The sequence below is a fragment of the Lynx canadensis genome, chromosome D4 (assembly GCF_007474595.2).
Source record: "Lynx canadensis isolate LIC74 chromosome D4, mLynCan4.pri.v2, whole genome shotgun sequence".
In the NCBI taxonomy this organism is placed as follows: Eukaryota; Metazoa; Chordata; class Mammalia; order Carnivora; family Felidae; genus Lynx; species Lynx canadensis.
Window position 1 is genome coordinate 194,646 of NC_044315.2, and position 144,179 is coordinate 338,824.

Sequence of the window (144,179 nt, forward strand, 5' to 3'; positions counted from 1 at the left end):
TGGGAAGGATGTCATCCACCAGCCATGGAGAGAGGAGACCCACCCTGCCCACACCCTGATCTAAAGTGTGAGAAAATAAATAAATCAATTTCTGTTGCCTAAGCCACCCAGTGTGTGGTACTTTGTGATGGCGGACCCAGGAAACTAATACGAAATCCCAACACTTATTTAGCGAATGATGTTTGAGCCTTTGTAGGGGTTAGGCACTGTCCTAGGGCCTTAAGGAAACAGCCCTAAACAAAGCTAGTTTGGTCTTTGGACCCCATGGAGACAACATTCTGGCAGGGACTGCAGCAGGCGACAGACAGCAAGCAAGTAAGAAAAACAGATGATGCCAAGGGCTGGGAAGAAAAAGCATGCAGGGAAGGCAGATCGGGTGTTCGGGTCGGAGAAGGAGCAGTTTTCCGTTTTAGATAAAGAGCTAGCAGAGACCCCACTGAGCAGGTGACGTCAGAGCAAAGATATGACAGAAATGAGGGAGTATGTCATGTGGGCATGTGGGAGAACATTCCAGACTAAGAAAGGCAAAGTGAGTGCAAAGACCTAAAGCAAGAGTGTGTGCCTGACATGTTCAGGGAGCAGGGAGGGGGCGGGTGTGGCCACAGCCCAGTAAACAAGGGGAGGGGGAGAGGAGATACCTTCAGGGAGGTAGCAGAGGCTGGGGAGGGTAGCACCTGTGTGGTGCACAATTGGAGTCAGGCGTCTGGAGACATGAAGAGCTGGGGGCAGGGCATAAAGCCTTGCAGGCCCCAACTGCTGGTAGATAGAAGCCTGAGGCTGGCTGAGATCACCCCAGAGTAAGGACAGGAGGAAAGTTGATGGGAGGTGGGAAGAAGATGAGGACAGATCAACACAGACACTGGTGAGCAGCGGCCCGGGTGGGGGGAGGAGGAAGGAAGGAATTTTTAAAGTAATTACGTGTGTCTGTAAAATGGTGCCACGTAGTCTGCAAACTGGAGGTTGAGACTTCACCGTGAGCTTCAGCGATGTGTCATTCATTAATGAGATGAAAACTAGAACAAGTGGGAGAGGAAGCCCTCTCAGACTCAGCTGACAGAGAGAAGGTCTGCAGGCGCCAGCACGTGCAATGCTAGGATGTAAGAAGACAAAACAGGTGGTGGTGGATGGGAAGTGATTGCTCCCCATGGGCCAGGAGAAACAGCTGCAGGTGCACAGGATGACCGGGTCCCGAGGAAACCCCCGGTGTGCAGGAGAGAGTGAAGCCGTGCAAGGGCCGCGTTAGCGAGATGGCTTCCTCCCTTAGGAACATGGCTCAACTGTGGCAATGGGGCACCAGCCAGAGCCATGGGGACAGATGAAGCAAGGTGGGTGGCTGTGAGGTTGCTGGGACTGTGTGTGATTGGGAAACACGGTGAAGATGCCCTATGTTCTCTCTGCCTGTAGAAAGGGATCACGGCCAGGAGGATATCGAAAGTGATGCACATGAGAAACAGAACATTGAGCCCTCCACAGGGACTCCCATGTTGTCCTCTTACAGCAGACATTCGCACCTTCTTCCTGCCCCCATTACCTCCGTGATGCCTGGCAATCCCTCATCTGCTCTCCATTTCTATGATTTTGTCACCTCAAGAATATTATACAAGAGGAATCAAAAAGCACACGACCTTTTTAAGATTCGCTTTTTCCCCTCTGGGCATAATTCTCCAGAGATTTGGTCCTGCTGCAGTGTATCAGCAGTGCGTGCACTGGCACTGCTCACTGGTGAGCAACCCACCTCACGGGGCTAACATGGTTTGGATATCTCCCTATGGAAGGACACGTTGTACTAGGCTGGACAATAGCCCTCAAAGAAATCAAGTCCTAATACCTGGAATCTAACTCCCATCGATGGGACCTAGTTAAGGATCTTGAGTCCTGGCTTGTCTGAGTGAGCCCTAGATGGAATCACGAGCATCCTTAGAGAGACTTGACAAACGAGGAGCACTGTGTCCAGGGAGACAGACTGGGGTGATGTGGACACAAGCCAAGGGAGGTTGGTGGCCACTGGGCACTGGGAGCTACCAGAGGGAAGAGATCCACTGTTCCCTGGAGCCCTGGGGTCTCCAGAGGGCGTATAGCCCTGCTGACAACTTAGTCTTAATGAAGCGAATTTTCCCAGAACTGTGAGAGAACACAATTTTGTTCTCATAGGCCACCAAGTTTGTGGTAAAAGAGCAGGTGTGTGCAAAACAGGTCCCCATTCCCATCTCCCTCGGACTTTGGAGTCTTCCTTCCCTGAGAAAGTCAGGGATGCTCTGATATTACAACCTAGTTGACTGCAGGCAGCCATTGAGTCATTATTATGACCATTCCCACTTCTCAAGGCAACACATTAAATTACATTTCCTGTGGGAGGAACTGTGTATCCATGTCCGGCCAATCCTATGTCACCCTTTTGGTTTAATACTCTTTGAATCCACTCCCATACTTGTTCCCCAGTCTCCTACCAGTGCGAAGTGGTAATACCCTGCCACTCCCTTGCATGGGCACCTGATCCTGCATAACCTGATCCCATACCTCCATTTGGAGTACACTGGCATCCCGTTATTTTCCAGGAAGTAAACACGGATGATAGACGTGGAGCCTGAAGATCACTGCTCTCTGTCACGACAGTATTGTCTTAGATGAAACCATTGAAACCTTTTCTCTAGGGGTTCTTGGGGTGGGGTAAGATTATTTTCCTCAGACGAAGGGGAGCTGCTTCTCTTGGCAACAAAACACAAGATACTCACCTCATGAGGCCATACATTTTCTGATGTTTCGCCCTTGCTTTGTATCCTATTTCCTGCGTATACCCCAGGCACCCAAAACTGACCCCAGACAGGCTCTGTAACTGCCCCCCATGGCCACAGTGATGACTCCACCCACGATCCTCCAGCATGCTGTCCTCCATCACTCCGCACCAGCACTAGTGGTAATGTGAACAAATGTGAAATCACCTCTTGCCACCAATGACCAGTATCCACTTCTGCCAACAAGGAAGCTACTTGTATGTGCACCAGAGAGAAGAGCAGTCCAGTCCCAGAGTGCCAGTTCCGGGCAGTTTCCTGCGGCCACTCGCAGTACAAACTACCACTTGTGCAGGACTGCGACAGGAGACAGACAGCACACCCAAAAGCAGTGAGTGAAGAGCACTGCAAGGGTAAGGGAACCTCCAGGAGATGGCGGAGAGGGAAATGTGACCATGCTAAGCAAAGGCAAGATGTTTCCACGAAGAAGAAAGTGCAAGGAAAAGTTGTTCCTGATCCCATGAGATTTATCTGGAGATGAGGGTCATGTAGGGAGATGTGATACAGAGGAACACGACTACAGAAGCCCCCCATTATCCATGAGGATATGTCTGGAGACCCCCAGGTGGATCCCTGAAACCACAGACAGTACAAATACTATAGTGGCCATGAAGGGGTGCTGGCGGCACACCCCCACAATGCCAATGAAAGGGTACAGGATGCCGATGTGGGGGTGCAGATGGTTCACGCCTACTTGGCCCCTAAAGGGGTGTTGTCGGTTCACCCCTACATGGCCCATGAAGAGGCGCAGGCTTGATATATCTACATGGCTGGTGAAAGGGCACAGAAGGGGTGCAACCATAACAATCCTCCATCACGGATGAGGGGTGCAAGCATCACACCTCCCCATCACTGATGTAGGTGTATGGAGCCTGTCCTAGAAGGCCAAAAAATATGATTCGCGTACTGTAGGCAGCTGTTAGGGATGTGGCGATGAGCATTTGTACTAGGGCTCAGGCATTGGTATATGATCTTAAGATCTAAATACCAAAAATAGACAACCAGCTCCTAACTTAAGACTGGGTGAATTTCACAACAGAAGCAATAATGCTAGTATGTGCAACAAGAAATGTCTGTCCTTGCATAAGTTTCTATCAGAGCGCATAACCACGGATAGTTAACACTAAGATAAAAATAACCTAACTGTAAAGTCAACATCAAACCAATTGTTAACCCAACACAGATAGGCAATCATGAAAGATGAAAAGAAGTAAAAGGAACTCAGGGAACACAAACCCCACCTGTTTACCAATCACATCACCTCTAACATTTCTAGTATTGGAGGCCCTGCCTACCCAAGGACATTCGTGAAAAGGCTGTGGTATCCTGACCATGCAAAGGTAGCATAATCACTTGTTCCCTAAATAGTGACTCATATGAACGGCCACATGAGGGTTTTACTGTCTCTTCCAATTGGTGAAATGGACCTTCCCGTGAAGAGACAGGAATAGGATAAGACCCTATGGAGCTTTAATTCACTGGCCCAAAGAGACTACATCAATACAACCAATAGGGACAACAGATCTCCCCATGGACCAAAAATTTAGGTTGGGGTGACCTCAGAGAATAAAATCCCCTCTGAAGGATTTAGATTTATACTTACCAGTCAACAGTACAACCTCACTTATTGATCCAAAATACTTGATCAATGCTGTAGGTACTATACATGTACCTTGGCAGAGTTTCCTTTGGGGGTGTGTGGTTGTTGTCTTCACATTCAGTGCAGGGTTATGAAACGGTGGTGGTGGTGGTGGTGGTGGTGGTGGTGTTTTCTCCTTTTCCATAAAGAGTTCCAAGGCGACCATTTTGTGGGAGCCAAGCGGTAGCTGGGCTGCTCCTGGATGCCTTGCTGCTTCGGGTTCCCTGTTGGGTGTCCTAGCAGTGGCCTAGCAGAAAAAAAATAAGATGACAGAACACACTCAGGTAACCGAAGATGTGAATGAAGAGCCTACTGAAATACCACCAGAAGACAATGGGACAGTGCTGCTGTCCACAGTTACAGTCCAGTTTCCTGGAGCATGTAGGATGCACTAGAGAAATGCCGTGTCACAGTACTTGAGAGATGTCTGGACAGTAGAAGAAACGCTGCACGACCCCAATGCTGGCTGGGGAAATGTGGTACATGTCGTCACCCATACCAAAGATAACAAAAGAACAATGGCCGAGACAGATGCCTGCTTCTTCAGGAATGAAAGTGAAAAGATCCATCCAGGAAATGTCTGATTGAAAATGCTTTTAGGTACATTTTTTGGGAGAGAAAGAGAGACAGAGAGAGAGAGAGGGAGAGACAGAACACAAATCGGGAAGGGGCAGAGACAGAGAGAGAGAGAGACAGTATCTGAAGCAGGCTCCACATTCAGAGCCATCAGCATAGAGGCCGACCCAGGGCTCAAAACCACAAACTGAGAGACCATGACCTGAGCCGAAGTGGGACTCTTAACCAGATGAGCCACCCAGGCTCCCAGAAAACATCTGACTTAAAAGGAAAATCACCATTACATCGCTGATGAAGGGGCACAGATGGAGCACCTGCGTGAAGACCTCCAGGACCAAGTGGGTGAGCGACCACGACTTAAGACTTACCCTGACCCCTAACATTAATCCTAACCATAACCCTTAGCTTAAGAAATGCCTGCTTCTTCTGCTGTGGAAGTGAAAAGAGCCATTTGTGAAACATCAGATTTAATAGTGGCTTCACTACTCCCTCACTGAGGGGAGGCCCAGCGCATGGGTGACACCTTGACATGCAGAGGGGGTGGCAGGTCGCATCCAAGAACCCCCTCCTGCATGCAGGGGAGGCAGGCCGGTACGGGAAACCCTACCAGGCTAAGAGGGGGCAGGATGATGGCGTGAAAAATCTCCCGCACAGAGAGGGTAGGGCTATTGCCTGAATGCCCTCCCTCACCGAATGGGGGGCAGTGTCCACGTGTGAACACCCTCCGGCTTAGAGTGGGGGTGCAAGCATGACCTACCCCTTACCCTAGCCCTAACCCTAACCCTAACCCCTAGCCCTAACCCCTAACTCTAACCCTAACCCTGTTTTTCCCTGATACCTAGAACCTGCAGTGGGTCATGTCTCCAACAAAACTGACTGCCACATGTGGAGAGTGCCCACATGGACACCTGGTTTTCCCCTCTAACCATCAATTCCACAGTCATCGGTATTGTCATTAGAGGGGTGGGACCCTTTGGAACAAGAGGGGCTTCTCTTGTTAAATTCGGCCAGCAGTGAGCACTGAGACGCCCGGGGCCGTGAGCCTGAGCTGCGGGTCCCCAGTGGCAGGGATGGTCCCTGCAGCTGCCACAAGCCCCTGGGAGGCAGGACATCTGAGCCCGACCATCTGGGCTGTGAGGCACGTGCTGTCTGCTGCTTACTTGCTCCGCTGGGCACTGACTCCTCTTTCTCAGACCCGAAGCCCCAGGAAGAAGACACCTGATGTTCCTTCACACCCTCAGGATCCCAGGCTCCCAATTATTTTTAAAGGTCTGAAGGCATCAGAGAGCCGGCCAAGAAGGGAGCAATTAGGAGACAGATTCAAGAAAAGCCATACTTGTAGGGACGTAGGCCTGGATTCGGGCATTTTTGCCCAGGTCGGGGCTGAATGAATTAGCAGTGCTTGTGACATCCTGGGGGAGGTGGGAGGGAGAACATGGGATGCCAGCTCCCAGGGGCACCCGTGGTGATCTCCTGCATTTGCATTAGAACCCTGGGAGCAACACTGAATTACAGGTAAAGGTGTAAAAAAAAAAAAAAAAAAAAAAAAGCAAAGATAATGCAAGCAGACTGTAGCCGGTGCTGAGACATCTGGGGGCTTAGGAGTTTGAAGTTTCTGATAATGTAATTAGGTGATTTGGATTGCTAGTCAGGAGGAGACTCAGGAGGACCTGTGGGCCCCATATTATTTCTAGAAGGAATTTTCAATGCATTGTCTACAATATTCAAATTTATACTGACACAAGAGGAGACCAGGTAACATTAACAAGAACAAGCAGAAAGAACAAGTGATAGAAATAGGTTCACAGGGGATCAGAGATTAGAATTAGAATATGCAGGGGAGCCTAGGGGCTCGGTCATTTCAACGTGCATCCCTTGATTTCGGCTCAGGTCGTGATTTCGGCTCAGGTCATGATGGAGCCCAAGTTTTACACATTGAGTACACATTTGAGTACACAATTTTTTGGCAAAACTGCTTCTAGCTTTAATATTACAAAGCTTCTTTTACATTTTAGGCTGCAAATGTAAAACAGTATCTCCATTCCTTCATCAAAAATGTATTGACTGCTTATTCCATGGCAGGCACTGGTCTGAGCACTGGGAAGCAGATGAATATAGCATGGTCTAGCTTCCTCAACGTAAGGCCTGTAAGATTCAGTCCACTGTGTTTATTTAATATATTTACAACACTAGCCATTCTGTTTACAGCTATCCATCCTACCTTATCCCTTCCCCAGATAAAAAAAATAAGCACTGTTCAAATTTAAGATTTACTATGTTAAAAAAAACAATTCAGGGGCGCCTGGGTGGCGCAGTCGGTTAAGCGTCCGACTTCAGCCAGGTCACGATCTCGCGGTCCGGGAGTTTGAGCCCCGCGTCAGGCTCTGGGCTGATGGCTCAGAGCCTGGAGCCTGTTTCCGATTCTGTGTCTCCCTCTCTCTCTGCTCCTCCCCCGTTCATGCTCTGTCTCTCTCTGTCCCAAAAATAAATAAACGTTGAAAAAAAAAATTTAAAAAAAAAAAAAAAAAAAAAAAAAAAAAACAATTCAACTGCAGCACCGGGGTGATCAGTCGATTGAGTGTCCGACTTCGGCTCATGGATTGGAGCCCCACCTTGGGCTCTGTGCTGACAACTCAGAGCCTGGAACCTGCTTTGGATTCTATGCCTCCCCCCTCCTCTCTTCCTGTCCTTCCCCGACTCGTGCTCTGTTTCTCTGTGTCAAAAATAAACATTTTTTAAAAAAACAATTCAACTGAGTAAGTTTGAAGATTTGATTGGCTTTATTAAGCAATACATAAGTTGGCAACATCTCTTCTAGCAAACAGAAAGATACTCCCAGGAGTTATACAAAATGGAAAGTTTTTAGAGGATGGAAGGTGCAGCAAGAAGTTATTAGCACAAGAAAAGAAAGAATTGCTTCAAGCCACCTTCCCTTAGGGGGAAGCAAGGGGTTCCTATTAGGCAGATGACCTCAACTTCTTTGGGGGCTGGTAAGGGCCCATGGTACAAAGCACCTCACTGATTGTGACCAGCAAATCCCAGATTGATTGGTTTAAAATTCAATTCCTTAAAACTACAATTAAGGGGCGCCTGGGTGGCGCAGTCGGTTAAGCGTCCGACTTCAACCAGGTCACGATCTCGCGGTCCGTGAGTTCGAGCCCCGCGTCAGGCTCAGGGCTGACGGCTCGGAGCCTGGAGCCTGTTTCCGATTCTGTGTCTCCCTCTCTCTCTGCCCCTCCCCCGTTCATGCTCTGTCTCTCTCTGTCCCAAAAATAAATAAACGTTGAAAAAAAAAATTAAAAAAAAAAAAAAAAAAAAAAAAACTACAATTAAGTCTTAGTTTCTCATCCTGGGTGCAAGTGTCTGTCTCCACCTTGGGCCTGTGGTTTCCTTTTTAACAGTATTGTTCTGCAACCAACCTCCAGAACTTTTTCATCTTGTAAAACTGAAAAATCTATACCCATTCAACAACTTTCCACCTCCCTCTCCCCACTAGGGCCTGGCAACCACCATTCTACTTTTTGTCTCCATGATTTTTGCTATTCTAGATACCTCCTATCAATATAACTGAGACAGAGAAATGGAAGAAAGTCTCCATCTCTGCTGTTTCTCTGCAAAGCCCCGTCCACACATTCTCTATATTTCACCTTGCATCTGAGTAAACCAAAGAAGCTATGTTTCTACCCCAAGGGAGAAACAAGAAAGTTAATCATTCTCTGAGTTTTGTCCTAGGCCCCCAAATACCTGATAACATCTAAAAATAACCAGATCCCAAACATATTCCAAGACATTAGCTTTTAACAAACTTCTGCAGACACTGGCATTAATACCCCCTACCTTCCATGATTTATGAAATAACTACTATTATTCACCTATCATTCACCTTTGGTCAGACCCTTCCCTGGATTCCTGAAGGAACACTTACCCTGGACCCCTTTCCACTATAAACCCCTAACACTCACTCTCCTTTCCTTTCCAAGTTTCCCAGAGAACAAACTGAGGGTTGATGGAGGGAGGTGGGTGAGGGATGGGCTAGATGGGTGATGGGTACTATGGAGGGTACTTGTGATGGGGGCTAGGTGTCATATATAGTGACGAACCACTGAATTCTACACCTGAAACCAGTAGTGCACTGTGTTAGCTAACTAGAATTTAAATAAAAATTTGAAAACAGAACAAAAAAACAAAAATGATTTTCCTCAAGAAGAGGAAGCCCAGGTACACTGAGAAGCAGTTGTGTGAAAAGAAGTGAAATGTTATGCCTGACACTGTAACACTGTAAGGAGTGCTCCATATACTGGTTGCACTGCTCTGTTCATAGTGGTTAATACTAGACAAACAGTAGACAAATGCAGCAGCAAATCAGTTGTTTTCCCAGAATATTGGCCTCCTTGCATGTGTAGTTTGAGTACACATTCCAAACGTACTACTGAGTTTCTTCCAGCCTGATCAAAAGTTTCTTTTTTTCTTTGCTCTGAATAAAGCTGAACCATGGGTTCTCTATAGAAGGTGGTATTTGGGGCTTTCCTTCTGTTTTTAAAGCAATTTCTGCTTATTTTATTGTCTACTTAACTTTAGTTTAATTACCTTTTATTTTTTTAATGTTTATTTATTTTTGAGGGAGAGACAGAGAGTGAGCGGGCAGAGGAGAGAGAGAGAAGAAGACACAGAATCCAAAGCAGGCTCCAGGCTCTGAGCTGTCAGCACAGAGCCTGATGGGGGCTCGAACTCACAAATTGTGAGATCATGACCTAAGCCAAAGTCAGATGCTCCGCCAACTGAGCCACCCAGGCACCCCAGTTTAATGACCTTTTAAAAGTGGCATTGTAGGGGTACCTGAGTGGCTCAGTTGATTAAGTATGCAACTCTGGATTTCATCTCAGGTCATGATCTCAAAGTTCATGAGTTGAAGCCCCATGTCAGGCTCTGTGCTGATAGCTCAGAGCCTGGAACCTGCTTCGGATTCTGTGTCTCCCTCTCTCTCTGCCCCTCCCCAACTCACGCTCTGTCTCTCTCTCTCTCAAAAATAAATAAAACTAAAAAAAAAAAAGAAAAGGTGTTTCCATAACACAATGTAGGTCATAACTGCAATGTTACATGAGCAAAACTGTTTTGCTTAGAACCCACTTACAGTCTGCAACTCAGAAAGCTTTACTTCCTCAGAAAACATGAAGTCAATAAGCAGTTTATGTGAAGATATGGCATTAGATAATCTGCATATGAATATACATATATATTCTGAAATTACATTACATCTGGGACTGATTGCAGCATCAGGAAGAGAGTTGGGCAATGCAAAGTTGGAGCAGGTGCCGATGTCCTGGGGCTCTGACTCAGCAGGTTTGCCAGGTCCCAGCTGTGAAAGTTCACCACTATCTCAGGTTACAAAGACTGTAACAGAGGATAATTTGACATAGTCTAGACTATATTTGCAGTTAGCTGTGTTTCCCCAGTGGCCAGGCTCATTATCCAGAGTTGGAAGCTTACCATCTAACTAACATTTATGGATTATTCAACTGTATTTCCACCCACTCTCAGAATAAATCACAGTCTGTGGGTTTGAGCCCCACATTGGGATCTGTGCTGACAGCCGGACCCTGCTTGGGATTCTCTGTCTCCCTCTCTCTCTCCACCCTTCCCTCTCTCTCAAAATACATAAATAAACTTTAAAAAAAAAGCCAATTACCATACTAGCAAAATGAGTTTATTCAGGGATAGCAGAAGAATTGCAATTCAGGACAAACCATAGCCAAGTTGGGAGAACAAAGTGAAGGTCCATTTTCATGATTTTTTTTTTGTTTTGTAGTTTTTTGTTTTTGAGGGAGGAGGGGGGAAGCAGCGAGAGAGATGGAGATAATCCCAAGCATCCTCCACACTGTTAGCACAAAGACGGATTTGGGACTTGATCTCACGACCTCGAGATCATGACCTGAGCTTATATCAAGAGTTGGATACATAACCAGACTGAGCCACTCAGGCATCCCTTTTATGAGGTTTTAAGAGGAAACTGGGAAAGGCTGTTTTGAACAAAAGTATATCTGAGAAGAACAAGACTCTGAGGTTGTGGTGATTTCTCATCTGCAAGCAGTGGTTAATGTGCTGTTGCTGGAGCAAAGAGAGATCCTTCCTTTTCCTAAAATTCCTACCTGTGTCCTTCCTTATTGAAATAAAAATTATCTTCCTTCTTCCTGCTGATTGTGCAGGCTGCAGCAAGTGGGGCGTGCATGTTAGCCCCCGTGCAGGACTTCCCAACTCCGTTCTTTTTTTTTTTAAGCTATTTTTTTCCTCTTCTTCTTTTTAATGTTTATTTATTTTTGACAGAGAGAGAGAGAGAGAAAGAGAGAGCACAAGCAAGGGAGGGGCAGAGAGAAGGGGGAACAGATATCGAAAGTGGGCTCCATGCTGTCAGCGCAGAGCTCAATGCAGGGCTCAAACTTGTGAACCATGAGATCATGACCCTCTGAGCCAAAATCAGATGCTTAACCAACCGAGCCACCCTCCCAATCCATTCTTAACTGAGGCTTTCTTTATTTATTTTCACGTAACTGTAACAAAAATAAGAAAAAGAGAAAATAAGTATTGGAGAGAATGTGGAGAAACTGGAACCCTCTTACATTTCTGTAGAAATGTAAAACAGTGTACCAGTGTGAGAAACAGCTTGGAGGTTTCTCCAAAAGCTAAACATAGAATTACAAACCAGCACTTGCCTCTCTGGATATATACCCAAAAGAACTGAACATGGAGTTCAAGAAAACCTTGTACAGAAATGTTCATGGCAGAAATATTAATGACATTCAAAAGGTAGAAAAAGTCCAAACACCCATCACATGATGCAGAAATAAGCAAAGGTGGCATATAAATACAATAAAATGTTATTTAGTTTTTAAAGACGAAGAAAATTCTGTGGTATGTTACAGCATGAATAAAACGTGAAGACATTTGTACTAAGTGAAATAAGCCATTCATACACACACACATACAATACTACATAATTCCACCTTGTGAGATTCCTAAAGTAGTCAGATTCATAGAAATGGAAAAAAGAATGGTGATCATCAGCGGCTGGCGGGAGGCGGGGGGTGAGGAGTCACTGGGGAGTGATTGCTGGGAGTGATTGCTTGCTGGGGGCCCAGTCTCCGTTGGTGGAATAAAAATGATGTAGAACTAGGTGAAGGTGATGCTTGCACAACCTTGTGAATGTACTACATACTTTAAAATAGTTAATTTTGGGGTGCCTGGGTGGCTCAGTCAGTTAAGCATCTGACTTTGGCTCAGGTCATGATCATGGTTCATGGGTTTGAGCCCCGCGTTGGGCTCTGTGCTGGCAGCTCAGAGCCTGGAGCCTATTTCAGATTCTGTGTCTCCCTCTCTCTCTGTCCCTCCCCTACTCCCACTCTGTTTCTCTCTCTCTCTCTCAAAAATAAACATTAAAAAAATTTTAATGGCTAATTTTGTGTTACATAAATTGCACCTCAATTTAAAAAAAAGTGCAGAAAGTCCTCCTTTATGGTTAGCAAAGGCCTGGAGACAAGTGTGCAGATCAAGAAAAAAAAAGAAAGGGTGCCTGGTTGGCTCAGTCGGTTGAGTGTTCAACTTTGGCTCAGGTTGTGACCTTGTGATTCCTGAGTTGAGCCCCATATCCAGCTCACTGCCGTCAGCGCAGCACCCACTTCATATCCCGTCTCCCTCTCTCTCTGCTCCTCCCCTGTTTGTGTTCTCTCTCTCTCTCTCTCTCTCAAAATTAAATAAACCTTTTTTAAAAAAGAAATGAAAATAGAAAAAGACCTTTGGCATAGTGTAGGTGTGTAGGCTAGGAGCTGAGAAGAGGTCCCTCAGCCAGCCAGCCTTCATTACTGAGCAGGCATTGACCATTGTCATCCTTATCTGAAACTCAGGCTTTATTTTGTGCTTTTCTTATCATAAGTACCTAGTGTTATTTCCCAAGCCTATACTAATGCTTTCTTAATTGTTGCAACCAATATCTTATCTTGGAAAACCAAGATCAAGAACTGCAAACAGCTTTGGCCTGGAGAAGAGGTGATATACAGAAAAGGGAACAAAAGTTGAGATCATAGCCTTCAGGAAAACCTGTGGGGCAAGCACTCACTCAGAAGCCCAATAAAAGTCTAGACTCCCAGCATTCACTCAGCTGGGCTGATAACCTCTTGTTAAATGGAAATCTGGAGAACTTGGGGACACCTGGTCTATACTGAGAAGCACACACACACACACACACACACACACACACACACAGCAGATGTTGGCCTGTGCAGTGGAATTCTGGAAAGGCTCATGGCCCAGAACACAGGGCGTGCCTCCAGGCACAGCACCTGCCAAATCTGAGAAGAGTGACAAATCTCTATCTGGGCAGCCATTCTACCACAACATTCAGGGAGAGGAATTCACACAAAGGTCAGACCAGCATCTCAAAATCTGGCTCACAACCCTTGCCTTTGAAATCCCAAAAGCTGCAGGGGAGATCATATGAAAAGTACCACACTAGTAGTTTCCTGGGGAGCCTGGGGCTTGGTAGAAACTGTGGTTGGTTCTGGCTGGTGGCAGCCTGCCCTAGCACCAAGCACATGAACTTTCTGGTTTTCCAGGGTTGTTGATGATGACATCAGAGCACAGCTTGGAAAACCAATGGACCATGGCTGTATGTTGACAGTATGTTGGCTTTGTTCACAGCAGACTTCCTAATGCCAAGACCATTATCAGGCACATAGTAGGTGACAAAAAAAAAATAATATGTATCTGAATGACTGAGCCATAGAGAAGCTTGATCCCAGCTGCAAACTAGGAGACCTCATTGAACCTGCAAGTTCACGTCACTAGAATACAGTAAAAAGAAAGCTGAAAGACCCCAACCCTCACTAAACCCAGAGTGGGGATCATCATTGCAATTCCTTCATTACAACTCATTCAAGTTGTTTTGTTTTGGTTTTCATCCTTCTATTTTCAGATACTAGCTTGTCACTTATTTGTAAAAAATGCCTTCACAAAAAATTTAAAGGAATCAGAAAAATACAGCCTAAAGAGTTTCCTGAGTCCCCTTCTGGATCTTGTATACTCCACCAAGTTTCACTTTTAATATTGGAAAAGTAGCAGCTGTGGGAATGGACTTCTAAATGCCTTACTGGCCACACACCGCAAAGGCCGAAATGTGATAGAATGCACTCTGTAGGTGCTAAGTGCTCACCAAGACCCCACATGATTAGCCCTATTTTGCACATAGGAGAAAGATGAAAGTCATGATCTTTGCATACTAAGGTATGTGGACACTCACAAAAATGGGTTGGGGCCATGTTGCCTGCCCAGTGTTCATTCTCTAAGGTATAACAACTTCACTAGGGCATCATATGACGTGGCACTTGCTTCCTTACAGCAAGCTCTGACCTCCACACTGTCCCTCCTGTCCTGCTCCCCTTTGTCACACCAGAGGATCCCAGCAGCCTCATCTAGTGCACATCCACATACTCTGCTCACGTTGTCTGCTTCGATCTGACTTGGCCTCACAGTCCATCCATCACTTCAGTTTTTAGTTTTCCTTCTGAAACACTTAAGAATTCAGCCACTTACCATCCCCACTGTCACTTCTCACCTAGGCCCTGACCACAGCCTCCTGACAGTCTCCTTGTCTCCACTCTGGCCCATACATCCTATGTGCTACACTAGAATGGAAGAGATCATTGCACAAGGCAAATCACTGACTGTGTCATTCTTGAAACCTCTGATGGACTCTACCACATCTGGAGAGAAGTTGACATGGCCCCATAGAGGCCACACCTCTTGGCTTCATCTTCCTCTCTGCTTCTCTCACTTATAGTGCTCTAGCCACACTGTCCTTTGTCCCTCTCTCAGCCACCCCAAACTTATCCCCTTTCTGGGCCTTACACAGGGCCTTCTGTTTTGAACACTCACCTTTCAGATCACCTCATAACTGCTTCCTCATTGTCACTCAGGTCTTAATTAAAGTGTCTGCTTTTCAGAGAGGCCATCTCAAACACCAAATAAAAACACTTTCACAAATTCTTATCTTTTCCATGGTAATTAATAGTACCTGACATGATCTTATTCATTTCTTTAAATGTTTATTCCCTCTCTTTTCAGAAGAATATAAGCTGCTATGGGACTCTGGCTTGTGATTAGAATAATGCCCAGCTTGGGCACCTAGGTGGCTCAGTCAGTTAAGTATCTGACTCTTGATTTCAGCTCAGGTCATGATCTCACAGTCTTGATATCAAGCTCCATGCTGGGCTTTGTGCTGAGTGTGGAGCCTACTTGAGATTCTCTCTCCCCCTCTTTCTTTCTGTCCCTCCCCTGCTCACACTTGTATTCTCCGCCCCCATCTTTCTGTCAAAAAAAAAAAAAAAAAAAAAAAGAACAATGCCCAGCTCACAAGAGGGAATCAAAACACGGAGGAAGAGAAAAAACTAACGTACCAATTTGTTCACATTGGTTTCTGTGAGCATGCGGAAGGCAAGTGAGTTGAGAAAAAAGCAAGACTGTAAAATTTTTAAAAACGACCATGATAAGAATGAATGTATAGTGATACATGTTTTGTACATGCATAAAACTGAACATGTGTGAATATGTTTGTGTTATTAATGAAAAAAAATTACTTATGACTCTTGTTAAAGATAGTAAGGAAACTTTAAGGGGAACACTACAATGGGATTTTGTAGTTGGGGAGAGAGAAAGGGTTCAACTCATAACACAACAAAGAAAAATGGGAATTTATAGCCAAGTAGGTCAGTGGATAGAAAACTGAGAGGAAGCATCAGGGGTTAGAGACGATTCTGGCCAAATAGGATCCTGCTGAGTCCTAACAGGATTCCCACTGAAGGCAGTCTGGGGTGATCAATGTAAACCTCAACACCCCTTGGACTTCAGTAGTCAGCATCATTGTCAACTAGTTAATCGCATGCTGAGAGCAAGTAGTCCCTATAGGGGAGTATCTGTGGGCATGAGTCACAGGAAATACACGACGGGGCCCGCTGGGAGTAGAAGCCAAGGGTGTCAACAGGGAAGACAAAGAGTATCAAAGACAAAAGTCACCCAGGAGAGCCCTGTCTCAACTGCCCAGCAGCTTCTGCCAGCTTTCATGAAGCAAGATAACCTGGAGTTATGGTCCCAATGAGCAGGTGGATGCCCCAGAGGCATGACCGATTCCTCAGCCCTCTCTACCATGCAGCACTGGAACTGCCTGGGAGAGCCTTACATGCAAGCAGAAAAGTCCCCAGATTAAGATGCATGAATCTTCCAAACATTTTAAAATAACTACAGGTGTGTAAAAAACCAACCATCTCTGTCCTCCCAGGGCTGTCCTGGTTTTAACACTGAATGTCCCATATCTTGGGAAACCCTCAGTCCCATGCAAATGAGGCCAGTTGGTCAGCTAATTAGAGACTCTGAAGCAGGAGATGGGTTTGAGCATCACTCTCCTCTTCCTGTTACACTGATATCATGAGATGTTATTTAATAAACAAAATTTGGTTTCTACAAGAAAGCCAGACATTGAATTAATAGGTTGTGCTCATATTTGGCAATTAAATGGGACTATATATAGTCTGCATGGTTACCTTATTTCTGTTATACAATGACACCAAGTATCACAATGAATTTTCGTTAATGTCTCTACTACTGGATTGCTAGGTCTTGAAAAGCTTTATACTCCTATGAAAACATTTGTATGAAGAATTTTATTCTCCACATACTATTTCAAACAACTTACTCTGAAATTCCATTACTGAGAATTTTTGGATGGAGGAGGAGGGAGGCAATACCTTTTGGTTGTTCTATTTCTTATATGGATTGCATTGTCAATGAAACTACATCACTCTTTGAAAATTAGATAAAATGCTATCAGGGTTAGGGTTAGATTTCTCTGGTCATTCGATATTTTATTATCTATAATCATTCAACACATCTATTTGGTTGAAGTGTATTCATTAATCAATGGATTATACATCTATCTGTTTTGGCAATTTAGATTGTATTTTATTCTGAGTTTTATCTTCTCCATTTTATGGGTTTTAATAGGGCCAATGGCTTTCAAGTTGGATTATAAGAAACCTTAGGTTTCTACATAGTGTACAATTGGCCATTGGTTTTAATTCACATCATGTTAGTTGTTTATTTATTTCCAGTAAAATTAACATACAGTGTTATATTAGTTTCAGATGTATATAGTTGTATTTTTATGGAAACAAAGCTGAATTTGGGATTACACTCTGACCAAAGGCTCACTAACAGCAAATAAATTATAACCTGATAAGTAATGTCTTAAAGGCAAAGATACTATAATAATCCACTTTGAACATTTAAGGTGTCATGCTCCCCATCATTGTCTTTGCGATTATGAAAGAATAGTAGATTACAGATCACCCTTACTTAATAGATGAGAACACTGTGTCTCACGGATATGAAGTAACTTGGTCAAAGTGACACTGTTTTTAGTGGCTGAACTTTTGAGAATTGGAAAACAATTGGAGCATTGTTTGAGTTTCACAATGGTGTTGTAATCCAGTTTCAAGCAGCTAAGTCAATGTATGAGGGCAAGGACTTCATAAATTCAACAGCAAAAATGTTCTAACAGGAAATGAGAGACAACTTTATTCAGCATTTTCTTTCTTCTTTTTTTTTTTGCAAAAGATTTAAAATAAGAATTAATAAGTTTGATTCACTAAGAGAACTGTGGAATACTTTCATAATTTCTTAAAGAATTGTAGTGAAAACGGAGTATCCCAAGATTTCCCAGCCTGTTAGCAGCACAGTGCTACCAAATGAACACAAATGCCATGATCTCACAGCTCTGAGCACCTTACCACCAGATGCACCTGCCCACACTGGCATTCCAGGCTAGCCTTCCCACTGTATTCTGAGGCTTCTCTCTGGTGGTGATACTTTTCACTGTGATGTTCTCATGCCCTTTGAGCCCTGGATGCAAGGCCAATGGTGGAGGTTCAGCTTTCTTGTTGCCCGACAGCTCCCAGATGAGATGAATGTTCCTCTTTCACTCCAGGTCAAGGTGGGTCATCTGGGCCACAATCTTCCCAAAGCCTATTGAAACTATATTAATTACATGGAGCTGTTTTGCTCATTACTTATTCAATTTGACATATCCAATTTGTAAGATAATATTAAATTGTGGTCACGAACTCTGGAGTCATTCTACATGTTTGAATCCTGGTACCACCACTTACTGATGGTGTGGCCTTGAGTGCCATGACTAATCTCTCTACTTCTGTTTTCCTGAATTTTATTTTTATTTTTTAAATAAATGTTTGTTTGCTTGTTTGTTTGTTTAGAGAGAGAGTGTGTGTGCACAAGCTGGGGAAGGACAGAGAGAGAAGGAGAGAGAGAATCCCAAGCAGGCTCCATGCTATCAGCACAGAGCTGACGTGGGGCTCAAACCTACGAAACGCAGGACCATGACCTGAGCTGCTTAAGACCAAGCAAGACTCAGCTGCTTAACTAACTAGCCACCCAGGCGCCCCTTTCCTGCATTGTAAATGCAGACAATGCCTGCACGTTTCTCCTGATGCGCTGACTGTGTATTAAACGGTTAGTACAGGCCTGACATTCAGTTAACTCTCAGTAAATGTGCTTTTATTCTTTCTGTATGTTGACACTGGTATACAATTGTGAATAAGACACAGATTTGTCCTCAAAATACTTCTAGTCCAGTTTATTTGGGTGAGTTGAGTTTATTTCAATTCAACTATTTGTCAATAGATAATAGAAAGTATTTTGCTCAAAAAGGTGAGAAATATAGAAAGAATATATATACAAAGAATATATACAAAGAAATATAGAAATTACAAATAATTATAATGAGTACAATAAATAAGTAGTGTGCACAAGGTAAAAGGCAGAAGCCACAGAGAAAGAGACCAGGAACTTTAAATTTTATTGTTATGTTAGCCTAAAAGTAAAAATGTCAGTTACTTTACTAGCAAAATGGGTTTATTTAGGAATAGCAGAGAATTGTAATCGTAACATGCAAGCTATAGTAAAACAAAAGGCAAGTCCAATAAACAAAGCAGAGAAATGTGGTTTCATGGAGAATATGGGGTAGGTTGGTTGGGAGGTGTTGTTTTGAATGAAAGTTTATTGGGGCGCCTGGGTGGCGCAGTCGGTTAAGCGTCCGACTTCAGCCAGGTCACGATCTCGCAGTCCGTGAGTTCGAGCCCCGCGTCGGGCTCTGGGCTGATGGCTCAGAGCCTGGAGCCTGTTTCCGATTCTGTGTCTCCCTCTCTCTCTGCCCCTCCCCCGTTCATGCTCTGTCTCTCTCTGTCCCCAAAATAAATAAACGTTGAAAAAAAAAATTGAATGAAAGTTTATTGAAGAATAGCAAGAATTCAGGGTGATGAGTTTCTCATTAGCTGAGCTGCAGGGATAGTTAATTTCTTGCGGGAGATGCAATGAACATCTTTTCCTGTTGGAGCCAGAATTTTGTTTGAAGAGCGCATGCACAGATGGAAGTAAACCCAAAGATAAAGACACTAAATTACCAAGAGATAAGAAGGTATGAATTAAGGCAGTGTGAGTAAGCAGGTGGAGAATGACTTGAGATATAGAATAAATAGGACATGATGGTTGCTTGCATGTGTGGGTAGAGAAAGAGAGGTAGGATATTAGAAAGGCTGTAAAGTAACATTTGATAATTGATTATGAGGCAGTGGCGAGGAGGAGGAGCTGACCTACATCAGCAATAATTCCCACTTTAGGCATAGAGATTGTATCAAGTGGCAGCCACACATATTCAGCATGTCAATATGTGAGAGAAGTAGGGCAAGCAGGAAAGTCCTGAAGTTCCTCACCTTTTGCATAGTTCACACACATTGCAGAATGAACTCTTCATCTACCTGGCTCATTCAAAATTCCATCCTTTCTCATGAAACGTTTGCCTGTTCAATCTGGTTCTGAACCATTTGTGTACGCATGGCAGCCTAACATACTTTTTTCAAAAGGTAAATTGCATTTGACTTTAAACCAAATTTACTATATAGAATAGCTCTGTGATGCAAGGAATTGAGAAGATTAAGGATAGTTCTCCATAAATAAGAGGGGAATGAATAAGGTGAAACCTTTCAAACAACAGACAGATATAAAAACATAGATATGTGTATACATGAGAGGGCCTAGATGCATTGATGCCTCAGTAGCGACAAGCACACTCACCACGCAAATCTTGGGGTTTTTTTTTAATTGTTTAAGTCTATTTATTTTGAGAAAGGGGAGGGGCAGAGAGAGGGGGAGAGAGAGAATCCCAAGCAGGCTCTGTGCTGTCAGCTCAGAGCCCAACATGAGGCTTGATCTCACCGATGTGAGATCATGACGTGAGCCAAAATCAAGAGTCAGATGCTCAACCGACTGAGCCACACAGGTGCCCCCAAATTTGTTTTCTAAGTACCAGTCTCTAATAAAAGGAATCGGAAACAGCTGATTCTAGGGATGGTCTGAGAAAGTACAAGATGAATCTGAAGCATCTTGTAGAGTCAGAAAATAACAAAGTTCTTTTAAAAAAAAAGAAAAGTAATTTCTGTAAAGGACATAGGAGAAAACCTGAAAGAGCCCCCAATGGCCAAAGATAGAACAATCTGAACAAAATAATGATAGAATTCTAGGTTGAGGCTGTTTTTCTTCTTTCGTTCTCTAAAAATGCTGCTCCACTGTCTCTAGCTTGCATTGTTACTGAGAAAAATGTGTCTCATTCTTATATTTGCTCTTCTGTATGTGATGTGTCTCTTTTGGGAGGCTTCTTTTAAGATTTTCTGTTTTTAACTAGTTTTAAGCAATTTGGTTATGATGTGCTTTGATGTAGTTTTCCTCATGTTTCTTGTCCTTAGGGATTATGGAGCCTCTTGGGTCTGTGGGTTTATAGATTTCATCAAATTCATAAAGTTTTGGCCATTATTTCTTCAAATACTTTCTATGCCCCTCCCCATTCTCCTCTGGGGACTCAAATTCTATATTAAGCTAGTGTGTGAATCTGCCACACACCGAGGCACTCCACTTCTTTTCCAGTTTTTAGTTTCATTCTGTTTCATTTTGCATAGCTTCCATTGCTGTTTTCAAGTTCACTAATGTTTCTGCAAAGGCTAAACTGTTATCTGCAAACAAAGATAACTTTGTCTGCCATTTAGATGTCTTTTATTTCTTTTTCTTGTTGAGTTTCTCTGGCCAGGACTTATATTATTAAAGAGAGTGGCTAGGTGGGCATCCCTACCTTGTGCCAGATCTTAGGTGGGAAGTTTTCATTTTTTCCCCATTTGTTATGATGTTAGATGAGGGCTTTTTCATATATGACCTTATTGTGTTGAGTTAGGTTCCTTCTATGCCTATTTTGTTAAGTCTTAATGATGAATAATATTGCGTTTTGTCAAATGTTTTCTCTGTATCTGTTTAGATGATTAGGTGGGTTTTTTCTTTCATTTTGTTTATGCGGTATATTGTGTTTATTGCGTACATTGAACCACCCTTGTGTCCCAGGGATAAATTCCACTGGTCACGTGTATGGGCCTTTTAATGTGCTCTTGAATTTGGCTTGCTAATTTTTATTGAGGATATTTGCATCTGTGTTCATCAGAAATATTGGCCTGTAGTTTTCTTGTGGTGCCTTGGTCTGGTTTGGTATTCAGGTGGTGTGGTTCTCATAAAATGAGATTTGAAGTATTCCCTATTTCATTTTTTTAAACAGTTTAAGAAAGATTGGTATTAATTATTCTTCAAATGTTTGGTAGAATTCACCTATGAAGCCACCTTGTCCTGATTTTTTTTGTTGTTGGAAGACTTTTGATTACTGATTCAACCTCTTTTATTATTGATCTGCTCAGACTTCCTACTTCTGATTCAGCTTTGGTAGGTTATATGTTTCTAGGAAGCTATCTATTTCTTCTAGCTTACCAATTTTGGTGGCATATAATTTTTTATAACAGTCTGTTAAGATTTTTTTTTCTTGAGATTTTTTTTGTAGTTTTGTGTCATATCTATTGGCAACTTGTTTTTTTTTTTTTTTTTTTTTTTAAATTCTCAAGCTAGTTAACATACAGTGTAGCCTTGGCTTCAGGAGTAGAACCCAGTGGTCCATCACTTACATATAACACCCAGTGCTCATCCCAACAAGTGCCCTCCTTAATGCCCATCGCCCATTTACCCCACCCCCACCCCCATCAACGCTCAGTTTATTTTCCGTCTTTAAGAGTCTCTTATGGTTTGCCTCCCTCTGTTTTCATCTTATTTTTCCTTCCCCTCCCCTATGAGCATCTGTTAAGTTTCTCAAATTCCACATATGAATGAAATCATATGACACCTGTCTTTCTCTGACTGACTTATTTCACTTAGTTAGCATCATACCCTCCAATTTCATCCACATTGTTGCAAATTGCAAGATTTTATTTTTTTTAGCACTGAGTAGTATTCCATTGTATACATATACCACATCTTTTTTTAAATTTTTTAATGTTTATTTTTGAGAGAGAGACAGTGTGAGAAGGGAAGGAGCAGACAGAGAGGAAAACACAGAATCTGAAGCAGGCTCCAGGTTCTGAGCTGTCAGCACAGAGCCCGACGTGGGGCTCATGAACTCATGAACTGCAAGAGATCACGACCTAAGCCAAAGTCGGACTTTTAACTGACTGAGCCACCCAGGCACCCCCATATACCACATCTTCTTAATCCATTCATCAGTTGATGGACATTTGGGCTCTTTTCATAATTTGGCTATTGTTGATAGTGCTGCTATTAACATTGAGATGCATTGCTCCTTTGAATCAGCATTTTTTTTTATCCTTTGGATAACTTCCTAGTAGTGCAACTGCTGGGTCGTAGGGTAATTTTATTTTTAATTTTTTGAGGAACCTCCATACTGTTTTCCAGGGCGGCTAGACCAGTTTGCATTCTCACCAACAGTGCAATAGGGTTTCCCTTTCTCCACATCCTCACCAACATCTGTTGTTGCCTGAGTTATTAATTTTAGCCATTCTGACTGGTGTGAGGTGGTATCTCATTGTGGTTTTGATTTATATTTCCCTGATGATGAGTGATGTTAAGCATCTTTTCATGTGTCTTTGCCCTCTTGATGTCTTCTTTGGAAAAGTGTCTATCCTGCCCATTTCTTCACTGGATTATTTGGGGGGGGGTTGACTTTGGTAAGCTCTCTATAAATTTTTGATACTAACTCTTTATCAATTATGTCATTTGCAAATATCTTCTTCCATTCCATCAGTTGCCTGTCAGTTTTGTTGAATATTCTTTTTATTTATAAGCCATCACTATATTGCATCATCTTTCATTTCTGAATTTATTATTTTAGCCTCCACTTTTTCTTGTCTAGCTTAAAAAATTATTAATTTTGTTAATCTTTTGTTAATTGACTTAGTCGTTGATTTTTTTCTATTTTTTTCTGCCCTAATATTTATCATTTCCTTCCTAACTTTATGCTTAGTTTGTTCTTTTTCTAGTTTCTTAAGGTGTAAGTTAGATTGTTTATTTGAGGTTTTGTTCTTTTTTTAATGGAGGTGTTTATTGCTATAAACATCCCTCTTAGTGCTACTTTAGCTTTACTCCATAAGTTTTGGTATAATGTATTTTAATCTTCATTTGTCTTGAGATACTTTTAAAATTCCTTCTTGATTTCCTCCTTGACCCAGTGGTTTCAAGAACATGGTGCTTAGTTTCCATGTATTTGTAAAAATTTCCCATTGTCTTGATATTTTTTGGTTCCTAGTTTCATTCCATTGTGGTCAGAAAAGATAATTGGAATGATTTTGATATTCTTAAATTTGTTAAGATTTGTTTTATGATCTAACTTGTGATCTAACCTGAAGAATGTTCTGTGTGTCTGAAAATGTGTATTCTTGGGCTGCTGGGTGGCTGGGTTCTGTTAGATCCATTTAGACATAATGTTGCTCGAGTCATCTCTTTCTTTATTGATTTTCTGTCTGGATATTCTATCCATTATTGTAAGTGGGGTATTTAATTCCCACTTTTGAGAGAGAGAGACAGAGAGAGAAAGACAGAGACAGAGACAGAGACAGAGTGCGAACAGGGAAGGGGCAGAGAGAGAGGGAGACAAAGAATCCAAAGCAAGCTCCAGGTTCTGAGCCATCAGCACAGAGCCCGACAGGGGCTCCATGAACTCATGAATTGTAAGTTCATGACCTGAGCCAAAGTCGGACACTTAACCAACTGAGGTACCCAGGCGCCTCTCCCCTATTATTTTATGGCTGCCTATTTCTCCTTTCAGGTATATAAAATTTGTTTTTATATGTTTAGGTGCTCAGATGTTGAGTGTGTACATAGTTATAATTGTTATATCTTACTACTGAATTGACCATTTCATCATTATATTATGACCTTGTCTTTAAAGGCAGGTTTTGATTTAAAGTCTATTTTATATGATATAATTTATAACCACCCCTACTTTCTGTCAGTTGCCATTTACATAGAATATCTTTTCCCAGCCTTTCACTTTCAGCCTAAATCTAAAAGAGTGTCTTGTAGACAACATACCACTGCATCATGCTTTTTTAACCATTCAATCCCTCTATGCCTCTTGACTGGTGATGCTAATTCGAATATATTTAAAGTAATTATTGATAAATGAGGACTTACTATTGCCATTTTGTCTTGTTTTGCAGTTCTTTTGTCTCCCTCTTCCACTCTTGCTGTCTTCCTTTGTTATTGATTTATATTTTAGTGATTTTGTTTGATTCCTTTATCTTTATCTTTTGTGTATTTATTATAGGTTTTTTCTTTGTAGTTAATTTGAGGCTTGCATAGAATAGTCTGTAGTTATAACCCTGTTTTAAATTTCAGTTGCATAACAAAAACTGTACACTTTTATCCTCCCCCACATACATTGTGTTCTTGTACTCAGTTTACTTCATTTTATATTGTGTATCCATGAACAAATTTTTCTCTTAACCATTAAGTCAGAGTTAAAAGTAATTTATAAACAACCATTACAGTGCAACCATTTGTTGTATATTAACCTTTACCAGTGAGAATTAAGCTTTCATGCTGCTGTTGAGCATGTTTTCATTTCTTTCTTTCTTTTTTGAGAGAGATAGATAGCAATTGCAAGTGGGGGAGAGGGGCTAGGGAGAGAGAGAGAGAGAGAGAGAGAGAGAGAGAGAGAGAGAATCTTAAGCATGCTCCATGCTCAGCACAGAGTTTGACACAGGGTTCAATTGCATGACCCTGGGATCACAACCTGAGCCAAAATCAAAAGTCAAATTTGCTCAACCGACTGAACTACCCAGGCGCCCTGAACATGTTTTCACTTTAATTTGAAGACTCCTTTAAGCATTTCTTGTAAGACAGGTCTAGTGGTGTTAAACTTCCTCAGTTTTTGCTTGTCTAGGAATGTCTTTATCACTCCTTCATTTTCAAAGGAAAATTTTGCTGGATATAGTTATTCTTGGCTGGCAGTTTTTTCTTTTAGTGCTTTGAATATATCTTCCCACTCTCCCAGCTTGCAAGGTTTGTGCTGAGAAATACACTGATAATATTTAAAAAGTTCCTTTATTTGTGATAACTGGCTCTTCTCTTCCTGCTTTCAAAATACTATTTTTGTCACTGATTTTTGAAAGTTTGGTTCTAATGTATCTCTGTGTTTTCTTGTTTTTTATTTTTTTTAATGTTTATTTATTTTTGACAGAGATAGAGAGACAGAGAATGAGCGGGGAAGGGACAGAGAGAGAGGGAGACACAGAACCAAAGCAGGCTCCAGGCTCTGAGCTGTCAGCACAGAGCCCAATGCGGGGCTTGAATTCACAGACCGCGAGATCATGACCTGAGCCAAAGTCACCCCTGTGTTTTCTTTGTATTTATCCTGTTTGGAAACTTTTCAGCCTTCTTAATCTGGATATCTATTTCTCTCCCAAGATTTGGGAAATTTTCAGCCATTATTTCTTCTAGGATATATCGCTATGCCATTATTCATACATTGATTTTGTTGATGCTTCCCCATTAATATTGCAGATTTTCTTCGCTGTTTTTCATTTTCCCACTCTGATTGGATACTTTTAAATGATCTGAGTTTGAAGACTCTTTCTTCTAAAGTCTGCTGTTGAAGCTACTGTGTTTTTCATTTCATTCAAATGTATTCTTCAGCATCAGAATTTCTATCTTAGTTCTCTTTTATAAGTTCTATCTCTTTGTGGAACTCATTTTACTCATATATTGTTTGCCTGATTTTGTTGAGTTGTCTGTGTTTTTTTGTGTGCTCATGGAACTTCTTTAAAACAATATTTTGAATTCTTTGTCAGGAAATCCATAGATTTCCACTGGGGACTCTAACTGAAAAATTATTCTCTTTCATTGGTTGTTTCTTTTTTCCTTGATTTCCTTTGTGTGTGTGTGTGTGTGTGTGTGTGTGTGTGTGTGTGTGTGTGTTTCTGATAGCCTTATATTGACAACTGCATTTGAATTAAGTCCCCTCTTCCAGACTTTACAGAAAAACTTTACTGGGCAAAGACTTTCACCTACAGCTGGTTTTGAGGGTGCTAGCTAGGTGGGATTTGGCAACTCCAGCTCTGGGAGAGTGCAGCAGTGTGGACTCCTAGCAACTCTGTCAGCTGAGATTAGCAGCAGTCAACACTGCAGAGGTCCTTGGCAGCCAAGGCTGCAGGTGAACACGGCACAGCAAGGACGGGTGCAGTCCTCAGTGGCAAAGAATGCTGAGGTTCTCCTGCACTCCTTGTCCACAGCAGGGTTACTTAAAAAACCTTTGATTTTAAATCTTTGATTTTAGTGTAATGCGGTATTAAGCATTACACTTACCTCAATCTTAAAATTCAGCTTTAAGACAGCATGATTAATTCATTTAAATGGAGAAAAAACCAACAAAAATATATAGTCAAACTGAATAAACTGTTGTATCCCTCCTCTTAGGTAAAAGAACTGTATTAGTATATTTTGCTCTGACATGGTAATATTGATCATCAGCAATTGTTAGAAGGTGAAGGAGGAACAGTAAAATATCTTCCAGACTTTTAAGACCAAAAAATGAAGCAAGCTACTCCATACCATTTACACAGTTTTATTCAGGGTAATGTAGTGACAACAATTTTGGGGTGGCTGGGAATCAGGCAGACGACAATCCAGGTGTTGTGCAGCTATTCTCTGCCAAGTCCAGACCTTAATCCACAGACTTTGCGGACCTAGTTAAAGTGGTGCCATATGTGTACTAGAGGGGAGGGAGGGGGAATAAACAAGGTTATCTCTTTCTACTGGTTATCTAAAGTGGTGCCATCTGTGTGCCAGAGGGGAAGGGGAGAAAGAAACTATTTTATTTCTACTAATTATCTAAAGAAATTTAGGGACAATCAGAACAAGCCTTCCTGCCTTCTGGTCAGGCCATATATTAATCTCCAAAGGGCCTGGCATACACATCACTACACCAACATAAACAAGAGGTAGGGCCAAAGATGCAGTCAATGTTGTCAGCATTCCTACCAACATTATAATGGCGTCCTTATCTTGTACTTATTTTAAGATTAGTCTTAGTGGAATCACACCGTGTTCTATATATCCTATCAATGTTACAGCAAATTTCAGTGGATGCTATGGTAAATAAAAAATAAACTTTAAAAACCTCCATTGCTCTACTGTGAGTGTAGCTTAAGAAAATGTCCTACAAAATTTTCTGGTTTGGGGACCCAGGTAACAGGAAGTGATACTTTAGCTCATAAATGATATAATCATTATAATCAAATAGCATGGCATCGTGCATATATTTTGCTTTTTGTTTAGAAAACTATTTGTTTAAGTTTTCATCCAGAAAAGTAGGCAAATCATGAATATAAAACTGATTAATTTTCACTAAATGTGCACCCCTGTGTACCCAGCATCCAGATCCAGAAAGAGAACATGATCAGCCATATAGAAACCTCTACAATACTGATTACCCTGACTTTGAAAAACAAGTTAACTTTTTTTGTATTTTTGAGTTATGTAAAAGGAATCATATTGTCTATATTCTTTTATGTCTGGCTTCTTTTGTTCAACATCATCTCGTGAGGTTCAAAATGCTATTGAGGAAGTTATAATTCATTCATTCTTACCATTGCTATATGGCATTCCACTGTGGAAACCACCATGATTTAGGAGATCATGCACGTATTTTCTTTCCAAAATAATATACCGACTACATTACATTGTACAAATTCCTTTATGTAAAATAGGGTTTCTCAACCTTAGCACCACTGACATTTTGGACCTCATAATTCTTTGCTGTGAGGGACTATCCTATGCATTGTAGGATGCTTATTAGCATCCCTGGCCTCTTACCAACTGCTTCTCTCCAGGAGCCAATAAAATGACAATAAAAAAGGTTTCCAGAAATTGCCAAATACCCCCTGGGAAGCAGAATTACCCCAGGTTGAGGACCACAGGTTTGAAGAATGGGACAATTTTATAGAACCTTGGGACTTGTATATGTGCCATTAGACAAAGTCTACTGAAAAAAAAAGTTCCTCTTGTCTTAGCTTAGATTTAAGCATGTGAGCAAATGTGGCCTACTCGTAAGTAATGCAACAAATAGCAACACCTACTATTTCTTTTATTCCTTTAAAATATGAGAGTTTAATTGTTTTTATTTATTTATTTTTTTTCAACGTTTATTTATTTTTGGGACAGAGAGAGACAGAGCATGAACGGGCGAGGGGCAGAGAGAGAGGGAGACACAGAATCGGAAACAGGCTCCAGGCTCTGAGCCATCAGCCCAGAGCCCGACGCGGGGCTCGAACTCCCGGACCGCGAGATCGTGACCTGGCTGAAGTCGGACGCTTAACCGACTGCGCCACCCAGGCGCCCCTAATTGTTTTTATTTAAATCCCAGTTAGTTAACATATGGTGTAATAGTAGTTTCAGGTTACTTTATAGTGACTCAACACTCCCATACATCACCTGGTGTTCATCACAAGTACACTTGTTAATCCCCAAGAAACAGACTACAGAGAACACGCTGATGGACACCAGGGGGAGGTCGGTGGGAGTATGGCGGAAATAGGAGATTGGGGATTAAGGAGTGCTCTTGTTGTGATAACCCAATGCTGTTTCAACAAGTGAGAAAGCATCAACAGCACATTAAAAGAAGCAACAAAGTAAAGGCTTTAAGTGTGTGTGAGTGATTATTTTCAAATGTTACTTAACTCTTCCCACAGGCATCGAGAGAATATCCAGAAAGAAACAGAAAATAATCGAGAGCTTTACATTAATCATCTCAACAAATCATCTCAATTATCTCTATGTATAATTACATACTGTGGTGTGGGAGGCCGGACCCCGGTACCAGGCTGAGACCGGGTCGAGCAACGGCTCCCTGTTGACTCAGCCAACCCGGTGGTTCCCCCTCCCATTCCCCCACTTGCAAAGGCATACGAAAGCCTTGTCAAGGCTGAGAAATCTAATTCCTGAAGCCTGTGGTCTGTGGGTGTTGGCAGTAATGTTACCCCCCTTTTTCTACCCCGGGTCAAATAGAAACAAACATGGGAACTGTGTTTTGCTAGCAATCTATCAACAAGGTCTTGCTGCGACCCGTTTAGAAAGTTCACAAGGTATACAGAACTAAATGTTTTGGCTGGCAGCGATCATGTGAAACCTGTTTATTCTTAGAATGACCTGACCCATAAGAGTCTTGATATAAAAGATTGTGTACGGCAACAATAAAGCCGTCACTTGGGCCATCAGCCCAGGGGACCCTCCTGTTCCCAAACTGGCTTCTCTTCTCTTTTTTTTCTTACATTCCCCTACCCTCAGGACCCTGATCTCGGTGTTTGTTGCGCCGGTCGCAACACTGTCGTTTTTGAAATTAATCATCACGACAATCCCAACAAGGTAGGTATTAATACCCCAAATTTGTTTATGGGGAGAATGAGGATTAGGGAGGTTAAATAACTTTCTTAAGGCTGCACAAGCAATAAGAGGTGAAGAGATTCCAGCTCAAGTCAGTCTTTCAGCTACTACTGTCACCATTTCCTTTAATCTATTTCTTAAAATTTGTGAATTAAAGACCACAGGTTTTTTTAAATATTAAATATCTGATCCACATGCACCTCAACTAAAAATTCCAGCTGAAGTTCTAAATGTTGGCATAGACATACCAGGTAAGAACAAGAGACTGCATCCTCACCCTTGTATATAATTCCTTGGATTGTTACCCATTCTGCTTGTACCTATGAACGTTTCTTTTTTAAGTTTTTTTTTATGTGTGTGAGAGAGAGAGCATGAGCAAGGAAGGAGCAGAGAGAGAGAGAGAGAGAGAGAGAGAGAGAGAGTGATCTCACAACAGTGAGATCATAACCTGAGCTGAAATTAAGAGTCTGATGCTGAACTGACTGAGCCACTCAGGAGCCCCCTATGAACATTTCTGCCTTCCAAAACATGATTAGCAACATACAATATACTGTATGAGTCCAGTAAAATTAAGTAGGAAAGACTTCCAATCCATACTAGGGGGCCTTCTTTCCTAAATACACCCTGTTTGAAACAGTATTATCCTGGTTTAATTTCTTCTACAAGCATTTCCTCTGTTCTGGGCACCAAGCCAGGCCATGGGACTACAAAGACAAATGAGAGAAGTTCCTTTTTCTAAAGAAGTGTATGGTAAGCAGAATTCTAAAATGGTCCTCAAGATTCCTGTATTCTGGTGTGCAAACCTCCCCACTTGAGTCCAGGCAGGACCAGTGAATCTGACGAGATATCACTTCTGTGATTAGGCTACTAATAATCAGTTGACTTTGAGTTAATCAAAAGGAAGGCTGTCCTGTATGGCCCTGACCTACTCAAGTGAGCTCCTTAAAAGATAAAGTATCAGAGAAGTGTGAAGGAGCAAACTGTCGTGGATAGGACCACTTAGCAAGTATCTGAGAGCAGCTTCTACATGATGAGAGCAGGAGCTAATAGCCAGCAAGAACATGGGACCCATGGTCACAGGACCACAAGGAAATGAATTCTAGCAATAACTTGAGAGAGCTTGGAAGCAGATCCTTATGTAGTTCAGCTGCCATATGAGTATGTGGTCAGATGGCATCTTGATTTTATCCTTGTGAGACCCTCAGCAAAGCCAGTTAAAGTCTGCCAGATTCTTGACCCACAGACACTGAGATAATTCATTGGTGCTCACTTAAGTTGCTACATTTGTAGTAATTTGCTATGTAGCTATAGGAAAGTAATAAAAAAGTGCATAATTCATATTTTTTTAGATTGGGAAATTGGTCAGTTTTCTTCTTCTGATTATAAAAGTATACTAAAATATAGTCCCAAATCAGAAATTTATATGAAAAATATTCTTAGCTCTAAAGCCAATCATTATTAAAGAAGTACTTTAATTTTTTTAAGTTTATTTATTTCTTTTGAGAGAGGGAGGAGCGGGAGCGACAGAGAGTGAGGAGGAGAGGGGGCAGGAAGAGGGAGAGAGAGAGAGAGAAAATCCCTGCACTCTGTCAGCACAGAGCCTGGTGCTGGGCTTGAACTCAAACCATGAGATCATGACCTGAGTGGAAATAAAGAGTTGGACACTTAACCAACTGAGCCAGCCAGATGCCCCATTCTTTTTTAAATTAATGTTTTTAAAAATATCAAACATATTATTGTTTTACGATCTTTCTATGCTACACTACTGTATGCATATTTCATGTTCATGTGCATCTTTAAAAATCAGTAAAGAAAAAAGCAGCACTTCCCAAACTGTGTCCTACACATCTTCAATATATTAATCAGTGTTTCAAGAATAAAAATGTTTGAGGAACACTTCTTACTATATTTTCTCGTTAGAAAAATCATGATATGGGGTGCCTGGGTGGCTCAGTCAGTTGAGTGTCCGACTTCGGCTCATCTCATGATCTCATAGTTTGTGGGTTCAAGCCCTGCATCAGGCTCTGTGCTGATAGCTCAGAGCCTGGAGCCTGCTTCAGATTCTGTGGCTCGCTCTCTCTCTCTCTCTCTCTCTCTGCCCCTCCCCCACTCGTGCTCTGCCTCTCTCTGTCTCAAAAATAAAATAAACATTTAAAAAAATGAAAAAAAGAAAAAAAACAAAACAAAAGGAGAGGTGCCCAGGTGGCTCAGTCAGTTAAGCATTTAACTCTTGGTTTTGGCTCAGGTCATGATCTCACAGTTCGTGGGTTTGAGCCCTATATCAGACTCTGTGCTGACAGCATGGAGCCTGCTTGGGATTTCTCTCTCCCTCTCTCTCTCTCTGCCCCTCCACAGCTCTCTCTATCTCAAAAAATAAACATAAAATTTTTTTTAAAAATAAATAAAACTAGAGGAAATCTGGCAACAAAAAAGAAAACATTTTAATTTTGTAATTATTTAACACATAGTTATTTCCTACCAGGGGAACACTCTTCCTCTTGCATACCTATTAACATCCTGAGAAGCATCTTTTCATTAATAATATGAATTCAAACAATTGGAGATATCTAAACCACTCTTGGATGAAACAAAGTAACACACATCTTTCCATGAGCACTACTACTTTCTTAGAGCCTAGGATGTTGGATTAAATTATGTGGACTCCCAGGTCTTTTGCTTTTAATTTTTAAAAATATTTATTTTTGAGAGAGACAGAGACAGAGTGTGAGTGGGGGAGGGGCAGAGAGAGAGGGAGACACAGTAATCTGAAACAGGCTCCAGGTTCTGAGCTGTCAGCACAGAGCCTGACGTGGGGCTCAACCTGGGGAACAGTGAGATCATGACCTGAGCCAAAATTGGATGCTTAACCTACTGAACCACCAAGGTTTCCCTGGATTCCCAGGTCTTTGACCTTGATCAGTGCTGAATCAATTAAGAGGTAAGGATAAGGGTCTATTTAAATCCTATGGTATAACTGTTAACATAATGCAATTACACAATTCACCTCTTAAAAATTACTTTTATGACTGTCCAGATCAAGGGACCACCTCACAGTGCTTTCATCAAATACTACTTACAGTGGTATATTTCTGCCAATGCATTTCAACTGGGATTTTAACAAACTGGTATGCATTTGGAGGATAATCAGGAAAGATGGCAGGTTTATTTTGACATTTTAAGCAATTGCAATTAGACATTTTTATATACACAAAGCAGGCAGAGGCAGGAGGAAAGCATGGCTGAAAGAGGCAAGCAGTCTTTAGCTCAATGAAAGGATAATGAGAGCTATCCATAAGTGAATTGGGTGTGTTTAACACATCTCTTCTCTGGCTATGTTTAAGTAGAAGTTAGATGACAACCTGGCTAAGATATTGTTGGGAAATCTCTTACTCTCAATTCAATGCTGGTGACTTCTAAAATTCGATCAGTCTCCTATTGTGAACTAAAGTGTCTTTTTTTTTTTTAACATTTTTTTTTCAACATTTATTTATTTTTGGGACAGAGAGAGACAGAGCATGAACGGGGGAGGGGCAGAGAGAGAGGGAGACACAGAATCTGAAACAGGCTCCAGGCTCTGAGCCATCAGCCCCGAGCCTGACGCGGGGCTCGAACTCACGGACCGCGAGATCGTGACCTGGCTGAAGTCGGACGCTTAACCGACTGCGCCACCCAGGCGCCCCTAAAGTGTCTTTAATCAAGGCCAAGTAGCAGTACAGTCCCTGCATTAGGGGGCAATTGGGTTGATTGCTTGAGATTAAGAAAACAATAGTGTTCTTTCAGGAAAAGCCAATTTTGGACATCAATGTGCTTTGGGAAGCACAGTCTGAACAGTCTCTGTAGGTCAAGTGCTACAGACTGAATTGTGTCCTCCCAAAAATGTGAATGTTGAAGCCCAAAAACCTCCAATGTGATGGTATTTGGACATAGGGCCTTTGAGAGGTGGTGAGTTTTAGATGAGATCATGAAGGCAGGGTGTTCATGATGAGATCAATGACCTTATAAGAGAAACCAAAGAGCTTGTCCTTGTGAGGACACAGTAAGGACATCTGTAAGCCGGGGGAAAAAAGCTCTCATCAGAACGTGACTGTTGTTTAAGTCATCCAGTCTGTGGTATTTGTTACGCTGCCTGAGCTAAGACACCAAGGTTATACTAGCTCAAGGCCTGGGAGGGACCTAAGCCAGTTTATACAGTATGTCAGAGCAGACAAACATACTTAGGATTGTGCATTAACTGTTTGGAACTTTAAAAATAAACTTTAAAAATAAAACTGCCAGTTACTTTATCAGCAAAGATAGGTTTATTCAGAAATATCAACGAATTGCAATTCAGGGCAAGGAAGCAAGCTACTGGCAAAACCATAGACAAGCCCCAAGAACAAAGGAGAGGAATGTTCTCTTGCAGAGAAAGTTGGGAAAGCTATTACAAACAAAAAGTTCGTTTGAGTAAACGAGGAGTTTGAAGTATAATGGCTTTTCATTGGAGCTTGGGAGAGAAGAACGTTTCTTCCTCCTGCTGGGACAATAACTAGTAGCTAAAGCACCGCGGATTTGCAATTGGGTCTCTTCTTGTTGGGTCTACAGGTGACCCAAGGGATAGGGCATGAGAGCTCCCCCTTCCGGTTTCCTTTTATTAATTCTCACGGTAACAACACAAGATGTAAATCAGTAGTGGACTGATGGCACTTACTTCATTCTCGGTTAAGTCCGTCTGGGTCTGATGAGGAGGAAGACACGAGGCCTTCAGGGTTTCAAGGTACTCGTCTCCTCTCAAGGAGGCACTGAATGAATGCTGAACTATCTAAGCAGGAGAAAATACTCTGAGTGTATCGTGTATCAGTACTCCAAATTGTGCAGCTCACAAGGTCTCTGAGGGCCAGTGATGACGATATTAGCATTTATGAAGCCCGGATTCGTGTTCACTTTCCCTAGATATTTCATACGCTAAGTTCTGTGCTGCTGAGTAACCCGTGCAAACCCGCCGTGCTGGAGCCATCAGTGGCCCGAGACTGGACCAGGGGCCCTCACGTTTCCTAACACTGTCCTTTCCCCGCACCCCACAGCCTAACTGGGCTCTCCCTCAGCTTGTTCGGATTTCGCAGAGGAACAGACTGCCTGGTCACATAGTACATATAGCGCTTTCCCAGTTCTGGACTGCGGCCTGGACAGGGGTGTCCTTCCGCGTCAGGATGTGTCCATTTCTGTGCCTGAAGAGGACACCAGGAGCCGTTCCACAAGCGCCGAAATTACAAAACAGTCGTTCATCTAAGTCACTTCCCCAGACTGGACAGTGTTTCAGGAAACAGCACGGCCGCGAGGCGGTGGGAGATGACATACTTCCGGCGGGCGGCCGCGTGAGCACGCCCCGGCGGCCTCGGAGGCGTGGAGGTGGGGCCTGAGGTGGGCGGGGCGCTGCCGGAGGCCTCCGGCGCGGGCGCCCAGCGCCAGGCGGGAGCTGGGGCGCGGGGCGGGGCGGGGCCTTGTGACCGTCCGGGGCCGCCCCTGACGCCGCTGGCCGCTGCGAGAGTCGCGGTCGTTGCGGCGGGTGCGACCGGCGGCCTCTGCAGTTGCGCTCCCGGCCTCGCCTCCTTGGTGGCTCCGGCCTCAGCCGCCCTTACAGCCCTCGGCGTCGCCGCTGGCGCCGCCACCCGACCCGCAGGCCGCCGCGGGCCACGGAGCCCATGAGGGCGCGGGCCCCGCCGCCGCGTCCGCGGCGTCGTCGTCGTCCCGGAGCACCCCGAGCCGGCGCGGGCATGGCCGCGGCATGAGCGCGGAGCCGCCGCCGGAGCCGGAGGACGCGGCGGCGTCGGAGCCCGCGGCGGGAGCCATGCCAGAGAAGCGCCCGGGCGCGCAGGCCGCCGGCGGCCTCTCGGTGAGCGCGGGTGCGGCCCAGGGAGCCTGGGCGGGGCCGGGGTGCGGAGCCCGGGGATGGGGGGGGGGTGTACGTGGACAGGCCGCGTGGGCCCCCGCTCTCGGGCAGCCCGTCCTTTACGGGGCCACTCCTGCGCCTCGCCGGACAAACCTTCAGGTGGTTTGTTGTCTCGGGAAGCACTGTGCGCGGGGTCCCGAGAAGTGGTTTAGTCCTTTCGGGAACTTCCAGACGTGCGGCAGGCGGTTCCACTTCCGTGGTGCAGTTCCCGGCCCGGCCTCCTCGGGCGTGTGGGGGCCTGTCGGCCGGGAACGCTCGGGCCGCTCTCTCTCCGGGTTTCCGCCGGGTTCGGGTGGCCGCCGGGGCGCTGATTTCGTAGGCCCGGGTTCGGCAGAGCCCACCGGCTCAGAGGCGCCTCCGGTTCGTTATGGGGGAGTAGAAAACATAGAGCTCCAGTCTTCCTTAAAGACCCTGGGTTTTTCTGCTCTATTCAGGACAGGAAATACAGAAACGTTACAGGGTAACACCTAGGAAACGTTTTGCCAAAGAAAACCAGAAATTTTAGGAAAGTTAAATGTATGCGGTCGACTTTTTTTTTTTTTTTTTTTTTTACAAATTTTACTTTACAGATTTTTAGCTTACATACCTATATTTGCTTTTAGGAGACGCTAGATGAATATTATTTGGTGATACGAGTCTCCATTAACAGAATTGGGAGGAGGGGGAAGTAGAATGGAGCCCGAAGAGCTGGTTCTGGTGTTGGTCCTGTGAGAACGGTGTGCCCTGCCACTCGGTGCCTCATCCATAAAAGGAGAGGAGAGCTTAGTAGTAGTGTTGAAGGGCCCTCCTTGCTCAAGTGAGTTCTCATTTTTGAAAAAGCGTTAAGGGTTCCTCATTTCAAAGACAAGATGTCTGGGAAGGGAGGTTTATTTCATGGTGAGAGGACATTCCAGAGAATTGGTTTTTCTCGTTTTGTTTCTGATTATTTAAAAAGGAGACATCATATTCCTGCCCCTCACCTGAGCCAAACCGCCGGGTCCTCCTGGGTCTGAATGGACAGGCCATAATTACTCATCAGCCACCAAGCTAGTAACATGGGAAACAGCTTCTCTCATCCGTTGCTGTACTTAAGGACACCGAGTACTTCGCCAAGTGTAGCTAATTTTACCAGGCAAAGATTTTAGGTTGTTGGCTTCCTCTGCATCCCTCTGGTTCAGTTCCTCAGCGTTTTTGACTTAGAGTTTGACTTCTCTCTCGGGACCCTTGCTAACCTCACCATCAGTTCTTAGTTGATTAGTGTCATAATTACTGCTGTCCTTAAGTTTTTTCATTGGTTCTCCTTGGCTTTTTGGATAAAAATAAGTAACCCAGCAGGTTGAAGCATTATAGCATAGTGATTAAGTGAGCATGCTCGGAATCCCAGTTCCCACCTTTTGTTACCTGCACAAGTTACATAACATCTCCGAATTAATAATAGTATTTACCTCAGAGGATTGCTAGGGTTACTGCAACCTTGTACTTAGTAAGTTCTCAATAAATATTGGCTGTTACTATTTCTCAATATTTTCGGCATGAATGGTCAGAATGTATACGTGATCCTGACAAGTCATTTACTAAAAATTAAACCTGATGATTTGGGGGCGCCTGGGTGGCTCAGTCGGTTGAGTGTCCGACTCTTGATTTTGGCTCAGGTCATGCTCTCACAGTTCGTGGGTTTGAGCCCTGTGTGGGGTTCCGTGCTGACAGTGCAGAGCCTGCTTGGGAGTCTCCCTCCCTCTCTCTGTGTCCCTCCCCTGCTCTCTCTCTCTCTCTCTCTCTCTCTCTAAATAAACTTAAAAAAAAAAGTTGATAATTTTATATGCTTAGAGCTGGAACTTTTGAAGGATGTTTACTCAAAGAAGTTTACTCAAGGAAACCTAGACTCTATTCCCTGGTTCCTTCTCCTGTGGGACCCTGATGCTAACCTGCTAATTTGGGCACAGGTAGATTCCTACCCAGTCTTTCCTGGTCTCTGAGGGTGCATGGACTCCGTATTGATAAACTGCAGTGAATACTGACAGTGAATTTTCTTGATACTTACTGTACTTAGTGAGATGATTAGCATGGCAGGTGGCAGAGTCCAGACACTGGTGCTCTTTTGGAATGTGTGGTGGCTGGGAAAGCAAGTGAATGCCCTTAAATGTTCATGTTGGATGCTGGTACCACAAATTATGCATCTTTCTGCTTACACTTTCTGTCTAGTATCATTTCCACGTGCTACGTTCTGCAGCTGGGCCTGGAGCCTGACCGTGAGATCATGACCTGAGCCGAAATTGAGTCTGATGCTTAACAGACTGAACCACCCAGATGCCCCTGCTTGACTTTTTAATACAATAGTTTTGTATTTGTTTATCTTTTAAAAATAGCTTCATTGAAATATAATTGACATAGTAACAACTATATATGTTTATACAGGTTTGTATTTTGACATGTGTATACACTTGTGGAATCATTACCACAGTCAAGACAGTGAATATATCCATCACTCCCAGAAGTTTCCTTGTGCCCATTTTATATCTTCTCTCCACCTACTTCACAGGCAAACATTTATCTACTTACTGTCACTATATATTACTGTTAATTTTCTAGCATATGCTCTTTTTGGTTTGGCTTTTTTTTTTTAAACTCAGCATGAGTTGAGATTTATCCATGTTGTATAAATCAGTGCATTCCTTTTTGTTGCTGAGTAGTATTCCATTGTATGGACATACCATACCACAATTTGTTTATCCATTCAGCTGTTGGTGAACATTTGCTTCATCACTAAGGCTTGGCAGTACAAATAAAGTTGCTATGAGCATTTGTCTACCAGTCTTTGTATGGGATATACTTTAAAGTAAATACTTAGAGTGCAGTGGCTAAATCATATGGTAGGTGTATTGTTTAACTTTTAAAGAAAACTGCGGAACCATTCTCTAAAGTTATTTTACAGTTTTACATTGTCACTAGCACTATGACAGTTCCACTTCATCTACATCCTCAACACTTGGTCAGTTTTAGCCCTTGTAGTAGATCTGTATTTTAATTGTTTTATTTTGTTTTTAATTTGCATGTCCCTCTGGCTAATGATATTCAACATCTTTCCATAAACTTATTTGTCATCTTTATATCCTCCTGGTGAAGCGTCTGTTCGAGTCTTTTGCCTATTTTTATTGTTAGGTTGTTTATCTTATAATTGATTTTTGAGAGTACTTTATAGATTTGGGATGTAAGTCCTTTATCAGATATATGCTTTGCAAATATTTTCTTTAAAAAAACTTCTTTTTTTAATGTTTATTTATTTTTGAGACAGAGAAAGAGCATGAACGGGGAAGGATCAGAGAGAGGGAGACGCAGAATCTGAAGCAGGCTCCAGGCTCCGAGCTGTCAGCACAGAGCCCGTCGCGGGGCTCGAACCCACCAACCGTGAGATCATGACCTGAGCCAAAGTCAGATGCCCAATCAAGTGAGCCACCCAGGCGCCCCACAAATATTTTCTTTTAAGCTGTGCTTTTAGAAGAACAGAGTGTTTGGGGCACCTGGGTGGCTCGGTTAGTTAAGCATCCGACTTTGGCTCAGGTCATGATTTCGCGGTTTGTGAGTTTGAGCCCATAGTACCACTCTGTGTTGACAGCTTTGGGCCTGGAGCCTGCTTAGGATTCTGTGTCTCCCTCTCTCTCTGCCCCTCCCCTGCTTGTGCGCTCGCTCTCTCTCTCTCTCGCTCTCTCTCTCTCTCTCTCTCTCTCAAAAATTAACATTAAAAAAATTTTTAGAGGGGCACCTGGGTGGCTCAGTCGGTTAAGCAGCCGACTTCAGCTCAGGTCATGATCTCACGGTCCGTGAGTTCGAGCCCCGCGTCGGGCTGTGTGCTGACAGCTCAGAGCCTGGAGCCTGTTTCAGATTCTGTGTCTCCCTCTCTCTGACCCTCCCCCGTTCATGGTCTGCCTCTCTCTGTCTCAAAAATAAATAAACGTTAGGGGCGCCTGGGTGGCGCAGTCGGTTAAGCGTCCGACTTCAGCCAGGTCACGATCTCACGGTCCGTGAGTTCGAGCCCCGCGTGGGGCTCTGGGCTGATGGCTCAGAGCCTGGAGCCTGTTTCCGATTCTGTGTCTCCCTCTCTCTCTGCCCCTCCCCCGTTCATGCTCTGTCTCTCTCTGTCCCAAAAATAAATAAAAAACGTTGAAAAAAAATTTTTTTAAATAAATAAATAAACGTTAAAAAAAATTTTTTTTAGAAGAGCAGAATGTTTAATTTTGATGAAATTTATCAATTCTTTTATGGATTGGTTTTGGTTTATATCTAAGAAATGCTTGCCTAACTCAATATCACAAGGATTTCCTTCAGTTTTTAGAAGCTTTTTAGATTTTACAATTTTATGACCATTTTGAATTATTTTTTAATATGGTGCAAAGTATGGATGGAAGTTCTCTTTTTGTGTATGGATAACTGTTGCATCATTTGTTGAAAAGACTTTCTTATTCACTAAAGTTGCACTTTAGTCAAAATTCAGTTACCCATATATGTCAGTCTATTCTGTATTCTGTTTTATCTGTAGATCAATACTGCTTAATCTGTATTATTAGAGGTATATATTAAAACTTGAAACAAGTACTGTTAGGCTTCCACACTTGTTCTCTTTTAAAATCGTTTGGCTATTCTATGTCCTTTGCATTTTAGAATTCTGGAATCAGATTTTCAATTTTTACAAACAAAAAAACCCTGCTTATATTTTCATTGGGATTGTGTTGATTCTGAAAATGAGTTTAGGAAGAATTGAAAACATGGAATCTTCTCATTCATGAAAGAGGTATCCCTCCGTTTATTTTAGATCTTTAAAATTTCCCACCTGTGTTTTGGAGTTTTCAGTGTATAGGCCTTTCACATCATTTGTCAGAGTATACCCCGTTTCAGATTTTTTGATGCTATTGTACAATAGTGTAAATATTAAATATGTAAATTCTTAAAAATTCAAATTCATAATTGTTGCCAATATATAGAAACACAGTGGATTCAAGAAATTCCTAACATTGCAATATAATACGTATATCATAACATTGACCATTTCAACCATTTTTAATTGTGCAGCTTAGTAGTGTTAAATGTATTTACGTTATTGTGAAACCAATCTCTAGAACTTTTTCAGTTTGTAAAACGAAACCTCTATATCCATTAAATAGCATTTACCCTGTCCCTCATTCCCTAATAACCATCTTTCTGCTTTCAGTTTCTATAAGTCTGACTACTCTAGATACCTCATATAAGTGGAATCATACACTGTATCTTTGTGACATTTAGCATAATGACCTCAATGTTGTTGTTGTTGACACATGTCAAAACATGTTGTCTTCAGGATTGCTGAAGGCATGTGTGGTATGTCTTGGAATTTCCTTCAAGATGGAATAATACTCTGTTTTATGTATATGCCACGTTTTGTTTCTCCATTTATCTGTTGAGTATCTCATTGCTTCTGTTTTTTTGGCTATTGTGAATAATGCTTCTGTGAACATGATTGTACAAATATTTCTTTAAGACCCTGCTTTCAAATCTTTTGTATATCTATCCAGAAGTGGAATTATTAAATCATTGGGTAATTCCATTTTTAAGTTTTGAGGCACTGCCATGCTGTTTCCCATCGTAGTTGCACCATTTTAAATTCCCACCAGAAGTCCTTTGCTCAATTTTAAATTGGACTGTTATTTTGAGTTGTAGAGGTTCTTGATATATTCTGAATATTACCCTCTTTTCAGATATATGCATTACAAATATCTTCTCCATAGGTTGCCTTTTCACTCTGTTGATTGTATCCTTTGATGTGTAGAAGTTTTAAATTTTGGTAACATTCAATTTAATCTGTTTTTACTTTTGTTGCCTTTGTCTTTTGGTGTCATATTCAAGATCTCGTCAAATCCAATGTTACAAAGCTTTTCCCCTATGTTGTTTTGTGAGAGTTTTATGTCATACACTTAGGGTTTTGGTTCATTTTAAAAGTTTGTGGTTTTGACAAAGCCCAATATCTACTTTTTTCTTTTGTTGCTTGTTACTGTTGCTGCTTTGGAGTCATGTCTAAGAATCCATGATTAAATCCAAGATTTACCTCTGTGTTTTCTTCCTAGTTTTGTGGTTTTAGCTTAGATCATTTATCTGGTTTGGGTTCTCTATATGGTGTGAGGTAGGGTTTCAGATTCATTCTTTATATGTGGAAATTCAGTGGTCTCAGCACCATTTGTTGAAGAAACTGTGCTTTTGTTTTGAGTGGATTTGGCACTCCTGCCAAAAATCAGCAGGATATAGATGTATCAGTTTATTTATGGAAACCCAAGTCTAGTCAGTTTGTGTATATGACAGCCTCTTTCTCTCTCCTGCTTCCATGTTGGGAGTCACTCACTGATGTTTACTGTGTACTGTGATCTGTGAGTTGGAGATCATGTTTGGGACCAATGGGAGTAGTTTTCACCCTTATCTTTTTCCAATTGAAGGCAGATGACCTGATTGATAAAAGTCAGGTGCTCTTGCTAGTCTCATCTTTTCAGGTCATGTTGAGAAAGCAAGTGAGGGGGTTGATGGAGATTGGTTTTTTTTGTCCAGGCACATACTAGCCCAGCCAGACTCCTTAGTGTGGGAACAGAGGTAGGTGGGTAAGTAAGTAAAAGGCTGCACTTTGCCTGAGGAACTGCCTACATTTGGCTCCTGTCACCTCTTACTCAGGTTGCTGCAGTCCAGGCTACCTGTCATGTATGTGCTGATTCTGTTTATGAGAACTGTAGGCTAAGAAAGGTAGTGTAAGCAGTACAGTGGTTAGTAGCATACACTCTGGAGATATGTGATTCTCTGGATGGAATACCAGCTTAGGCACTTAGTAACTCTATGACTTGGGCAAGTTACATGAATTCTCTGCATCTGAATTTTGTCATCTATAAAATGGGGATGATGATAGTTTTTATCTTGAAGACTACAGTGCAGAAAAAATGGTAGCATCTGTAATGTGCTTTGATCAGGTCTTGGCATGGTGTCTGTTGCTGCTTCTCCTGCTATTGTAGAATAATTTTTGCCTAGGTATAGCTTAGATCTTTTTTTTAAATGTTTTATTTATTTTTTGAGAGAGAGATTGACAGAGTGTGAGCAGGGGAGGGGCAGAGAGAGAGAGAGAGAGAGAGGAAGACACAGAATCTGAAGCGGGCTCCAGACTCTGAGCTGTCAGCACAAAGCCTGACGCGGAGCTCGAATGCACGAACCGTGAGATCATGACCTGAGCTGAAGTCAGGCGCTCAACCGACTGAGCCATCCAGGTGCCCCAGCTTAGATCTTTTGTAATGACTGTCTCTGAGCTGTGTCCTTGTTCTTTATAGTGTTCATTTCCATTTAAAAATTTATATTTCATTAAACGGGTACAGGATAGTATCTATTGATACCATTGTTCCCAACATCTAGCAGACATGCTAGGGCTCAACATATACATGCTGAGTGAATTAACCACTTGGATTTGAATATTTTCTTAGATAAGGTTGATAGAGATAGGAATATTTATAAAAGTAGTCCTTGGCATCTTGGTTTGCTTTAAGTTGGGTGGTGGTTGGTAAATTATAGAGTTTGAAGACTTAAAAACAGTTATCTTGCAAATATTTAATCAATGCTTTGTCTGTCCAACCCCATAGTGATTGCATGTATTCAACTATTTAATTTAGTGCTGAGAAAATTTTCATAATTTTTGTGGAAAAGTTATTTCATCTAAAGAAGCCGTAAAATTGTTTTTCCTACTGGCATTTCAGTATTAGGAGGAAGAAAAGCAAAGCCTTTAGGTGTAATCATTTATTTGTTTTAAAACTTTTTATGTACTTCATCTTTGTGTTTATATTTAAAAAGATTTTTGATGAAGAATTTATTTTTGATGGAGCATTTTACTAACCAGATAAGTACAAAGGATATAGGCAAGAAGTAGTAAACTTCTAAGTTATTAAAATACTCAGAGCTTAGAGTGAAATATGCTTCTCATATATGTCTTCAGCATTACTGCAGAGATTACTGTGAATCTTATGGTGGTACATCCCAACTATGGAGCACTAGTTTTCAATTAAAATATATTTTAAAATAATTTTTCTGCTTAGAAGTACAATAGAGCCAACAGTTTACAGGTACAGTTCTTAGTTCCTCAGCTTACCCATAAAAATCAAGATCAAAATATTTCATTTTTAATAGGTTAACATTGTACATGGTGTAATGATAACTTGATGGTAAGTGGTTTATTATTGCACATGGTAGGTAGTACAGAGATTGTGTGCTTATTTTAGCAGTTTAATATCACCAAAGACATGGTGGGCTCATTACATTCATATGCTCTGCTCTTCCCAGGGTGATAGTTTGGGGTCATAAGATTGACCATGTGTGGTCTCAGGATGGCTATGATGCTAAGTATCACATGCTTACACAACAGTGCCCTCAAACTGGAAACAGTAATGTTTTGATATATGTCTCTAGAAGAATGAAGAAAAGTCCATAAACCCTCCACGTATTTCCCCTCATACCTCATTGGCCATAATTGGTCCATGTAGTTCCTTCCTATCTTTAGTCATTGAATGATCCTGGTCAAGTTGACTAGTCAAGATTCAACTTCTGGACCTGAAGAATTCTCAAGGCTGCAGTCTCAGGAGGTGACTAGTCTGTTTATGCACACGGTTGCTGAAACACGAACACAGTTGGGAATTTGTTAGCAAATATGTCTTGGTGGTGTAGGAAGTCAACTTCTAACGTCATAAAAGCCAGTTATCTGCTGAGTTCAGGGTGCATTTAGAGAATTACTGTTGAGATCCTTGCCTTTGAGAGGTGTTGTGTAGTACAGGAGAGAGACTAGTCGTATGTGGAAAAGAAGCTACAGCAATTTGGTAGGGAAGCACCTGCCTCTGTTCAGGGTGGTCAAGGAATGTCAGCAGCCTAGATATTATATGGGGTTACTGATACTTATGATCTCCCCTTTGTGTTCTAGTTACTCACTTTGGAGTCAGCAAACTTTTTCTGTTAAGAACCTGATGGTAAATATTTTAGGCTTTTCTGCCATATAGTCTGTTGCAGCTACTCAGTGCTGTCAGTGTAGCACAAAAGCAGCCTTGGACATATGTAAATGAATGAACATTGCTAAATTTCAGTAAAACATATTACAAAAACTGGTGATCAATTTAGGCTGTGGGCTGTAGTTTCCCAACCCCTGCTCAAATATTTCCCCTATTCTTTCCACCTTCAGGATGTTTTTGGTATTCTTGCCCATTAATTTTTTGAAACTTTATTTTAGAATAGTTTAGACTTACAGAAAAAAGGTTGTATAGAGAGGTTCCATATACCTCACATCCATTTCCTTCTGTTATTAGCATCTTATATTAGTATGGTATATTTGTTAAAACTGATGAACCAATGTCCATACCTTACCATCATCTAAAGTCCATACTTATTCACATTTTCCTGGTTTTTACTAAATGCCCTTTTTCTGTTTCAGTATTTCATTACATTTAGTTTTCATGTCTCTGTAAGTTCTTCTGGGCTATGATAGTTTCTCAGACTTTCCTTGTTTTTGATGACTTTCACAATTTTCATGAGTCCTGGTTATTTTGCAGAATGTCCCTCAAGTGGGATTCATCTGATGTTTCCTCATGATTAGGGTGGGATTACGGGTTTAGAGGAGGAAAGCCCACAGAAGTGAAGTGCCATTTTCATAACATATCAAGGGTACACGTCACTGTTGACATTAACATTTTGTCTGAGGTAGTGTTTGTCACCTTTCACTAGAAAGATACTCTTCTTCCCCTCTTTCTATGCTGTACTCTTCAGAAGAAAGTACATGCGGCCCACATTTAAGAAATGGGAGTTTTGCCTCACTTCCTTGAAGGCAAAACTTGAAGGAATTTCTTGCATTTGGAATTCCTCTGCACAGATTTGTCTTTTCTCCCCCACTTGTTTACTATGTCATCTTATTAGTATAGTTTTGTAGATATGTATTTTATAATACATATATATTTTTTTTTTAATTTTTTTTTCAACGTTTATTTATTTTTGGGACAGAGAGAGACAGAGCATGAACGGGCGAGGGGCAGAGAGAGAGGGAGACACAGAATCGGAAACAGGCTCCAGGCTCTGAGCCATCAGCCCAGAGCCTGACGCGGGGCTCGAACTCACGGACCGCGAGATCGTGACCTGACTGAAGTCGGACGCTTAACCGACTGCGCCACCCAGGCGCCCCGGTATAATACATATATTTTATAACTTTATTAGCTATATATTTTTGTATATAATGAAATATATATTATATTAGCTATAATCCAGTACTGTTTTGTTTTGTTGCCTCATATTGCCACAGCTTTGGCCATTGGGAGCTCTTTGACATATCCCTATGTTTTTGGCGTTTCATTGGGGTGTTTTGTTTTTTGTTTTTAGCAGTATATTCTGGTACTACAAGATTTGCCAGATTTCTCTTGTATTTTCCTGCCTTAGTCCTAGAATCAGCCATTTCTCTAAGGAGCTCTGGCTCCTTTTGTTGGAAAATTGTATTTGAAACCAAGATCAGGGCACCAGAACTTACTGCTTTTGGGCTGCTGGGATGTCATTACTTTTAGGTTCTCTCAGGTGACAGAGCAAGGAAAATATACATGTGTATATTAGCCTGTGTATACATGTTATCTATAAATAGTTCTGTATATGGTCATCTGTATCTATGTAAAATTAAGATGAGTCCATAGTGCTATCTCCAACTCTAATCTGTTATCACAGGGATCATTCTAGCTTTTTCCCTTGTTGATAATCTTCCGCTCCAGCAGTGAAAAAAGTAACTCCTACCATTTGCCATCCATTTACTTAATTGTTCAATTCCAGTTCACTGATTTCAGAATGGTTATCTGTACCCTTGTGGGAACACATTTATCAATTAATACAGTGCTTAAATATGGTACCTTTTGCCTTTTGGTCTTACAGACCCTACTCATCCCTAATGTTACTTAGATCACTAACTGTTGCCCCCACCCTCTTCAGTGAAGTTGATTCATGCATTTCTAATACAGTTACCTTTATCACACTCTGCAGTCCATGCTGAGATTCTCTGACCTCCTAAACATTTTTTAAAAAATTAACGTGTACCAGGGTTCAAAGTCTGTGGGTTTTGACAAGCACATAGTGCTGTTTTCTACCATTAAAGTATTAAACAAACATGAGTTTCACTGCCTGTGCTTCACCTGTTTAACCTTACCCCTCCACCCCTAGCAACCACTGATCTGTTTACCTCTCCAGTTTTACCTAAATGGAATCATACACTATATAGCCTTCCAGACTTTCTTCTTTTCACTTAGTAATATGCATTTAAAATCTATCATCCAACAATTGCATTGTTTTAATTTGCATTTTTAAATGACATATGTTGAGCATCTTTTCGTATACTTATTTGCCATTTCTGTATCATTTTTGGTTAGGTGTCTGTTAAGATCTGCCCCTCCCCCCGCCCCGTTTTATAATTAGGAGATTTACTAACTCGTTTAGCAAGAAATCTGATGGAAAGACAGTTTCAGGATTGGTTCATTTAGCACTTAAGCAGCATAATCAAGGTCCCAGGTACTTGGTGATTTCAGTGTATTGACTTGTCTGGCTCTCATGGTCTCAAGGTATTTGTCAGGGTTCCAGGCTGCACACACAGCCAAGAGGCAGAGTCAGCCTCTTTCTGCATCTTTGTCTCTCTTTTTTTTTTTACCATTGCATTTTTATTGAGATATATTCACATAAAATTCACTGTATTCAAGTGTACAATCCAGGTATTTTTAGTATATTCACAAGGTTGTGCAGCCATTACCACTGTCAGAATGTTTTCATCTCCCAGAATGAAATCCTGTACCCATTAGCAGTCATTCTTATCTTCCCCTACCTTCTGGCCCTGGTGACCACTAATCTGCTCTCTCTTCCAGTGGAATGTCTATTCTGGGCATTTCACATAAATGGAATAATACTATATGTTGTTGCCTTTGGTGCCTGGCTTCTCTGATTGAACATAAAGTTTTCCAAGTTATCCATGTTGTAGCATAAATTTATACTTTATTCCTTTTTATAGGTGATTAATATTGCATTGTATGGATATACCACTTTTTGATTATCCATTCATCACTTGGTAGACATCTGGGTTGTTCCTACATTTGGTTACTATGAATAATGTTGCTGTGAACATTTGTTTACAGGTTTCTGTATACATATATTTTCAGTTGTCTTGGGTATTGGAGTACAATTGCTAGGTTATATGGTAACTCTGTTTAACATCTTGAGGAAATGCCAAACTATTTTCCATAGTGGGGTACCAGTTTATATTCCCAACAGTTGTGTATGAGGGTTCCTATTTAAATCCTCACCAGTACTTGTTAATATTTTTTTATTACATCCATTCTAGTGGGTCTGAAGTGGTATGTCACTATGGTTTTGATATGCATTTCCCTAGTGGCTAAGGATGTTGAACATCTTTTCATGTGTTTATTGACCAATTCTTTATTTTCTTCAGAGAAATGTTTATACAGGTCCTTTGCCCATTTTTAAATTGTGTTACTTGTCATTTTATAGGTGAATTGAAAGAGTTCTTGATTCAAGTCCCTGATCAGATACGAGTTTGTAAATACTTTCGTCCACTCTGTGGCTTGTCTTTTCATTCTTTCAGCAGTGTCTTTCACAGAGCACAAGTTTTTAGTTTTAATGGAGTCCAGCGTGCCAAGTTTTTCTTGCATGGATGGTGCGGTTAGTGCTGTATATACAAACTCATGATGAAACTAAGGGACCTTACTTTTAGGTCTGTGATCTATTTTGAGTTCCTTTTTTTTTTTTCTAATTGTAAAATACACATAACATAAAATTCAACATTTTAGTCATTTTTAAGTGTGTAGTTCAGTGGTATTTGTATATTAACATTGTTGGACAACCAGTACCATTGTCCATCTCCAGAACTTTTCATCATTGAAACTGAACTCTGTACCCATTAAAAAATAACTCATCATTTCCCTCTCTCCACCTAGTCCCTGGCAACCACCATTGTACTTTCTTTCTCTCTAAATCTCATATAACAGAATCATACAGTATTTGTCCTTGTACGACTGGCTTATTTCACTTAGCGTAATGCTGTCAACATTTAGCTGTGTTGTAGCAGTTGTCAGAATTCCCTTTTCAGGGCTGTATAATAATCCATCACCTTTTGGCTATTGTGAATATTTGGAATTGTGAATAACGGGTGTACAGATATCTCCTTGAGACCCTGCTTTCATTTCTTTTGGGTATATAGCCAGAAGTGAATTACTGGATATTTGGTAATTGTATTTTTAATTTTTTTTAGGAACTCCCATAGTGTTTTCACATTGGCTATACCATTTTACATTGCCACAAAAGTGCACAAGTTTACATCCTTGCCAACACTTGTTATTTTCAGGTTTTTAATTTTTTTTCTTTTTAATTGTAGCCATCCTATTGAGCACAAGATAATATCTCAGTATTGTTTAGCTTTGCATTTCCCTAATGATAAATGATATGGAGCATCTTTTCATGTAATTTTTTGTCCTTTGCAGATTTTTAAATCAGTTTGTTTTTTTGGTACTTGAACTTTAGGAGTTTATACGTATGTGCGTGCATGCTTCTGTGTGTATAATAATTCCTTACCAGATAGGTGATTTGCAAATATTTTCTTGCATTCTGTGGGTTGCCTCTTCACTCTGTTGATAATGCCCTTTGACGCGCAAAAGTTTCTCTTTTTGATCAAGTCAGATTATCTATTTTTTCTTTTGTTGCCTGTTTTTTGTTTTTTGTTTTTGTTTTTTTTTTGGTGTCATGTTCAGAAAATCATTGTCAGGTCCATTGTCATGAGGTTTTCCTCCTGTGTTATCTTCTAAGAGTTTTATAGTTGGTAGCTTTTATGTTTAGGGCTTTGATTCATTTTGAATTAATTTTTTGTACATGAAGTGAGGTAAAAGGTCCAGCTTCATTATTTTGCATGTGAATATCCAGTGTTCCCAGGACCCTGCATCGAAGGGACTATTCTTTTTCCACTGAATGGTCTTAGCACTCTTGTTGCAAATCATTTGGCCATTATACAAGTGTTTACTTCTGGACTCTATTATTATATCCCATTGGTCTTTGTTTTTATGCCAGTACTGCCCTGGTTTTTTTTTTTTTAACATTTATTCATTCATATTTTAGAGAGTGAGAGAGTGTGAGTGGGGAAAGGAGCCAAGGGGGAGAGAGAATTTTAAGCATGGAACCTGATGTGGGGCTTGATCCCACGACCCTGGGATCACAACCTAAGCTGAAATCAAGAGTTGGGTGCTTGGGGCACCTGGGTGGCTCAGTTGGTTGAGCATCTGACTTCAACTCAGGTCATGATCTTGTGGTTCATGGGTTCACCCCTGCATGCTGACAGCTTAGAGCCTGGAGCCTGCTTCTGATTCTCTTTCTCCCTCTCTGCCCCTTCCCTGCCTGTGCTTGTTCGCTATCTCTCTCTCTGTGTCTCTCTCTCGTAAATAAACAAAATTAAAAAAAAGAAAAAAGAATTGGGTGCTCAGCTGAGCCATTTGGGTGCCTGAATGCCATACTGTTTTGATTAGCTTTGTAGTGTGCTTTGAAAGCAGGAAATGTGAGTACTGCAGTTTTTTGGGGTTTTTTAAATGTTTATTTGAGAGAGAGAGTGAGTGAGCAGGGGAGCAGCAGAGAGAGAGGGCAGGGAGAGAATCCCAAGCAGGCTCTGTGCTGCCAGTGCAGAGCCTGACATGGGGCTCAATCCTACGAACTGAGAGATCATGACCTGACCTGAAATAGTCAGACGCTTAACCAGCTCAGCCACCCAGGTGCCCCAGTTTTGTTTTTGTTTTGTTTTGTTTTTGTTTTTTAAACTGTTTTGACTTGTCAGGGTCACTTGAGATTCCATATGAATTTTTTTTCCAAGTTTTTATTTACATTCTAGCTTAAAAACAAAGTACAAAATTGGTTTCAGGAGTAGAATCCAGTATTCATCACTTACATACAGTACCCAGGGGTCATCATAACAATGCCCTCCTAATACCCATTACTTATCTAGCCCATCCCCCACCCACCTTCCTCCATATAAATTTTAGAATGGATTTCTTATTTTTGCAAAAAAGGTCATGGCACTTAAGTAGGAATGACACTTAATCCATGATCATTTAGGGCAGTTTCGACATCTAGACAACGTTGAATTTCCTGATTCTTGAACATAGAAGGTCTTTCCATTTATTTTTGCCTTCTTAATTCTTATCTGCAGTGTTTTGTAGTTTTCAGTGTTAAAGTTTTTGCCTACTTGGTTCATTTTTCCTGAGAACTTATTCTTTTTGATGCTGTTGTAAAAAGAATTGGGTTTGTTTTTTGAGAAAGAGAGCAGGCGAGCATATGCAAGCAGGGGAGGGGCAGAGGAAGAGGAAGAATCTCAAGAAGGCTCCATGCCAAGTGCAGAGCCCAATGTGGGGCTCAGTTTCACCACCGTGAGATCATGATCACAATTGTGAGATCATGACCTGAGCTGAAATAGAGTCAGATGCTTAACCCACTGAGCCACCCAGGCATCCCAAAAGAGTAGTTTTGTAATTTTCATTGTTAGTGTATACAAATGCAGCTGATTTTTGCACGTTGAATTTTTTGTCCTGCAATTTTGCTGAATTCACTTATTAGCTCTAAAGTGTTTTTGTGGAACCTTTAGGGTTTTCTATATGTAAGATGATGGCATCTGCAAACAAATGATTTTACTTTTTCTTTTCCAGTTTGGATTTTTTTTTCCTTATGTAATTACTCTGGCTAGAACTCCCAATACTATGTTAAATAAAAGTGTTAAAAGCAGGCATCTTTTTCTTGTTCCTGATCTTAAAGGAAAAGTTTTTTCAGCCTTTCACTATTGACTGTGATGTTAGGTGTAGATTTTTCATATGTGCCATTTATTATATTGAGGTAATTTCCTTCTATCCTTAAGATTTTTTTTTAATCATGAAAAGCTATTAATTTTGTCAAGTGCTTTTTCTGCATCAGTGGAGATGATCGTGTATCCCCCAACCTCCTTCTTTTCAAAGTGGTGTGTCCTGCTGATTGATTTTCATTGTGAACTGTTCTTATATTCCAGGAATAAATCTTACTTGGCCATGGTGTTAGATCCCCTTTAACAAGCTGCTGAATTTAGTTTGCTACTACACTAAAACCTTGGTTTGTAAGCATAATTCGTTCCAGAAACATGCTTATAATTCAAAGCACATGTTTATCAAAGCGAATTTCCCCATTAGAAATAATGGGAATGCAGATAATTCATTCCACAACCCAAAAATATTCATATAAAAATGGTTACAATGCTGTAATATAATACAGAATAATAAAGTACAAAATATAAAGAAAAATAAATTCATCTGCACTTACCTTTGAAGACCTTAGTAGCTGGTGTGAGGGAGACAAGAGAGGAGAGTTATTGTGTAGAACGACTTTCATTATCACTGACGGAATCACTGCTATCCACTGGCTCATTGGAATCTTTTTCCGCATGAGGGCCATTTTATACACTCGCACAGATGTTGATGACAGTACGGTATTAATAAATTCTTGTCATGTATATATTGTAACTGGCAATAAGGCAGCAGAGGAAAGGGTCTATATCTGCAGGCAGCCTGACCTAGAATGAAGCAAAGCATTTCTAAGCTCACTCTCGTAATGGAAAAGCAAAGAACTATCGATAGGTGCTTTGAAGTGGCAAAAAAATACACCAGTGCCGGTTTGGGCACCTTCCAACATTCTGAAAAATCACTGATCTCTGCCAAACACCACGGCCTGAGATGGAGCATGAGCATCTGAGCATGGGAGACACTCCCCCACAATCCTGCAGAGAGAGAGAGAGAGAGACACACACACACACACACACACACACACACACACACACACACACACAGAGGAGAACTATTGGCTCAGTTGTGATCATGTGATGTTCGGTGTCATATACTTCTATTGCAAGACATCATTCCTTTATCAAGTTAAAATTTATTAGAAGTGTTAGCTTGTCTTGTGGAACACTTGCAGAGCAAGTTACTCACAATCCAAGGTTTTACTGTATTTTGTTAAGGATTTTTGCATCAAAACCATAAGGAAAATTAATCTGCAGTTGCCTTTTCTTGTGTCTTTTTCTTTGGTACAGGTAAATGCTTCATTCATAGACTGTGTTAGGAAGTGTTCCCTCCTCTTCATTTTTGAGAAGACTTCCAGAGTGAATGATGTTAATTCTTCTTTAAATGTTTGGTAGAATTTACCAATGAAGCCATGAGGTCCAGGGCTTTTCTTTGGCAGAAGGTTTTTGATCACTTATTGAATACTAGTTCTGGATATGTTCAGATGTTCTGTTTCTTCATGACTTAGTCTTGGTAGATTGTGTATTTCTAGGAATTTGTCCATCTCACCTAGTTTATCCAGTCCATTGGCTTATAGTTGCCCGTAGTACTCTTTCACTAATATAACCTCTTTTTCACTAAAGATTTGTTAATTTTCTTTTTAAGTTTTTTTTTAATCTTTATTTATTTTTGAGAGAGAGATAGAAACAGAGCACGAGTGGGGGAGGAACAGAGGGTGACAGAGACACAGAATCCGAAGCAGGCTCCAGGCTCCGAGCTATCAGCATAGAGCCCAACACGGGGCTGGAACTCAGAAACCGTGAGTTCATGACCTGAGCCGAAGTTGGAAGCTTAACCAACTGAGCTGCCCAGATGCCCCAAGATTTGTTAATTTTTTGATAGTTTCATAAATTGACTTTTATTGATTTTTGACATTTTTTGCTCTTCTACTCAGTATTGCATTTATTTCTGCTCTAACCCTTTATTTTTTCTTTTTTCTTGCTTTTCTATTTCCTTACAGTGAAAAGTTAAGTTACTGATTTCAGATATATATATGTATTTTTTTAAATAATCGGGCATTTACGGCCATAAACTTCCCTCTAAGCATTGCTTCATCTGCATTCAGCAAACTTTGATATATTTTCATTTTTGTTCATATGAAAGTTTTGTGACTTATGATTTCTTATTTGACCTATGGTTTATTTAGGTGTATGTTAATATCCAGATATTTGCCAATTTTCTAAATTTCTTTATGTTACTAATTTCTAGTTTCATTACATTGTGGTCAAGATAACATAGTTTGTATGATTTCAGTCTTTTGAGTTTATTTAGACTTGTTTTATGGTATTTCTCTGTACACATGAGAAGAATGTACTGCTCTAGTTGGGTAGAGTTCTCAATAAATGTTAGGTCTAGTTAGTGTGGTGTTGCTAAAATTTTTACTTCATTGTTGATCTTCTAATTGTTCTATCCTTGTTAGAAGTAGGTATGGAAATCTCCAGTTATTACTGTTGAATTGTCTGTGCCTTTTAGTTTTTAAGGGTATGGGTGCCAGCAGGTAAGGGAGAATGAATGATTTAATGTTATATAATGTAAATATCTTTGGTATTTTCTATAAAGAAGTCCTATACATCAATATGGAAAATTACATTCTCTAATGAAAAGTATGCAAAATGAACAATTTGTAGACAAAGAAATACAACTTTCTAAGAACCATAGGGAAGAAGTAGTATTTCACTTGTAATCAGGGAAATACAAAATAAAATGATATAACCATTAAAATATCTAATTAGCAAATATTAAAAAAAATTGTTTTAATGTTTTTATTTATTTTTGAGACAGAGAGAGACAGAGCATGAGCAGGGGAGGGGCAGAGAGAAAGGGAGACACAGAATCTGAAGCAGGCTCCAGGCTTTGAGCTGTCAGCACAGAGCCCAACGCAGGACTTGAACTCATGGAGTGTGAGATCATGACCTGAGCTGAACCAACTGAGACGTTCAACCAACTGAGCCACCACCTAGGCGCCCCTCTAATTAGCAAATATTTAAAAATTACTTGTAGTCTTAGGATATGGGGAGACAGGTATTCTCAAACACTGGTAATGATACAAGTCACTCTTTAAATAGTTTTTTTGACAACCTCTTTGAAGCTTTTTAGTTTCCTTATATTTTGTTATGAATACTACCCTGTATTCATCATCCTAACCTTAACAGTTAAAAACACACAAGGCCAAGCTTATTTCACCTGCATTTTCTATAAACTGGTCCTTACATATCAGCTAAATTGAATCCAAGCTTTCTGTTTGTTTTATTTCATTTTGGGAAGAATACTTTATATGTGGTTTATTTCTTGTGTAACACATCACGCAGCAAATAACTCTCTTTGTGATGTTGTAATGATGAGGTTTTAGGTATTGTCAGCTTAATCATTCCCTTATAAAATGCCTTATCAGCTTTTAACCTAATTGTTTTAACAGGCATTAATGCTTGTTATCTAGTTGACTATTTCAGTGAGGCTTAGAAAGTGGCAGGATTTTAAATTAATCATTCCTTTGTCCGTTATTAAAATTCTTAAAAAAGAAGAGCTTTTCCTAGTCAAATATTTGGTTATTCTAAGATACACAAAAAGCAGAAGGAATGCTTCCCTTTTTTCCCCCCTCCTCATTTACCAGTTTTCAGAATGATGGCTTGGTTTTCTGGCATCCTCCAAAGATGAATGGACTTGTAAATTTGAACATATATGATCTGTTTCAGTCAATGATAGATATTACTCTTTTTACTCAGTCTTTGCCCAGTGGGAGTTCCTTCAGGTTGGTGCCTGAATCCTTTTGATATGACTGTAGTCTTTAGTAACATCTTTGCTTTTGGCAAGATATGTTCCAGAATCAGTGATATTTTTTGCCACAAACCTGGTGTCAGCTGTTTGTCTAACAAGTCCTGTTTTCTTTTAGTGGGAACTGATAGTTGAAGACCACAATCCTGGGCCTAGGGAGTGTTCATTCCTATTGGGTTGCTCATTTTTTCTGTCTTCAGTGGCCAGAACTAGAAAATCCTAACTTTTTCATTAAGGTAATGTGTATCATAATGTATGTTGTTTTCTTAAAACCAAATTTCAAATTTCAGGTTTTTACTTCTCTGATTTGATACTTGTATCTTTCTTTTATGGTGATAATCTTGGTTCCTATTGACCGTAGCATTGTGACTTATTCGCTGTATTCCACCGTTTACATTTGAAAGTTTCAGAAGGTAAAAACAATTCATCACTACCAGCATGATTACTTTTTACTCTTAGAATATAACTTCTAAAGGTGCTCATTCAAATTCTGTGTTTTAAAATAACCAAACCACAACTTGATATATAGGTAGGATGACGTATTTAATTCGGATATAATTTTGTTTTACAGTTAGCTAAAGCATTACCTGGTTCCAAAGTTAAACATGAAACAATGTATGAAATCTAACTTCATCCTGTGGCTTTCACTCCCTTTTCTCCTTCCTGTATGTAACTGCATGAATGCTTATTTTTCTTAACATCTTGTGTTTTGTTTAATATAAGCAAATAAATGTGTGTGATAGGTATTCATATTCTTTGTTCCTCTCTGGCAAAAAAAAAAAAAAGTGCCTATAAATTACATACTATTCTGTACTTGCTTTTGTTTTGTTTTATTTTGTTTTACTTAGCATATCCTAGGCATTGCTCCAAAGTAGTATGTAGAGATATTTTTGCCACAGTACAATACTCTAGTGTGTGGATTTAAAGTAGTCTGTTTTGCCAGTACTGAATGAACAGTCTCCCACCGCCCCCCCACCCCCTTGCTTTTTGGTTATGATAGTGCTTCCATAGCCTAGTGCATGTGAGACTTCATATTTTTGCCATATTGTCTTTGTGGAGTTGTTTCTTCAGAGGATAAATATGTAAGTAATTTGGCTAGATATTGAGACATTGTACTATTTCTCATCCCCATTAGCAGTGTAAAATCATATTCTCAAATTTCTGAAATTCTGTGATTCTGATAAGAATCTGAGCATAGCTTGATTTTTGCATTTTTCTTACTATGAATGAAGTTGTTGAAGGGCTGTTTGATACTATTTCTATCTGTTCATATCTCTTGCCTGTTTTTTGTTGGGTTGTTCGTCTTGATTTTTTTTTTTTTTTAACGTTTATTTATTATTGAGAGAGAGAGACAGAGCATGAGCATGGGAGGGGCAGAGAGAGGGGGAGACACAGAATCTGAAGCAGACTCCAGGCTCTGAGCTGTCAGCACAGAGCCCAGTGCGGGGCTCAAACTCACAAACCGCGAGATCATGACCTGAGCCGAAGTTGGACACTTTACTGACTGAGCCACCCAAGTGCCCCATCTTGATTTTTTTTTTAAGAAACATTTTATATGTTGAAGAAATCAATTGATGAGCTGCAATAGTAAATTGAAATCTTTTCACTCACAGCTTTTTAATTACACTTGGTTCTTACTGATTATAAATTAAAATGTGTGTAACTTTGGCCCTCCAGTTCCACTCATAGGAATTTATCCCGGAATGCTACATTGTTGTATATATAAAAGGATATTGTCTCAACAGTTTCATTCCTAGGTACATAGCGAAGGAAATTAGAAACATATGTTCATACAAAAAATTGTACCTCAACATTTTTAGCAGCATTATTCATAATAGCCAAACTTAGAAACAACCTAAGTGTCTGTTAACTGATGAATAAACAGGTAGCAATATGTCCATATAATGCAGTATTATTCAGCCATAAAATTGAATGATGAACATGGATGATTCCTGAAAACATGCTAAATAGAGGAAGCAAGGCACAACAGGCTACATGTTCTATGATTCCATTTATGAATTCCATTTATTTTTTATTCCAAAACAGGCAAATCTGTAGAGACAAAAAGTATTAGTCCTTGCCAGGAAATGGGGTGAGGAGAGAATGGGGAATGACTGCTAATAGATATGGGGTTTCTTTTTGGGGTAATGAAAAATCACCTAAATATCGAATTTCAGAATAAGATAGTGGTGATAATTTTACAACCTTGTGAATATAACAAAAAAATGCTGAATTGTACAGTTGAAAACAGTGATTTTAATGGGACGTGAACTATAGCCCAATAAAAAGTTAAAAATGCTTATTATCAGTCTAATGAGAGCATTAAACAAATTCAAATTGAAGGACATTCTACAAAATAACTTGTAAAGAGGATAGCAGTAGTCCTCAACAGTGTCAAGAATACGAAAGTAAAAAATAAAAGCCTTACTCACTATCTCAGATTGGAAGAGCACAAGGAAACATGAGAACGAATTGCAGTGTGAAATCCAGGATTAGATCCTAAATCAGGAAAAATAAAACGTTAGTGGGAAAAAGGGTGACATTCAAATAACGTATGTAAATTAGCTACAGTAGTATAGCAATGTTAACTTCTAGGTTTGGATAATTGTACCATAGTTATAGAAGACATTAACATTTGGAAAAGTTGGGTAAAGGGTATACCAGAACTTTGTACTGGTTTTGCAGCCTTTTGATAGGTTTTAAATTATTTAAAAATAAAAATAATTAATTGCAACAACATTAAAAAAGTGGAAACTCTCGGGGCACCTGGGTGCAGAGCCTCCTTACGATAACTCTCTCCCTCTCTCCCTCCCTGCCTTAAAAAAAAAAAGTGGAAACTCCATAGATAAGCATCAGTAGTGGAATGGTTAAAATGATGGGTACATTCAGGCAGTAGAATACTGTGTAGCTGTTATAAAGAATGAGGGTTTGGATGCAGTGACATGGAGAGAAATAAAGGTTAAAAAAGGTAACCTGTATATTCTGTTACCAGTTATGTAAAAGTATGTTTTTACTCATGAATATACATGTAAATAAATATATGACAGATTTCTAACATTGTGAATACCTAAGGAGAATAGAACATGTATATTCCCTTATTGTAAGGCTTTACAACATTCATGTGTCAGTGTAACTAACAGTTGTAATTTCTTACAAAAAAAGTACGTATGTTCCATTAAAAAACGATGCCAAAAGACCACATTAGGTGGAAGAGAAATGCTAAGTCCAAGTATGTAGTTCTTTCAGTACTGGCTTTCATGAGTTTGATATTTTGTTTCTTTGTATCTAAGCGCATTGCTAACTTTTAGGGATATGTATGTAGTGATTTATTCGTTGGTTTCTGTGTCCCATTTTGCATGAAATCCCAGGGAATACTTGTTTTGCAGTGTTTTGTTTTGATGACTAGTTACAAACTTCTCTGTAGCCAGACTGACTTTAAACCTCTAGTTACCTCTCTTTAGGAGAGAATTACAGTAGGCTTAACAGGACTGAGTCTCAAGCAATACAATGTTAACTCCTCAAGTTAAAAATATATATATATTCATTGCTTACTGGTTCCTGTGACCGGTCTTTTAAACAGAATGCTGGGGACCATGCCTTTTATTCACTTATAGGCTAACTTCAGTATGCTAGGCAAATCATCACTACCGTAAAAAAGGAACCCACTGAGGTTTGCATCCTGGAGCAAGGGCTTACTGGCTCAATTTTAGAGGGATTTCCGTTTATTGATTTTCACAGTTATGGGTGGACTGAGGGATGAGATTGGATAGCTACAAAAGGGATCCCAAGAAAGTCTTAAGAGTTTAAAACTTAATCATGAGGTCAAGGGGGGTGCTGAATCAGTTAATGATCACTACATAAGAAACTAACCCCAAATTTAGTGGCTTTAAAACCACAACAATTAATGACAATTCTTTGGATTAGGTCATCTTGGGCTTCTTCACTGGATTTGCTTGGAGTGACTCCCGCTTCGTAGTCACCTGCAGGCTTGATGGGTTTGAGTGAACTAAGATTGCCTTTCTCCTATGTCGTCCAGGTGGTGATGCTGTTCACCAGTTGGTCTAGGTGGCTCAGTAGAGAGGGCTTCAGACACTTTCATCCTCCTGTGCCTAGAAGGCAATTCCATGTGGTCTTGGAGGCCTCGGTTCAGAAGCCCATGTTGACACTTCACCTGACATCTGTTGGTTAGAGCAAGTCGTTAAGCCAGCCCAGACCCAGGGAAGTGAAGAAATAGACTACCTTTTGATGGCAGAGGCAGCACAGTCACATTGCAAAAAATGATGTGTCCAGGGATGAGAGGAATTTGCAGCTCACTTTTTGCTGAGGTATATACCTATTTCCACAGGTATAATAGGATGACATAAGTGTGGCACCAAGAAAGATTTGGAAAAGGCAGGGAAGAGAAGTCAAGATAGGGTTAAGAGGCCATTGCAGTCATTTGCGGGAAAGATGGTAATACCAGTGTGTAAAGACATCACCATATGCTCGTCATCTAAACATGTCCGTGTTCCATACTGATGTATAAAGGGGCAATGGAGAGAGTAGACATTGAACTGATCCAGGGAGACTGCACTAGATCAGGCTCAACTGGATACAGGCAGTTAAGTTTTGTTAAAATCTTTCTGATTCGCTCATACAATTTAAGGAAGAAACTTCTGATAGGTTTTTCATCAGCATACTGACCACCAAGAGCTTAGGAAGAATTGGAAGGAAGGCAGATTTATTTTTGTCACCTTCTTATATCCAGTTGCCCACACTTAGTTCCCACCATACCAAGGCCTGCCTGTTACCCTCCCTTTCTCTGATGTGTCACTGGTATTGACTAAGGGATGAATGATAGTTCAACTAATTTATGTAGAAGTGAGAATAAGAAAGTGTTGGCATTTTAGAAGAGGTGTTTGAACAATTTCTAATTGATACATCTAAACATACAATATATAAACAAAAAGGTAGGTTGTCTGTTTTTTTGCAGGTTGTTAAAATAGCATAATATCCTGAAGATACAGCACACAGATTAAGGTGTCTATCTGTCTTTATGTTTAGTCAGCATTGCAGCCACATGGATCTCTATCCCAGTGGTCTCCACAAATAGATCTCCATTGCTTGTGAAATCACCAAACCACAGAAACTGCAAACAAGAAACAGGGTTGCCTTCCTATGTTTCTTAGGAAACAGTTTCCCCTGTTTCCAGAGTTTTTTGAGATTCTTGTATGTGTGATGCTTAATGATTAAAATGAATGATTCAAAAGGAATGTTTGGGCTATCTGTTGACAGACTCACCCACTGGAAGCAATTGCTTTGTAGTGTTGGGTGGTGACTATCAGAATTTTCACCCAAATAATTAGAAATTATTGGGAAATACCGTCTAATTTACTTCTTTAAAATTTATTTTTGCCACCAGTTCCACATTTTTTCTATAAATTTTAAAACAGATTCCAAACATACTCACGTTTCACAAACATACACACACATTAGTATGTATCTCTAAGAAAGAAAGATCTTTTAAAAACATGCCTTACTTCAATACCATTATTACAAGGAGTATAATTCTTTATTGTCAGCTAATAGTCTGTTTTCGAATTTCCATGATTGTCTCAGAATTGTCTTTTTTTCCAGCTAGTTTGAGTCAAAACCCAAAGCCCCACATATTGCTTTTGGTTAATATTTCTGAAATTTCTTTCAATCTATGTACTAACATAGTTCTCCCTCCTTTTTCTTTTTCTCTTGCCCATACCATTTCCTTGTTGAAGAAACTGGGTCATCTGTTTCAAAACTTTTTCTGCATTTTGGGTTTTGCTGTTTATTATTTATTTTTATTTTTTTTAATGTTTATTTTTGAGATAGAGCACAAGTGGGGGAGGGACAGAAAGGGGGAACTTGGTGGGGGGGGGGGGCACAGCATCCAAAGCAGGCTCCGAGCTGTCAACAAGGAGCCCGACGTGGGGCTCAAACTCACCAACTGCAAGATCATGACCTGAGCCGAAGCGGAGGCTTAACTGACTGAGCTAGCTAGGCACCCCGGGTTTTGCTGTTTAAAAGATCAGAGAAGAAATCCTTCTTCCCTCTCATGTATGTTGTGGAGTGCTTACTCTTGCTGTAGTTGGGTGAGAGGAGGGCTATTTGGGATACATCCTTCATAGCATTTAAATTACCATTCCATGGGAGGTAGATAAAAATGAATCCTACGGTTTGTTGGAATACTCTAGAAAACAGCATAACAAGGGGATAGAAAGGTGGGAGACCTTGTTGGACCAGTGGGATGGGGGACTGAAGGCCCTGGAGCAGAGGAGTTCCCAGGATCTGATTTACATTTGAATGGATCCCTGGCTGCTGTGCAGTGGGTGAGGGAACAGGGTTGGAAAGCTACTTTGTAATCTGTGCTAGAGGTGGTGGAATTAGATGGAGGACTGTGTGGGTAGAGCCAAGGGTAATGGCAAGGTTTCTGTCTCCAGCAGCAGGAATAGAGTCTCAGAGACTCTCTCAGTCTCTCAGTCACAGAGAGTCTCAGAAGGCTTAGCCACAGGTAGAGGCTGAACAGTTGCTTCCATTTCCATTCATTCTTCTGTTCGTAAAGGACAGCTGCAAAATAGTGCTTTTTGATGGTTATGTTCAAGGCCTTTTGGTTTTGGGGGAGGAGGAAATACTTTTTCTTTTAAACTTGGTAAGATGTTTTCTGTTTTTGCAAATGTCTTATTTAATGACATTTAAAAGTACTTACTTTTGGACGTTGAAAAAAAATTGAGAAATTTACAAGTGTGAAATTTTTTTTAATGTTTATTTTTGAGAGAGAGAACAAGAGCGGGGGCTGGGCAGAGAGAGGGTGACAGAGGATCCGTAGCAGGCTCTGCGCTGACAACACAGAGCCTGATGTGGGGCTCAATCCCATGAACCATGAGATCATGACCTGAGCCAAAATCAAGAGTGAGGCTGAGCCACTGAGGCGCCCCTAAGTTTGAATTTTTAATAACAATTGTTCTTGGCTCTGAAAATTCCCAAAACTCCAAAAACATTGAAATTCTATTCCCTTCGTCTAAATTTAGCAGTTAACATTTTGTAACATTTGCTTTAGGAAGTATGTATGTACAATTTTTTTGTTTGTTTGGCTAAGCCATTTGATAATAAGGTGTGGACATCAAGAACCACCCATACTATTATCTAATATGTAGTCCAAATTCACATTTTATTCTTTTGTTCTCTTTTCATCCAGGATCCAGTCCAGGATCCCACATTTGGTTGTTGCAGCTCTTACCTCCTTCAATGTGTATGAATCTCCCTGCCTTTATTTTTTGTCTTTTATGACATTGACTTTTTTTTTTTTTTTTAGTTTCTTTTGAGAGAGAGTGCACGCACACGCATGCACACATGAGCCAGTGGGGGAGGGGCAGAGAGAAGAGGGAGGAGAGAAAATCCCAAGCAGGCTCCGTGCTATCAGTGCAATGCCCGATGTGGGCTCAGTCTCATGAACCCAGAGATCACAACTTGAGCTGAAATCAAGAGTTGGATGCTTAACCAACTGAGCCGCCCAGGGGGCCCATTGACATGGACATTTTGTCTTATATAATGTTGTCTTATATAATGTCCCACATTGTCTTGTATAATGTCCCACGATCTGAATTTGTCTGATCATTTCCTTATGATTAGATTGCATTTAAACCATGTGGATATACTTTTACCTTTTAAAGAATTAAAGATATAAACATAGGAATAGTGTGGATTTTATAGAGTCTTTTGCAAGCATCACTTCTAGTTACTACCAAACAGTAGCAAGGCACCTAATCTTCTAGTGAGGATGTCACAAAGTCAAAGAACATTAAATTGAAGAGAATTTAGATTTTGTCTGCAGAAGTCACAAACTGCAGAAAATTAGGAAAACAGGCACAGTCTTAAAACGCAATAGACACCGAAAGCTGGATTTTGACACTGTGGTATGGACTGTGTTTTCCTTATTGTTCTTCCTCTGCCCGCCATCATTTAAATCATCTGTGCTGCCCTGGAAACTCTTGAGTAAGAGACCCACGTACCCACATGTCATTACATAGCTAGGGAAACTTTAGGTTAGAGCAGCCACGTTGCGGAGGAACACGTAATTAGTACGAGACAGAATTGTCAGGTCCTGGAACCTCAGTCTCTTAAAGCCCCAGTTGGTTCTCAGCCAGAACTCAGTTATTTGCATTGATGAGACGAGTAAAAACTTTTTAACCTTGGCATTTTCTGTGATGAGGCAAGATGAAGGAATCAGGCATACCGCAGAATGAAGTTTTATCTTACACAATATAGGTAGGTTTTAAGTTTATTTTGTGTAGCACTTTTTTTGTGTTAGATATATTAGGGTAATGGATTTCTTACATATGTTTACTAGTTTTCATAATAACTTTCTTCCTTTTTTAGCTACAGGGCTTTGGCCGACCAAGTGTATACCATGCTGCTATTGTCATCTTCCTAGAATTCTTTGCGTGGGGCTTGTTGACAACTCCAATGTTAACTGTAAGTATTGCTGAAGAAGTTGGTTTTTTTGAAAGCAAAAGAGAGGTTCTTAAGCACATATCCTCAGGGTTGTATGTCTAGCTATGTGTTTGAGAGTAGATTTGACAATGATTTAAGACTGCTTATTCTGCTGGGTTGTTTCCACTGTGTAGACTGTGAACTACCTGCAACAAAACACCTGGGCTACTCATTAAATATTGTTAAGTAACCAGGCATTCCCACTGAACCAGAATCTTGGAAGTGCTGTGAGTGAACTGTCTGCATTTAGGAAGATCATTAAGCTGCACTAGAGGAACTTATCACAAAACTTTGTCAAAGTTTATAACTGACTTTGGATGTAATGGCCTCTGACTAAGAACATAGTAAATAGATTGGTGAGTACCTTGTAACACAAGTGATAATTGTAAGAATGTACAGATTTTCATTTTTGGTAGCTAGCTTACCTATTGCCATTTCTTTGCAGAGGCTGCATTCAATTTCTGGATATTTGATGTATAGTGTGGATAGAGGGAAGGGAGATGCTAAAGAAAACGTGGCATGTAGATTTTAGGTGCTTTATCGCTAATAATTCTAATAAATACATTTTAAAATTGAAAAAAGGATAGTTTAAAATTGGCCTTAAATTTCATTTGTCTTAAATTGTTCTTTAAAACTCATTGGTGGTTAACTCTTCCCAGTTAACATTTTGCCTTAACCAAAGAATCCCTTTGTATACAGGTAAACTTTGTTCCCAAAATAGGTTTGGCAAATAGCTAACTTTACAGGGTGGCTGTTAGCCTTATGTAGGACTTTGCTGTGTGGTTTTTAAATTTTTAATTCTTTTGGTGCATTAAAATAAAATTTGATTAATTAAAATTACTACTTGGATGGAACAGTCGACTTAAAAGATTGCCTGTTTTTAAACTTGTTTTATTCTGTCTTGTTGCACTGCCTTTTCCTTCCTAACGCTTTATTACAGAAGGTAATGGTTATTAGTTAATGGGGGTCCCCCATTTTAAGTTTCATGAGCCTGCTGTGTTCATCATTGGGCTGCCTTTGACACGGTGCTTAGTAGATGTTTTCTTTGAATAATAAATATATGCATTGTAGGCACACATGTGTGTCCTCAAGGGATTGTTTCTTTGAGACCTGTTTTTAATGTGAATATAGACATGCCAGGCCACTCATTTGAAGGAATTATGTTATTAAAAAAAATTTTTTTTTCCAATGTTTATTTTTGAGAGACAGAGAAAGACAGAACGTGTGCAGGGGCAGAGAGAGAGAGACACACACACAGAATCTGAAGCAGGCCCAGGCTCTGAGCTGTCAGCACAGAGCCTGACATGAGGCTCGAACCCACGAGCCATGAGATCATGGCCTGAGCCGAAGTTGGATGCTCAACCGACTGAGCCGCCCAGGTGCCCCTGAACTATGTTATTTTTGGTCCTAGCTCTCTGACTGCCTGTCCCCCTCAGCTTCTTTGTTAAGAGTTTTGAAAAGTATTTTTCTGATGCAGCCAGAAATCTGTAGTGGTTCAGCAGGTTTCTCAATATAGAGTTAATCCTATAATCATTCTCTAGTAAGACTTCAGAGTGAAATGAAGAATACTTGGGATACTTTTGAGGCCTTGTTAGGAATTCTAAAACCACCTTCCAGACAGTTCAAATCCTTGGGAACCTTTTTGGCCCTACAACAGATTGTCAGATCTGTTTTAATTTCAATTAATTATTTTATTTTATTTGTTATTTTTAATGTTTATTTATTTTTGAGAGAGAGAGAGATCATGAGCAGGGGAGGGGCAGAGAGAGAGGGAGACAGGATCCGAAGTGGGCTCTGTGCTGACATGCTGACAGCAGACAGCCTAATGTGGTGCTCAAACTCATGAACTGTGAGATCATGACCTGAGCTGAAGTCAGACGCTTAACCAGCTGAGCCACCCAGCCACCCCTAGTTAGTTAATTTTAATGTATCCCAAAGACTGATGTGCTTTTCTTCTTACTGCCCAGTGCAGATAATTTTCCTGGTGGTTCTTTGTCCTTGTTAGACCTTGGAATGCAGCCTTCGAAGCCAGCTAAAATGCTGCTTTACCGCCTCTTTCCAGTTTCGAGCCGGTTTTGGTGCTTGCAAAGATTTGGTTAAAATAAACATTCATGTGTGTGGAATAGAGAGTTGCTAGCATCACTCTGACACACTTCATAGAAGTGTTGCTGAGTTAGTAGATGGGTTCATTCTCTTTTTCTGAGCTCTTGGAGTCAAGTAAGGCTAAATGTCCTTTACTGTCCTGTCTTCCCCAGCCTTTACACCATAGTTTGCTACATCTGTTTTTGTTCTGATGTTGCGGGGCTGGTTCCCTCTTCCTTTTGGGGGAAAAAAGATTTTTTTTTCCTCTGGCATTTCCCTCCACTTTCTGCCTTTTCTGGTTGGACAGAGAACTGATAATGTTAGGTTGTTTGATGAGGAAGGAACAAAATTAGGGTTTATTTCATCGCAGCAGTTTGTTTATCATCTTTATGTTGGGTTCACTGTTGTCAGATAACTAGTTCTTGGCATCTTGCATCTGTCACCCACCATGATGTAACTGTTAGGATGACGGTTCGTGTGTGGGTTCCATTCTAAAAAAAGTGTTTTTTTTTTTAACATTTATCCATTTTTGAGAGACAGAGCTTGAGCAGGGGAGGGGCAGAGAGAGAGGGAGACACAGAATCTGAAGCAGGTTCCAGACTCTGAGCTGTCAGCACAGAGTCCGATGCGGGGCTCAAACTCACAGACTGTGATATCATGACCTGAGCCGAAGTCAGACGCTTAACCAACTGAGCCACCCAGGCACCCCTAGGGTTGGTTCTATTCTGTAACTAGTGGACAGCACTCTGTCCTGTTTCCATTGGGCGAGAAGTCATCTGAGGGAAGGATTTGGAGATATAGAACAGAAGTCGTCTGAGGGAACGATTTGGAGATACAGAACAGTACCTACATACTAATATTTTGTCCAATCTGACTGTTTGCATTTTAGCACCAGTAGGAGCCCTCTGTCTGAGGTAGTAGAGAACAATTTACTCTTTCTTAGTCATTTTCTATGTGAGATTTGTTGCCTGTCACTTGTAGCCATGTCCTAGAGTACAACTGTAGTTTATTAAATACCATCAGAAAGTTCTCAGCCCCTAATACACTGAAGCAGATTTGTGAAGTTGACCTCACACATTGGCTTAACCTTCTAATAGCAGTAGTTTGTACATAAAAATGACTCTTTACGTCCCTGACTTACACTCTACCCTCTATTCAAAATGTGCATCCTCTTGGAGGGCCTAATCTCTTTTTATTGCAAATAAAGTTATCTGATTAAACTAACATAAACATCTTCAGACATACTTAAATAGAGCACTATTTCAATAAAGATACACTTAATACTCGTCCCTGTGAGTGGAAAATTCTATTCTTGGAATTTGCAGATTTTCTTTTGCAAGCTAGAGATTCAAGAATACAGTATTCCCCCACACCATCCTCTCCATATGGTGATCTAATAATCAGAGAGTGCCCTTTAAACACTTTGCTGCCACATTCGGTTTCCTGTCCTTACTGTCAAAATATGTGCTCATTTATTCAACAAACCATGTATTCTGTCTTGTCTCCCTCTTATTTCCTCTTCAGTCCAGCCCTTCTTTTCCTTCACTTAATCATTTCCTTTTGGGAACTGAGGTGGATAAAATGGGATGGGACTGTTGGGGCATTTGGAGCATAGTACATGGGTGCTTTGCTCTCCCCGTAAAAGGAAGTCAAGTTCTAGCTTTAGTCACATGGAGACTGTCTTGCTTCCTGGAATCTGGGGGTTCAGGTCCATCTTATAGTTTTGATAGTTTTCTAATGGTTTTTTGACCAAGTACCCAGAATTTTCCCTCTTTGCGCCTTATAATTATTAAAATGAGATAAGTGGCATTCAGTAAAAGTGTTTATATGATCACAGTGTGTTAAATCTCTCTTTTCTCTTGCACAGCTGAGTGTTGTGATATAATGAGACTTAACTAAGCAGATGTACTGACTTTTGCTTGGCGTTTATTTCTCTCCTGTGTGCTCTGGGTGTATGTTATAGTCTGTTTATATCAGTAAACTTTTGAATGCTTAAAAAAAAGCAGTGCTGATTTCCAACTTTGGTACAATTATAAGAAGAGTTGACATGGAAGTATAACAGTTGGTGGGTCTCCTTTCTTAAAATTTGATACATAAAACATGCTGATTTTTTTCATAGGTTTTTTAGCACTTATATCATTACGTTGCCTTCTGGCATCCATTTTATCTGATAGGAAGTCAGCTCTTCCTAAGTATTGTTCTTTCCCTTCAGTCAGGGTCTGTAAAGTATGGCCTACAGGCCTAACCTGGCTTACTGCCTGTTTTTATGTGATCTGTGTGCTAAGAATGGTTTTTACTTTTTTTTTTTTTTTTTTTTTTTTTTTTTTTTTTTTGAGAGCGAGAGTGAGCATGAGCAGGGAACAGGAGAGGGAGAATCAAAATTTTTTTTTTAATGTTTATTTTTGAGAGAGAGAGAGAGAGAGAGAGACAGCATGAGTGGGGCAGGAGCAGAGAGAGAGAGGGAGACACAGAATCCGAAGCAGGTTCCAGGCTCCAAGCTGTCAGCACAGAGCCGGACGTGGGGCTCGAACCCATGAACCGTGAGATCATGACCTGAGCTGAAGTCAGACGCTCAACCGACTAAGCCACCCAGGCGCCCCTGGGGACAGGGAGAATCTTAAGCAGACTCAGGGCAGAGCCCGACATAGGGCCTCATCTCACAACTGTAAGATGACCTGAGCTGAAATCTAGAGTTGGATGATGTTTTATTGATGGAGCCACCCAGGTGCCCCAATTTTTACATTTTTAAATGTAAAATGTAAACATTTGGAAACAGTTGAAAGAAGATATGAAATTGATATGAAATTCAGGTAGAAGCATCCTTAAATAAAAATTTGTTGGACCTCAGTAGTGCCCATTGAATGTGGCTGCTTTGGTGCTGCAATGGCAGAGTTGCAACACAGACCATGTACCCTGAAATATTTCCTATGTACTATATGTCCCTTTACAGAATAATTTATCAGTCCCTACTGTATGTGGTGAATTCATTTTCATTTTTTTTCTTTTCTCTGCCTAGAGATTTTTCTCTTTGTCTTTTAATAATTTGTGCATTAAGGTGTCTAAGTGTGGATCTCTTTGTGTTACTTTTACTTGGGGTTTATTTAGCTGATAGGGTCTATGAATTAATATTTTTAATCAAACTTGGGAATTTTTTGGCCATTGTTTCTTCAAGTATTGTTGTTGCCTCCTCTGTCCTTTTGTTTGGGGACTTTTATCACACACTTTTATGTTAATAATGTCACACAGGTCTCTGAAGCAGTGTTCAGGTTTTATCTTTTTTTCTTCCAAAAGTTACTGTCAGACTTTTGACATGATGGTATAAGGAGGTCAGCAAATTATCTTCTAATAAAATTGGACAGAACAGTCAAACAGACATTTCAGTGCTCTGGAATTCAAACACATACAACAAACCAAGAAGCATTGATTCATTCAATTACTGAACTTTAGGCAAAAACAGTGAGTTTGCAGTTCTGAGCTGCATCCTTTTGCTAAAATGTCCTCTCTCTCTCTCTCTCTCTCTCTCTCTCTCTCTCTCTCTCTCTCTCTGCCCCTCCCCTCCTTGTGCGCTCTCTCTCTCTCAAAATAAATAAATAAACTTTAAAAAAGAAGAAGAAGAAAGTACAAAGAGGTAAAAAGAAAATCCAGCTGAGTAAAGAGAACAGTTAAATAGTGAACAATAGTGTCAAATACTGAGAGGCGAAGAAATAAATGGAGTGAGCAATTGTCACTGTGAATATAACCACTCCTGAGTCCTGTGAATCCTTTTATCAGATCACTGAAATCTGTTCGGTTGATGAACATTTGGGTTTCCAGTCTTTGCCTCTTACATATATTGCTGTCGTGATATTTCTTGTAAAAGTCTTTTGATGATTGTGTGTACACATTTCTTGTAATATATACTTAAGAGTAAAATTGCAGGGTTTCTTTCAACTTCAGTATATATGTACTGCCAAAAGTTTTCCAGAGTAATTTTACTGATTTACCCTTGCAGCTAGCCAGGCTTTAGTTTATGCAGTTCAGATTATTAATTTTTCCCCTTAAGGTTAGCGCTTTCTTAAAGTCTTGTTTAAGAAACCTTCTTCCCCAAAGTTTTATTGGTTTCTTTTTCACACATAGATCTGCCATCCATCTAGAAATAAGTCACTGTGTTTTGTAGGGGTCCTTTTTATAGGTTCCTTTTGATTCCATATGAATAATGCATAGTTGAACCAGCATCATTTATTGAAAAAAATCTCCCTCTCCCCACTGTGTCAACTTTGTCATAAACCAGTCAACCAAATACATATGGATTTGTTTCTGAGTTTTATATTCTATTTATATATCTTACTCTATTGTCCTGTGTCCATACCAGGCTGTGTTGATTTCTGTAGCAATATCTTGCTATCTTTTGTAACTTCTATAGCTTGTTTCTTCTTCCTCAAGATTGCCTTCGCTATTGTAGGCCTTTTATATATCTATATACATTTTATAATCAACTCTTCAGTATTCACACAGTAACTTGATGGGAATTTTGATTGATTACACTGAGGTTGGATTAATTGGAGAACTGATCTTTATAATATTGAGTCTTCTACATGGTATATCATCTTTATATCTAGTCTTTAAAATTTGAGTAATATTTTCTCTTAGTGCAGAGATTTTTCACCTGATTTATTCCTAGGTATTTGATGGTGTTTATAAATGGTACAGTTTTAGGGGCACCTGGCTGGCTCAGTCAGTTGAGTGTCCCACTTCAACTCAGGTCATGATCTCACAGCTCGTCAGTTTGAGCCCGCATCGGGCTCTGTGCTGACAGCTCAGAGCTTGGAGCCTGCTTCGGATTCTGTGTCTCCCTCTCTGTCTGCCCCTCCCCTGCTTGTGCTCTGTCTCTGTCTCAAAAATAAATAACATTAAAATAAATTTAAAAACAATAAATAAATGGTATAGTTTTAAAGGTTTAATTTTCTATTATGTTGGTATATAAAACAATTTGTTTTTGTTTTCACCTTGTGTCTAGTGATTTTGCTAAATTCACTCATTAATCCTAAGTGTTTATCTGTAGATTTTTATATACATATTCACATATTTTGTGAATAGTGACAGTTAACTCCTTCCAGTCCTTTTTTTTTTTTTTCCTTTCTTATTGCCTTACTGTGACATCCAGTACAGTGTTGAATAGAAGCAGTCGCAGTAGTGGACGTCCTTATCTCCTAGATGCTCTTTGGTGGAAAGTGATCTAAAATTTACCATTAAATGTGATATTTGCTGTAGATTTGTTTTTGTAGATAGTCTTTATCAGAGAAAGGAAGTTCACCTCTGTTCTGATTTTGCTTAGAGTTGTTACCCTGAATGGGTGTTAAATTTTAACAAGTGAACTTTCTGCGTATAACCAGATAATAATTAGATTTTCCCCCTTATTTGGGTATTGTGGTTAGTTATATTGATTTTGAATATTAGGCTACCCTTGCATAAATCCCACTCAGTTTTGATATAAATTTATTTTATAACTGGAAGCTTCATCCATTTCACCCTTCATCCCCTGCCTCTGGCAACTACCAGTCTGTTCTCTGTATTATAAACTTGTTTGTTTTGTTTGCTTCCACATAAAAGTGAGATCAATTGATATTTGTCTTTCACTTATTTCTCTTAGCAAAATGCCCTCAGGGTCCATTGATGTTGTCTCAAATGAGAGAATTTCCTTCCTTTTTTTCTTTTTTTTTTTTTTAATGTTGAATTTGAGAGAGAGACAGAGTGTGATTGGGGGAGGGGCAGAGAGAGAGGGAGACACAGAACTCGAAGCAGGCTCCAGGCTCTGATCTGTCGGCATAGAGCCCAACGGGGGGTCTTGACCTCACGAGCTGTAAGATCATGACTTGAGCCGAAGTTGGGCACTCAACCGACTTAGCCACCCAGGCACCCCTCCTTCCTTTTTTTAATGGCTGAGTAATATTCCCCTGTGTGTGTGTGACTTTTTTTATTTTTATTTTTAATTGAAATACAGTATAATATCATATTAGTTTCAGGTGTACAACATTGTGATTTGACAATTCTATACATTGCAAAATGCTCACCACCATGATAGTTACCATCTGTCACCATACAAAGTTATAGTCTTGCTAAGTTCCCTATATTGTACATCCCTGGGACTTCTTTATTTTATAACTGGCAAAGTAATGTTACATTGTGTACACATCTTCTTTATCCATTCATATATTAATGGAAACTTAAATTGCTTCCATGTCTTGGCTATTATAAATAATGCTTCAGTCAACATAGGGGTGCATATATCTTTTTGAATTAGTGTTTTTGTTTTCTTTAGGTAAATACCCAGGAGTGGAATTACTGGTTCATATGGTAATTCTATTTTTAATTTTTGAGGATCCTCCATACTCTTTTCCATAATGGCTCCACAAATTTACAATCCCACCAACAGTGCATGAAGGTTTCCTTTTTCTCCACATCCTTACCAACACTTGTTATTTCTTGGCTTTTTGATACTAGCCATTCATCTTACAGGTCTGAGATGGTATCTCATTGTGCTTTTGATTTGCGTTTCCCAATGATTAGTGATGTTCATGTGTCCATTGGCCATTTTTATGTCTTCTCTGGAAAAAAATGTCTCTTCAGGTTTTCTGCCCATTTTAATTGGATTATTTGTGGATTTGGGTTTTTTTGTTTTGTTTTTTTGTTTTTTGGTATTGAGTTGTGTAAGTTCTTTCAATAATTTGAGTATTAACATACCCTTACTGATAGGTCTTTTGCAGTTACTTCTCACATTCTTTATTATCTTGTCATTAGTTGTGGTTTCCTTCACTGTGCAAAAGCTTTTTATTTTGGTGTAGTTCCAATAGTTTAAGAATTATCATTTCTAATCTTTTCAAAGGAGTTATTTTTGGTTTTGTTGATTTTCATTATTGAATGTTTAGATTTCATTTCATTGATTTCTGTTCTTTTATTACCTTATTTCATTATTTCTTTGGGTTGGATTTGCTGTTCTTTTTCTAGATTATTTTATTTTATTTTATTTTATTTTATTTTATTTTATTTTACTTATTTTTTTAACAAGTTTTAATTCACTTTATTTTTTTGTACAAAACTATGTGGTGGCCACAGCTGGATCCTGGGTCCTCTGCACAGAGACTCTGGTGTGGGACTTTACAAGATGGTCAGTGAATTCCTGATAGGGAGACTTGGTGAACACAGTCTCTTTCCAAAGGTCAAGGGTGAGATAGCTGTAGGTCTTGGAAATGACATCAAAAGTAGCCTTGGCTAGAAAGGGGAAGACTACAGGAGCAGGTTGGTGGATTCTGCTGACAACACCCCAGGTGCAGATAGAAACTGTTGCACTCCTAGGAACCAAGAGAGGCCACTTGGGTCCGGTCTATCATGCATTAGGAGGGCCTTCCTCTCTCTCTGAAAATACGCCAGCCACACACTGAGTATGATAGGGCAGAGCTGAAAGAGGTTTCTAGGTTCTTTACATGGAAGCTTAGAACATTGATTTCAGCCTTTTGTTGCTTTTCAGTTTTAATGTATTTAAAACTTTAAATTGGTCTCTAAGCATTGACGTGCTTATACTCATGAGTTTAATGTGTTGTATCTTTATTACCATTTAGTTTCTTCTTTTTTCTAATACTTCTTGTGACTTCTTTGACTCATGGATTGTTGGAAGTGTATTGTCTTAATTTCCAAACATTTGGGGACTTTTCTAGATTGTTGTATTATCAGAGAACATATTATGAATTATTTTAGTTCTTTTAAATTTGCTGACACTTGTTTTGTATCCTAGTATATGGCTAAGTCTTATAAGTTTTCCATATGGCCTGAAAAGAACAAGTATTCCCTAGAATAGTGTTCTCTATATGGTAAGTATGTTAAATGTGTTCATTACGTTTGACATCTTTTATGTATTCACTGGTGTCTTTTGTCTACCTGTTCTGTCACCTTTCAAGAGAGATGTGTTTCTCTTCTACTTTTTGCGTTACTGTTTTGCAACTACATTCTGTATTTTTTAAGCACTGTAGTACATTGTAATATTTTATACAGTCCATATTTACCTTGATATTTATCCATTCTGATGCTCTTCCTTTTTCTGGATTTCTGTGCTTTCTCCTGTAATCAGTTCTTCAAGATTTTTCTTGTTTTGCTTAGTCTGCATAGGTCCCTGTGCAGCACATTGTTTTTAATGTATGTAACATTTTCTTGAATGTCTTGGAGGACACTTGCACTTACTCTAAAACTTTCTTCTGTTTCCTACCATAATTTGGCTATTTAGCAGTGAAGTGGATTATCTTTTCCTATTTGTGTTCTTTTTTGTGCCTTTCAGAGGTTTTCAGATTTTTGTTGAATGTTTTATATGCTTATATTTACAAATGAGGGGGTAGATCAGAGATTGTGGAAACAAATGTCATCTGGGGCTAGGCAGGTAATGTAAACATCAAGTGGGATAAAAACATTACATTTGGAAGATAGGCTCCATCAACCGCAGTGGCCACTGTCTGCTTAGTCAGCTAATCGGTGATGTGCCAATTCAAGCCCCATGTTTTGAAATCTTCGGTTTCCTGTGACATGCTAGAAAAATCATAGGGAGTATGGTGAAATTTCCTGAAATTTACACGTTGACAACTACATCACTTTGAAAAACACAAATACAAATCACAAAGGGCATCGCTTTGCCAGTTTGCCACTGTGGCCTAGATTCCTCTGGTGGCTGGAGTATCGTTACCCAACCCGGGTGGAAAGCCCTATTCCTCAGAATTGAATGCAGGCATTGCTTATAGGAGCTCTTGATTTTTGACAATGTGGTTCAGAGATCCCTCTATTGTGATGAAGTGGTTTATTATTTGATTTTAAGGCTTTCTGCTACTCCTGGCAGCCGTTAAGAGGCCTTGGGCACTGTCTTGTTTAATCTCACCCATTTGGTTCTGCAGGTACCCTGTGTAGAAGTCTCAGTCCAGAGAACTTTGTTTTCTGTGTTTTTTTAATTTATTTTTATTTTTTAAAATGTTATATTTGAGAGCGAGCGAGCAAGGGAGGGGTGGAGTTGGAGGGCAGAGGATCCCAAGCAGGCTCCCCGTGATAGCACAGAGCCTGATGTGGGGCTCAAACTCACCAACTGTTAGGTCATGACCTGAGCCGAAACCAAGAGCAGATGCTTAACTGACTGAGCCACCCAGGCGCCCTCCCCGTTTTAAAAAATTTTACTTATTTTGAGAGAGAGCAAGCAGGGAAGGAGCAGAGAAAGGGAGAGAGAATCCCAAGCAGGCTCCACAATGTCAGCACAGAGCCCAGTGTGGGGCTAGAACTCATGAACCATGAGATCATGACCTGAGCCAAAGTCAGAGGCTTAACCCACTGAGCCCCCCAGGCACCCGTGAACTATGCTTTTTTTTTTTTTTTTAATTTTCTTTCTTTGTTTCTTTAATATAATTTATCGTCAAATTGACTTCCATACAACACCCAGTCTTCATCTCAACAAGTGCCTTCCTCATTGCCCATCACCTACTTTCCCTTCTTCCCCACCCCTCATTAACCCGCAGTTTGTTCTCTGTATTTAAGAGTCTCTTGTGGTTTGCCTCCCTCCCTCTCTGTTTGTAACTATTTTTTCCCCTTCCCCTCGGTCTTCTGTTAAGTTTCTCAAGATCCACATACGAGTGAAAACATATGGTATCTGTCTTTCTCTGTATGACGTATTTCACTTAACATAATACCCTCCAGTTCCATCGATGTTGCTGCAAATGGCATGTTTTCATTCTTTCTCATTGCCAAGTAGTATTCCATTCTATATATAAATCACATCTTCTTTATCCATTCATCAGTTGATGGACATTTAGGCTCTTTCCATAATTTGGCTATTGTTGAAAGTGCTGCTATAAACATTAGGATACATGTGCCCATGTGTATCAGCACTCCTGTATCCCTTGGGTAAATTCCTAGCAGTGCTCTTGCTGGGTCATAGGATAGTTCTATTTTTAATTTTTTGAGGGACCTCCACAGTGTTTTCCAGAGCAGCTGCACCAGTTAGCACTCCCACCAGCAGTGCAAGAGGGTTCCTCACCAGCATCTCTAGTCTCCTGATTTGTTCATTTTAGCCACTCTGACCGGTGTGAGGTGGTATCTCAGTGTGGCTTTGATTTGTATTTCCCTGATGAGGAGTGACGTTGAGCATCGTTTCATATGTCTGTTGACCATCTGGATGTCTTCTTTGGAAAAGTGTCTATTCATGTCTTCTACTCATTTCTTCACTGGATTATTTGTTTTTCAGGTGTGGAGTTTGGTAAGTTCTTTATAGATTTTGGATACTAGCCCTTTATTCAATATGTCATTTGCAAATAATCTTCTCCCATTCTGTCGGTTGCCTTTTAGTTTGTTGATTGTTTCCTTTGCAGTGCAGAACTTTTTATCTTGATGAAGTCCCAGTAGTTCATTTTTGCTTTTAATTTCCTTGCCTTTGGAGATGTGTCAAGCAAGAAATTGCTGCAGCTGAGGTCAAAGAGGTTGTTGCCTGTTTTCTGTAGAGTTTTGATGGTTTCTGTCAGAACTATGCTTTTTGATTCTTATATTGGGCACAGATATGGAGGTCAGTAGCTTTGAGAGCAAGATACCAGGAGCTTATTTTGTAACCTGTTCAACTATGGATGTTTTTCCTCCTCCTCCAGATCTAACCTCCTCCCCCCCATCCCCCGACCTGATTTCTGGAAAACGTACTTTTTCAAAGATCTTTTTTTTTCTGCTTTCACATATTATTGTTCTTCAACTGTTTTAGGGTTTGTTGTCAGCCTTTTCCCATCTGCTGTAATCATCCAGAAGTGCCTCACTATTCTTAGCTTCCCAGGAATACTGTAAATTTAGTCTTATATCAATGAAATTTTAGGTAGAAGTACAGAAAAACAGCTGTGTGTGTGTGTGTGTGTGTGTGTGTGTGTGTGTGTGTGTGTGTGATGCTTAAAATTGTTGGTGGTGAAAGATGTAGCCAGTTAACAATTTGTTTGCCACAGAAGGTTTTGTAAGAAAAGCACTTGAGCACTGGGATGTAAGTTCTTGCCTTATTTAGATTTCTGCCTCATTGTTTATTACACTTCCATATTTTTAGGATATTTTCCATATTCCACTGATACTTCAAATGTTTTTATTCCAGGGTTCGTCTTTTTTACATAACCTAACATTAACAGAGGCAAAAACCTTTCCCTTTAATTTGTTTTTGAATTTGTCTTGATGTTTGCTTTCTGTAGGTTCTACATGAAACATTTCCTCAACACACATTCCTCATGAATGGTCTCATTCAAGGTGTAAAGGTAAGAATGGTTTTTATGTGGTTCACAAGGAACCAAAGGCAGGAATCCTTAGTAGTTTGTTTAACTCTGGAAGTTTAAATGGGATGTAGGGAAATAATCACTATTTGTTCTGGAGACCTAAAGTGTGGGGAAATAGGTTCTGCTTACATAAATGGGTTAGGAAAATGTTTAGGGCGGAAAGCCACCCCCATGGCACCTGAGGTTAGCTAGCAAGCTATTGTAATGGGATCACAAGTAATTTGTTCTGTCACCTACAGGCAGTTACTTTCCATCTGATGTCAATGTACTATTGTACTTTTTTTTTTTTTTTTAATTTTTTTTTTCAACGTTTATTTATTTTTGGGACAGAGAGAGACAGAGCATGAACAGGCGAGGGGCAGAGAGAGAGGGAGACACAGAATCGGAAACAGGCTCCAGGCTCTGAGCCATCAGCTCAGAGCCTGACGCGGGGCTCGAACTCACGGACCGCGAGATCGTGACCTGGCTGAAGTCGGACGCTTAACCGACTGCGCCACCCAGGCGCCCCTGTACTATTGTACTTTGATCACAAACTCCACTTGCCCCCCCAGACCCTTTACACAAGTTAGTGATTACTACTTGATTATTTTCTTCACATTCACCACATGTGTAAGATCTTGAGAGCTCAGTCAGTACAGAGACAAAACTCCGGTTTGGACATTAGCCTCTCTCGTATTCAATTCTGCATCTGCTCTCTTGTTGGACAAGAGAAAACTCTAGACTCTTAGTCTGTGACACTAAAGCTAAACTTTTAACTGGATTATCAATGTCAAAGTGAAATGCAATCCAAGTCCATAAGGCATTGAATGGTTTACTTGTAAAAGCACTTTATAAAGAGTTTATTTTTGTGAGCTTTTAATTGCCCTGCCTGTCAACAGAATAAAATGGATAAATATTCTTGTCTTCTTTTGAGACAGATTCTGATACTGAGGAAGAAGGCAGCATCAACATTTAGTTGGCTGTATAGTCTTTTGTCAAGGCTGGTGTTCTAGTCACAATTGAGATCTCAACCACTTCATCCTTAATACATTGTTTAAAAAAATTTTTTTTTAATTTTTATTCATTTTTGAGAGACAGACCGTGAGCGGGGGAGGGACAGAGAGAGGGAGACACAGAATCTGAAGCAGGATCCAGGCTCTGAGCTGTCAGCGCAGAGCCCAACGCAGGGCTCGAACCCATGAACTGTGAGATCATCTGAGCTGAAGTCAGATGCTTAACCGACTGAAACCCCTGGGTGCCCCGACCCTCAATTCATTATTTAAATTTTAATGTGATATTTATCAGAAAAGCTTATAAATAAGAGGTTAAAGTATAATGTTATATTCTAGTCCCACTTCACAGTATAGTACACAGGTATAGTGTCTGATTCCTTCCCAGTTAGATGGTACTGATCTTTGAACTGAGTAACACACTTAAAATTATCCCCTAATAATTTGCTGAATTTACATCTTTGAGCAGCATTATTTGTAATAAATACTGTTTATTCTTTGCCTATTTTCAAAAAGAATTTGAGAATGCTTACAATAATAACATAAGTAAAATGGTGTCTTAAATAAAGGTTGAAGCAAGAAGTTTTCAGTCCTCATTGAGGAGTGTTATCAGGAACCTGGCATGTGGTGGCACCTGGGGGGTTCAGTTAGACCGTTGATTTCGGCCCAGGTCATGATCTCACAGTTTGTGAGCTTGAGCCCCACGTTGGGCTCTCCACTGACAGTGTGGAGCCTGCTTGGGATTCTCTCCCTTTCTCTCTGCCCCTCCCCTGCTTGTGCTCGCTTTCTCTCTCCCTCCCTCCCTCCCTCCCTCCCTCTCTCTCTCTCTCTCTGTAATAAGTAAACTTAAAAAAAAAATCTTAAAAAAAAAAAAAAAGAAATCTGGCAAGTGGGCCTTTAAGCACCAGTTTTAGATTAGCATAGATCAAAAGAAAAATGAGAGAAAGCATTGATAAATATACAACATAAATTTATCCTTACAGCAGATTCTTGGGGAAGTTCCTCTATAATCTATTGTCATGTGGACCAGCTACTAAAACATGTTTTAGTCTGGTTCTGCAGAGTAAAATCAACTGGATGTATACTCTGAAGCCAAGCAGTATGCTGCACTTTGACCTAGAGACACTAACAGTGTTATTCTAAAAATATGTAAAATAAAAGGTATTTGGATTGATTCAGGGGCTTAGACAAGGACTTATGCAACTTAGATAAATATTGAACTTGACCTTATTGAGCTTTACTGGAACTTTAATGATTGGTTATTGTGTCAGGGATATGGATGTGACAGCACCTACATCAAAGTAGCTCAAATTGGATAGCTTAATGCGTGTGTAAGTACAGTGCAAGGAATATGGCTTCAGATTGCTTCAGCTTTAAGTCTGTGTTCTGCACTTAGTACCTGTGATTTAGCTTCTCTGACCTCAGTTTCATTATTCATGAAATGAGAAAGATAAAAGATCTAACAGGGTGATCATACAGATTAAATGAGCTGGTATATAAGCTGTTAGCACAATACCTCTGACTGCCGAATAATAAATGTTGCAAAGAGAAATATGTAAAAACAAAAAGTATTAGAAGGAAATCTTGATGACCATTTTCTTAACTATTTTTGGGAAAAGATTTTCTTTTCTTAGAAAAAATATATAAAGGAAAAGATTGAGTCATTTACATCAGTATTTTAACTTTGGTAAGTCAAACCACCATCATAAAAATGAACAGACAAATGACAAAACGTTATTTACAACATGCATAGTAGACGGAGGACCACATAGAAGTGCCTTCCAGGTAAAACCATAGGAAAGTTACCGATATCCCAGAAGGGCAAGGAGGGGGATGTAAGCTGCCAGTTTACAAAAGATGTCAGTGTAAAAATAAGATTATCACTAGTAAGCAATGGATCCCAAATGGAATGAGATTATATTTTCACGTAAGCATTGGTAGAAAAGTTTAAACTGACAATAACTAGTTCAGTTTGTGGTAAATGGAGTCCCCGTACATGACTGATGAGTTAAGTTGGTATAGCTTTCCTAGAAGGCAGCGTTTTATTTTTTATTTATTTTTTTTTTTTTTTAATTTTTTTTTTCAGTGTTTATTTATTTTTGGGACAGAGAGAGAGCATGAACGGGGGAGGGGCAGAGAGAGAGGGAGACACAGAATCGGAAACAGGCTCCAGGCTCCGAGCCATCAGCCCAGAGCCTGATGCGGGGCTCGAACTCACGGACTGCGAGATCGTGACCTGGCTGAAGTCGGACGCTTAACCGACTGCGCCACCCAGGCGCCCCGAAGGCAGCGTTTTAGTAACCTCACAATATTCACTAATTTTAACAAAAGCTGTTCCATTTCTAGAAAATTGTTCTAATCAATAGAGTTACTCAAAGATTCAGGTAAAGGGCTGTTTGTAATAGTAAACATGGAAACCATTAAAATGGCTTAAAATTAGAAGAATAAGTACTTTGCAGCACAGGCATATGATGTAATAGCAGCACATAAAGAACACATTTCTGAAGACTACCATATAATGTGTGAGACAGAAAGGGTATAGAGCTACAGTGTGGTTTTGCTTTGGTTTTTACCAAAATACATGTGTATAAGCCGGGGGAAAACCTGATTAAAAAGGAGTCCCCTGAAGTCTGAAAGCATGTGAATGGATAATTTTTAGTTTTCTTCTTTATATTCTTTCTTTGTAGATTTTCTACAGTTAATTTCTACTTTGTAAGTTTATAATCGTGATGCATGGGTGAGAAGGCTTATATTTGGGGTGACTACCAGTAAAGGATACAAGAGGAGGGGCACCTGAGTGGCTCAGTCGGTTAAGCGTCCAACTTGGGCTCAGGTCATGATCTCACGGTTCATGGGTTCCAGCCCCGTGTCGCAGTCTGTGCTGACAGCTCAAAGCCTGGAGCCTGCTTCAGAGTCTGTGTGTCTCTCTCTCTTTCTACTCCTTCCCTGCTCACACTGTCTCTCTCTTTCACTCTCAAAAATTAGAAAAAAAAAAATTAAAAAACATTTTTTTTTAAGTTAACATGCCAAACTAAGCTCCTGGTCTTCCCCTCAAGCCTGACCTGCTCACAAGCCTTCCTCATTTCAATTACTGGTCATGCCATTCTTGCTCGTATCAAAATCCCTGGAGTCATCTTGACTCCTTCTCTTCCCAAATCCTTTCCATCAACGGATTCTGTGGTTCTACCTTCAAAGTGGGTCTGTAATGAAAACCCTACCTGGCGTCAGTAGAGGTCCTGGTACGATATAAGCCAGCTTACGGTATCGCCAACCAGTCCCACGCCCACTCCGCTTTCTTCTCTGGCATCACCTCTGTTCTCGGCACTCCCACTGACCAGGGCTTCCTCAGCCTGTGCTCGCTTGAGTGCTCTGCAGGTTCTGTTTATTCTGCTTGATTCTTTCTCCCAGATTCTGGCCTCACTCCCTAACCTTTAACTCTTCACCAAGGTGTCATGTTTCAGTGAAGCCTTTACTGTCTGTTGTCTTGGATAATGTAACCTATTCTCATCACTTCCAGTCTCCCTTCTCTGCTTTGTTTTTCTCCAGAAACATTATAATCTCACCTCTGACATGCTGTATATTCTGCTTTATCTTGTTACTGTTTGTCCTTCTCACCCTTCCTCTTCTAGACTGGAAGCTTCTGGAAAGCCTGAATTTTTGTCTACTCCTGTCCTCAGAGATTAGAACAGTTCTTGGCAAATGATAGGTGCTCATAAATATTATTGACTTAACAGTTCTTTCCAGTCTTTTTCTGTGCATTTTCAAATAGTCAAGATCCAGCTCACGTGGAGACTGTAACTATTTATCTTTGTTCTTGTATCAGCAGTCGCTAATGATATGATAATTTCTCCATGACATTAGAAACTATATGAAATCTAGGCACCCCTCTTTTTACACATCCTGGTATGCACAAATTCCAGTTACTAAAGTTCAGTTAAAAAATACCAGCCCATTACCGTGGTATATTAACTTTGAGTAACTGCTTGCAGTAGGAACTGCTCCTGGCTCCTCAGTCCACAGGACGCTAGTAACAGATGAACATCATCATCAGTGTCTGTTCATGGCATTTCAAAATGTCAGTGACTGGTCTGAGTTCGTGCACAGACAACAAAGCGTGTGATTGTGTTGCCTCCTTGTCTCCAGTGATAAACCCACATGACAGTTTACAGAAACAGATCCGTGAAAAGGAATTGGCCAACAAGGATGGAAGGGCAGTGAAGAAATAATTACAGATAATGGTAGAAGCGATATTTGGGTAGAACCTCTGCAGAATTCTAGAAGAAATAAGCTGACAGGGGCACACAGCCAAAAGGACTTAGCAAAGATACACTTGTCGGCATAAATGAGAAGAATGGTATGATGAACAGGATGAAGGTGTCCCAGTGGAGGTGATGTCCGCAAAATGCTTCACATTAAAGGGACTCACAGAGATGGTATTTCATGACATTGAAAACACAAAGCATAGAATGTTGAAAGTTGATCTGAATTTAGAAGAGTTGTGTGGCAGTTTGCCAGTGCATAGAAGATACTGCATATCACATGTTACTTGGCTTAGGAAGAAGGCAGGCACTGTTCGAATGAGTCTTGGTAAGTTTTTATAAGGAAATAAAACACTTTATTTCTTAAGATTTTAAGTTACAGTGTAAATACTAGTTTTTGCTATTTTCATTTTGCTAATATTATTAAGAGATTATATATATAAATATTTTAGTTTTTTAATATTTTTTTTCAGAGAGAGAGTGTGGGGGAGGGGCAGAGGCTGAGAGAGGGAGAGTGTGTGTGTGTGTGTGTGTGTGTGTGTGTGTGTCCCAAGCAGGCTCCACGCTCATCATAGACCCCGACACAGGGCTCGATCCCACAACTGTGAGATCATAATCTGAGCCAAAATCAAGAGTTGGACACTCAACTGACTGAGCTACCCAGGGGCCCCAAGAGACTTATTTTAACAAATAGATTCACATGACTATGGGGCTGACAAGTCTGAAATAATGTAGGGCTGACTTAACTCAGGAAGGAGTTAATGCTACAGTCCTGAGGCAGAACTCTTTCTTCTGGAAACTTTAGATTTCTTAAGGCTGTCAGCTGATTGGAGCAGCCTCCCCCCGCCATATTATTAAGGGAACCCTTTATTTTAGAGCCACTGTTTTAGGTGTTAACCAGAGCTACGCAGTATCTTCACAGAAACACCCACACTAGCACTTGATTAAATAATGGTATCCCAGCCTAGCCAAGGTGACTCCTAAAACTAACTGTCACATTTGTTTTAGCTACACTTTGTCAAAAATGCAACACTAAGCTGAGATGCCTTGGTTTCACTTGGCAGATGAAGTCTAGTTACGGCTGCTGGTTAATAGGAGCAGGTGGAGTGACTAATAATTTTCTTCATTAAGACCAATTGGTCTGATGGCCCAGTGTCTGCCTTGAAATTTCTTGAAACTTCTTTCTTTTGCATGTTTTGTATTTATTACAAAATTAGACATCTTTAGCAGTGTCCCAGACTAAGCGGGCCACATGTCCGAGTTTACACCTGGAGTGATCACTGTGAAGAGGGTGGCTTTAAAGCAGGCAGTCATGATCTTGTCTGGCTTTAACGTCACAGAAGCCAGCTCAGGGCATGGCCACAGGGGGCCACCTACAGATGGGCTGCTTCTCACTCTAGACTTGGCCATCAACTCTGATGAAGGAGAAGGCGTGTAGACCCTCTTCCATGATGCTCTTCCAGGGGATTAAATGTCAAGTTCCTGTATTCCAGGAGCTGCTGCTCAACTGTCATCTTGCCATTTAAATGAATTAAGTCATAGCTTAGCATAAGCACATACAGAAACTTTTGGCTGATGTTTTTAAGAATTACAAAACAAAAAACCAAGATAGGTATCTTTAAAGTTTCTTCAAGCTGCTCTTTGGTGTTAGTAAGTACAGAGAGCTTTTCCTACACACACGTGTGCATGTGTGCAGAATAATTCTTGCTTAATTTGGACAAGAACTTGAATAAAGATTATCCTTTCTGTTATCTATAAATAAAATTATTAAACCACCTACTTGAGAGATGACTCATCAATTTTAAGTGCAGACTTTTTATGACAGACTGCTAATTTATCCATTGAAGAAAACATGTAAGAGTACTCACAAGTAGGTAAGACTAGTTCTTTGCTTTAGGTTGGAAACCTGGAAATATTAACAGATTACTTTAATAACTGGTTTGAACTGTGGGCTTTAGGGTTAGGACTCGGTCCTGGAGCCACCGCACACTGAGCTGAATGCTGCCTCTGCCGCTATGAGCCTCAGGCCAGTTGTTGGCCCTAATAGCATCTACCTCACAGGGGAAGACATGTGTGAAAAGCCAGGAGGAGTTTGGCAAATGTGGATGCTAGCTGTTACTATTGTTACTACTTTAAAACCTATACTGAACTTTCTTGGAATCAGAATCTGAAGACTCAGTAGCCCTACTACTTCTAAAATTAAGGAAAAGTCTGTTTACTTATGTTTTATTTACAACAATTTATTTCACTTTAATCTGCTTTTGTTTCTTTTATTGAATATTCCCTACTTCTCTCCCTTTACCTCAGAACAAGACAAAACACCCTAGCCCTCCTGCCCATATTGTTCTTTCCTTGAAGTCTCTGGCATCAGTTGTTCTTTGATCCTTCTCCTGCTTTGCACATTCACTCTTCCAGACTTTAATTGAATTAAAATCACTTTATATATCACATTTCTTATTTGCCCTCTTGCACTGATGGACGTGTACCCTGGGAAGGGAGGCTCTGTACTGTGCAGGGTCTCTGTGGGTCCTTGGTCAGAAAGGTGACCTTGTTTTAATATTGTTTTTATGTGAAAATATTCTTTTAAGTTTGTTTATTTTGAGAGAGGGAGGAAGGGAGGGAGAGAATCCCAAGCAGGATCCAGAGCCTGACAAGGGGCTCGAACTCACGAACCATGAGATCATGACCTGAGCCGAAATCAAGAGTTGGATGTTCAACTGACTGAGCCACCCAGGTCCCTTTATGTGAAAATACTTGTCAATTATATAAATAACACAATTCTATTGAAGTAGGATTTTTGTCTTTCATCTTTTAAGAAATGCAAGATAAAAGTCATTATTAGTGAATTACTGTATGAAAGATCAAAATGAATCTAACTTTGAGGTAACCAAGTACATGTCGCAAGTTCCTCATTGCTTATTAAAGAATACTGAAAATTTGTCATAGAATGTGAACTTTTTCATGGAAAAGTTTTTAGCAGTAGTTAAAAGACTTTGTATTTTATTCTTCATTGGTGCCAGTGCCCCCTCAAATGCATTCGTGAGGTTAATTATACTGTAAAGGAAAACAAAAAGCTGTCTTTAGTTTTAAAAATACTCACACAAACTGTTTTAGTCAAATATTTACCAACAGGAAAACGTACACTTAAAACTTCTGTGATGGCTATATTAAGTGTAAAATTTGTGCATGGGTGCTTCAAATGAGTTGTATTTGTCATTCTTTGTATGCTTCAAAATGTTTATTGGATAATTGTATTTAATTGAACAATAAACTCTAATTGCTGTTTTGTCACTTTAGAGGCTAAAGTCATGTCAGAATTATTGGCCAGTTAATTATGCCACCTTAAACACCTGTGTCCACTGGGAAGCTAACTTACTGACGTGGCTGTGCTGAACCGTTGGTGAATTTCACCATCTGTGCCTGGACGCCTGCACATCATGTTATATCTAGTCCTGGTTGGGTTATGATAAGCATGGCATCAGCTGACCCTCATTATTTTTGGATCTCATATTCCAGTCCACCTACTCGCTGAGTTTGTGGCCCCCAGATCAACACAGTGCTTTTGTGATCATTTATGCACTGGGGTGAGGGGAGAAGTGTGAGTGCCCAGCCATTTGTTCGAACTTCCATCTACTTGTTTCAGGTCTTATAACCGTACACCTGTCTTTCTTGTGGTCCACTTAGTGCCACATATTTTGCATCTTTGTGCCTTTTATTGGTGATTTGGCTGTTTAAAATGTCCCCGTGTGTAGTACTGAAGTACTGACTACTATCTTGAAGTGCAAGAGGTCTGTGATGTGCCTTACAGAGAGAATGCTGCCAGATAAGCCTCATTCAGGCATGAGCTGTAGTGCTGTTGACTGAGAATTCACTGTTCATAAGTCAACGATGTGTATTAAATAAAGTGTCTTTAAACAGAAACACACGTAAATCACGGTCGTGTGTTGATCAGTAAATGACAATAGGTGACCAGAGGCTTGCAGGAACCTGACACTGTTTCCTCGAGGAGCAGTCGTTGCCTATTCTGTAATTCAGTGTTTGTGGCAACCTTACAGAACATAACTACTGTGAATGGTGGGAATCAGTTGTATTTCTGATGAAGATGAGGGCTTTGAGGTCTGCCTCTCAGGTCTGTCTGGTGTTAAGTTTTAAACATTTTGTTCTCATTTGCAAATTGTATCCTGCATCATTAGTACTGAAGAAGTACCTGCCCAATCCATCAGGGTACAAATGTCCTCAATCTGCTGCTCTGACAATGTGCACTAATAGAATTTCAGGCCAGACTGGGTAGTGAAGAAGTCCCTGGGAGAGGAGAAAGTCTTTGATTTTTAGGAAATTCAGGTTTTCCAAAGAGGCAAGTACAAGTTGGCCCTTGAACAACCCGGGTTTGAATTGCATGGGTCCCCTTGTACGCAGGCACTTTTCTTGTTTTTGACAAATGCAGTAAAGTACTGTAAATATATTTTCTCTTCCTTAAGGTTTTCTTAATCTTTTCTGTAGCTTTATTGTAAGAATATGGTATATGATACATAAAACATACAAAATATTGTTAATTGTTTATGTTCTCAGTAAAGCTTCTGGCTAACAGTCGGCTGTTAGTAGCTCACTTTTGGGGGAGTCAGAAGTTAGATATGGAGTTTTGACTGTATAAGATGGTGGGTGTTGGTGCCCCAATCCTTGTGTTCTTCAGGGGTGAACTGTATGAGATTGTATTTTAGCATCTTAATAAAGTTATTTTCAGTATCTATTATTGTTACTAAGAATTTGATTTGAATAATATTTTTAATGGATAGATTAAATTACCATTTAAATTCATAATCTCGAAGACAGTACCTTTTTTCTGTTAAAACCATGTATTATTATTTTATTCAAAAAAATTTTTTAATGTTTGTTTATTTTTGAGACAGAGACAGCATGAGTGGAGGAGGGGCAGAGAGACAGAGAGGGAGAATCCAAAGCAGGCTCCCTGCTGTCAACACAGAGCGCAATGCAGGGCTTGAACTCACAAACTGTGAGATCATGACCTGAGCCGAAGTCGGAAGCTTAACCAACTGAGCCACCCAGGCGCCCTAGCTATGCATTATTTTAAATATAACTTTAATACTTGGCCTTCTCCTGTCTTTTGTTTAAAAATGGCATACATTCCATATTTTAAAGCATTGTGTGAAGTCTGGAAACAGAACTGTCCAGAAACTTTCCCAGAGCTCTTTAAAGAGTTTTTGTTACTAGTTTTGTGATAGTAGTGGATTTTCACTGCCTTGTCCTCTTAAATTTCTTTACATGCAGGCTCTAGGGTCTGAGCCATCAGCACGGAGCCCAACGCGGGGCTGAAACACACAAGCCATAAGTTCATGACCTGACTGATGGATGCTCAACCAACTGGGCCACCTAGGCATTCCCCCCCCCTTTTTTTTTTTTTTTAATTTTTTTTTCAATGTTTTTTATTTATTTTTGGGACAGAGAGAGACAGAGCATGAACGGGGGAGTCCCCCCCCCTTTTTTTTAATGTTTGTTTATTTTTGAGAGAGAGCACGCCAATGGGCAGAGGGGCAGAAAGAGAGAGGGAAAGAGAGAATCCCAAGCAGGCTCCACACTGTCCGCACAGAGCCTGATGCAGGGCTTGAATTCCTGAGCCGAGATCAAGAGTCAGATGCTTAACCATCTGAGCCCCCCAAGGATCTCTTGTTGACCAGTTCTATACTACCCACGTATGCAGGTACTTGATATTTTTAGAGAATTTTGAAGATTTTCTTTTCTAAAATTCATGAAACTGGCAGTCACAAGTCCTGAATTTAAGCCCCACTTTCTGCAGTTGCTTGGCTCTTAAAGGAACACCATTTAATTCTTGATGTTTACTGTCTTGACACAAGGACAGGCTAAATGGAAATCCATTGTGACTTAGAAATTAAATTACAAGATTTGATCGTGGGCTTGGATTAATATTTTATTTCAGAGGAGCTAAAAAGCTTTTCTCCTCACCCTGCCTGCCTTCCGTTGAGTCTTCCTCTCACCGACCCCCTTATTTCAGTGCACGTGTCTCCCAGCCAGTGGGTTCGAGGTTTACCTAGGGCTGATAGATTGGAATCCTGTTCCTTTTCTTGCCAGCAGTGTGACTTTGGTTTCCTCTTAAAGTTTAATTCAAATCTTTGAAAGCCCTTATTATGAGGCCTTGTGATAAGCACCAAGGGTACAGAGATGTGAAGAAACCGTCCTGAAAGAGAAGAAAGATAAATAACAAGTGTTAAAATTGCAGTGGAAGAGCTAGAAACGTACCAGGCGGGAGGAATTTGTTTTGCACTCCACAAAAACCAGTGTGATTAATTCTGCTTGAGGAGCTAAGAGAAGTTAAGAGGAGGAGGTGCTTCTCCCCACGGTGTTGTAAAGAACGACTGGCAGTTTACCCAGCCCAACTGTGGGAAGTGTATGCAGGCACATTAAGGGCCCACAGGCACAAAGGAGGACGGTATGCGGGGAAAACTAGGAGGTGCTTCATACAGCCAAAGCATAGGATGTGTGTTAGGAGCCAGATCTTGGAGTGTCCTGTTTATATGCTGTGCTGAGCAATTTCCAGTACACAAAAGTAGACAATAAAATGAACACCTATGAACTCACCCAGTTTCACTACTTACCAACATTTTCCTACTCTTGTCTCATCTGTTTTCTCCCCACCCAATTTTTTATAAAAGCAAAGTGCAGGTGTTCATTTCACCCCTACATACCTGCTGACTTCTAAACTGTGCACAGTGGGAACCACTGCAGGGTTTTAAAGAAGGGATCAGAGCAAGGTTTGCAGCTCATCAACGGGAGCACATATTGTCTGGAGGACCAGGGTCAGGGACCAAGTAGCAAGTGAGAAAATGTCTTCATTGGAGCAGTTGATTTAGAGCTACACATATTTATTAAAATGAGTTAAGTTTTGGCCTCTTCCCATATGCTTGGTGTAAAAATATGTAAAATAGGTGTACATATTTCATATCCCCTCTTCTCCAGTTTCTCCTAAAAAACAAACTCTTCCCCCTTTTTTCCTTTTCTAAAGCATGCTTAGAAATTTGTTAGAATGGTTTTTGTTTTTTTAAGTTCATTTTATTTCTGAGAGTGTGAGCAAGGGAGGGTCAGAGAGAGAGGGAGACAGGATCTGAAGCAGGTGCCGTGCTGACAGCAGAGAGCCTGATGTGGGGCTTGAACCCACAAACCATGAGATCATGACCTGAGCCAAAGTCAGACACTTAACTGACTGAGCCACCCAGGCGCCCCTAGAATGTTTTTAAATGATAATTTGCATTTAATGCTTCAAATTACTCTGTTTGGGGGCAAAAAAAAAAAATAAATTGGAGCATTTAGAAAATAAGAATTACAAGTAATTAGGGGATCACATTGTACATTTGACCTGTGTTTCTGTTTTCCTCTCCAGGGCCTGCTATCTTTTCTGAGTGCCCCCCTCATAGGCGCTCTGTCTGATGTGTGGGGGAGGAAACCCTTTCTCCTGGGCACCGTCTTCTTCACCTGCTTCCCAATTCCACTGATGAGGATCAGCCCGTGGTGAGTGGCTTGACCTTCCACCATCATGACTATCTGTTTGGGGTCACATGTGAATAGTACATCTGCAGAGCGTTTCTTAACTGTTTCAAAGCAGTTGGTACCTGTGTTTTTATTTAATCTCTTTGATAATACTGAAAGCCAGTTTGGGCTTTAAGACATTTAAAGATGTTGCCATGAGGTTAATTAAAGGATTGGGTCCTGGGAGGGGGTGTACCATCTCTGTACTCAACCCTTGTGACTGCAAATGTGTTTTGGTCAGCTCACTGCTCTAGGGCACTGTATGAACACAGTTTATATCAATAGACAGGAGTCACTTTTGAGTACATTGTAGTTATTAGACCAATAGCCTATTCTCACTCATAATAGGAATTTGAATTTGATCTCATTTTGCATGATAGAGAGTATTAACATGTAACCAAGTCTCTTCAGTTACTAAAGATGGGTTGGAATTTGTACCTGAGCTGTACCTTAGTTGTTTTTCTTAGTTCCAGAGGATGGTATTTGGCCAAAATGCTGAGATGTTCTTCATAAGGTGTAAAGAACATACCTTAGAATGGAAGGGGTTGTTGTTGTTTTAATGCAGTATTTATTGGCTTGGGTAAATGTCATTTGATTATCTCATAATTTTTTGTCAATATTTGTTACATTGTAAATATGTTGGGTACCCATGGTGGATCATTTTATTTTCTACCAGATGGTGAATCTTATAAAATACTTTTTGATATTGAGTCTTTATGTCCAAGAACAAGTCATGCTTTTCTGATTAATGAGGGCTTTTTTTTTTTTAATGTCCTCTCAATACCTTAAAATATTTTTCTTTAGATCTTTAAATGATTTTGCCTCTTCCAGTTTTCATGCTGTTGCTTTTGCTACTTACATTGACTAATGAAGAATGTTAAATAAAAGTGATAATTGTGGACCTAACATTTTCATGTATATAAAGGAAATGTTACAGTGTTTCATCATTTAAGTATTAAGGTAGCTTTTGTGTTGAAAAATATTATCTATCACTATGATGAATTATATTAATGTATTTTCTAATCTTGGAATATCCTTTGCCCTAGGATAAATCCTACTTTTTGTTCTGTGAGATTTTCTTTGTTGGTATCTTAACAATATTTATTTAAAAGCATCTGTGCATATGATTGAAATTTTTAGTGTTAAATACATTAATACTTTTGTTATGATTTCTGCCTTTGTGTAGCTCTCTCAAAGTCATATGCTGTATGTGTCTTTTTCTTAGCTAAAGCTAGGAAATTTTAAGTTTTTATTTCTCTTCTGTTGGCTACCTTTAAGATTATATCTTTACTTAATCCCCTTATTCTTTCATTTTTTCACCTGCATGTACTGACATCCTTTGAGCAATTACAAAATTGGTATGTTTCTACTTCTTCCCCATCCTGATTATCAGTTTATTAGTAGTCTATTATATCTTTAAATATACATATACATATATTTGGTTTTATTTGTTTATAATCTTTACATAATATCATTAGCTCTGGTTATGAAAGTGTATGCACACTGCCACCTCTCTTCCAGGTAATTAAAATAATCTTTTTATAGGTGGTATTTTGCGATGATTTCTGTGTCTGGAGTCTTCTCGGTCACATTCTCTGTGATATTTGCTTATGTAGCTGATGTCACTCAGGAACATGAGCGAAGTACTGCTTATGGATGGGTAAGATTATAGTTTATGTATTGTAACCAGAGAAGTATTTATAATTAAATTGTGTTAAAGTATTAAAGTGTTAAGTATTAAAAAAAAAATTGTAAATACTGACTTACATAAAATCTACAGCAATTAAAATAGATTTATGAAGTTTAAAAAAACATTTTTTTTAATGTTTTTATTTATTTTTGAGACAGAGAGACAGATCATGAGCGGGGGAAGGGCAGAGAGGGAGGGAGACACAGAATCCAAAGCAGGCTCCAGGCTCTAAGCTGTCAGCACAGAGCCTGATGCGGGGCTTGAACTCATGGACTGTGAGATCATGACCTGAGCTCAAGTCAGATGCTTAACTGACTGAGCCACCCAGGCGCCCCTAGGAAATTGATGAAGTTTAAAGTAGCCAGATGGAAATTGCTAATAATGTATAATAATGTATAGGGTTGGAAGTTTGTCAGGAATGTGAGTTGTTGACTGCAAAATATTTTAAAAAGTTGATTTGTTTCTTGTTGGCTTATGTCTTGAGGAACCATAAAACAGTAAACTGGTGCTGAGATAAGTCCCCATGCACCTAATTCACAGTTAGGGAGATGTTGTGCCTCAACCATGTTAATCCACTGTTACTATATTTATTGCTGCTTGCATGTCTCAGGCACTTACTTGGGATATGGTACTGTGTAATTGTGGAGTGCTTAATGAAAGTTACAGGAGATCTCTTCTTGGTAAGTGTTAGATAATTTCTGATTTTCCGAAGTGTGATGATGGCATTGCAGTTTCGTAGGGAAGAAAGACTTGTAGAAGATGGAGGCTAAAGCCCTTTAGCTCAGTGTCTTGGCTACTCATGTGGCTCAGAGGAAAAGATGTCATGTGAGCATGTGTGGGCGTGTGTCCAATGTGTGAACTTGCTGAGGTATGTGCGTGTTGTTGCAGGGGGATAATTACCCCTTCTTCTAGGTTCTTTGGCCTAATGATTAAACTGACACAGATTAATAGGAGGGAAACACTTAATTTTGTACAGAGCTCCAAAGACACGAGAGACTTGGACGCAGTTGAGACTTATATGCCATCCTGAGCTAAGGAAAAGAGGGTAGGGGTCTTGGGCTTTGGAGGGGAGGAAGACAGTTCACAGGAAGATGGGAAGAACAAATGTTTGGTAAGTAAATGTGTGCCATGCCATGCAGATAAGTCTTTCTGATATAAAAAGTTATTTCTGGCATAGCTCTCTTCCTGATATAGGCCCCTGTCTGAATTCTTTCAGGCATTAAAAGAAAGGCAAAAAAGCTTTCCCTGAGCCTGCTGGGTCTTAATTGCCTACAGTTCAAAACAGTCCACATGCAAAGTGGTGTAGTTGGGGTGGTGCATTCTCCACTTGTTCTCTCAAGTTCCCTGTGTTTGAAATGTTTACATTGAGAAAAGGTGGATAAAAGAGGAGTGATCTAGCTGTTGAACACGTTGGAGGAGGACTGAATGCCGGAAACCCACATTATCTCTCCCCTTTCCCCAGTCTTGCTCTTCCTTTCAAATCTCACTTCCTGGAGGCGCCTGCATGGGTCAGTCAGTTGAGTGACCAACTTTGGCTCAGGTCATGATCTCTCAGTTTGTGAGTTTAAGCCCTAACAGCTCTGTGCCCACTTCAGATACTCTGTCCCCGCCCCCCTCCCCGCCCCTACCCTACTTGCACTCTCTTACGTTTTACTTTTTGCATATTTTAAGAAACTAAACCTCACTAATACCTATTTCAGTGTACCATTTAGGGAGGAAAAATTATAGGTGAAGAACAGTAGAGGAATTGGTGGGAGGATAGAATCCTGGGCACTGAGGGCCCTAACTGAATTGGGCTGTGTTAGAAGGACAGGTGGGGGCGCCTGGGTGGCTCAGTCGGTTAAGCGGCCGACTTCGGCTCAGGTCATGATCTCGCGGTCCGTGAGTTCGAGCCCCGCGTCGGGCTCTGGGCTGACAGCTCAGAGCCTGGAGCCTGTTTCAGATTCTATGTCTCCCTCTTTCTCTGACCCTCCCCTGTTCATGATCTCTCTCTCTCTCTGTCTCAAAAATAAATAAATGTTAAAAAAAAATTTAAAAAAAAAAAGGACAGGTGGACCTACCTCTCTGTGTCTGAGAGCATCCACCCTGTTTTGCCATCTGAGTCCACTGGGAGGCTTTCAGCTCTTCAGATACATAGACTCATAAGTCTTAAGCTTGTTTCCTAAACTCTGTTTTGAAAGCTTAAAGATTGTCATTAAGATTTCTGCCTTTGTTAGGGGTGCCTGGGTAGCTCAGCTGGTTGAATGTATGGCTCCTGATTTCATCTCAGGTCTTGATCTCACAGTTCATGGGATCAAGCCCCATGTTGGGCTCTGTGCTGAGAGTGTAGGCCTGCTTGGGATTCTCTCTTTCCCTCTCTCTCTGCTCCTCCTCTGCATTCTCTCTCTTTCTCTCCCCTCTCCCCGCCCCCCCCCCTCAAAATAAGTAAACAAAAAAAAGATTTCTGCCTTTGCTCATTTCAGGTTTTCTCTATGGCAGTTTACAAATATTTAAATTGTAGAAATACCAGAAAATAGAGCACCTCTTTCTCAGAGCAGTGTAGGGGGCAGCACATGGATGAGAAAGATGAATTTAAAAGTTCAACATAGAGGCATGTGGGTGGCTCAGTGCCCTTGATTTCCAGGGCTTGATTTCGGCATCCAGCTCTTGATTTTGGCTCAGGTCATGATCTCACAGTTGTGAGATTAAGCCCTGTGTTGGGCTCTGTGCTGGGCCTGGAGACTCTCTCTCTGCCCCCTGCCTGCTCGTGAGTACTCTCTCTCTCTCCAAAAAAAAGTTTACCATGATTTAGAATGCACCATTTTATTAATGAGCATTAATTTCATTATATCTGAAGTAGCTACTGAGTCCTTTCCAAAGTATTTTGAGGGGAGCTTAGTAGAATGCCATCATTTAAATCGTTGTTCTAGAATAATAATAATTTAAGTCCATTGTTCGCAATGACCAAATCTTGAGTTATTGAACAATGCTTATTTTAGAAAATGTCCAGTTGGGACAACTGGGTGGCTCAGTTGATTTAAGCATCCAACTCTTGATTTTGGCTCAGGTCATGATCTATCTCATGGTTCATGAGTTCATACCCCTTTTCGGGTGTGCACTGACAGCACAGGACCTGCTTGGGATTCTGCCTCCCTCTCTCTCTGCCCCTACTCTGCTCACTCACTCTCTCTCTCTCAAAATAAACTTGAAAAGAAAATGTCCATGTGGCTAGAAGACGGTTATGATGGTAGATAAATGTCATTTTGACAAATAAATAAATTCTTGTTTTCTTCTTTAAACTCAAGTTATCGTTAGATTCTTTAGACTTGGAATGCTGTGGAATTATAAAAAGCAGTTTCAGCTGAAATTTAGCAGACGTAAATCTGACTCTCTATTTTAGTGGGAAAGATTAGAGATTGGAAAATGACTTCTAGTTCTTGCTCATTATATGAACTTAAGACAGCTATTTAACCTTTCTATTGCTGTTTATTTATTTGTACATTGAGTAGAGTGTCTTCTTGGTTTAGGTACAAAAATGCGGTAGAGGATTAAGATAATGAAAAACTTAGGAATACATGACTTTACTGACCCATTTTGTGCAGATAAGAGGTTGTTAGCCCCTGAGAACCCCACAGCAGTGCTGCCATAGCCATTTGCATGTCATTGTAGTTTATAATGTAGTTACGTGTTTGCCTTGATCTTCTCAAATAATATGGAAAAACCTGAAGGGCAGGAGCTCTGTCTTCTTAGTCACCTGGTACATAGCAGGTAATTAAATAAACACTGAACCAAGATTCCTGTTCCCCAAATTGGAATTCTCTGCACCTCCTTTTTTCCCCCAGAAAGTTTTTATTGGACTTGCTTTTATAGTGTCTTTAGTGTAATATTAATTTCAGATATATTGTATTTTTACATTTATTTGGAAGGGTGTTGGGTGAAAGAAAAATGTCTTTGGCTAACCAGGAGTCATAATTTTAATAATAGATAATGACTTCAGTGGTTTCTATTAAAATCTAGTAGAAATTTAAATAACCAATTTATATTTTTGGCACTCAATCTGGTTATAATTTGGAGACTGCCCATTTAAGCTTCTGCACATGCAGATTACATTCCAAAGTAAAGGAAGCTGTGTGCAGAGATTCCACATGGATTCAGGTTGCAAGTGTGACAGTTGGCTTTGTGGTCTCTGGTATTGGATGCAGGTTGGGAGTAACACACATCAACAGCCCAGGGATCTCTAGTTAAAAAGCTTTGATGTTCTTACAGCTTTTTCTCTAAGAATATCAGGGTTTTTTTCCTTCTCCGTGGTAATGAAATGGTCCCCAAATAATAAAATGGTCGGTGTTTTTATTTATTTATTTTATTTTATTTTTTTAATGTTTATTTTTGAGAGAGAGAGACCAAGACAGAGAGACAGAACACGAGTGGGGGGAGGAGCAGAGAGAGGGAGACACAGAATCCGAAACAGGCTCCGGGCTCCGAGCTGTCAGCACAGAGCCCGACGCGGGGCTTGAACTCACAAACCTTGAGATCATGACTTGAGCCGAAGCCAGACGGTCAACCGACTGAGCCATCCAGGCACTCCAAACAGTCAGTGTTTTTAGAATATGAAGTCAACACAGTCCCAGAGTAATTTGTAAGTTTTGTGATCAGCCCTGCAGAAATTTTTGTCGTGCTTTTCTCTCCAAATCCCTACTGCCCAATTAAAGAAGACTAAAGTGCATGTTGGTGGGTTTTTTTAATTTTACTTTTTATTTACTTTGAGAGAGAGCAAGCGTGCGTGAGCAAGGAAGGGGCAGAGAGAGAGGGAGAGCATCCCAAGCAGGCTCTACGCTGTCAGCACGGAGTCCAACCTCACAAGCAGTGAAATCATGACCTGAGCCAAAATCAAGAGTCTGAGCCACCCAGGCGCACCCTAAAGTGTGTGTGTTTTATTTATGGGGAAGGTTTTCTCAATCTTTGTTTCTAATACCATTATTTTTTATTCTTGTAGCTTTCTAGGATATCTTGTTAGTTCATAGTTTATGAACAAGTACTTAAAATGAAATGACTCTTGGGGCGCCTGGGTGGCTCAGTCAGTTAAGCGGCCGACTTCAGCTCAGGTCACGATCTCGCGGTCCGTGAGTTCGAGCCCCGCGTCGGGCTCTGGGCTGATGGCTCAGAGCCTGGAGCCTGCTTCCGATTCTGTGTCTCCCTCTCTCTCTGCCCCTCCCCCATTCATGCTGTGTCTCTCTCTGTCTCAAAAATAAATAAACGTTAAAAAAAAATTAAAAAAAAAAAATGAAATGACTCTTCCATTGTCAGAATGTATGTACAACACATCCCTTTTGTTTTGTTTAAAGCCGGGGAAGGACAGTCATGGTCCGTCCCTTTGGGACTCCGCATGAGAACCAGAATTAGGTGTGCACCTGCAGCAGATGGGACTAAGTGAGAGTGTGCCTTCTGTGTGTGTTTGTGGTAGTGGCCAGGACCGTGGATGAGAGTGTGCTTTTCCACAGGTGTCAGCCACCTTTGCAGCAAGTCTGGTGAGCAGCCCGGCCATTGGAGCATACCTTTCAGCCAGTTACGGAGACAGCCTTGTTGTGCTGGTGGCCACAGTGGTGGCTGTTCTGGACATCTGCTTCATCTTACTGGCTGTTCCAGAATCTTTGCCAGAGAAAATGAGGCCGCTTTCCTGGGGAGCTAAGATTTCTTGGAAACAAGCAGACCCTTTTGCGGTAATAAAAACATGAAAATATTGAATATTTCTGCAGCTTCGTGCATCCCATCAGTTGTTGATCCCTTTCTTTCTCCAGGAAAAATAGAAAAAAAAATTGCATATAAGGGACTCTAGTTGTCTACAGGATTATAGATTATAATCCTATAATATAATCAAGGATTATATAGAGTTTATGTTTAAGTCACGCATGTGGTATCATGAGGGAAGAGAGAAGAAAAAATGTTCAGTTAATGCCTGATGAGGGTTTGGGAAGGAAGTTTGTTGTTTGTTTTTTTTTTTATTGCATGGTTGTTTTCACTTTTTTTTTTTTTTTTTTTTTTAAACAAAATGAAGGTGGCCATTTGAAGTGGTTGTGTTCATTCACTTAAATTCAGAAAAGGTGAATGGATTTGGCCTGACTGTAGTAGCTATTTTCTCAGTTGTTAATGTACAAGGCTCTGGACTTGTATTTTGTGGACTGAATGGGTTCTTCACTTTTAAAAAGCTTTTACCATTTTTAATTTTTTTGGAAGGATCCCATTAACAACTAGAAAAAGTACTGAGACGAAGAATTTTACCTCTCCTCTTCTCCCTCCCTTGTCTGACATAACATTGTTCTTGAAGAAAAATATATGTGGAAAAAAATAACCAGAGATTTGATTGCTGATTTTAATTACCCAAGTGCACTTGTGAGGAAATAATGTGTATAAGAAAAATAACTCATGAGAAATTCTTTTCTAAAAAGCCCCCATGACCTAGAGCCCCTGGTCATTTTGTGTGTGCCCTAATGTCAGACATGGAGAAAGAGGTGCTTAGAGAAGGAAACCAGGTATGGACCTGGGAGCCAGTCAGGCCTCATCCTTTCTTGTCATGTAGTGATCAGGTTACACACGGAAATTCATCTGTGAAGCACGACTACTACCGTGTATTCTTTCCAGGCTAGTGTGGGAGTTTTGGTGAGTATATAAGTTAACTCATCTAGTGTCTGGTGTGCAGCAAGGTCTCCATAGACAGAAGCACTTTATCGTCCTCAGCTCACCTTTTGGTCTTCTCAACAATTCTGTGTAAAAAAGGAAGATTCAAAAAGTAAGAAGATTGAAAAAGCTGTTACTGGTCAGAGAATCTTGTCACTGACCCCATGACTAGAATATACTTATTTGGCTTCCAGTTTTACAGGCCAATTGAATATTAACATTTTAAAGGATATAGTAAATTTACATATAATAAAAACCCTGAAGTGTTTATAAAGGGGTTATATTATGAATGAAAGAGAGAGACGAGATTTTCTTAAAAGGTTCTGGAGCAGTATTTTTTCAGGATCTGTTCACAGGGTGTGTGAACTGGTATGGTTAACAAAGATGAGCAAGTGTTTGTTTCTTGTTTTGTTTTTTAAGCTGTAAAACTGTAAACATAAAATTATGAAATTAGGACTTACAGCCATAGAGTTAATATTTACTTTTCTAATCTGTTCAACTTTTATAATTCACCCTAATAGATCAAAACAATGAAACCAGTATCCCAGAATATCAGTGATTCAGTCAGTGTCTCCTACTTTTTATGTGTTTCTCTTTCTGCTTATTCTAGTCACTGAAGAAAGTTGGAAAAGATTCTACTGTCTTACTAATTTGCATCACCGTGTTTCTTTCATACCTTCCTGAAGCTGGACAGTATTCAAGTTTTTTTCTCTATCTCAGACAGGTGGGTAATGGGTGCCTAGTAGCTTTAGAACATGAAGAAATCAAAGATTAGAATTTGTCTAAAGGTAGGGGTGCCTGGGTGGCGCAGTCGGTTAAGCGTCCGACTTCAGCCAGGTCACGATCTCGCGGTCCGTGAGTTCGAGCCCCGCATCAGGCTCTGGGCTGATGGCTCAGAGCCTGGAGCCTGTTTCTGATTCTGTGTCTCCCTCTCTCTCTGCCCCTCCCCTGTTCATGCTCTGTCTCTCTCTGTCCCAAAAATAAATAAACGTTGAAAAAAAAAATTAAAAAAAAAAAAAAAAAGAATTTGTCTAAAGGTATTTTGAGGAAAACCGTATAGCGGAAAAAATGTGTGGACCTGCTTCTAGCTATAGTTTAAGTGTAGGTGCTGACGTATAATTAGCAATCAGGGGAACCTTTAATACAATGATATTTTCAAATACTATAAAATGTTGACTGTGAGAAAAATTTCCTTGAGAGTTAGCATAAATAGAATGTATCATTTAAATTTCACAGAGAGAGGTCAAGTTGATTTGATGTGAACTGACCTGGGACATCTTCAGAAGGCCATAGCTCAACACTGCTGTGGACTTCAAGGGGCTTGCAAACAGTCATCTAAATAATCTCTCCCTTAACCTTTTTTCTCTTTAAAAATGTATACTTTACCTTGTTCCCCCCAAAAAGGCGGTTAGCTTAAGGCAATTTAAAACCAAGTTCCCTTTCCAACTGTTGTTGTTTCTCTGGGATTGCGGAGACGCATGTTGCCTTCCATTGCAATCCTGCCCCAGTCTTTTACCGATTTCACTGGAAGTCCTTCTATGGCTTATTCCATATGGCAGAGCCAGTCTCCTCCTAAGATAAATTCCTCTCTGTCGAGAGATATTTTTAATTAGAACTTGTTAAACTTGCCATTCTTTTAGTTTTCCTGAGAGTATGAGACTAATATTTTATATGGTGGTATATAAGTAAAACTGTTTCTGTAAACAGTTCTATTTCAGTTTTATTCATTTTTTGTGAGCAGATGCTGGAGATTTAGAGGGAAGACCAATGAGGTAACATATTTAATGTAGAAAATCGTATGTGCTTTTGTAATTAAATTAAAGGTACATTCAGTGTAGGAAAAATGGGAAAACTTAAGGAAGTGAAAAATCATCTTCCTTCAGAATAAGGAACTGTGGATATTTTCTTTTCTACCCTTTTTTCCCACACATATGCTTATGTCACTACCACCAACACTTAACGGTAAATCAGAATCATTTTACGTTATTTTGTATTTGTGCTCACTTTTAAGAGCAGTTCACACACACACACACACACACACACACGTTCAAACTCCATTTGGTGTTTGTACATCTGATAAGGAATTTATATCCAGTATAAGTTTTTAACTCAAAAATGAAAAGACCACCCAACTGAAAAAAATTCAAAAAAGACTGAATTGATACTTGCCCAAGGAAGATACACAAATGACCAATAAGCGCACATGAGAGGATACTGAACATTAGCCATCAAGGAAATGCAAATCAAAATGAGATACCACTTCATACCTGCTAAGATGGCTGTAACCAAAAGACAAGGGTGTGAAGAAATGGAAACTGACATGACTGGTGGGAATGTGAAATGGGATAGGCAGTTTCTCAAGGTGTTCAGCATAGGGTTCCCAGCAAATCTATTCCTACAACACACATCTACATAGAAACTTTTACAGAAATTTTTGATAATAGCCAAAAAGTAGAAACAACCCAGATGTTCATCAGCTCATGAAATGAATCAACAAATGTGGCAAATCCGTACAACGGGGTGTTAACATTTGGCAAGAAAAAGCAGTGAAGCGCTAAGTCTTCAGTGGGGATGAACTGTGGAACATCATGCCAAGTGAAAGAAACTGCAACCATAGATTGATTGCATTTATGTGAGATGCTCAGAATAAATAGACCCGGAGACAGAAGTATTATCACTGGCTGGATGGAGGGATGGGCCAGGGCAGTGGGACTCCTAATGTGGTACCATGTTTCTTTGAGGAGTGAGGACATCATCTGCAGTTGTGTTGGTGGTTGCCCAACTCTGTGAATGTGCTAAAGTCATTACATATCTAATGGGTGAATTATAGGATATTTCAACTTTATCTCAATAAAGCTGTTTTAAGTATAGATATGTTTATGTTTACAAATATAGGCTGAGAAATTGTCCCTAAATCTGTTTTCAGGTTCCAATTTTTTTTAATTGCATTTGATTGGCAAGTGATAGGCTGTTGTTTGTCAGCAGCCCTGATTTGGGAACCTGAGATTCTAGCTCTTTTATCAGCTAGTTGTGTGACTGGAAGCAAGACAATCATTTATTAAATGAATGGAATGTATAATAGTTTTTAAGTCCTTTTCCTGATTTTTATAGGGTTTCAATAGAGGGCAAAAATATTTAACTTTTTAAAAACTTGATATTTAAAACTTAAAGTGGCCTTTCAGAGCTTCAGTTGAGGTTAAGAGGCTTAGAAATCCTTGCCAGCTCACTTTGGCTGCTCCTGGAATCACCATGGAAGCTTTTTAAACATGCCTGTGGCTGGGCCCAGAGAGTCTGATTTAATTGGTCTCCAGTGGGTTACAGCATTTCATTGCTCCCCCCTTCCCTGTTGCCCTGATGATTTCAGTGTACAGCCAAAGTCGAGAGCCGCCAACTTCGGTAATGAGCAAATTCTCTGCTGGCAGCACCAAAGTCAAACCATTTTCCTCATATTCTCTCTAGTGTTTGGTGATATTATGTTTGTCTCTTAGTGGGTTGGAGATGGGGATTATTTTTATAGTATCTCTATTACAAAAGTGTTTTCTTTCATTTCCACAGGTCATAGGTTTTGGATCTGTTAAGATTGCGGCATTCATAGCTATGGTAGGAATTCTGTCTATTGTGGCTCAGGTAAGTGACATTTTACCCGTTTTTGTTTTGTTTTTTTTTTTTCTTTTTTTACATTTTAATTCTGAAATAACTAGATTTACAGGAAACTGCAAAGAAATGTTCGTTGAGATCCCCTGCACAATAAGTCTGTACCCCCTCCTCCCCATCCATGGTAACATCTTGTATATCTATGGTACAGTATCAGACCCAGTAAACAGACATGGATAGTCTACAGAACCATTCTACTTTTAATAGAATGTTGAGGTTGTGATTTAGGAAGTTAAGACAACTTTTCAGTACTTGTTAGGATACTTGTTACTCTACTGGGTCAATTCAGCAGATAAAAATTTGCTTTATAACCACTAACAACAGTCTAACTCCAGGTACTACAAAATAATCAGGAGAATGTTTCAGTATTTTAATGTTGAAAATTTAGCAGAAGTGGAAAACAGAAATGAAAATCAGTAACTGTTGCAAACCCTGCTATAATCCCCAGGACTGAAGAGATGTGGTAAATCAGTGCATTAGAATATATATAATGAGTAAAGAGCATTAAACATTCCCTATGTATTATAAATGTAGGACCACAAAAGGCAAGTCATGTGACCTTTAACTCACTGACATGCCTGGGTGAATTCAGATACCACATGGAACTGCCTAGAAGCCAATTCCCTAAGATGGCTTCATGCTGCTTTATATAGTAGAGTGCCAAGCAGAGCCCTCTTCTGGGAGAATTCTCTCAGGGGGAAACCAGAAGACTATGGAACTGTTTTGCCTGCACATTAGAATTGACAGGGCTCAAAGGCAGGCATCAAGGCAAAAGCCTTTTATTTCTCCTTACTGAACTGTATCAGTGAATGTAAATTATGTTGAGCTTTCAAGTTGCTTGTGGTTTTGGTTTGTTTTTATAGTAACTGGTTAGCTGATTACCCAGACTCCTCTTTTATTCTCTTTACAGACTATCTGAGCTACTTTTGTGGGGTTTTGTTTTGTTTTGTTTTTTAGCAGCAGAGTATAGATTTGTTAAAGTCCAATTTATATCAGTCCAACTTTGTGACACTGTTAACCTCCAGCAAAATCCCACATATTCTGTAAATGTTCAGCAGGGGGTTGCTGTTCACTGGTGGTTAAGAGTCTGAGCCATGTCCTTCTCAATCATGATAATTAAACAGCTTTGATGACCTTTTGGGTAATGCTAGCAAAGCATTAGATGAACAGGCTTTGTGGGAGGAGGCTGAAGGCCCTGAGCCACAGGTCTCAGACCAGGCTGTGTGCCAGTAGAGGTCCCTGGCCATCATTAATGGGCTTCCCTCACAGAGCCTGCATCAAATCTGTGTGGTCACATGGTTTCTCAAGATGATCTCCTTTGTTTATAGACAGTCTTTCTTACCATCTTGATGAGATCGTTGGGGAATAAGAATACTGTCCTCCTTGGCTTGGGCTTCCAGATGTTCCAGTTAGCCTGGTATGGTTTTGGATCTCAGGCCTGGTAAGCCTCTCCTTTGGATTCTCATAAACTAACAGACAAAAGCACCCTTGACAGGAACTTGAGTTGGTGAGTGTGAGGTGAAGGAAGCAAGGGTTACTTGGGAGTTTGGTATATTCAACATTTCAAAATCTGTCTTTAGATCTAATTTAGGGAATGATGGATCTGGATAATCTAAGATTGTTTGTTCAGATTACCTTTACCTCAGCGGTGAAGTTTTTATTTAATCCAATGTGTGTGTCTCCTCTTCCAACCCGTCCAATTAGGTCTACTTTTTATACACACTTGTCAATTTTTAGTGACATCACGCAGTCCAGAGCAACACAAGAAGACAAGAAAAAATGCTTGTGACAGGGTTCACTGCCATAATTAGCTGAGTGACTTTGGGTAGTGATTTAACCTTTGTAAGAAAGTATCTGAATTAGATGAACACTAAGATCCCCTCCAAAATCATGTGTGCCCTAAGGCAGTTATTACTGCTAGCATATTAGAGTCCCACAAACAGGAAGGTCAAAATAAGCCCTGAAGAACAAAAAGAAATACGTGCCTGGTCACCAAATACCCAAGTTTCTAGCTCCATTTTAAATACTAGAATTGATCCTCATTTTTCGCATGTAAATGGATGACATAACTTAGAGGAACTAGAAATGTGGTCATTGGTTCAGTGGTTGATTCTTCTTGTTCTTTAAGATTTCAGTCTTGTGAACTTTGGTTCAGTAGCTGATTCAGTCCGACTCGTGCTATGTTTAAAGGATTTTGTTGAACTGCAGGGTTTTTTTTTCTTTTCAATAAGGATGTGCATGTTCAGCCCCAAGGAAGTCTGGCCAGGCAGATTTTCGGCCATTAGGGCTGCGTGTTGCTCAACTCCTACTAAATACTGACACGCACTTACGTTCCTTTCATGGTGATCCTGAACATCAGGTCTCTGTTGTTTCCACTGGTGGCACGTGACACTTCCTTGTGGGGTGGCAAACTGAGCAATTTAAGGGCAGTGTAAAGGTGAGAAGTACAGAGAGAAAAGTGGAAAATCAGTGAAGAAGATGTGTTTATAGAAACAAGAAATCCTTGAAACTTCACTAAGCTTATTACATCTAAAGTTGGTACTGGGAAAACAAGCAGGAAGTACAGATTTCCAAAGAGGTAAAATAAACATTTTTAAAGAGGGAAAAATAAATACAACAGGAGAAAACAGAAAGCACTTTGTGATCTTGCCAGATTGTACTCTGAACAGCAAGCTGCTTGGGGCTGGCCTGCCGCCTGACTGTAGCCTGTCTTGTCATTGCAGGATGATGTGGGCAGCAGGGACTGTGGCCGCCATGTCCAGCATCACATTTCCTGCAGTCAGTGCCCTTGTCTCTCGGAACGCAGAGTCAGATCAGCAAGGTGAGGTCACTGTCCCCTCGCTGTTTTCCTCTTTCAGCTAAGATAAACCTGGAGTAGGGGAGGCTCATGGAGCATGGAGCACGTGACAGCCGTGTGGTCCTTTCTCAGCAACCGTGCCTTTTTGTTTTACTTCCTGCGTTGATCTTACAGTCTTTAAATCTGGACTAAGCAGTTAGAAATAGAACTGTTCATTTTCTCTTTTCAGTTTTGACTCCTTTTTTGTGTTACCGTAAGAATTACCTAGACTATATAATCCTTTTAACAGATGTATGTCAAATAATGAATGATGAACTGGTTAGCAAAGCAGTGAGCTCTTTATTTAATCACTGTAATCACTTAAATTTCTTTAGTTTGGAATCAAAGGCCATTAGCTTAATTTAGGAAGTGATTCTTTGAGAGGATAAAAGATAAATACGTGTAGTTAAATGCACAGTGAGCAACAAAATGAAGACAACCATGTGGAGAATAGCACTCTGCATCTAGACTCTTTTTTATTTATTGAGAGAGAGTGCACACAAGCGTGAGCAGGGGAGGGGCAGAGAGAGAATCCCAAGCAGACTCCACACTGTCAGCACAGAGCCCAACGCAAGGCTCAAACCCACAAACCGTGAGATTATGACCTGAGCCGAAGTCAAGAGTTGGATGCTTAACCGACTGAGCCATCTAGGCACCCCTACATCTAGACTCTTACTTCATCCTTCTGGTGCTTCTGGCTTCTCTCTCAGGCAGTTCCTTTTCTTCTCTCTTAATGGCTTACTATATAGTCAGAAAATAGTGAATTTTAGAAAGAAAAATTTTTTAATGTGTTAGAGCCTTTTAAAAAGTTTTAATAAAAAACTAGGCTGGAAAATATTGTTTATTCATTGCACCTAGTTTTCCACATCAGAAATTAACCATCTTATTCACCAGTTTTAAGGTGTCACTTGAGGGGCACCTGGGTGGCTCAGTTGGTTAAGCGTCTGACTTTGGCTCAGGTCATAATCTCACAGTTTGCAAGTTTGAGCCCTGTGTCAGGCTCTGTGCTAACAGCTCGGAGCCTGGAGCCCACTTCGGATTCCGTGTGTCTCTCTCTGCCCCTTCCTCGCTCACACTCTGTGTCTTGTTTCTTTCTCAAAAATTAAACATTAAAGGGGCGCCTGGGTGGCGCAGTCGGTTAAGCGTCCGACTTCAGCCAGGTCACGATCTCGCGGTCCGTGAGTTCGAGCCCCGCGTCGGGCTCTGGGCTGATGGCTCAGAGCCTGGAGCCTGTTTCCGATTCTGTGTCTCCCTCTCTCTCTGCCCCTCCCCCGTTCATGCTCTGTCTCTCTCTGTCCCAAAAACAAATAAACGTTGAAAAAAAAAAAAAATTTAAAAAAAAAAAAAAATTAAACATTAAAAACAAAAATTTAAAGTGTCACTTGAACACCACAAATGCCGTGTGTCACAGTGACTATGGGAGTTCACTGGTCCATGTGTCCTTGGGAGGAATTGTTTCTGAAGATGTGAGCCACCTGTGGGGATGGGCACTGCCCTGAAGTCTGACAGGCACCGTCTGGTCTTTCATGACGTGAATTTTCTTGGGCTCCTGTTATGCTCATACGTTTTAGTACAGATGTCTCTCTAAATGTCAGCATACAACATTATTAGAACACATTGTATTAAGTTGAACCTAATGTTTTGAACATTTTTTTTTCAACGTTTTTTATTTATTTTTGGGACAGAGAGAGACAGAGCATGAACGGGGGAGGGGCAGAGAGAGAGGGAGACACAGAATCGGAAACAGGCTCCAGGCTCTGAGCCATCAGCCCAGAGCCCGACGCAGGGCTCGAACTCACGGACCGCGAGATCGTGACCTGGCTGAAGTCGGACGCGTAACCGACTGCGCCACCCAGGCGCCCCTGAACATTTTTAATTATGGAAACATCCATTTCATATGCTTCAGGCTAATATTTTATCTGTCATGTTAGAAGCCAGAGATACCTAGAAGTTGGTCCTTCTGGGATTTTTCAGTACAGGTCACCATGAGGAACATGGGAGTACACGGCATTGGGGCTGCTGTGGACTTACACCAGGGCTCTGGGAGACAAAGGGGAGATTCTTAAAGCACCATTAGATGAGTAGAGAAGGAAAATTTCATTCCATAGAAAAGTGGAAATTGCCTGTAAATGAGGAATATTAAAGTTTTTCATTTTATTATTCCCCATTTATAGGAAGGATCTAGCTGTTATTGGAGGGCGGGGGGGGGGGGTTCAGCCCCAAAAGAGATTTCACAAACATCTCTGTCATTCCTCCTTATAGATCTTAGGGCAGAGAGTAAGACCATATTAAAAGGACACAGTAAAACCAAGAAAACATTCGTGCACCGGGGGCGCCTGGGTGGCGCAGTCGGTTAAGCATCCGACTTCAGCCAGGTCACGATCTCACGGTCCGGGAGTTCGAGCCCCGCGTCGGGCTCTGGGCTGATGGCTCAGAGCCTGGAGCCTGTTTCCGATTCTGTGTCTCCCTCTCTCTCTGCCCCTCCCCCATTCATGCTCTGTCTCTCTCTGTCCCAAAAATAAATAAACGTTGAAAAAAAAAAATTTTTTTTAAAATAAAAAAAAAAAAAAAAAACAAACAAACATTCGTGCACCAAATGAAACTACAGTAGGCTAAAAGTCCCTTATCTACTTTATGTAAGTCCCTGATTTTGAGATGCTTTTCTGAGAAGACCGGCTCCCTTCTCTTTGTTCTGATACAGGAGTTGCCCAGGGGATCATAACTGGAATAAGAGGACTGTGTAATGGCCTGGGGCCAGCACTGTATGGCTTCATATTCTACATGTTCCATGTGGAACTGACTGAGTTGGAACCGGAACTGAATTCTGATAATACTGCCTTGCAGGTAAACTGGTGATAAGTCTAGTTGTATAACAACCACTGTGTCCGATTCCAGCAAATTCTGAACTTAAATTTGAAGAACGTTCTTGTTTATAGAATGTTACTATTGTATTTGGTAGTAGTAAGTGCTGTGTTCCGTGCATTCCTGGGATTGGGGAAGGATCATTTCAGTGATTTAATATATTCTTGCAAAGCTCTGTCTTAATCTTGTTCAGAGTCCGTTTTTACCTACTCAAGCACTCTGGTCAGAATGCCTTCCTTCCGTGAAGCCCAACCAGGCCAAATAAAAAGTGAGATGGCCTAAATCCCTGCTAGAAACTGAGTAGAGTGCTTTTCCTATTTATTTGAGATTTCTTCAGTCCTTCCTTCAAATCAGTGTTCAGTATTAATTTCTGTATGGAACTACTCTTCATGTTCATGAACAGAGTGCTGACCTAAGGTTATAGGGTAGGACTAGAGATCCACAAGTGCCATCTAAGCAGTTGAGAAGCGGTGCAAAGAGCAGTGACCGGTTGCCCTCTGTCATATTCCGGACACCAAGCTCTGTTAGATTTTGCCTTGATACTTAATGCAACATTTGCTTATGAAAAAAGGATTTGCTTTTTGATGGTTTGGGGAAGGCACCTAGGACTAATTTTGGATTGAAGACTAACCTAATTCTTTGTCTCCATTTGTTTCCCTTGCCCATCAGGGAGCTGTCATCCCAGGCCCGCCGTTTTTATTTGGGGCATGTATAGTTCTTATGTCTTTCCTGGTTGCCTTATTCATCCCTGAGTATAGTAAAGGCAGTGGAATTCAAAAACACAGCAACAGCATCAGCGGCAGCCTGACCAACATGCCAGAGCGGGGCAGTGACGAGGACATTGAGCCACTGCTGCAAGACAGCAGCATCTGGGAGCTCTCTTCTTTCGAGGAGTCTGGGAATCAGTGCACCGAGCTGTAAACTGGGCAGAAAGGAGGCTTCTGCAGATGCCGTCTCTAAGAGCCATGGGGAGCCACACCACATAGGAGATTTCATGGTGCTGGAGGGAAGATATTAGCGGCATCCTTCAGGGCCAGGTTTGAGAAGTGACTCCCTCCACCCTTCTGCCTCCTGCCTCCTCCTGGTTCTTTTCTTCTTTTTGTCTGTACATGAGAACAAGATTTGAAGTACTTTCCTGCAAAGAGTATTGCAGCTCGCAAAGTCATCTGGAGTCCACACTTCAAAACTTAAATAGAAAGATTTCGTATCTGTGGTAGGAAGGCTGGCTTTCCTTGAGTAATTCTGGAGTGATAGTCTTTCCATCTCCCTTTCCGTGGAAGGTACAGGGTGGTGTGGACAAGAGTTGAGGTGAAAAGTCCCTTCTTATTTTCTTCCTTCCTGTTTCTCTGATCCTCGCCCGCTTAGCCCACAGGTGTTCGTGAGTGGCCACTCCAAGAGTCACTCAGTTTCAGGGATCTCTTGCCTTTGTTCAAAGGTGAAACAAAAACCCAAGTCTTATTCTCCTTTTCCTTCTACTTCCTATTCTTGGCTAGAATGAAATTGAGCATATAAACCTCTGGACATTATTAATACTGATCAGTGATAACCTTTACTAGATAAAGGAAAATTTTCTTAAAAATTTAAATGATGAAGAACTGGCAACTCACATTGCTAGTGTTTGGGTCAGATCCAAGGTGATTTTACAGAAGAAAAATACACATCAAGTAGTCTGGTGGCAACACAGAAATTGAAGGAAGCTTCTAAGAAAGTTTTTGACAATATAAATATTACTAAGTGAGGATGAGAATTAGTGACTGGATACCGGTAGAGTTTATATCCAAGTTCAGACCATAGAACGTATTATTACCATCTGCTCCTTGCTGCATCTTCTGTGTTTGTCTTCTGAGTTTTTCTCATTCATCACACTCCTGCCTTAACTGCTCTGTAGTGTGCATTTGTTTCCAGTCAGTATTTCCATCTGTTTATCTGACTTTTGAATCTCATGGGAATATGCACATTAAATTCTTTTCTAAAACATGGTGGTTTAGGAAGCTCAGTTTCAGAAATAAGTGTCTTGCTAATTTTTCGAGATGTTTTATGGACAGAAAAATTTACAGATTTATATGTATTTTGCTGCACCAGTAAATGGACCATTAACTAGGGCCCACCCACCTTTAACAGAGCACTCCTCTGAAAGTTTTATAGGTATGAAATATATGTAGATATTTGTAAGGAGTTTTAAATTTTTTTTTGATGGGGTGCTGTGTAAATCTTGTATTTATAAATGTAATGAAGGTGTTGACAGAAAAATATATATACATTTTTTATAAGGATTGTGTACTGACTGAATACATTTAAAAGAAAATATATTTTGAAACCTGTTCTGCTATGAACAGATAACATATCTTTTTACTATGCTGTTGGTTTTTAAGTTAAGCTTCCTAATGCATAATAAATTTGCAATGGATACTTTTATGTCTTTGGTGTTTCTTTAAAGCAAATAGTACCATCAATCTTCAGGTTCTCTTTTCGGTGGCTATCAACTAAATTGCTAATCCTTAAGCTAATGCAAAAGATAGGTTTATTTTCAAAAAAAGTGATTTGTAACAGACTCCCTTCAAAAACAAACCATAACTTTTTTTTTATTAAAAAAATAACCCAGGGACACAAACGTATTTGTATGCCTGTTTTATTAGCATTATTCACAATGGCCAAACAGTGGAAGCAGCCTGCACGTCCAGTGTCGGATGCATGGATGAAAGTACTGTGGCACACACCATGAAATACTCAGCCTAAGAAAGGAAGTTCTGACACACGCCACAACATGGATGAATACTCAAGACCTGCTAAATGAAGTAAGCCAGGCACAAAAGGACTATTATCCACTTCTGTGAAGTAGCTAGTCAAATTCAGACAGAAAGTGCAATGGGGGTTGCCAGAATTAGAGGAAAGGGCAAGCGGGAGCTTCTTGTTTAATGGGTAGAGTTTCAGTTTTGCAGGATGAGAAAAGTTCTGGAGATGTTGCATAAAAGTGAATGTACTCAATGCCTCGGAACTATTTAAAATGGCTAAAATGGTAAATTCTATGTACCACAATTCTGCCACAATATTTTTATTATTTATTTTTATTTTTATTTTTTTTAAATTTTTTTTTCAACGTTTATTTATTTTTGGGACAGAGAGAGACAGAGCATGAACGGGGGAGGGGCAGAGAGAGAGGGAGACACAGAATCGGAAACAGGCTCCAGGCTCTGAGCCATCAGCCCAGAGCCTGACGCGGGGCTCGAACTCACGGACCGCAAGATCGTGACCTGGCTGAAGTCGGACGCTTAACCAACTGCGCCACCCAGGCGCCCCTATGCCACAATTTTTTTAAATGCCCCCATGACATTTTTACCACTGCTTATCAAAATTGTAGTTTCTTACCCAGCATAACAAATGTCAAAACTGAGATAAAATTCACCATTTTAACCATTCCAAAGTGTGCAATACAGTGGTTTTTAACTTATTCACAAGGTTGTACAGCTGTTAGCACTGTCTCTAGAACGTTTCCATCATCCCAATAAACACCATATCCCTTACCAATCACTACCAGTTCTCCTTATCCCCATAACCTGGCAACTGGTAATCTGCTTTCTCTTTATAGAGATTTGCCTACTTTGGACATTTACTATAAACACAATCCTACAATATGTGACATTTTGTGTCCAGTTCTTTTCATACAGCATGTTTCCAAGGTTCATCCATGTTGAAGTTTCATCCATGTGTCAAATTTTATTCCTTTTTAAAGGCTGAAATACATTCCATCATATGAACATACCACATTCCCTTTATTCATTTATCAAATGTAAATGGACATTTGGGTTTCCACTTTTAGGTTATTATGAATAATGCTGCTATGAACAATCTTATCCAAGTTTTAGGTAAACATGCTTTCAATTCTTCTTTGGAATATATCTGGGATTGGAATTGCTGGTTTATATGGCAACTGTTTATTTGAGGAACCACCACCGTCTTTTTCACAGCAGCTGCACATTTTACGTTCCCATCAGTAATGTAGAAGGTGCGAATTTCTCCATATCCTTGTCTAGCACTTGTTGTTTTCTGTTTTGTCATCATTTATAGATAATTATGGTTGGTTTAAAATGGTACCTCAATGTGGTTTTCACTTGCAGTTTTCCTAATGACTAATGATATTGAGTCTCTTTTCATGAGTTGTTTGCCATTTGTGTATTTTCTCTGGAGAAATGTCTAAGTTCATGGCCCCCTTTTGAACTGGGATGTTCTGTTGTTGAGTTGTAAGAGTTCTTTACATATTCTGGATACTAGGTTCTTATCAGGTAAATGACTGGCAAATGTTTTCTCCCATTCTGTGGGTTGTCTTCCCTTTCTTAATGGTGTACTTTGAAAAGTTTTAATTTTGATGACATCCAGCCTCTCCGTGTTTTCTTTTGTTGCTTATTATGTTTGATGTCCCATCAAAGAATTCATTACCAAATACAAGGTTATGAAAAATTACCCTTATTTTCTAAGAGTTTTAGTCTTTGACCCATTTTGAGTTAATTTTTATATGTTATATGAGATATTTCAATCTCATTCTTTCTCATGTGAATATTCAGTGATCTAAGTACCACTTGTTTGAAGAGATTCTTTCCCCACTGAAAGGTGTTAGCACACGTCAAAAATTTGATGGACAATGATGTGCGGGGTCTACTTCTGGAATTTTTATTTTTTCAAGAAAATAGCATTTTGTTATTGTTTTTGGTTTTCTTTGTTTTATTTAAATCCAAATTAGTTAACATATAGTGTAATGATTTCAGGAATAGAATTTAGTAATTCATCACTTATATATAACACCCAGTGATCATCACAAGTGTCCTCTTTAATGCCCCTCGCCCATTTAGCCCATCCTCCCATCCAACACCCCACCAGCAACCCGCACTTTGTTCTCTGTGTTTACGAGAATAACCCTCAGTTTGTTCTGTGCTTGTTCTCTTATGGTTTGTCTCCCTTTCTGTTTTTATATTATTATTTTTGCTTCCCTTGTGTCCATCTGTTTTGTAACTTAAATTCGACATGAGTGAAGTCATCTGATATTTGTCTTTCTCTAATTTTGCTTAGCATAATACCCTCTAGTTCCATCCATGTTGTTGCAAATAGCAAGATTCCATTCTTTTTGATTGCCAAGTAAGGTTCCATTAGATATATACCACATTTTCTTTATCCATTCATCTGTCAATGGACATTTGGGCTCTTTTCATACTTTGGCTATTGTCGATAGTGCTGCTATAAACATTGGGGTGCATGTGCCCCTTTGGATCAGCACTCCTGTATCCTCTGGATGAATTCCTAGTAGTGCCTTGCTGGGTCATAGGGTAGTTCTATTTTTAATTTTTTGAAGAACCGCCTTCTAGAGTAGCTGCACCAGTTTGCATTCCCACCAGCAGTGCAAAAGGGTTCCTCTTTCTCTGCATCCTCACCATCATCTGTTGTTGTCTGAGTTGTTAATTTTAGCCATTCTGACTGGTGTGAGGTGGTATCTTAGTGTGGTTTTGATTTGTATTTCCCTGATGATGAGCAGTGTTGAGCGTCTTTTCGTGTGTCTTTTGGCCATCTGATGTCTTCTTTGGAAAAGTGTCTATTCATGTCTTCTGCCCATTTTTTTCACTGAATTATTTGTTTTTTGGGTGTTAAGTTTGATAAGTTCTTTATAGATTTTGGATACTGACCTTTTATCCAATATGTCATTTGCAGATATCTTCCTCCATGCTGTCAGTTGCCTTTTAGTTTGCTGATTGTTTCCTTTGCTGTTGCAGAAGCTTTTTATCTTGATGAGGCCCCAATAGTTTATTTTTGCTTTTGTTTCCCTTGCCTCTGGAGATGTGTTGAGTAAGAAATTGTTGTAGCTGAGGTCAAAGAGGTTGTTGTCTGTTTTCTCCTCTGTCTTACATTTAGGTCTTTCATCCATTTTGAGTTTATGTTTGTGTATGGTGTAAGAAAGTGGTCCAGTTTCATTGTTCTGCATGTTGCTGTCCAGTTCTCCCAGCACCATTTGCTAAGGAGACTTTTTTCCATTGGATACTCTTCTCTGCTTTGCCAAAGATTTGTTGGCCATACATTTGTGGGTCCATTTCTGAGTTCTCTATTCTATTCCATTGATCTTTGTGTCTTTTTGTGCCAGTACATATTTCTGGACTTTTAATTCTATCCCATTGGTCTCTATGCCTGTTCTTATACAAGTACCACACGGTTTTGACAGCTAGGTTTACAACAGTAAGTTCTGAAATAAAAAAGTGTCGGGGCGCCTGGGTGGCGCAGTCGGTTAAGCGTCCGACTTCAGCCAGGTCACGATCTCGCGGTCCGTGAGTTCGAGCCCCGCGTCGGGCTCTGGGCTGATGGCTCAGAGCCTGGAGCCTGTTTCCGGTTCTGTGTCTCCCTCTCTCTATGCCCCTCCCCCATTCGTGCTCTGTCTCTCTCTGTCCCAAAAATAAATAAACGTTGAAAAAAAAAAATTTTTAAAAAAAAAAGTGTAAATCCTCCATCTTTATTATTTAAAGTTGACTATTCAGTGACTCCTGCGATTTCATACAAAATTTAAAATGAGCTTTTCCACTTCTGTGGGGGAAAAAAGGCAGCTGGTATTTTGATAGGGATTGCATTGAACCTGTAGATCACCTTGGGTAGTATTGCCATCTTAGCAATATTTAAGTCTTTCTACCCATATGACCAAGGGATGTTTTTGTTTAATTTTATGTTTACTGCCAGTGTATAGAAATACAACTAATTTTTGTGTGTTGTGTATCCCACAACTTTGTTGAATTTATTAGTGCTAAGAGTTCTTTTTTTGTGGATTCGTTAGGGTTTTTTGTATATTAGATCATGTCATCTCCAGAGATCTGTTTCTTCCTTTCCAGTTGAGATGTCTTTTAGTTTTTTGCCTAATTTTCTGGCTAGAATTTTTAGTGTTGAAGAGCAGTGTCAAAAGCAGGCATACTTCCTAAGTATGATATTAGTTGGAGGTTTTTCATAGATTCCCTTTGTCGTGTTGTGGGAAGTTCCCCTCTATTCCTAGTTTGTTGGGTGTCTTGTTTTTCTTTTTTTAATTATGAAAGGATGTTAGTTCTGTCAAATACTTTTTCTGCATCAAGATGACTGTTTTATTCTTCATTCTCTTAATGTGATGGATCACACTGGTTGATCTTCATATGTTGATCCACCCTTGCATTAATTACTGAGCTAGATCCCACTTGGTCATGGTGCATAATCAGTTTAATATGCTATGGGATGCAGTGCACTAATTATTTTTGATGTTTTTAGGATTTCTGTATTGTCTTAAGGGATATTAGTCTTTTGTAGTGATATATGTGGTAATTCTGGCCATGTAGAATGAGTTGGGAAAAGTTCCCTCTTCTGTTTTCTCAGAGGGTTTAAGAAAGATTGGTGTTGATAGTTCTTTAAACATTTTGGTAGAATGCCACTCTATTAGGGTGTCCCACACCAGTTATTCAAACAATTTAATGGAAAGAATTATTAAATAGGCAACTAAAAGAGTGAGCAGAGAACTCTAAGGCAGTTGTTTTCAAACTTCTGCATGCGTTAGGGTCAGCTGGAGGGCTTGTGAAGCAGAGAGCCCTTGTCACACCATGAGAGTTAACTGACTTAGTAGACCCATGTGGTGCTTGAGAATATCTGCGCTTCTAACAAGTTCCCAGGAGAAAGTGACTGCTGATCATGGGACCACAGTTTAACAACTACTGTTCCAAAGTATCATGAGGGTGACAACTGCAGTTTCCCTGGGCTGAGAAGGGAAGAATACACATCTGAATTATTAAACTAGAGTCTTAGGAAAGGGTCCCCACGTGATTGGGTTTCAGACGTCTGAAGAGGGGCTGCCAGGTGGCCAGTGGTGGAATTTCTAGCCTTGGAAGTAAGTTCTGTGGGGTGATGGCTGGGGGCTGACACAGTGTACCTGGTTCTGCCAGCAAACTGGGTTTGGCTGTCACTCTCAGAAAGAACTGCACTGCCAGCATGCAGAAGCGTCACCAGAATGAAGAAGTGAGAAGACAGGAAGGAGTCAGTCACGCCTCTTCTTCAGTTTGCAGTGTCCCTCCAGCATCCTTTTTGGCAGGGCAGAACTAAGAGACCGTGAGCTTCTGGTCCTTGCCACAAACTCCCCTGTGACACAGATCTGCGTTTCTAAAGTATCTGGATCTTCCACAGTCCTGTCATTTTTTGGGTAGCTATAGTTTTCTCCTAACTTCTCTACTGGGCATGAAGTACAGTTGAACAATGTGGGGGGGCAAGGGTGCCCAACACCTGTGCAGTTAAAGCTACACATAACTTGGCTCACCAAAAACTGAACTACTAATAGGCGCTTCTTGACATGGACATATATTTTGTATGTTACATGTATCTTATACTGCATTCTTACAAAAAAGTAAGCTAGAGGAAAGAAAATGTTAAGAAAATCTTGAGAACACACATTTACAGTATTGTTTCATAAGAAGTCCATGTAGAGTGGACCCGTGCAATTCAAATCCTTTTTTTTCAAGGGCCAGCTGTAGTAAGAGGTGCCCCCAGAGAATCTCCTGAGTTCCAGGCAGAGCCCTCCTTTTGCCCACTGATGTCAGTGACCCATTTGCCTGAGGAGGCCAAGGACAGCTGCTTCCTCCAGTGCAGTGGAACCATAGCTGTGTCACCTTGTGGCAGTGTTACCCACATCCCTCCCATTAGCAGCTCTCAGAACTGCACAGATGGGTTAGTTAGTAGGTGTGATGGTAGGAATCCCTCCACTTCCTTGGGCCCGAAACCCCTGTATTCTGGCTCTTGAGAGCACCAAATACTGTCTCTCGCGACTGCCCTGTCAGAACTCCATCCTTTAAGGTTTGGGTTTTTATTATTATTACTCTTCTGATTAAAATTGTACACAATCATCGCTTCTCGGCCTTTTGGCTAAGATCAAGTGTAAAATTGTACACAATCATATATTTTTGTACAAAATAAAGTTTGCAAGCTTACAGAATTCAAAGCAATGAGATAATGGTTAGATTAAGATACATATCATGAACATCAAGTTGTACACCTTAAATAAATACAATTTTTATGTCAAAGACAATAAAAAGTCTCATGGACGGGGGAAGCCAGGAAGATGGTGGAGTCAGAGGACCCAAAGTTCACCTTGTCCCAGGGATACAGCTAGATAACATATCAGCATAAATACCCCAGAAAATGATCTGAAGATTGGCAGAGCAAACACCACAGCTAAAGGTAGAGAAGACCACACTGAATAAGGTAGGAAGGGCAGAGACGTAGGTTTGGGGTGAAAAGAGACTATAGCCATCTATGGTCAGAGGGAGCCTTACACAGTGGTGTAAAGGGCAAAAAACAGACTATCACCCCAGCAATCCTTACACGGGGAACCCTATGGTATTTGGCTTTGAAAGTGAGATGGGCCAAATTTCGTGAGTTCTTACATACAGTTGGACTTAAAGTCAGGAACTTTAAAAATCAGCAGGCTTGGCTATGGGAGAGCCTGGATGTGATTAGGAAGCTCGATCCCCACCCTTAAAGCCAAAGCACCATCAACAGCCAGCAGAGATACAGCATGGGGGCAGACATGAGGGAGAATGATTTACTCATCTCAGAGAATGGCCAGGAGAGGCGAGGAGACCCTCCAGGAACAAAGGGGCTGGCAGGCGCTATTTCCTTCACTTGTTCCCCACCATAAACACATGGCCACCAGTGGGAAGCAGTGTAGCACCCACACTCACTACCTAACTTGCTTACACCAAGCCCCAGCCACTCACTCTACAGCAGATCTACCCTTCCCAGTCACATTTGCCTCAGTCCAGGTGCTTTTGAGTCCCTTCCTCGAGAAGACTGGAGCAAACCCTACCACCACTTTTCTAGCAATATATGCCTCAGGTCAAGCAGTGGAAGGCCTCATTACACAAGGAGACCAGCACATACCTTGTTACAATGTGCCAGACCCCAGCTGGGTCCAAACACTACCCACAATAGGCAAACAGAGCTTCTCTCTGCAAACAACTGAAGTAAAAAGCAACCAGCACATAACAGCAGAGCACATGCAACCCAAATTTCCTGAAGCGAACACGGGAACACAGAACAGTGTACTGCCAGGCACTATAGGACCTCTTTATAGGGCTATTACTTCAAGGACACATAGCTGACTTTCCTAACACACAAAAACAGAGAAGGGAACAAAATGAGACAGAGGAGTATGTCCCAAATCAAAGAACAGGACAAACCACAGCAAGAGACCTAAGCAAAACAGGGATAAGTAATATGCCTGATAGAGAATTTAAAGTAATGATGATGAAGATATTCACTGGACTTGAGAAAAGAGTGGAAGACTTCAGTGAGACCCTTAAATAAAAAAGACAATAAATGAAATTAAAAACACACTTGATAGAATAAATGGCAGGCTAGAGAAAGCAGGGACCACATTAATGACCCAAAAGACACTAATAGAAAGTAATTAAAGCTGAGCAAGTGAGAGACAAAAGTTATACAAATTGAGAATAGACTTAGGGAACTCAGTGAGTCTACCAAGTATAGTAACATTCACATTACAAGGATAGAAAAAGGAAGAAGAAAGAGGTAGAAGGAAGAAGAGGAAGAAAACAGATATCCCCCAACAAAATCAACCACATGAGGTCCACACCAAGATGTCTATATAGTAATTAAAGCAACAGAAAATAATGATAATTTTTTTAAATAAACAAGAGAAAAGAGTTACATACAAGGGAAACCCCACAAGACTATCAGGATTTTTCATCAGAAACTTTGTAGGCCAGGAGGAGTGGCATAATTGTTTCAAAGTGCAAAAGGGAAAAATCTGCAGCCAAAAGTACCCACTACCATAAGGATACTCACTAGGCCTGAGAAAAGAAGACATCAGTGAGACCCTTACCACAGAGATAAAAGACAAAAAAAAAAAAAAACCTGGAGATGAAGAAAGCAATAAATTGGATTAGAAACACACTGGATGCAATGAGCAGCAGGAATGGATGGAGCACAGGAATGAATTAATGACCTAGAAGACAAAGTAATGGAAAGCAATGAAGCTGGAAAAAGAGAAAGAAGAATTAGGCAACACAAGAATAAACTTAGGGAACTCAGTGACTCCTCAAACATAATAAAATACATATTGCAAGTCTCAGAAGAAGAGCAAAGGGGGACAAAATTTATGAGGAAATAATAGCTGAAAACTTCCCTAATCTGGGGAAGATCCAGGAAGCACAGAGAACTCCCATCAAAATCAACAAAAGCAGCCAACACCTAGACATCTTGTACTTAAACTTGCAAAATACAGTGACAAAGAAAAAAATCTTAAAAGTAACAAAAGAAGTCCTTAACATAGAAAGGAAAACCCAAAAGACTAGCTAGAGCTTTCTCAAAAAGAAATCTGGCAAGCCAGAAGGGAGTGGCATGATATATACCAGGTGCTGAATGGGAAAAATATGCAGCCAATAATACTCTATCCAGCAAGGCTGTTATTCAGATTAGAAGGAGAGATAAAGAGTTTATCAAACAAAAAGTGAAGGAGTTTGTGACCACTAAGCCAGCCCTGAAAGAAATATTAAAGGAGATTGAGTGCAAAGGAGAGATCAAAAGTGACAGAGACAAGAAAGGAAGAGAAAATCTCCAGAAACAATGACAAACAGGTAATAAAATGGTAATAAATACATACCTATCAATAATTACTTTGAAAGGAAATGGACTAAATGATCTAATTAAGACATAGGGTGTCAGAATGGAAAAAAAAAAAAAAAAAAAAAACCCATCTCCATTCTCTATGCTACTTGACAAGAGACTCATTTTAGACCATACCTGAAGATTGGAAATGAGGGGATGGAGAAAACTTTATCATGCAAATGGATGTCAAAAGAAAGCTGCAGTAGGAATACTTATATCAGACAAATTAGACTTTGTGTTGTGTTTTTTTTTTTAAAGAATTGGAATTCATCCCTTTTTCTACAGGAAGCCTCAAGAAGTTAAGTGACTCCATTTTTTTTTAAACATTTATTTAATATTGAGAGAGAGACACACACAGAGGGTTAGCAGGGGAGGGGTAAAGAGAAAGGGGGAGACACAATCTGAAGCAGGCTTCGGGCTCTGAGTTGTCAGCACAGAGCCCAACGCGGGGCTCGAACTCAAAAACTGCAAGATCATGACCTGAGACGAAGTCGGTCGCTTAACCAACTGAGCCACCCAGGCACCCCAGACAAATTAGACTTAAAACAAAGACTGTAGGGGCGCCTGGGTGGCGCAGTCGGTTAAGCGTCCGACTTCAGCCAGGTCACGATCTCGCGGTCCGTGAGTTCGAGCCCCGCGTCAGGCTCTGGGCTGATGGCTCAGAGCCTGGAGCATGTTTCCGATTCTGTGTCTCCCTCTCTCTCTGCCCCTCCCCCGTTCATGCTCTGTCTCTCTCTGTCCCAAAAAATAAATAAACGTTGAAAAAAAAAAAAATTTTAAAACAAAGACTGTAAAAAGAGAAGAAGAGCATTAATCATAAGGGGACAATCCAACAAGAAGATACAATTGTAAACATTCGTGAGCTCAACATGGAAGCACCCAAAAAGCAGCTACATAAAGCAGCTAATAACAAACATAAAAGAATTGATAGCAATACAGTAATAGTAGGGAACTTTAACATTCCACTTACATCAATGGACAGATCATCTAAGCAAAAAATCAACAAGGAAACAATGGATGTGAATGACACACTAGATGGCATGGACTTAACAGATATATTCAGAACATTCCATCCTAAAGCAGCAGAATACACATTCTTTTCAAGTGCATATGGGACATTCTACAAAATAGATCACATATTAGTCACAAGCAAGCTTCAACAAATACAAAAAGGTTGAAGTCATACCATGCACCTTTCCTGACCACAATTCTATGAAACCAGAAGTTCCTGGAAAGACCGCAAATACATGGAGGTTAAACAACATGCTACTAAACAATGAATGGGTCAACCAGGAAATCAAAAAAATTAATAAAATAAAATATAAACATGGAAACAAATGAAAATGAAAACACGATGGTCCAAAACCTTTGTGATGTAGCAAAAGCGGTCCTAAGAAGTAAGTATACAGCGATACAGGCCTACCTCAAGAACTTAGAAAACTCTCAAACAACCTAACTTTAAACCGAAAGGATCTAGAAAAAGAACAGGCAAAGCCTTTAAAAGGGGGTGGGAAGACACCTGGACGGCTCAATCAGTTAAGTGTCTGACTTGCTTTTGGCTCAGGCCATGACCTCATGTTTCATGAGTTTGAGCCCCAGGTTGGGTTCCCCATTGGCAGTACAGAGTCTGCTTGGTATTCTCTGTCTTTCTACTTCTCTCTCTGCCCTTCCCACTCTCTCTCAAAATAAGTAAGTAAACTCTAAAAAAAAGATATAGAAACTAAAAATAAACAAACAAAAACAAACAAACCAGTGGAACAGATCAAGGAAACCAGGAGCTGGAAATTGCTAAAATTGATAAACCTCTAGCCAGACTTCTGGAAAAGAGAAAGGACTCAAAATCAAAAATGAGAGAGGAGAAATACCAACTAACACCACAAACATATAAACAACTTTAAGAGATGATTATGAAAAATTGCGTGCCAACAAACTGGACAACCTAGAAGAAATGGGTAAATTCCTAGAAACATATAACTTACCAAAACTGAAGCAGGAAGAAATAGAAAATTTGAACAGACCAATTACCAGCAAGTAAACTGAATCAGTAATCAGAAATTCCCAACAAACAAAAGGCCTTACAGACTACTTCACAGGCAAATTCTGCCTTTAAAAAAGAGTTAATACCTATTCTTCTCAAACTATTACAAAAAAATAAAAGAGGAAGGAAAACTTCCAAAATTATTCTAGGAGGCCAGCATTACCCTGGTACCAAAATCAGATAAATACACTGCAAAAAAAGAGAACTACAGGTCATTATTTGTGATGACTATGTAAAAATCCTCACAAAATACTAGCAAACCAATTCCAACAATACATTTAAAAACTCAATTCACCACAATCATGTGGGATTTATTCCCAGGATGCAAGGATAGTTCAATATTTGTAAATCAATCAATGTGATACATCACATCAATAAAATAAAAGATAAAAACCATATCATTACAATAAATACAAAACACATTTGAGAAAGTACAATGTCCATTCGTGATAAAAAAAAAAAAAAAATCAGCAAACATACCTCCACATAATAAAGGTCCTACATGAAAAACTCACAGCAAACATCATATACAATGGAGAAAAACAGAGCTTTTCCCCTAAGGTCAGGAACAATACAAGGATGTCCACTCTCACCTCTTTTATTCAATATAGTACTGAAGTCTTAGCCACAATAATCAGACAACAAAAAGAAATGAAATCTATTATCCAAATAGATAAGAAGTAAAATGTTCACTATTTGCAAATAACATGATACTATATATAGGAAACCTGAAAGACCCCACCAAAAAACTACTAAAATTAATCAATGGATTCCGTAAGATTGCAAGATACAAAATCAACATACAGAAATCTGTTGCATTTCTATACACCAACAATGAAGCAGGAGAAAAAGAAAATAATCTCATTTAAAATTGTACCAAAGAAGAAACAAACTAGGAATGAACTTAACCAAAAAGGTAAAGATCTGTAGTCTGAAAAGTATAAAACAATGATGAAAGAAATTGAAGATGACACAAAGAAATGGAAAGACATGCTCACGAATTGGAAAAACAAACAAGGTTGAAATGTACTACCCAAAGCAATTTACAGATTTAATTCAATCCAATCAAAATACCAACAGTATTTTTCACAAAAGTAGAACAACAACCCTAAAATTTGCATGGAAGCACAAAAGACCACAAATAGCCAAAGCAATCTTGAGAAAGAATAAAACTGGAGGTATCACAATCCTAGATTTCAAGATATAATACAAAGCTGCAGTAATCAAAACAGTATGGTACTGGCACAAAAACAGACGCATAGATCAATGGAACAGAATAGAAAGTCCAGGAAAAAAAAAAAAAACACCACTTTAAGTCAACCAATCTGCACCAAAGCAGGAAAAATACACAATGAGGAAAAAACTCTCTCTTCAACGAATGGTGTTGGGGAAACTGGGCAGCTACATGTAAAAGAATATAACTGGACCACATTCTTATACCACACACAAAAATAAAATGGATCAAGGACTTGAATGTGGGACCAAAAACCATAAAAATCCTAGAAGAGAGCTCAGACAGTAATTTCTCTTACATCAACCATAGCAACATTTTTCTAGTTATGTCTGCTAAGGCAATGGAAACAAAAGCAAAAATAAACTATTGGGACTACATCAAAATAAAAAGCTGCACAGCAAGGAAACCATCTACAAAACTAAAAGGCAACCTAATGAATGTTAGATGGTATCTATAAAATGACATACCTGATAAAGGATTAGCATCCAAAATATATACAGGATTCCTAAAACTCAACACCCAAAACAATCCAATTAAAAAGAAGACATGAATAGACATCTCTCCAAAGAAGACATAGAGGTGGCCAACAGACACATGAAAAGACACTCAACATCATTTACCATCAAAAAAATGCAAATCTCAACCAAAATGAGATATCACATCACACTTGTCACAATAGCTAAAATCAAAAACACAACAAACCACAGTGTTGGCAAGGATGTAGAGAAAAAACAACCTTTGTGCACTGTTTGTGGGAATGTAAACTTGTACAGCCACTGTGGAAAACAGTATGGAACTTCCTCAAAAAGTTAAAAAAAAAATGGCATTATCATACAATCCAATAAATGCACTACTGGGTATTTGCCTAAGAGATACAAAAACACTAATTCAAAGGGATACAATACAGGTACCCCTATGTTTACTGCAGCATTATTTACAATAGCCAAATGATAGAAGCAGTCCAAGTGTCCATCCATAGATTAAGGGTTAAACATGTGGTGTATATATACAGTGGAGCATTATTCAGCCACAAAAAAAGAATGATATCTTGCCATTTGTCATAATATAGATGGAACTAGATAGTATAATGCTAAGTGAAGTGAGTAACTCAGAGAAAGACAAATACCATGTGATTTCACTCATGTGGAATTTAAGAAATGAGCAAAGGAGAAAAAGAGACAAATCAAGAAACAGACTCATAACTATAGAGAACTGATAGTTACCAGAGGCAGGATGGGTAAAATAGGTGATAAGGATTAAAGAACACACTTATTACAGAATAAGTACAGAATAGCTGAATCACTGTATTGTACACCTGAAACAAATATAACCCTATATGTTACCAATATTAGATTAAAATAAAAATTTAATAAAATTTTTAAGTTTTATGGATACTTGGATTTAAGTGGAGAAAAGTATATTTCTATAGACTAGCAATAAACAATTAGAAAATTAAATAATTTTTAAAAAAATTTTTTTTTCAACGTTTTTATTTATTTTTGGGACAGAGAGAGACAGAGCATGAACGGGGGAGGGGCAGAGAGAGAGGGAGACACAGAATCGGAAACAGCCTCCAGGCTCCGAGCCATCAGCCCAGAGCCTGACGCGGGGCTCGAACTCACGGACCGCGAGATCGTGACCTGGCTGAAGTCGGACGCTTAACCGACTGCGCCACCCAGGCGCCCCGAAAATTAAATAATTTTATTCACAGGATAAATTTCTGTGAATTTGAAAACATTTGAAAAAAACATTTGAAAAATTCAACTTTTATGATAACAACGCTTCAAAAAGTAGGTATAGAGGAAATGAATCTCAGCAAAATAAAACATGACAAGCCCACAAATAACACACTACTCAATAGTGAAAAGGTCGGAGCTTTTCTTTAAAATAAGGAACAATATCCGAAAAACAAATAACCCAGTGAAGAAATGGGCAGAAAACATGAATAGACACTTCTCTAAAGAAGACATCCAGATGGCCAACAGGCACATGAAAAGATGTTCAGCGTCGCTCCTTATCAGGGAAATACAAATCAAAACCACACTCAGGTATCACCTCACGCCAGTCAGAGTGGCCAAAAAGGAACAAATCAGGAGACTATAGATGCTGGAGAGGATGTGGAGAAACGGGAACCCTCTTGCACTGTTGGTGGGAATGCAAATTGGTGCAGCCGCTCTGGAAAGCAGTGTGGAGGTTCCTCAGAAAATTAAAAATAGACCTACCCTATGACCCAGCAATAGCACTGCTAGGAATTTATCCAAGGGATACAGGAGTACTGATGCATAGGGGCACTTGTACCCCAATGTTCATAGCAGCACTGTCAACAATAGCCAAATTATGGAAAGAGCCTAAATGTCCATCAACAGATGAATGGATAAAGAAATTGTGGTTTATATACACAATGGAATACTACGTGGCAATGAGAAAGAATGAAATATGGCCTTTTGTAGCAACGTGGATGGAACTGGAGAGTGTTATGCTAAGTGAAATAAGCCATACAGAGAAAGACAGATACCATATGGTTTCACTCTTATGTGGATCCTGAGAAACTTAACAGGAACCCATGGGGGAGGGGAAGGAAAAAAAAAAAAAAAAAGAGGTTAGAGTGGGAGAGAGCCAAAGCATAAGAGACTGTTAAAAACTGAGAACAAACTGAGGGTTGATGGGGGGTGGGAGGGAGGGAAGGGTGGGTGATGGGTATTGAGGAGGGCACCTTTTGGGATGAGCACTGGGTGTTGTATGGAAACCAATTTGTCAATAAATTTCATATATATAAAAAAAAATAAAATAAAATAAAATAAAATAAAATAAAATAAAATAAAATAAAATAAGGAACAATATAAAAATGCCCACTCTTACCACTTTTATTTAACATTGTATTGAAAGTCTTAGGCAGAGCAATTAGGCACGAAAAAGAAATAATAGGCATCCAAATTGGGAGGGAAGAAGTAAAACTCACTATTTGCAGATGACATAATATTACATGTAGAAAACCATAAAGACTCTAAACAAAATAAATGAAAGACTCCATGGGCGTCTAGGTGGCTGCCGTTTGAGCATCCAACTTTTTTTTTTAATGTTTATTTTTGAGAGAGATGCAGACTGCAAGTGGGGGAGGGGCAGAGGGAGACACAGAATTGGAAGCAGGCTCTAGGCTCTGAGCTGTCAGCACAGAGCCTGATGCTGGGCTCAAACCCACAAACTATGAGATCATGACCTGAGCCCAAGTCAGACACTTAACCAACTGAACCACCCAGGCGCCCCGAGCAACCAACTCTTGATTTTGGCTCAGGTCATGATCCCAGGTTTGTGGGACCAAGCCCCATGTCAGACTCTGCACTGAGCATGCAGCCTGTTTAGGATTCTCTCCCTCCCTCTACCCTAAATATGAACTATTGAAGAAATTAAGAAAACAATTCCATTTATAATTGCACCAAAATGAATATAATACCTAGAAATAAATTTAGGAGGTGAAAGACGTATATACTTAAAACTGTATGACAGATGAAATAAATTGAAGAGAACCCCCCCAAAAATGGAAAGATATTCAATGTTCATAGGTTGGAAGAACTAATACTGTTAAATATGCATATTATCCAAAGCAACCTTCAAATTCAATGCAATCCCTATTAAAACTCCAACTGTATTTTTTCATAGATATAAAACAAGCAATCCTAAAATGTTCATGGAACTACAAAAGACCCCAAATATTCAAAGGAATCTTGAGAAAGAACAACAAATCTGGAGTATCACACTCCCTTATTTCAAATAATATTGTAAAAGTTTAGTAATCAGTATGGTGTTGGCATAAAAACGAACACATATAGAAACAACAGAGCCCAGAAATTAACCCACACATATATAGCCAATTCATTTATGACAGAGGAGCCAGGAAAATACAACTGGGGGGAAAGATGAATTGTTAAATCAACGTTACTGGAAAAAAGAACAGCAACATGCAGAAGAATGAAACTGGACAACTGAATCACACCATTCACAAAAATTAACTCAAAATAAAGACTTGAATGTAGAACTTGAAATCATAACAAACCTAAAAGCAGTAATGTCAATGTCAGTCTTGGTAATAAATTTTTGGATCTCACTCTAAAAGCAAAGGCAATAAAAGCAAAAGTCAGCAAGTGGAACTACATCTAACCGAAAAGCTTCTGCCCAGCAAAGGAAACCATTAACAAAATGGAAACGCAAACCACCAGAATGGGAGAAAAATTTTGAAATTTTGCATATCATGTATCTGATAATGGGTTAATATCCAAAATAGATTATGAACTTATACAACTCAAGAGAAAACAAACACAAAGTCTGATTTTAAAAAAAGGGGGGGGGAGGAGGAGGGTGGTAGACCTGAAGAGACATTTTTTCAAAGACTTATAGATGGGCAACAGTACATGATTCTCAATGTCACTAATCATCAGGAAAATGCAAATCAATGCATTTGCTATGCTATGCAATGCAATGCACAATGAGCTATCACCTCCCACCTGTCAGAATGGCTATTAAAAAATAAAAATAGGGGCATCTGGGTGGCTCAATCGGTTAAGTGTCCAGCTCTTGATTTCAACTCTGGTCATGATCTCACAGTTTGTGAGATCGAGCCCCACTGCTTAGGATTCTCTCTCTCCCTCTCTCTGTGCCTCCCCCCCCCCCCCCGCCATACACACACACACACTTTCTCTCTCTCTCTCTCAAAATAAATTTAAAAAAATTTTTTTTCAACGTTTATTTTTATTTTTGGGACAGAGAGAGACAGAGTATGAACGGGGGAGGGGCAGAGAGAGAGGGAGACACAGAATCGGAAACAGGCTCCAGGCTCTGAGCCATCAGCCCAGAGCCCGACGCGGGGCTCGAACTCCCGGACCGCGAGATCGTGACCTGGCCGAAGTCGGACGCTTAACCGACTGCGCCACCCAGGCGCCCCTCAAAATAAATTTTAAAAAATAAAAATAACATTAGCAAGAATGCAGAGAAAAGGGAACACTTGTTCACTGTTGGAAATATAAATTGATGCAGCCACTATGGAAAACAGATGTAGTTTTCTTAAGTAAAAGACAGGAATTACCACGTTAACCTAGCAACTCCACTTCTGTGTATTTATTGAAGAAAACAAAAACACTAACTTGAAAAGATATGCATCTTCCTTTTCTTTGCAGCATTATTTACAAGTTCCAAGATATAGGAACAATCTAAGGGTCTCGCAATGCATTAATGGACAAAGCAATGCAATATATACATACACACACACACACACACACACACACAGACAAAATATTACTCAGCCACAAAAAAAAAATCTTGTTTAAAAAAATTCATTTACAATAGCTCCCCCCAAAATTAGGAGTAAATCTAACAAAATATGTGAAGGATCTGTATGCAGACTACGAAACACTAATGAAGGAACTCAAACAAGACCTACTTAAATGGAGAGGCAGCATGGCAAAGATGTCAATTCCCCCAAACTGATCTACAGATTTAATGTAATTCTTAAGATCCCAGAAGGATCTTTGTAGAATAACACAAGAAGATACTAAAATTTGTATGGTAAGAGTGTAGTAGTAGCTATGATAATTTTGAAAAAGAACAAGTTGGGGGCATCGTGCTACCTGATTTTAATAAGTACTTTATAGCTACAGTAATCAAGACCATGTGGTGTTGGAAGAGAGACAGACACATAGCAGAGCAAAGAACCCAGAAACAGCCCCACGTAAGAATGGCCAAATGATGTCCGACAAAGGTGCAAAAGCAAAAAAGTGGTCCATGTAGATCTAATTCTTTAAAATTGCCCTATGATATATCTTTGTAGCATTGACGCTGCTTTATGACTTCTAACTGTTCTTCCACATCTTTTCAATATATTTTCCACACGGTAACCAGAGTGATCATGATAAAAATCTGTCACATCTTGTCCCTCAATTGCCCAACACCTCTGGCCCCCTCACACTGGTCCAGAGACTCCACATACCCTCCCCCAATTCTGTTGCCCCCTGCACACCGACCAGCCCCAGACCCCTAAAGTCGCTTCTGCCTCCGGGCATCCTCACGCTGTGGATCAGGCACCCCTGATGCCTTTCCTGACTGTCCTATTGAAAATCACCATCCAGTCCCCAGAACAGCCTCTACCATTCTGACCTTCAGAGTTGCCTTTCTAAACACAGGACTGTACTATCCTGAAGAAGACTGGTTTGCTGTGGAAATGCACTCTGTTCTGCCAGAAGCTGGTTAATTTTTTCCTTCTCTTAGTTGCAAAGCAGAAACTAAACTATCTGAAAATTCATCCTATGCAGGGCAGTCTGTTTTCAATCTCACTCTGTTAAGTTCAGAGTACATCTCACATTTTGATCTCTGCACCCACTCTGCTCCCTTGGGATCTACCCTGGAGGGGCTAGCTGCTGGGAAGGACTTGGAAGTGCACTCACTCATGGGCTAAGCACTGGTTTGAGAGCCAGGAGCAGCTAGAAATTGTTGTCTGGGCACCTTCCCTGACCTTCTCAGGAAAGAGAAACAGTTTGGGCAAGGAACACAGAGGAGCACTGGGTAGAGCTTCTGTTCTGGGACAGCCTTGGATGCTCTTTGTACCTGACTGAATGTCCAACAAAACAGCTATAGATCACCATCCTCTGCCAACTGGAACCCTGGGCTTCTGGTTCTTTTCTAATGAGACATATGCCTTCTATCTCTTACCACATATTTCCTCATACCATCTAGACTGAATTCATGGCCGCTGTATTTACCATTGAAATTTCTCATGTATTTTCTGATTTTTGTCTGTGTCCCTGTCTAGTGGAGACAATATGTCTGCTGCCTTTAGCTCCCTGGTCCCATTGTGGGTCCAGGCACAGAGCTCATTGGTGTTCCTGAGCCAGAAGCCCCAGCAGGCAGCTGCACATGGGGAGAACCCACCCTGAGTCCCAGGCTCCCCAGAGCAGGTGCCTGGTGCTGCCCCTTCTCAGATATACAGCACTGTTCAGACTCTTCAAACAGTTTCTGTTCCCGTTCTATCCCTTGTCCAGGGAGATGGCAATCTTGGGCAATGGAGTTTGGATTTTATTCTTTTTACGTTTTTCCTTTTTCATTTTCAGTTCTGTGATTAAGATAGATGGAGTGAGCATCTGGACTAGGTTCCCCTGTCTCACTTTCTAGCTTTCTTGTATTTATTTAGTTTGTTTGTTTTTAAGTTTGAGAGAGACAGAGACAGGGAGAGTGGCGGAGGGGCAGGGAAAGAGGGAGAACCCCACGCAGGCTCCAAGTTGCCAGCACAGAGCCCAAAGCGGGACTCGAACTCACAAAACTGAGATCATGACCTGGGCCAAAACCAAGAGTTGGACACTTAGCTGACTGAGCCACATAGGTGCCCAAGCTTTGCTGTGCTTGAAAGTTTTTTTTCTTTCCTTTCTTTTTATTTTCTATGTTTGCCTGACCTTCCTTGATGTTGCGCCCAGCAATCTATCTCACAATTTATTCCTATTACCAAACACTCTTGAGCAGTAATATCAAGACAGTATAAGTCACAGCTACACTTCTGAGTTTTTTTGTTCTTTCCTGTTTAACGACAGTAATGATTTCACATTAAATGTATATAACACATAAAGAGAGGAGTAAGAGAGAAAAGTGATACTACCTCATATGAAAGTACACTAACCTACTTCCTCTTCTAACCATAGTAATTCTAGACGAAAGCACTGTCCTCTTCTGTTATGAAAGAGTACTTGAAACTTCCTTGTCCTTATCTTTTCTACCAGCATGGCGAGCTCCCAAAAGTCCACTCAGGGGAGTTCTGAATCTGGCCAATTGCTGGATATAAAAGTGATATTAGGAAAGATAATTACATACCAAAACTGCTTGTGAATCTCCTGTTTAAGGCTATTGTATTGCCCTACAATTATATAAGAATCAAAAAAAACTGTTTTTCTGAATATGTTCAGAATATGTTTTTCTCCATTATTAGTTAAAAACAAAAGAAACATCCTTAGCAGCAAAGTTTTCAACTGACTGCAACCATTAACTTATTATAATCTTTTTTAAAAGAAATTGCTTTCAATTACATGTTCATGCTATTTCCTTCAGGAATGAATGAGTGAACGAATATATTTCAACTGTCAGTTGAATGCAGGTCGGCACTAAGAACGTTGCTGTGATCCTTAGTTTTGGCATAGCACTAAGAAGCTCTCAAAATTTTGTGAGGGAAATGAATTCAACTACAGCAATTTAAAGAAGAAACTATATTCCCCCCATAATGAACAAGACAAACAGGGAAAGATGGAGCTTCCTAGTCAGTCCACTACACTGCCCCAGAAAAGAGTAATCCTTGCACATCCTACCAGTGTACCTAAAGATGCAGAGCAAAAGTTAGAGCAGAAGATGGGGCTGATGATGTTCACACACCAAAAATAACTTTGGGTGGGGGTTAATTTCCCAATCCCAGGGAAACAAAGACTTTCATAACCATGTTCCATGGAGGCAACAGGTTGCAAGACCAACTGAGTAGCGCTAAAAACATAAATGTCCCCTAGACTGCTAAGCTTTTATCATAATAAATAGGCTCCCAAGAAACTATCCATAATGCTAGAGAGACTCAGTCCATACCAAGGAACTCATTCAGTTAATCATTTGACTCTCCATTATTGAGGGTTCAGTGCGTATTAGGCATTACCATAGGCAATACAGGCACAAGATGTCTAAGACATGGTCCCTGCTAAGAAAAACTCCTGATGATCTTTGTGCCTCACTCCTGACTATTTCTCAGCATTTTCTGAAATGCCTCTCAGTAAGCTGACCCAAAGACAGTTTAATTTTGATGGATATAATGAGATGATGATGTTGATGATTATGAAAACAGCTTCCATTTGCATTTTTTATGTTTAGTCATTCCACTTATCAACACAAAAGTTCTATGAAGTACTACTAGGGCAAACAAAGCTGAAGGATATTTGATTCAACACACTCCTGAACAACCAATGGATTAAAGAAGAAATCAAAAAAGAAATCAAAAAATGTCTTGAGACACAAAATATAAACACACATACAAAAACTTAAAAGGTGCAGCAAAGCAGTGCTAGATAGAAAGTTTATAGCTATAGATGCATATGTTAAGGGGGAAAAAAATCTCAAAAAAAATTAACATAATTCAAAAGACCTAAAAAGAAAAGAATAACTTAAGCCCTAAGTTTAGCAGAAAGAAGTAAAGAGTAGAACAGAAATAGGAAATAGAAAAATTGAAAAGATTAACCAAACTCTAAGAGTTGGTTCTTTGAAAAGATAAAACTGACAAAGCCCTAGCTAGACTAGACACAGAAAAGAGAGAGGACCCAAGTCAACAAAATTATAAATGAAAAAGAAGATATTACAACTGATACCATGGAAGTACAAAGGATCATAAGAGGCTACTATGAACTGTATGCCAACAAACTGAACAACCACGCAAAAACAGAAAAATCCTCAGAAAAATACAACCTACCAAGATGAATCAGGAAGAAATAGAAAATCTGGGGGTGCGCGTGGGTGGCTCAGTTGGTTGGCTCAGGTCATGATCTCACAGTTCATGACTTCAAGCCCCACATCAGGCTCTCTGCTGACAGCACAGCGCCTGCTTTGGGTCCTCTGTCCCCTTCTTTCTCTACCCCTCCCCCGCTTGTGATCTCTCTCAAAAAATTTTTTTAAAAATTAAAAAAAAAAATAGAAAATCTGAATAGATCGATTACTAGTTTGGAGACTGAACTGGTAATCAAAAGTCTACCAATGAAGAAAAGCCCAGAATCAAATGGCTTCCCTCATAAATTTTACCAGATATTTAAAGAAAAATTGACACCACTCCTCCCCTCAAAGTCTCAAAAAATCAAATAGGAGAGAATACTCCCAAAGTCATTTTACAAGGCCAGCATTATCCTGAACAAAGCCAGATTAGGACACTACTAGGAAACTACAGGTCAATATCTCTGAAAATGCAAAAGTTGCCGACAATATCCTAGCAAAGTAAATTCAGAGCACATTAAAAGTATAATTACATGATCAAGTGGGATTTATCACTGGTATACAAGGATGGTTCAACATATGCAATTCAGCCAATATTACACACTAATCAACCAATGTGATACACTGCATTAGAACAAAAGATAAAAATCCTATCATTTCAATAGGTGCAGAAAGAACACTGGACAAAATTCAACATCCTTTCATGATTAAAAAAAAAAAAAAAAAAACCTCTCAAATAACAGGGCAAAGAAAGAACATACTTCAACATAACAAGCACCATATGTAACAAGCCCACAGCCAACATACTCTAAGGTGAAAGGTTGAAAACATTTTTTTTTTTTTTTTTTAAGATCAGGAACAGAATAAGAGTGCTCACTGTTGTCACTCCTATTGAACATAATGCTGGAAGTCTGAGCCAGAGAAATCAGGGAAGAAAAAGAAAAAAATAAAAGGCATCCAAATTAGAAAACAAGAAGTAAAACTGTCCCTGTCTGCAGGTGATGTGATCTTGATACAGAAAATCCTAAAGAATCCACTAAAAAACACTGTTAGAACTAATAAACAGACTTACTAAAGTTGCAGAATGCAAAAGTAACATAAAAAAATCAGTTGCATTTCAGGACTTCTGGGGAGGATGGTGGAATAGGAGGATCCTGGGTTCACTTTGTCCCATGCATACAACTAGATAACACCCACATCAGTTTAAATAACCCTGAAAGTGACCCAAAGACTGGCAGACAGACTCTCCACAGCTAAATGTACAGAAGAAGCCACATCAAACAGGGTAGGAAGAGTGGAGATGCGGTCTAGAGCCAAACAGACCTGTGGGACTGTCCACAGAAGGGGGGGATGTCATGGGAGGAGAGAGGAGCAGAGCACTTCAGGCATGGGGAATCTGCCCAAAAAAGATGAATCCCCATAACATTTGGCTTTGAAAACCAGAGAGAGCTGGTTTGGCAAGTTCTTACAATCAGTGGGGCTTAGCATCCAGAATTTAAAAATCAGGCAGGAATCTTTGGAAGATGTCCAAGAGCAAAAGAGCTGACAGATGCCATCCACCCTCCACCCCAAACCCACAGCCTAGATAGATACCTGCGGGAACCAGCACAGTGCAACACTATTCAACTAGCTTCCTAACAGTGAGCCCAGGCCCATGTCCTTCTGTGGACTCACCCCATCCATCTTGGCCTCCGCAGGAATCTTCCCAGGTGGCTGCAGTTCCCCTTACACAGCGGACTGGTGCAGACCTTGTTGGCATTGCACCCCACCCCCATGTTCTCTTGCAGAACCCCACAATCCAACACACCCTTACCAGAGTCCATTCAAAGCAGTGCCACAGGTGTAGCAGTGTGCAAACAACCTCGGCAAGCCAGCACCACTCCAAAGTGATTCTTGTCCTGGGTAGAGAGAAAGATAACCACATACAACAGTCCAAGTGTGACCCCAGCAGTGGACTGAGGACAGACACCTGTTCTGATGGCAGGACCTGCCCACCAATGAAAGCTTCTAAGGGGACAACACAGGGAGAGTGCCCTGAAGTTCAGAGCTACTACATCTCTGGCAAGGCCTGGTCTGTCTCAGTTCAAGCCCCAGGCAGTCCCAGACAAGCCCAATAACACAGGGACCAAACCCTGCCCACAACAGGAAAAAAGAGCCATTGCAGATAACCTATCTAAAGGCAAAAGCAGCTCAGCCAGAGCAGTAGGCACATGCAACACACACAAGAGATGCCCCTGAAGTACCAGGTACTGGTGAACAAGAGACACTGCATCTGCAGGGCACTACAGTACGCTCTTCTTCATAAGGCCATGACTTTCAAGAGCAGAAATAGGAGCTGACTTTCCTAATACACAGAAACGCACAGTTAGGCAAAGTAAGGAGATGGAGGAATATGTCCCAAATGAAAGAACAGGACAAAATCATAGCAGGAGAGCTAAGCAAAATGGACATAATTAATATACCTAATAAATAAAGTAATGGCCATAAAGTTACTCACTGGACTTGAGAAAATAGTGAAGAACCTCATGGAGAACCTCAAAAAAAGAGACAGTAAATATACACAAGAACTAATCAGAGATGAAGAACTCAATACTGAAATTAAAAATACACTAGAGAAAATAAATAGCAGTCTAGAGGAAGCATAAGTATGGATAAATGCCTTGGAGGATACCGTAATGGAAAGCAATCAATCCAAACAAAAGGGAGAAGAAAGAATAAAAAATAAAAATAGACTTAAGGAATTCAACAATGCCATGCAGTGTAACAGCATTCATGTTACAATGATCCCAGAAGAAGAAGAGAGAGAAAAGGGGCAGAAAGTTTATTTCAAGAAATAATAGCTGAAAAATTCCCAAATCCAAAGAAGGAACAGAAATCCTGATCCAGAGGCACAAAGACTCCCCAACAAAATCATCCCACGAAGTCACCTTGAAACATAGTAATTGAAATGGCAAAAAGTAGTGATACAGAATTCTAAAAGCAGCAAGAGAAAAGAGTTAGATGCACGGGAAACCCCATAAGGCTATACATTGACTTCTTAGCATTAACTTGCAGGCCAGAAGGTAGTGGCGTAATACATTCAAAGTACTGAAAGAAAAACCACGCAACCAAGAATGCTCTATCCAGCAAAGCTACCACTTAGAATAGGAGAGATAAAGAGTTTATCAGACAAACAGGTTAGAACTCATCACCACCAAAGTAGCCTTACAAGAAATATTAAAAGGGACTGTTTGAGTGGACAGGAAACACCATAAGCAGGAGTAATCAGTGTAGGAGGCACAAAAGCAGTAAAATTCAGTGCACCTATAAAAATCAGTCAAGGGATTCACAAAATAAAAGGATGTAAGTTAGGGCACAATATCCCTGAAACATGGGAGAAAGAGAAGTAAAAATGTAGTGCTTTCAGAATGGGTTCAAACTCAAGCAACCATCAACTTAAGATAGACTGCTACATGCATAAGATGTTATGTATATATCTAACGGTATCCACAAATCAAAAACCGGTAATAGATATCCAAAAAATTAAGAGAAAGAAAGCCATGTATCACTAAGGAAAGCCAGGAAACTGGGAGAAAAGAGCAAGAGAAGAAAGGAAGAAACAGACACTACTAAAACAACCATAAAACAAGTAGCAAAATGGCAACAAGTACTTACCTATCAATAATTACTTTGAATGTAAAGTGGACAAAACATTCCATTCAAAGACTTAGGGTGACAGAACCGATAAAAAAAGACCCGTCTATATGCTGCCTACAAGAGACTCATTTCAAACCTAAATATGCATACATATTGAAAGTGAAGGGATAGAAAAGCAATTATTATGCAAACAAAAACTAAAAGAAAGCTAGGTTAGCAATACTTATATTAAACAAAACAGACTTTAGAATAAAGACTAACAAGAGACAAAAAAAAAAAAAAGGATGCTACACAATCATAAATGGGACAATCCAACAAGAAGCTATAACAATTTTAAATATTTATGCACCCAACATGATAGCACCCAAATAAATAAAGCAAGTATTAATAAACATAAAGGAAAAAATTGACAGTAATACAATAATAGTAGTGAATTATATAACACCCCACTTCATGAATGAATAGACCATGTAAACAGAAAACTATCAAGGAAAGAATGCCTCGGTAATTTTTTTTAATGTTTATTTTTGAGAGAGAAAGCAGGGGGGGGGGCAGAGAGAGAGAGAGAGGGAGATACAGAATCCAAGCAGGCTCCAGGCTCTGAGTTGTCACCACAAAGCCCAGCACGGGGCTTGGACCAGGAGATCATGACCTGAGCCAACGTCAGACACTTAACTGACCGAGCCATCCAGGCACCCCAAGGAAAAAATGCCTTTGAATGACACATTGGACTAGATGGATCTAAAATATATTCAGAACATTCCATCCTAAGACAGAATACACATTCTTTTCAAGTGCACATAAAACATTCCCTAAAGCAGATCACAAAACATGTCTCAACAAATTCAAAAACACTAAAATAATCTCATGCATCTTTTCCAACCTCAATGCTATGAAACTAGAAATCATCCACAAGAAAAAATCTGGAAAGAATACACATGGAGATTAAATAACAAGCTACTAAACAAAGAATGGATCAATGAAAATATCAAAGAAGACAACAAAAAACACATGGAGACAAACGAAAATAAAACACAAGTCCAACATCTCTGGGATGCAGCAAAAGTTGTTCTAAGAGGCAAGATTATGGAAAACAGGCCTATATCAAAAAGCAAAAACAGAGGGAGCCAAGATGGAGGAACAGCATGGAAGGTTTTTGTGTGTCTCGCATCCATGAAATACACCCAGACCAACATTAAACCATCCTGCACACCTAGAAAATAGATCTGAGGATTAACACAACAATCTGCACAACCTGAACCACAGAATTCAGCAGGTATGCGGCACAGAGAGGTGAACTTGGGAAGAGAGAAGCCGTGGAGGGCAGGGAGCCACTTATGCATGTGGAGAGAGGATGGGGATGGGGGTGGGGGGAGATTATGGAAAAAGCATCCCTCCCCAAAAGCAGCTGGAGAGAAAGTGAAAAATTGGAAATAGCCACAGGGACTAAGCTAAAAATGGAGAAAGGAGAAAGGAGAGGGTTTAAATTCCATTAAGACTGTAAACAAGGGGGAGGGCACTGCAACTCTGCAGCTGGATACCTGGCAGCGCTCTGGTGCGAAGGGTGAATCCCCGGGAGCAGAGTGGGGTCCGAGAGGTTCTTGGGCCACACGGGGAAAAGTGGTTCCACTGCTGAAGGACATTTGGTATACACTGTTGAGGCCACCCGCTCCCAGCAGACCCCAGAGAACGGCCACATTCGCTGATGCTAGAACAAGGTCGTTAAGGGTGAAGCCTGGTGCCAGATTTGTGTTGTGATTTTCCATAATCCCTGAAACGCTATTGCTACGCTATCTCGCGAACTTTTTCTGGAGCGGGCTGGCCACAGTCTCTGGGCATCAAAGGCAGCACATCCCGCAAGCATTCCTGGGTGCATTTGGCCATTGCTCGGTGAGACCCTCCACAGCGGGGCAGAATGGGTCAAAGCCATATTTCCCCCAGAAGTAAGGAGCCAGGGAGAAGAGCCGCATCTAAGACAAAACTCGGGACAGAGGTACTACCTGGGGCTTGGTCACGGACAGTGTAAAACCAGGGAGTGGACAAAAACTGAAGACAAAGGACCGGTGCATGAATGCTAATTTGGGAGAACAGAGTTCCAATACTAGAGACTGGGTAGCTGGCTGGCGCCATTTTCACCGCTCCCACGCATGCGCATACGCACCTACAAGCGCCACAACAATCCACCCAGTACGCTAGCAGCACCATCTACTGGAGAATGGAGCCGTTACACTAAGCCCCGCCCAACTGGGCCAACCTCACTCTTCAAGAACACAAGTCTCACTGCCTGCTTAGTTTATGGACTATAAAGTGCTTCATTCTGACTTCTAGGGGAAAATGAAGTAATTCCAGTCATATTTCAGTTTATTAGCAGGTCCATCTATTCAATTTTCTTTCTTTTTTTTCATTTCTTTTTTCTTGAATACAGAAAGAGAAAAAATTCATTTTTTTTTATTTTTTTTTCAACGTTTATTTTATTTTTGGGACAGAGAGAGACAGAGCATGAACGGGGGAGGGGCAGAGAGAGAGGGAGACACAGAATCAGAAACAGGCTCCAGGCTCTGAGCCATCAGCCCAGAGCCTGACGCGGGGCTCGAACTCACGGACCGCGAGATCGTGACCTGGCTGAAGTCAGACGCTTAACCAACTGCGCCACCCAGGCGCCCCAAAAAATTCATTTTTATTTTCAACTTTTATTGAAAATATTTTTCGTTTTTTTTTTTATTGTTTTTTACTTTTGGGTAAATTTTTTCAAATTCTATGTTACTTCCATAATTTAACTTAGTCTACTACAGTGTATTCACTTTTTCAAGTTTTCAAACAATTTCCTTTTTTTTTCTTTTTTCTCTTTTTAGTTTCTTTTCTAGCCCTTGAATACAGAAAGAGAAAATATTCATTTTTATTTTTAATTTTATTAAAAATATTTTTATTTTATTCTACTATATTCTTTACTATTGTGTAAATTTTTTCAAACTCTATTTTACTTCCATCATATCATTTTAGTCTACTTCAGTGTATTATTCATTTTTTCAATTTTTCAAACAATTTCCTTTTCTTTTTTTTCCTCCCCTTTTTCTCTAATCTATCAAGCCACTTTCAACACCCAGACCAAAACACACCTAGGATCTAGCATCATTTATTCGATTTTTGTGTCTGTTTTTAATTTTTTAATTTTAATATTTTTTTATTTTTTTATTTTAATTTTTGCTACCTTATTAATTGCTTTTCTCCCCTCAAAATGATGAAACAAAGGAATTCACACCAAAAGAAAGAGCAGGAAGAAACAACAGCCAGGGATTTAACCAAAACAGATACATGCAAGATGTCTGAACCAGAATTTAGAATCACGATAATAAGAATACTAGCTGGAGTTGAAAATAGATTAGAATCCCTTTCTGCAGAGATAAAAGAAGTAAAAACTAGTCAGGACGAAATAAAAAATGCTATAACTGAGCTGCAATCGCGGTTGCATGCCACAGTGGCAAGGGTGTATGAAGCAGAGCAGAGAATCAGCGATATAGAAGACAAACTTATGGAGAATAATGAAGCAGAAAAAAAAGAGGGAGATTAAGGCAAAAGAGCACGATTTAAGAATTAGAGAAATCAGCGACTCATTAAAAAGGAACAACATGAGAATCATAAGGGTCCCAGAAGAGGAAGAGAGAGAAATAGGAGTAGAAGGGTTATGTGAACAAATCATAGTGGAAAACTTTCCTAACCTGGGGAAAGACACAGACATCAAAATCCATGAAGCACAGAGGACTCCCATTAGATTCAACAAAAACTGACCATCAACAAGACATATCATAGTCACATTCACAAAATACTCAGGCAAGAAGAGAATCATGAAAGCAGCAAGGGATAAAAAGTCCTTAACCTACAAGGGAAGACAGATCAGGTTTGCAGCAGACCTATCCACAGAAATCTGGCAGGCCAGAAAGGAGTGGCAGGATATATTCAATGTGCTGAATCCAAAAAATATACAGCCAAGAATTCTTTATCCAGCAAGGCTGTCGTTCAAAATAGAAGGAGAGATAAAAAGTTTCCCAGACAAACAAAAGTTAAAGGAGATTGTGACCACTAAACCAGCCCTGCAAGAAATTTTAAGAGGAACTCTCTGAGGGGAGAAAAGATGAAAATACAAATAAATAAATAAGTAAATACATACATACATACATACATACATACATACCAAAAGCAACAACGATTAGAAAGGACCAGAGAACACTACCAGAAACTCCAACTCTACAAGCAACATAATGGCAATAAATTCATATCTTTCAGTACTCACTCTAAATGTCAACGGACTCAATGCTGCAATCAGACATAGGGTAACAGAATGGATAAGAAAACAAGATCCATAAATATGCTGTTTACAAGAGACCCACATTAGACCTAAAGACACCTTCAGATTGAAAGTAAGGGGATGGAGAACCATCTATCATGCTAATGGTCAGCAAAAGAAAGCCGAAGTTGCCATACTTAAACAATCTAGACTTTAAAATGAAGACCGTATCAAGAGATGCAGAAGGGCATTGTATCATAATCAAGGGGTCTATCCCACGAAGAAGACCTAACAATTGTAAACATTTATGCACCAAATGTGGCAGCACCCAAATATATAAATGAATTAATCACAAACATGAAGAAACTCATTGATAGTAATACCATAATGGGAGATTTCAATGCCCCACTCACAGCAATGGACAGGTCATCTAATCAAAAAATCATCAAAAAAGCAATGGCTTTGAATGACACACTGGACCAGATGGACTTAACAGATATATTCAGAACACTTCATCCTAAAGCAGCAGAATATACATTGTTCTCCAGTGCACGTGGAACATTCTCCAGAATAGACCACATACTGGGACACAAATCAGCCCTTAGCAAGTACAAAAAGATCAAGATCATACCATGCATATTCAGACCACAACGCTATGAAACTCGAAATCAACCACAAGAAAAAATTTGGAAAGATAACAAATACTTGGAGACTGAAGAACATCCTACTAAGGAATGAATGGGCTAACCAAGCAGTTAAAGAGGAAATTAAGAAGTACATGGAAGTCAATGAAAATGATACCACCACAACCAAAACCTCTGGGATGCAGCAAAGGCAGTCATAAGAGGAAAGTATATAAAAATCCAGGCCTTCCTAAAGAAGGAATAACGGTCTCAGATACACAACCTAACATTATGCCTTAAAGAGCCAGAAAAAGAATAGCAAATAAAACCCCAAAAGAGAAGACAAGAAATAAGAAGGATTAGAGCAGAAATTAATGGTATTGAAACTAAAAAGAACAGTAGAACAGATCAATTAAACCAGAAGCTGGTTCTCTGAAAGAATTAACAAAACTAAAAAACCACGAGCAAATTTGATCAAAAAAAAAAAGGAAAGGACCCAAATAAAATCAAGAATGAAAGAGGAGAGATCACAACCAACACAGAAGAAATAAAAGCAATAATAAGATAATATTATGAGCAATTATATGCCAATAAAATCGGCAATTGGAACAAATGTACAAACTCCTAGAAATATATACACTACCAAAACTGAAACAGGAAGAAATAGAAAATTTGAACAGACCCATAGCCAGTAAGGAAATCGAATTAGTAATCAAAAATCTGCCAAAAAACAAGAGTCCAGAGCCAGATGGCTTTCCAGAGGAATTCTACCAAACATTTAAGGAAGAGTTAACACCTATTCTCTTGAAACTGTTCCAAAAAATAGAAATGGAAGGAAAACTTCCAAAAGCGTTCCATGAAGCCAGCATTACCTTGATTCCAAAACCAGACAGAGACCCCACTAAAAAGGAAAATCATCGACCAATTTCCCTGATGAACATGGATGCAAAAATCCTCAACAAGATTATTAGCCAACCAGATCCAACAATACATTAAAAAAAATTCTTCACCAAGACAAAGTGGAATTTATACCTAGGATGCAGGGCTGGTTCAATATCCACAAAACAATTAACGTGATTCATCACATCAATAAAAGAATGGACAAGAACCATATGATCCTCTCAGATACAGAGAAAGCATTTGACAGAAGACAGCATCCTTTCTTGATAAAAACCATCAAAAAAGTACAGATAGAAGGATCATACCTTGAGATCATAAAAGCCATATATGAATGACCCAAAGCTAATATCATCCTCAATGGGGAAAAACTGAGAGCTTTCCCCCTAAGGTCAGGAACAAGACAGGGATGTCCACTCTCACCACTGTTATTCAACATAGTATTGGAAGTCTTAGCCTCAGCAGTCAGACAACACATCCAAATTGGCCAGGAGGAGGTCAAACCTTCATTCTTGGCAGATGACATGATATGGAAACTCCCAAAGATTCCACCCAAAAGCTGCTAGAACTGATTCATGAATTCAGCAAAGTTGCAGGATATAAAAACGCACAGAAATCAGTTGCATTCCTATACACCAACAATGAAGCAACAGAAAGAGAAATCAAGGAACCGATCCCATTTACAACTGCACAAAAAACCATAAAATACCTAGGAATAAATCTAACCAAAGAGGTGAAAACTCTATATGCTGAAAACTACAGAAAGCTTATGAAAGACATTGAAGATGACACACACAAAAAGAAAAATATTCCATGTCCCTGGAAAGGATGAACAAATATTGTTAAAATGTCAATAGTACCCAAGGCAATCTACATATTCAGTGCATATTCAGAGGGAAAGGGGCTGAAGGTGTACTTGAACAAATCATAGCTGAGAACTTCCCTGATCTGGGTAAGGAAAAAGGCATTGAAATCCTTTGGCACAGAGAGCTCCCTTCAGACATAACTTGAATCAATCTTCTGCATGACATATCATAGTGAAACTAGCAAAATACAAGGATAAAGAGAAAATTCTGAAGGAGCTAGGGATAAACACGCTCTAACAAATAAAGGGAGACCAATAAGACTAGTGACAGACCTATCTACTGAAACTTGGCAGGCCAGAAAGGAATGGCAGGAAATCTTCAATGTGATGAACAGAAAAAATATGCAGCCAAGAATCCTTTATCCAGCAAGTCTGTCATTCAGAATAGAAAGAGAGATAAAGGTCTTCCCAAACAAACAAAAACTGAAGGAATTCCTCACCACTAAACCAGCCCTACAAGAGATCCTAAGGGGGATTCTGTGAGTGAATGTTGCAAGGACCACAAAGTACCAGAGACATCACTACAAGCATGAAACCTACAGACATCACAATGACTCTAAACCCATATCTTTCTATAATAACACTGAATGTTAATGGACTAAATGCTCCAACCAAAAGGCATAGGGTATCAGAATGGATAAAAAAACAAGACCCGTCTATTTGCTCTCTATAGGAGATTCATTTTAGACCTGAGGACACCTTCAGATTGAAAGTGAGGGAATGAAGAACTATCTATCATGCTACTGAAAGTCAAAACAAAGCTGGAGTAGCCATACTTATATCAGACAAACTTTAAACTAAAGGCTGTAACGAGATGAAGAAGGGCATTATATAATAATTACAGGGTCTATCCATCAGGAAGAGTTAACAATTATAAATGTCTATGCATCAAATACGGGAGCCCCCAAATATATAAAACAATCACAAACATAAGCAACCTTATTGATAAGAATGTGGTAATTGCAGGGGACTTTAATACTCCACTTACAACAATGGATAGATCATCTAGACACAGGATCAATAAAGAAACAAGGGCCCTGAATGATACATTGGATCAGATGGACTTGACAGATATATTTAGAACTCTGCATCCCAAAGCAACAGAATATACTTTCTTCTCGAGTGCGCATGGAACATTCTCCAAGATAGATCACATACTGGGTCACAAAACAGCCCTTCATAAGAATTGAGATCATACCATGCACACTTTCAGATCACAATGCTATGAAATTTGAAATCAACCACATGAAAAAGTCTGGAAAACCTCCAAAAGCATGGAAGTTAAAGAACACCCTACTAAAGAAAGAATGGGTCAACCAGGCAATTAGAGAAGAAATTTAAAAATATATGGAAATAAATGAAAATGAAAATACAACAATCCAAACGCTTTGGGATGCAGCGAAGGCAGTCCTGAGAGGAAAATACATTGCAATCCAGGCCTATCTCAAGAAACAAGAAAAATCCCAAATACAAAATCTAACAGCACACCTAAAGGAAATAGAAGCAGAACAGCAAAGACACCCCAAACCCAGCAGAAGAAGAGAAATAATAAAGATCAGAGCATAAATACACAATATAGAATCTAAAAAAACTGTAGAGCAGATCAATGAAACCAAGAGCTGTTTTTTTGAAAAAATAAACAAAATTGATAAA

General features: G+C 40.1%; 1 protein-coding gene and 1 non-coding gene across 4 annotated transcripts; one reads left to right on the plus strand and one right to left on the minus strand.

Moving 5' to 3' along the window:
- Positions 1 to 35,363: 35,363 nt before the first annotated feature.
- Positions 35,364 to 110,225, plus strand: MFSD14B (major facilitator superfamily domain containing 14B). Of its 3 annotated transcripts, XM_030292663.2 has the most exons (12): positions 35,377 to 35,740; positions 63,826 to 63,921; positions 77,232 to 77,294; positions 89,972 to 90,099; positions 91,663 to 91,777; positions 97,285 to 97,503; positions 99,069 to 99,182; positions 102,014 to 102,085; positions 103,441 to 103,553; positions 104,836 to 104,933; positions 107,650 to 107,792; positions 108,480 to 110,225. In XM_030292663.2, the coding sequence occupies exons 1-12, from the start codon at positions 35,633 to 35,635 to the stop codon at positions 108,729 to 108,731; spliced, it is 1,521 nt and encodes a 506-aa protein (XP_030148523.1). In that variant the 5' UTR covers positions 35,377 to 35,632; the 3' UTR covers positions 108,732 to 110,225. The 3 variants fall into 3 exon arrangements, with proteins under 3 accessions (XP_030148525.1, XP_030148524.1, XP_030148523.1); XM_030292664.1 differs by lacking the exons at positions 102,014 to 102,085; positions 103,441 to 103,553; positions 104,836 to 104,933; positions 107,650 to 107,792; positions 108,480 to 110,225 and adding an exon at positions 99,496 to 102,007 and having other exon boundaries at positions 35,370 to 35,740; positions 99,069 to 99,246; XM_030292665.1 differs by lacking the exons at positions 91,663 to 91,777; positions 99,069 to 99,182; positions 102,014 to 102,085; ... (2 more) ...; positions 107,650 to 107,792; positions 108,480 to 110,225 and having other exon boundaries at positions 35,364 to 35,740; positions 97,285 to 97,414.
- On the minus strand, positions 73,337 to 73,465 carry LOC115500197. The gene has a single exon (XR_003964443.1). It is a non-coding gene; the product is annotated as a small nucleolar RNA SNORA64/SNORA10 family (small nucleolar RNA).
- Positions 110,226 to 144,179: the final 33,954 nt, after the last annotated feature.

Bases quoted from the DNA above. Each gene is read 5' to 3' on its own strand.
- MFSD14B (XM_030292663.2), top strand. From the start codon at position 35,633: ATGAGCGCGGAGCCGCCGCCGGAGCCGGAGGACGCGGCGGCGTCGGAG. The intron at 102,086-103,440 runs GTAAGTGACATT...CTTTGTTTATAG, and splicing joins TTCTGTCTATTGTGGCTCAG to ACAGTCTTTCTTACCATCTT. The intron at 107,793-108,479 runs GTAAACTGGTGA...CTTGCCCATCAG, and splicing joins CTGATAATACTGCCTTGCAG to GGAGCTGTCATCCCAGGCCC.